General features: G+C 39.4%; 41 non-coding genes across 41 annotated transcripts; 21 read left to right on the forward strand and 20 right to left on the reverse strand.

Moving 5' to 3' along the window:
- Positions 1-44,331: 44,331 nt before the first annotated feature.
- Positions 44,332-44,403, reverse strand: trnap-ugg. Its single transcript has one exon. It is a non-coding gene; the product is annotated as a tRNA-Pro (tRNA).
- A 110-nt stretch (positions 44,404-44,513) lies between these two features.
- trnag-ucc lies at positions 44,514-44,585 on the forward strand. The gene has a single exon. It is a non-coding gene; the product is annotated as a tRNA-Gly (tRNA).
- A 1,733-nt stretch (positions 44,586-46,318) lies between these two features.
- On the reverse strand, positions 46,319-46,390 carry trnap-ugg. The gene has a single exon. It is a non-coding gene; the product is annotated as a tRNA-Pro (tRNA).
- Positions 46,391-46,500: 110 nt separating this feature from the next.
- trnag-ucc lies at positions 46,501-46,572 on the forward strand. Its single transcript has one exon. It is a non-coding gene; the product is annotated as a tRNA-Gly (tRNA).
- A 957-nt stretch (positions 46,573-47,529) lies between these two features.
- Positions 47,530-47,601, reverse strand: trnap-agg. Its single transcript has one exon. It is a non-coding gene; the product is annotated as a tRNA-Pro (tRNA).
- A 93-nt stretch (positions 47,602-47,694) lies between these two features.
- trnag-ucc lies at positions 47,695-47,766 on the forward strand. The gene has a single exon. It is a non-coding gene; the product is annotated as a tRNA-Gly (tRNA).
- Positions 47,767-49,552: 1,786 nt separating this feature from the next.
- Positions 49,553-49,624, reverse strand: trnap-ugg. Its single transcript has one exon. It is a non-coding gene; the product is annotated as a tRNA-Pro (tRNA).
- Positions 49,625-49,734: 110 nt separating this feature from the next.
- Positions 49,735-49,806, forward strand: trnag-ucc. Its single transcript has one exon. It is a non-coding gene; the product is annotated as a tRNA-Gly (tRNA).
- A 956-nt stretch (positions 49,807-50,762) lies between these two features.
- Positions 50,763-50,834, reverse strand: trnap-agg. The gene has a single exon. It is a non-coding gene; the product is annotated as a tRNA-Pro (tRNA).
- A 93-nt stretch (positions 50,835-50,927) lies between these two features.
- Positions 50,928-50,999, forward strand: trnag-ucc. Its single transcript has one exon. It is a non-coding gene; the product is annotated as a tRNA-Gly (tRNA).
- A 1,009-nt stretch (positions 51,000-52,008) lies between these two features.
- trnap-agg lies at positions 52,009-52,080 on the reverse strand. The gene has a single exon. It is a non-coding gene; the product is annotated as a tRNA-Pro (tRNA).
- Positions 52,081-52,173: 93 nt separating this feature from the next.
- On the forward strand, positions 52,174-52,246 carry trnag-ucc. Its single transcript has one exon. It is a non-coding gene; the product is annotated as a tRNA-Gly (tRNA).
- A 1,299-nt stretch (positions 52,247-53,545) lies between these two features.
- trnap-ugg lies at positions 53,546-53,617 on the reverse strand. Its single transcript has one exon. It is a non-coding gene; the product is annotated as a tRNA-Pro (tRNA).
- Positions 53,618-53,727: 110 nt separating this feature from the next.
- On the forward strand, positions 53,728-53,799 carry trnag-ucc. Its single transcript has one exon. It is a non-coding gene; the product is annotated as a tRNA-Gly (tRNA).
- Positions 53,800-54,756: 957 nt separating this feature from the next.
- On the reverse strand, positions 54,757-54,828 carry trnap-agg. Its single transcript has one exon. It is a non-coding gene; the product is annotated as a tRNA-Pro (tRNA).
- A 93-nt stretch (positions 54,829-54,921) lies between these two features.
- Positions 54,922-54,993, forward strand: trnag-ucc. Its single transcript has one exon. It is a non-coding gene; the product is annotated as a tRNA-Gly (tRNA).
- Positions 54,994-56,001: 1,008 nt separating this feature from the next.
- trnap-agg lies at positions 56,002-56,073 on the reverse strand. Its single transcript has one exon. It is a non-coding gene; the product is annotated as a tRNA-Pro (tRNA).
- A 93-nt stretch (positions 56,074-56,166) lies between these two features.
- Positions 56,167-56,238, forward strand: trnag-ucc. The gene has a single exon. It is a non-coding gene; the product is annotated as a tRNA-Gly (tRNA).
- Positions 56,239-57,537: 1,299 nt separating this feature from the next.
- On the reverse strand, positions 57,538-57,609 carry trnap-ugg. The gene has a single exon. It is a non-coding gene; the product is annotated as a tRNA-Pro (tRNA).
- Positions 57,610-57,719: 110 nt separating this feature from the next.
- On the forward strand, positions 57,720-57,791 carry trnag-ucc. The gene has a single exon. It is a non-coding gene; the product is annotated as a tRNA-Gly (tRNA).
- A 957-nt stretch (positions 57,792-58,748) lies between these two features.
- On the reverse strand, positions 58,749-58,820 carry trnap-agg. Its single transcript has one exon. It is a non-coding gene; the product is annotated as a tRNA-Pro (tRNA).
- A 93-nt stretch (positions 58,821-58,913) lies between these two features.
- On the forward strand, positions 58,914-58,985 carry trnag-ucc. Its single transcript has one exon. It is a non-coding gene; the product is annotated as a tRNA-Gly (tRNA).
- Positions 58,986-60,284: 1,299 nt separating this feature from the next.
- On the reverse strand, positions 60,285-60,356 carry trnap-ugg. The gene has a single exon. It is a non-coding gene; the product is annotated as a tRNA-Pro (tRNA).
- Positions 60,357-60,467: 111 nt separating this feature from the next.
- Positions 60,468-60,539, forward strand: trnag-ucc. The gene has a single exon. It is a non-coding gene; the product is annotated as a tRNA-Gly (tRNA).
- A 956-nt stretch (positions 60,540-61,495) lies between these two features.
- trnap-agg lies at positions 61,496-61,567 on the reverse strand. Its single transcript has one exon. It is a non-coding gene; the product is annotated as a tRNA-Pro (tRNA).
- A 93-nt stretch (positions 61,568-61,660) lies between these two features.
- On the forward strand, positions 61,661-61,732 carry trnag-ucc. Its single transcript has one exon. It is a non-coding gene; the product is annotated as a tRNA-Gly (tRNA).
- Positions 61,733-63,031: 1,299 nt separating this feature from the next.
- Positions 63,032-63,103, reverse strand: trnap-ugg. The gene has a single exon. It is a non-coding gene; the product is annotated as a tRNA-Pro (tRNA).
- Positions 63,104-63,213: 110 nt separating this feature from the next.
- Positions 63,214-63,285, forward strand: trnag-ucc. The gene has a single exon. It is a non-coding gene; the product is annotated as a tRNA-Gly (tRNA).
- A 955-nt stretch (positions 63,286-64,240) lies between these two features.
- trnap-agg lies at positions 64,241-64,312 on the reverse strand. The gene has a single exon. It is a non-coding gene; the product is annotated as a tRNA-Pro (tRNA).
- Positions 64,313-64,405: 93 nt separating this feature from the next.
- On the forward strand, positions 64,406-64,477 carry trnag-ucc. Its single transcript has one exon. It is a non-coding gene; the product is annotated as a tRNA-Gly (tRNA).
- A 1,299-nt stretch (positions 64,478-65,776) lies between these two features.
- On the reverse strand, positions 65,777-65,848 carry trnap-ugg. The gene has a single exon. It is a non-coding gene; the product is annotated as a tRNA-Pro (tRNA).
- Positions 65,849-65,958: 110 nt separating this feature from the next.
- trnag-ucc lies at positions 65,959-66,030 on the forward strand. The gene has a single exon. It is a non-coding gene; the product is annotated as a tRNA-Gly (tRNA).
- Positions 66,031-66,986: 956 nt separating this feature from the next.
- trnap-agg lies at positions 66,987-67,058 on the reverse strand. Its single transcript has one exon. It is a non-coding gene; the product is annotated as a tRNA-Pro (tRNA).
- Positions 67,059-67,151: 93 nt separating this feature from the next.
- Positions 67,152-67,223, forward strand: trnag-ucc. Its single transcript has one exon. It is a non-coding gene; the product is annotated as a tRNA-Gly (tRNA).
- A 1,300-nt stretch (positions 67,224-68,523) lies between these two features.
- trnap-ugg lies at positions 68,524-68,595 on the reverse strand. The gene has a single exon. It is a non-coding gene; the product is annotated as a tRNA-Pro (tRNA).
- A 110-nt stretch (positions 68,596-68,705) lies between these two features.
- Positions 68,706-68,777, forward strand: trnag-ucc. The gene has a single exon. It is a non-coding gene; the product is annotated as a tRNA-Gly (tRNA).
- Positions 68,778-69,733: 956 nt separating this feature from the next.
- Positions 69,734-69,805, reverse strand: trnap-agg. The gene has a single exon. It is a non-coding gene; the product is annotated as a tRNA-Pro (tRNA).
- A 93-nt stretch (positions 69,806-69,898) lies between these two features.
- Positions 69,899-69,970, forward strand: trnag-ucc. The gene has a single exon. It is a non-coding gene; the product is annotated as a tRNA-Gly (tRNA).
- Positions 69,971-72,107: 2,137 nt separating this feature from the next.
- Positions 72,108-72,179, reverse strand: trnap-ugg. Its single transcript has one exon. It is a non-coding gene; the product is annotated as a tRNA-Pro (tRNA).
- Positions 72,180-72,289: 110 nt separating this feature from the next.
- Positions 72,290-72,361, forward strand: trnag-ucc. Its single transcript has one exon. It is a non-coding gene; the product is annotated as a tRNA-Gly (tRNA).
- A 1,111-nt stretch (positions 72,362-73,472) lies between these two features.
- Positions 73,473-73,544, forward strand: trnag-ucc. Its single transcript has one exon. It is a non-coding gene; the product is annotated as a tRNA-Gly (tRNA).
- The last annotated feature ends 70,635 nt before the right edge of the window (positions 73,545-144,179 follow it).

The raw sequence follows: 144,179 nt of genomic DNA on the forward strand, positions 1-144,179 counted from the left end.
ATGTGGTGTTTATTACTTAATACCTACTCCATATATCAACATCATCAAATGTATCAAACTATTGATTTTGAGGATTACTTAGTAACACATCTGACTGAGTATTCTGAGTACTGTTACAGTGAGGTGCCGCATTGCCAGGGTGTATCAAATGTAAAAATTAGACCCACAGAGGGACACACAGTAGAATTAGCCATAGCACTGACCCAAAAGAGACGGCTGCAGACAGCAGGATAACCCCAGCTTAGTCCTTGCTAATTACTTTTTTGCTCATGATTTTTTATTTTATGCTATTCAAGTAAGCCACAAAATATGTGTTCTAGCCACTAGATAAAACTCACACAAGGACTGCTGTGAAATGCATTTCAATGTAAATCACAGAGGTGTGGACAAAATGGACAAAATGTATTATAAATGCCTGAAACTAATGAAACACAGTGGGGTTTGCTGTCAGGATCACTTTAAAAGCACATAAATGAAATTGTACAGTTATACTCACACATGGCAAAATATGAAACTTGTGAGAACATTTTGTGACGAAGGATGAATACAATCATGACAAGTGACCCACAAGTGAGGATTAAATTCAGTGTGAACGGTCTTTTAGACAAAGAAAAAATCAGGGGTTCTACCATTCGATGCAACTATCTAAGTTTCACGTGTGCTGTATTTTTACAGCAAAGGTTTGTAAATCTTAAAATATCATAGTAAAGCAACACCAGAAGGGAAAAATAAGATTATTATGAAGACTCACATGCATCCGTCCATCATACAATATACACAAAAAAATTTGTCACCTTAACAAGTACATAGAGGTTAATTGCACCTTGACATTCTCCTAAATCACTTTATTTATTTATTTATTTATTCTGAAAACCTTGTATCCATTCTAAATATATAGAATGTGGTATATTCATTGATTTAAGGTGTGTATGCATTTCATTGCTCTTACAGAGGATAGATTGTCAGGCTCAATGTTTTTACTATATGTTATGTATCCAGAGTCATGGTGACTTTGGGGTCCGAATAAGTGACACAGAGAATGTATTAAATAGTGAATTCTTGTTCTTTATTGAACATAAAACGTAATAATATGTAAAAATTAGTATTTTGTAATTTAGTCATCAATATCTGCAACCAATATCAAACAATATAATGCTAAGAGTACAGATTCAAGTGAAATAAAAGGTAGTTAAACTACATAAAATTGTTCTACCCTTTTATTGCCAAAACTGAGATCACCAAATGAAGCAACTAATAGGCTAAGACCCAAGCAATTAAACATTTCAATAAAAACAAAAATAGTACCTGTATAGGGTTGATCCAGCTCTGAAGTACTTGGATTTTGGATAGGACAAATTCCAGTGCCACCATTGCTTTTGAACAGTACTTGGTATCAGAATCAGTCAAGGAAAAATGGTATTGGGAAAAAAGCATAGACTTGGGGACACACTATATGTTGCCTCCTTATTTTCTTTTTTATAACTAATTGTTTATAACTGTTTTATAGAAATTGTTTATAGACACATTGCAGGACCTTAAGCTATGACAGTGTTCATGATTCACCATTACCTCTTTGTGTGTGTGTGTGTGTATTTGTGGTGTGTAAATATACAGTTATTGGTCACTGTATTAGGTCTGCCTGCTGGTTAATTAAAATAGCTTACTCCTCCAAACTGTGAATTATTTGGTTGCAAACACATAAGATGGGGGAAAGGACAGAAAGATCTGAGTACCGTCAATCGGGTCCAGTGAACAGGTGGTTGGTCGGTGAGCCACAGAGACATTGGTATCTGTAAAGGGAGAGAATGCAGATTGGGGGGGGGGGGGTGTAGGCTGGAATGGGCATAAATGGAGGGAGGACACTAGAAGACTATGCTGGCGATTGCAAGAATAAACTGCAGATGTCTACTATTTTCATGTAAAAGTAGGTTACAAAGTCATCTGCAGTGAGAGAAGAGGTGGGAGAGCTTGTGGTTTGAGGATGGAGGAGAACAACAGTTTACGGGGGTTACAGCATGATGCTTGAATCTTATTTAATGTTGGACTCAGTCACTCACTTATACCATATTCATATCCATACCTTTATGAATAAAATGAGTACACTTTTCATCACTAATACATATGCAGCATCTGTTACTTTCCCTGCATTACTTCTCAGAGCTTCCAAATCTGAGAATCTTTGTTCTTTTAATTTTATTAACTGTTTTTATCTTTACAGCCTTCTGTGGATAATTAGATTTACAGGCTTTTTCATTTCTTACTGTCATTTCCTACTATGGTGTTGCAAGTGCCACATTTTGTACAGACTGGTCCAAGAATTAATTTTTACTATGAATAGGGTAAAATATTGTTACTTTTAAAATACATTATTAAATATTGTTGATGTACCAATATACTTATTTAGCAGAAAATCTAAAGACAGGGCTTTGAGTTGTCAAAAATCTAATTCATAAATAGCCTATAATCACTGCAGATATTATAAAGGACAACAGTACTAATCTGGTGGATTGAAATTCTGTATTAGCTGTGTGCTGTGACCAGGTTGGGTGGTTCCAGCACCTCAGAAACAGCTGCCCTCCTGGGATTTTCAAGCACGACGGTTGCGTTTACATCGATTTAAAAAATAAATTAAAAACCCCTTGAGCACCCATTCTGTGGGTGAAATCACTTTGTTAATGCGGGCTGTCAATTGAGAATGGGCACAGTTGTTAAAGCTAACAGAAATGCTCAAATAATAGCTGTCTACAGCAGTGGTGTGCAGAAGGGCATCTCTGAATGCACAATGTGTCAAACCTTGAAGCAGACAGGCTACAGCTGCAGAAGACTCCAATGGCCTACACAGTCTCCAGATCTCAGTCCAAGAGAGCACCTTTGGGATGAGGTGGAATAGGAGGTTTGCGGCATGAATGTGTGGCTGAAAAAGTAGCCTGAGTGAGTGTAATTTCAGATGGTTTCTATGTTAACCCCTTAAGTCGCGCCAACCCTTATTTTGGCTGGGGTGGGTTTATTTGCTTTCATTCTGTTTTTTATTTTGTTTTGGTTTTTTTTTTACAGGAAATGTTCAATCAACCTAGTCATATGATACACTGTTTGAAAGTGTTGAAACTCACAGTTTTATATCTATAAACTATTTTATGATGCCAATATAAAAAATCCCAAAAATGTGCTAACTCTGAAAAACCTTAACAGAATGTCTATAAGTTTGCTTAGAAATTATCCAAAGGAATTATCATTGTTGTCTATTGTGCTATTATATCCATGCTGAAAATATTGTGTACAAAAGAATGTTGTTATCTCCCATTTGTATGTATTCTCTGGAACAAAACAAGCCCATCTATGAGCTTCTCTGACCTGTACAGGCTAAGTAGTCCTTCAATATAGCCAATGGGACCCACAATAACTCAGCATGGACACATCTACCCAGTACTCTGCCAGCCATGGACTCTAGCAATGAATGAAAAGCATTTTAGATAATGAAATGACGGTTTCTAACGGTGTATCAATTGTTCGGCTGTATTGTTTTATTTGACTTGCGTAAAAGAACAGACATTGTTTCTGCTGCGTAAATGAACCATATCCTTTACAGTGCGCATTCTGAAAACATTGCACATTAGTGTCAATGTTCTTGAGATTATGCCTACAACAAAAGACTCAACATTTGGAGGTCTGGGAAGAAATCACTTGTCTGAGTGAATATTTCTGAGGAGGACAGTGTAAATGGCTTTGACTCCACAGCAGAGGGCATGAAGGATTTGATCCCTCTTAAAGGTGTACCTAGATGGTGAATTTAGAATTTTAATTTGCCATCTTGGTACGCATTTAATCACATTCCCTTTGACCGCTTTCTCTGAATGTCAGCTTAGTACATTTCAGCTAACAGATTCTTCTCTATAGTCCTTACCATGAATGCACTGTAAACGTCAAGCTGGCACTTGTCCTTATCAACAGGTATAACAAATAAAACATATGTAAAATGTTTGTAAATACGCAAACCCAATAAGGTGAACGTACAAAATGTAACAAAATGATGTCATAGTTGAAGTTTGTTCTCGATAATATTTTCAGAATTTAACTACCAGTGTACCAATGACATCAGAAGAAAACATTCACAATATATTGTAAATGTATGTTAAATGGGTTGCATAATTTACAGGTGAAATATATTTCAAAATATATTTATGGTACTTTGTACATTCTGTGGGTTGTTTTCAGATATATCCTACTGAGACAAAATATTTTTTTAAGAATATTGGCATATGTTAAGTACCTGACAATACTTCCGCTTCACCTCCGCAACTGCAGTAGCTCGCTAGCTACAAATGCTCCACTGAAACCTAATCCCACCCCACAGGCACTGTAGCCACTCCCACCCCTTCCCCACACATAAAAGAGAAACCCAGTGACGTCTCAAACACAGAAAATACAGGCTGAGGGGCACAGATTCTGCAAATTTGCCCAAAGACAGAGATTTCCGTTGTATCAGAGATATGACTGAGCAGGGTTATTTTATCATATTTGCAATGTAAAAATCCTGCATAGTATGCCTTTAATGGAGGTTTCTGTGTGTTGGGACCCTATATCCAACAGATCAAAGTGCTGATTGGCTCAGTGGGAAAAGGAAGTCAATCTCACAACCAGAGCTGTTGTGCTCTGCCATCACACAGTGTAGAATGACTCTCTTAGGTTGGTTTTAATTGCCCTTCTTTCCTGCTCTTTGGGGAGTTGCTGTCTGGACTCACATTTTAGAAGGGTAATAAAACTAATCCCTCCTCTCAGCTGATTGCAAAGAGAGTTCTTGTGTTCAGACAGAGGTAAAAGTGAGTATAAAGAATATTTACTATGAACATAACACATGCATGCTACATTCAAATGGAGCTGTAATTCAATATTAGGCATTTTATTTTTGTGTTGATGAAACAACCAGTGTTTGTGAGAACATTCACATCCTCACATACCCACCCCAATACCATTCCAAGTGGAACGCTTGTTTTGTCTGTAATAAAACGACATACGCTACAGTACCATTGGTGTGTGCTCGAAAGCACCCTCGTGATATAAACGAGATTATAAAATTGGTAGGGCAAATCTCGCAATCTGATATACCATGGCTGTGATGTCTAATGGTTTTTTGCAGTTCTATTTAAATTATCACTTGTCGGCTAACCAGTCATTCAAGTCAAAATAAATAAAAAAGAACCATTACATGTAACAATCATCATCAGTCACAAAATGGAAACATTTCAAACTATCTGATGCAGGTTTTGAGGTGTGAGAGATTATGTCCATAAGCAGGCACAAGTGCAAGAGCTCTCTCCAGAGCTATTGGTGACAATAGCTATTGGAGTTATTGGTGAACTCGAGGACCAGAGAAAGTGGAGCAGAATCCTCACCACGGCCAGCAATGTGCCTCCTCCACCTAATAAAATGAATAGACCAATGCAACGTGACCCCACTGATGTTGGACAGTTTTTCAGTGGTTGCACATTCAGTGGGAATGTGCAAAATGAACACCAATAAGGCATAATCTTTTGTTAGCTCACTATCGCTAGCTTGCTTACTAGCTTGAGTGGCAGAACAAAAGAGAGTTTACTAACGTTGCACAGCAACCGGCTAGCACCACCGGCTAGCCGGGGGCTACTTTCTTGTAAATTGTTCAATTTCTGTAATGAAATTGTTAATAAAACAGTTTGAATTGGATTGTGTCTATAATATCTACATTACTATATTTGGTAACCGTTTTATAAAAATCAAGAACTCACTCCGAGCAGTGGCATATTGTGCTTATATCACAGCTGAGAGGGTTGTGGACCGACGTGCAACACCTCTTAGCTGTGATATAACAATATACCACTGCTTGTTGTGAGTCGTTGTTTAAGCACTGTGGCCATTATCATGTTCTCGACATTCTCACTGTGTTTGAAAACTGTGTACATGTAATGTTCAGTACACTGACTTAATAATAATAATAATTTACTGGGTTTATGGTCTGTGTAAAACACAATTTTGACTGTTAAAATGTACAGAACCACCATCAACCACTAAGATCTGAAAATACACACGGAATGAAATTTGTGCTCCGGGTGATCTACGGTGCAGACAATAAACAAGAAAAAAGTGTCTGCAAAATGGCCATCCGACGTGGTAAACACACTTCCAGGGCAGAGCCGCGAGTGCTCCATGCGGTCCCAGCCATCTGCCCCACTCCGCTCCAGACTGCCCTGGAGCGACTGCCAGAGCATCCCGGCATCTGCGGACTCCACCTGCATTATGGATGTGCGCTGCTTTAGGTTATGCTTGACTGCTGCGAACAGCGCTCTCCTACCGGGGGTCTAATTTTTCATATGCTCGCTTTGTGAGGGTGAATTTGTAACCTTCAGCTGAAATATTTTCAGAGAACAAATGATTATGGTTCCTGGAAAGACTATTAAGTAAAAATAGGTAGGACAGGCTTAATTAAACTGTGTATTACAGTACTTGTGTGCGAACACAGTGCACATAGTACCATAATGTTATCCTTAGGAGGTTGCTATTGCTGTTTAAATGTCAAATTTCTCAATTGATGCCATATAAATAACGATCTCATTTGTTTAAGTCCCATTGCCCTTGTGGAATGAAAACTGTTTTTAAATGTACACATTCATTATTTGTTACATGTGTCATAGGCCTCCTCCAATAACCAGCTTGACTTGTGCTTTTCAAGGGTAACCTAGTGTAACCAAGCTGTTGAAAAATGGCTCTGAGTCTTGTTTCATATTAAGTAGGCACCATTCATTTGCAATTCCATCGTGTGCACATAAGAACCAAGTAACTGCACAAAATGGTTTGAAAGCCATTCTACTAATGCTCTGTAAAAAAAAAAAATCTGTATGAGCACACAGGATGATGCTGTGGTATTACATTCATGAAATGTTTGTCCAATGAACTAATATGCAACAATGTGCATGTGTTGTGGGCAACAAAGTATGTTATTGTTCCTAATGTACATTACTTACTACTCAGGGAATGTATTACACATGTATTGGCTATATGATGGTGCTACAACACATATATTTACGGTATCATTTGGTCCATAACTTTCAAACCGGGCATACATTTAACCAAAATGTCCAGCTGCAGTTAGTCAGATGAATTGACAATGTGAAACTTTCAATATACTTTGATTAGCTTTCATCAAACTAAAGACTTATCTGGACTCTCAAGAGGATGTCTGTAAAGCCATTTTCAAATTAACTGGTGGAAGGCTCTAATGAAGTTTTAGTATTATTTCTGAGGCTGTCACATAGCTTGGACTGTTGTCACACACAACCCCTTACAAACCCATTCACCTCTAAGTACACTAAACTGGGGTGTGGGGTAGTGCTGTAGGTAAGGATTCGGCCTGTCTAACGTTTGCCAGTTTGAGTCCCAAAGTAAGTGGAATCAGGATGGTGTTTATGTCTCTAAAACCATTTTGAGGTAGATTAATGGAGAGATCACATGTAATTGATCCCTGATTGGTACATGGTTAATACATAAGCATATAGTAAGATTTAACAAAGTAAATGATTGACTGTGTCTGATCATACAGCATGAATACTGAATTAGCACACATTGACCTCTTAGTCTTCAACGTTACATAAACAAGCTTTAAATAAGAAATAATTATTTAGTCTTTATCAGTGTCTTTCAGAGTCATGGGAAGCGTGGCATCATAGCTGCTTCCTCTCTGGTAGGATGGCAGGGGGGAGCATAAGGGAAAGGCCAAGCTCACCAGTTTACTTCTAGAAATGTATAAGACACAGAGAGAAAGGAAATACACACACACACACACGCACACACTCGTACATGCAATATTTCTAACTTCTTGTTGTTCTTAGGAGGTTTTGTGCTTGGAGACTGAGTGCTGGTGCTGGCGCTTGGTGCTGCAAGGCTTAAAATTTAGTGTTCTACAGACTTCTAAATTATGATAGAAAAAACCCCCCTCCATTCACATGGCATTGTTCTCCTACACTGCTGAACAAAGATTACTTCTTATGGCCTCCAGTCATAAACATGTCAAAAGTTGTGATATATCAAAAATTGAGTATACATTAAGTGGATACATTAAATGAGCAATCCATTAACAAGAAACTGTCAGTACAATCAGGGTAATTTTTATGATCCCACAAAAGGAAATTCAGTTGTCACAGTAACTATGACACTAACCTGACTCTGAGTCAGGATCTCTGTCTTTGTAATGTGTCCATGAAATCCTATAATTGCTTCTTTATTTTATCATAATATTTTTGTACAAAAAATGTTGAATGTAAGGCCACCATACCTTTTTTACATTGTTGTCGTCCAGGGGTCCCTGTAGGCACTATAATGGCAGAGCCAAGTGATTAATTATACAAATGAGTGGCTAATTGTGATGCTTATAAAAACAATTTGTTGACCTAATATGTGGACCGTGAAAAACAGAAAGGGATCATGGATATAATATCAAATAAACACACTAGGAAAACATATCTTTGAGTGAATGAGCTCCACACTATCCACCTGGTACACACAGTCAGATTTATTTTGTACAACTTGCAATTGAACAATAGGCAATCACAAACAGAGGTATGTGCTATAGACAACTGCTTTGCATTAAATGAGAATTAAAGCACTGAACAAAACCGACAGTGTATCTGTAGTCACAGATGAATCAACATATAAGACATTTTTGTTATACATATTTGTTCGTCAAGCAAATTCCATCACAAATGATGAAAGTTTTCCTTGCTTATACAGTCTGCATAACTACCATTAATTATTCCTCTGTTGTGTATGTCTCCTGAGCCATTGCAGAGCACACAAAAAAAAAAAAAAAACAAGGAACCACTAATTTGTCAAAACATTCAGTGAGTTTGCAGGGAAACTCACAGGATATTACTACTCTGATCAACTCTAAAATAGGCAATGTTTCTGTCAATCAGCTCTCGAATGTCTTAAGGTTGTCAGGATTTCTGATGGCAAGCAATTGCGCAGAGCCAACGTGATATACCTGACTCAAATAAGAATATTTCCAAATCTTTAGGAACACAGGCAAAATAGTACTTGTCCGTTGTATCAAACTGTCACTGCAGAAAGATATGTCTCTTCACATGGACATGCTTTCACCAACCATTGTCAATAAATGAAAAAGAGACTGTTAAACAACTGACCATGATCATATTTATTCAGTTTGGAACCTTGAATATTCATTTTAAGTATGTACAACATGATATTGCCAGTTAAAAATCCATGTTATACTTTTTAAAAATGTCATTCACAATGTCATTCACAGTCATTTACATTCTAAGACAGTGTTCATAATGTCTCAAGCTGGGGGTTTTTTTTTCTTCTGAAAACCGGCCTCTTTGTCTAAATCAGAGGGCACATGCAAATACAGTGCAAGACGTGTTCCCTTCAAGCCTCAAGCCAATGTGAAAGCATATGGAGTAGAGCCTCCTAGCATCTTCAGGGGAGTGCTTACAACCAACTGGAGCCCTGAGAGCCCAGACAGGCAAGTTCTGCTGGGGGCCTCGCCGTGTGTGTGTGGGCGTGCGTGTGAAGCTTCCAATTAGACATAACATTTAAAGGAACTGGAGGACAACATGTGGCGTGAGCCTCACAGATGCCCCAGAGACCCCGCTCCCCGCAGCATTAATGATTCTTCAGCAACTTGAAATTGATATTCATCTGGAAGATCACTGACATATAAACTTATAAAAGGAGTTAGGAAGTCTACACACACACGGCTTTATTGAATGCTCGATTCCGATTGGCCACTTCAGGCATTCAATGGTCAGATATTTTTTATATAATGACCGCTGCTACGGACCCTTTAACCTAGAGTTGTTCATATCACTTCGCATGAAGACCTGCCGCAGTTGTGAATTTGAGTTGTCATTTTAACTTAAAAAGACCAATAAATCTGCCATCATACGTGCTTGCGTCGCCTAGTAAATCGTTATTTCTAATAGCATTATTGCATTACTTATGCTAGCAATACAGTATATTCAGTCAGATTTACAATGGCAAAGCAAAAACTGAACTAGTGTTGTGCGATGTTACAAGAGGTGTGAAGTAGAGTCAAATGGCAATCAGGGGCAGCAATGCATGCCGATGACACTGACTGTCAAGAGAGTGACACTGAGCCAGAAATACAGAGGCAAAGCAACAACAAAAGTGTCGTCTACAGTGGTTCTATGTGGAGATGTTCCAGTTAGTGTTATGCAATCAACGTCAGGAGAGAGTTATTAACCTCTTAGCGCAAAGCCCCAAGTGCTCGAGAGGCTGCTCACTGCAGAGCCAATGGGTGGAGCTTGGCCTAGTCCAGCTCCACCTCTAGGTCCAGCCGCACCCCAGCTCAGGTCCAGCCCCACCCCAACTCACTCATACAACTTGGTAGCGCTAGTTCAGTGAGCACCACTTGGAAAGGTGGCGGACAGACACAGACTGACAGAGCGACCTCTACAAAATCTATTGAGAATAGATTTGAGAAGATTCAACATAATGGCAGTAAGTAACCCAACCTAAACTGAACTTTGAGACGTATGTAAAATGTTTTCATAGACCTATCTCGCTATTTCAACATGAACATTGTTAACATTAATGTTAGTTATTTCTGAGTCCGTGAAATGTTTATCGTGCATTAGTTACCGTTAAATAAGTGAGACAATTAACCTGAATATCGATAATTTATGGTTCGACGAAGCATTTAAAGTTTTGTCTCAGCTAAGGTTAACATTGTCTATTATAACCGATTCATACTATTGATAACCACAATTCATAGCTCATTTAATGCCCAGTGCAATATCTGCATGTGGTACCTCAGTGTTAGGATGCTAGCTAGCTAATATAGTTTTTATTTCCTCATCCCCCACCAAACAGTGCACTTGAATAATGCTACACAGGTGGACATTGCCTATGGCAACTTTTAGCAAGTGTAGTCAGTGTGTGTATTATGAGAAATCGTCATAGGTTTTTTTTTTTTTGCTGACAGTTGTTTAAATGGTGTGTGTTTGTGTTTGTTTAACCTGCACAGATGCATCAGACAATACTGAAGCGAGGACAGACTCCCCTTCACTCTATTGAGAGATGCACAGTGTGCTGCAACAAGTACCACTGTGCCTACTGTAAAATGGTGTATAGCCATTTACATGAGGTACAAAATCATGTTGCAAATCACGTTCGCATTGCAGTTCAACAGGAAGGTATGTGTGTGAATTCTTTTAAGTTTCTTTATTCAGTTCAATTATCCTGTGTGTGTGTGGGTGTGTGTGTCACACACACAATGATGTTTGAAAGTTTATGAACCCTTCTGTTTTTCACATGTTATGGCCTGTCATTCCTCCCTAGAATTTGAAAGTTAAAACATATAATTCACTGATTTCCTCGTATTGTGAAACCTTTGGGAAGTATGAATCCCAAAGGTTCACACACTTCTGCACACAAGGATATTTAATGTATTAAGTAAATAATCCAAATATATTCAAACTATTTGTTTTTTCTGTTAATCATGTCATGTTTTATCTGAATATGTAGTGTAGATGAAGATATCGTAATGAATTATGTCTAAAATATGTGAAAAACAGACTTCCAAAGGGGTTCACAAACTTTCAATCACTATATATGTAATTTACCAATCTGAATATGTAGATTGCTCAACAAATGATTAATATTCCCTAGCACAACAGTTATATGATAATTATCTGAAGAACATTTTTTTTTTCTTGTATGTTGCTTGTTTTTTTTTTTCCTTCTCTCTTTTATCTCTATCTCTGTCTTATTCCATGTCAGTTAGTTTTGATCAGTGTTAAATTGATAAACAAGGCAAACTATATAAATATTCTTTAGACCGGGGTAGGCAATCACCCTGTGAGGGCTGGTGTGGGGTGCAGGCATCTGCTCCAGCCGAGTAGTAACACATCTGATTTGACTGATCAGCTAATAGTCTTTGATCAGGGCTTTAATTAGTAGAATCAGGTGTGTTACTGCTTGGACAGAACAAAATCTTCACCCACACTGGCCCTAGTGATCGGTGGGTGTCTGGTAAAAAATCCCAGATGGATCTTAATGTTGTTGTACTCTTGAGCAAGGCGCTTCACCCCAAAACCTCCACAGTGGCGCTGCACTGCACTGTATAAAACATTATTGTAAACAAGACAATTGATCAAACTTGTTCTTTCTACATTTTAGATTTTGTCATCATCAAGTGTGCTTGACACCACATTTTCACTGCTGCTACTGCACATCAGCATTAATCAGAAGGGCTGCTCTGATTAAACATTTAACAACTTGTAAAAATACGTCATCCGGACGGCCTCCACCCACAGCCCCAGCAGCAGCAGCAGCAACACCACCACCTCCATCCCCAGCAGCACCACCTCTACCTCCATCCCCAGCAGCACCACCTCTACCTCCATCCCCAGCAGAAGTACCTCCATCCCCAGCAGCATCACCTCCACCTCTATCCCCAGCAGCACCACCTCCACCTCCATCCCCAGCAGCACCACCTCCACCTCCAGCAGCATACATCTATCCCCAGCAGCCCCCCTTCCATACCCAGCAGCACACCTCTATCCCCAGCAGCCCCCCTTCCATACCCAGCAGCACACCTCTATCCCCAGCAGCCCCCCTTCCATCCCCAGCAGCACACCTCTATCCCCAGCAGCCCCCCTTCCATCCCCAGCAGCACCACCTCTATTCCCAGCAGCCCCCCTTCCATCCCCAGCAGCACCACCTCTATCCCCAGCAGAAGTACCTCCATCCCCAGCAGCACCGTCGTCAGCAGTAAGATTACGTGTCCGCCAGCAAGTCAGGGTGACTTGTACACACTGCGGCATTCAAATAAATAAAACTTGCTGGTTCACATAAACAGAAAACACAGGCAAAGGGTAACTGATATTTCACCAAAACGGCACAAATCATGCCAATGCATTGATGCCAAAAATGGCATCTTTGCTGTTGATAAATCATTCTTCAAGCCATGCTGTCCTATACATGTTCAGAAAAAAAATGGGGTGCAAGCCAAAAAATAATCTGTGAACTGGACGAATGCAACACAAATGCAGAATTTGCAGTCAGGAGTGGAATTGTTCCTTATGAGTGCATGCATGTGTCGGGAGTCAGGAGCAGCCCCGCGCTGCCTCCCGCCACCTAACAATATTTTATTTTTTTTCCAGGAACCCACCCACCACCAGGAGATCAGGACAAGGCAGGTAAAAGGGAAACTTTTATTTAATGGTTAATTCATAAAAAACAGAGCACGCCACAATCTCGCACCAACCCCACCCTTCCTTCTTCCCCCCGGCTTCCTCTAGCACTCTCCCACTCTGGCCCTCCCCTTCCCTTCCACGGAGCCCCGACGCAGGTAGGAGCGACACCCCTCACACGCCACACACTTTTAAGCCGCTGGGGTTCCCCTCACACGTGCCCACACTCAGCCGAAAAACAGTGTACCCACACTCTGGCCCCCCTGCGCCTCAGCCCCGCTTCCGGAGGGGGGAGACCTCACCCTGCCGTCTCACAGGGGGAGCCACTGACACAGGCGGGGTCTCACACACACTCACACCTCACATTCCCACACACACACCACAAACAACATAATAATCAAAATCAAAGAAAGGATGTAGTTGGCCCACGCCTCAATGCTGGGCCACTCTACATCCAAAAAACCCCCAAAGGTCCACTGTCTCCCACTGTCCACGTCAGTCTCTGGGCTGCTGGGCGGCGCCCCGGACCACTCTGCCATCCGCTGCACGTTATTGAAATCCCACTGTTTGCCACGCAGAGTCCCTGCTGCGCCCTGCAGCTGGAGAGCGAGTCGGCGCCGGCTCCGGTCCTGGTCCACGCTTTACAGTCTCACAGAGTGGGAGACTCGCTGTTCCTCCGCCCTCATCAGGGCTTGTCTAGAGTCTCCCCTTGTTGCGTTGGTCCTTGCCAAAGTAGCGCAGTGTCCTTGCCACAGGACCAGTCCGGCTCTGCACAGCGCCGCTCCTCCCCGAATCCCACCATGTTTTCCACTTGGTCCGGGCGCAGCTCGCTGCTCGTGGCACCAGTGCAGCGTCCGGGACCGCCAGCCCGCCACCACCAGGATGGGAGACAGCTCGAACAAACAAAGAGAAACAGAAATAAGAATAACAAAAGGAAAGAAAACCCACCCTCAACAAAAACTAAACTAACTTAAAGCTAAAAAAGGAAAAATCCTCATCTGAGGAACCCAACATCCACCCCGGCGTCTCTCGCATTCTCCCTCTCACCTGCCTCCTTATCCCTGCAAGCTTGTTAGGGCAAACACGAAACAGCTGCGCCATGCCCCCAACTCCTGCGACCGGCGAATCGGCTTATGCCCCGATCTGCATGTGTACCCAGACTCCAATCAATCCCCCAGTGAACCCGGCACAGCTGTCAGGCTACCTCCTGACACATGTAAAATCATTGCTCTTCTGTCCCCGCTCAGACACCACACTCATCATTTTGGAGGAGGAGGCACTGTCAGAAATGGTTTTTGCCAAAATATTTGGGGACGCAAGGAAGCAGAGTTGCTTAAACCGCCAAAAAGCAGCTGCTGATGCAGGTGTTCCGCTTTCTGTTGAGGTGATTGTTGAAGAGCCTCCTTCCAAAAAATACTTTTCAATATATGAGCCAAAGGCATCACACCACAGCAGACTGGGCAGGGTAATAGCAGCATATGATTCGAAAAAGAAGTCCTGGCACTGCCCATGTGCCAAAGCAAGACAATCATGTCTCCATTGCAAAATGGCATCTTTTTCAAGCTACATACAGATTTACAGGTTTTGCTTTCAGGATAACAAGTTCCGGAGTGTCCTGTTCTACTGTTCTGCGTTTATACGAACAATATGCATGTGTTTGGAGTTCATACTAACACAAATCACTGTCTGCACTCTTATGTGAACCAACTTGTTTTACCCTGTGATAATCACTTTCTTTATTCATTTTAAATGAATAGGCTACAACTAAAATCTTTTTTTACAGGTGTGAAGAGTGAGGGAACTATACTTTCGTTCGACTTCAGAAACCCGCGCGATTTTGGAGATTGCCGTTACCTTAATGTTTTCAGTTTTTGCATGGTTCCATTCAGTTTAAACTTGGTGGGCAGACTCCAGGCTTTTGATATATCTGTTTGTTTTCATTCTTATATTTTGACCTGACAAACCTTGGTGTGCACTTTCTTGCCAGTGCCATTAATTGATAAATTCTCTGCTAAGAAATAAAAGCCAGCTACATACTTCGGCCTTGGATAACTGGAGTTTGTCACCCATTATGACATGTATGGCAGGTCCGTTTGAGACCATACTTTTATGTTTCAGCCAGTTCTGGTTTATGTTTCCAGTACTGGTATTAGTCTAATTCAGTTATAAAACCAAACCACTGGCTGTAGTTCTGTTTTAAACCCTAACTCTTTTTTTATTATTACAATATGATCAACTTTGTTTTTTACTTACATGTGACCGCACAAGAAGATATATTGTTATATAATATTGAAATGTATTGTATTATTGTTATATTATAGAAACTTGGCGAATCATATTTCACCTGGCTAGTGGAACATGTCTTCACTGAGAGACTGTGAGGTACAGCTTTTTAACTTCTTTGTATATAAACCTTGATTATCTGCAGTTGAGTGTCATCATAGAATACCTATACAGTACATTATATGTATATGGTCTTATTCCACCCTTAATTAACAGGGTGCACCACTTCAGCTGGGAGGCTTTCATCCTCCCCCTCATGACTCGACTTCACTCACTGTGCCCTGTCTGGGACCTGTGGTCTTATGTTTCCTGCACAGGGGCTGTGAGGAAAACCAACAATCTATTTATTTGCTATGGAGGGGCTGTGCAGGGCCAGGCCTTATCTGAACAGCGTTGGCCCACTGGATTGTAGATCCAGTTTCCAGGGCATACAGCAGCGCTGGTGTGCCCCCTCCCACAGGTGTGGTGGCTCACTCCACTCGGGGCTTTATTTCATGGTGCCCTGCTATCTGACATATGTGCAGCGGCTGGCTGGGCTTCATCCCTCACGTTTGCCAGATTTAATCGCCTGGACGTGGCGTCGTCTACGTCAGTTGCCTCTTCTGTCCTCAGGGCAGCGGAGCAACCTTAAGACCGCATTTTTAGGCCGTGTTTCATTACACCACTACATCCCCCTCCTGACTGATTTGCTATACTGTTGACCCATACAGTGGTGTGTTGACCGAAATGAAATAGAACGAATGGTTACGTAGGTAACCTCGGTTCTATGAATAAAGGTCAACACGCCACTCGGCATCGTCACTAGGGGAATTCCATGGCCTTCAGTCGGCAAAAGAGAATGAGCGGCGGACATGAGGCAATAATTACTGTGTGACGTCGTGTTCGCCCCATAGTGGTGGTTAATTTGCTATTCAGTCTCCTAGTAGCTCACCCTCTCGGGGAGGATGACCTATAGAGTGGTGTGTTGACCTTTATTCACAGAACCAAGGTTACCTACGTAACCATTCATTTTTAACCCATTACAATTTTGTGAAAAAAAATGTGTTCTTGAAACTTAATATACTAAAATTAAATTTAGTATCTTATTCTGTTATTGAAAAAAAAAAACATTTTTTAAAATCAAAGATTGATTTTATGTTGGCTACACATTTTGCTAATCAGTGTTAATTGATTAACTGAACTAAAATAAATCCAGCAACACTTGGAGGACAGTGGAAGAGTATGTGACTACTAAATTGTTACTTAAGTAACTCTTCCGGTCTTCTCCCAAGTGTTGCTGGAGTGGTGCCTCGCTACCAGTCTCAGAGCACACTTGTCCTCTTGTTTTTTTCTTTAGTTTTTCCTTTATATATATATATATATATATATATATATATAGTATTTAAATAACCATGAAGGGAAAATATTTAAAGAACAAACAAGACAAAAGCAGCAGACAGGTGTGATAAATTTTTTCTTGACCTGCGAGGGCAACTGAGTTCCCACATTTACCTGTCAGATGGACAGGTAAATGTGGGAACTCAGTTGCCCTCGCAGGTCAAGATCCAACAGTACTCCAAAAAAAAGGAATGCATTCGTAAGTGACTGCATATATTTCATCTGTAAATATGTTATGTACTAACTCAATATTTCTTAATGTTGTAGACTTCACCATTCACAGGTGTGGGCTAGAATTCTGAAAGGGGCTTCGTTATCATTGCATCTACTGCCCAGTGATGATCCTAAGAAGAGACAACTTTGAACATCATCTACAGCAGTGCAAAAAGACGATGACCTCTGGCCCAACACCGCCACTGACCTCTGGCCAAACACCGCCACTGACCTCTGGCCCAACACCGCCACTGACCTCTGGCCAAACACCGCCAGTTGATTTTGTCAACTTTGTGCAGAGCTTGGGAAGTGAGTGATGGAAGGAGTGAAGGAGGGAGGGAATGAGTGAGTGAGTGAGTGAGGGAGGGAGGGAATGAGTGAGTGAGGGAGGGAAGGAGTGAGCGATGGAAGGAATGAATGAGTGAGAGATGGAAGGAGTGAGTGAGTGATGGAATGAGTGAGTGGCCGTTTACTATTTTGTTCTAATAAATGTTCATTATAATGATTTGCGACTCATTATTTATTTTTACATCGAGGGGTTTTGGGTCTGTGAATGAGACTAAGTTGTACATGACTTGAGTAATATGCATCCATTAAGAGCTCAGGTGTTAACGTTAGCTAACTAACTAGCAAACTTTATTTAAATTAACACTACTCACTGTAGTTGGGAGCACACACCCTTTATGATAAGACTGAATGGCTGTGTTGGTAACATTAATCGGCAATAAAAGTATGAAATAGTCCATCATCATCTGAACTTTAGCTAAATTAACACTGCTCACTGTAGTCGGGTGCACGCACCCTGAGTTATGATATGACTGAATGGCTGTGTTGGTGTCAGGGTTTTGGCGGGTTGGACCGAAGCGCAGAGTAAAAAAGGAGACTCAAAAGGTATAGAAAAGAAAGACTACTTATAACTATAAACAAAACAGGGAACCAAAAAGAGGCCACGACGGGCAAAACCAAAAAACTCAAACACTAGAAAAAAAATCGGAACAAGAAAACAAACGATGAGGACAGAACAGTGAACAGAAAAAGGCAGGGCAGAACACAATCAGGTCAGAACACAGGCAGGCAGAAACACAAGCAAAGCACACAAGGAACCAGCACCCGAGTCACGGAAACAAAGAACTTAAATAAACCAGACAATAACCAGACACAGGTGAACTCAATACATAATCATACCAGAGAGGGAAGGGATAACGAGACAACCAAAAAACAATAATTGAATAATTGAAAACAATAATGCAGTTAAACACGGGGAAAAGCAATGAGGGAAAAACTAACAGAACTACAAAACTGAAGTGCCGCCATCTGGCGGCCCAAAAAAGGAAAAGCAGAAACAAAAACACAGAACCATGACAGTTGGTAACATTAATCGTCAATAAAAATATGAATTAGTCCATCATTATCGCTAAAAACATAACGTTACGAGTGCACACTAAGCAATACTATGAGTTCAAATGCTTTGTTTTAGTTTCATTAGTAGACGATATGCGACAACTACGTCGAATACGAGGTTTCGCAGTGATACCATGTCATTCTACAGTCAATATCTGGGACTAAAGAATAAATATACAGCCTTACCATTGGTTTTACGCGTAGAGTACGCGTTTTTGAGACTGAGTGGTCATATATTGTCTTGGACAATCCGTTTGTGAAATACAGGCGCATTTCTGACGCCTGGGTACCTTCCAAAATAGTTGTGCGTAATACCACACAAGTTGTTTACGGCGTTGACGCCCTTTGTAGTACAGTCTGGCTTGATTGACACTTCAGTAGGTGAGAGTCTAAGCTTTCTAACGATGAAATGTTTTATAGGTCAGCGTAACCGAAGGTTTTCTCATCATCATCGCATACATACGGAGCCCCCCTGGGGTCAGCTGAGAAAAAAAGACCCATGTAAATATGTACTCTCGGTTTAGAAATCTGTGCCCATGAATTACGAATCCATGCACACAAATTTGTAAACCGTGCCCTCGATTTACGAATCCATGCACACAGATTTGTAAACTGTGCCCTCTAATTTATATACCATGCCCAGATAGCAAACAATCATTGAAACTATGTTAAATCAACATTCTGCTGTTAACGTTAATTTCATTGAATCAACGTCGAACACCGATGCTGATTCTTCACTGTTGCACCCTCGGTTAATATTTAAACAACGAAATCATAACTAAAGATCAATGGGACTTTAATGGTATTTCAACCGATATTAAACCACAGCAAATTACTATTAATACTTCAAAATATTGTGAAAAAATATGCCCTGCTTTATCTAGAGCCAGGATAAATGGTATGAAATATATCTATAGCCCTATATTATTAAACACTAGGCTTTATCTAATATATAAATGACAACAGACAACTTTAAATCAGTTTAAAAAAAACAAGTTTATTTAGTTTAATTATTCTTTGGGAATTCACCTGCACTGTCTGGAGTCCAGCCCCACCCATCCGATCTGGAGCGTAGCGGAGCCATTTTTGAACAGCCTGGGCAAAGGCACATTCAGAGACGGCCCACATTTGCTGAGTCAGGGCATCTAAAACAGAAAACATAGAAGAAAATTTTTTTTAAAAAGTTAGAAATTACAAATTGAAAAAAGGTGACACAAAGTTTGGCTAACAAGTAAGCCTGGGAAGCTAACGCGTTAGCTGCTTTCCCGCTAAACTCAAACTGAAAGGTTGGTTTTTGAGTGAAAAGCACAATAAATACAACATTACACAATGAAAGCTGAGAAACGTCCAATGCACAACACAATATAACATTAAATCTACTTGGCGGATGCGGTCACTGTCGAAATGCTCCATGCATGAAGGTCCCTGTTCTCTGAAGAAAAAAGTTGTTTGAGCGCATGGATTGCAAATCCGAGGGCAAAGTTTACAAATCCGTGGACGTGGGCATGGATTCGTAATTCGAGGGCACTGTTTACAAATCTGTGGGCATGGATTCGTAATTCAAGGGCACGGTTTACAAATCCATGGGCATGGATTCGTAATTCGTGGGCGTGGTTTACAAATCCGTGGGCATGGATTCGTAATTCGAGGGCAAGGATTATGAATCCGAGACCACGTTTTATAAACCGTGCGCACAGATTTCTAAACTGAAAGTACAGATTTACGCATCTTTTTTTTTTTTTCTGAGCTGACCCCAGGGGGGCTCCGTACTTACACATTCACTCTGTGGTAGCAGTAAAGTATGCTGCTACGTTGTCAAGGATTTTTCGTAATTTCTTGGAAAATACTATTATTATTGAGGACTTCTGGGCATAGCTAAGCCATATGTTTGCTGATAGACCTAGCTGACATTGTTTTCTTGAGGAAGACAGAAGAGGATAGAGCTGTATCATTGATTTACTGTCTCTGTCTCTATCTACTGAAAACAGATAAGATTTCATCGTTGCTATTGTAAGTATTACTGCTCAAAACATTTTGGTTACATATGTTATTTTGGAAATTGAGTGTCTTTAAATAGGTTAGTGGTATTTTATAATGAGGATATTTCACACTGTCATGCAAGCGTTTGTTGTTGTCTAGTAGTTTTTGTGATGTGTGCAACAGTGATGACATGAGAGTAGGAACATTGCCAAAACGTGGTGGACGGTTGAAAATTGTTTCATGCTGTCCCATCCCCATACCAGAAAACATATGAGAAAGTATAGAAATACATGCAAGAGTTAATTACACATTTAGGTACTGTACAGCATTGTGTGACAATAATGTAGTGTCCCGGGGCTGTTCCGGCCGGCGCAGCCAACAGGTCCCAGAATGCACGGCGCGCGACTTATGAGAATGGTGCTTGGGTGATCGTTAAATGTTAAATGTGTGTAAATAGCGGGTTATTTTTGTGTGAATGCATGTCCTTGAGTTAACTTGATGTTTGTCATTGTCTGTTTAGTTTTGGTGTAATTACCGCGAGTGAGCCCGCACTGTTGTACAGTGGGGCTACTCTGCCGATTGCTACGAAAAGCGAATCTGACGGTTGTTTTGCTTCCGGATTGAGTTCCTCAATAAAGTTTCATTGAGTGTGAACTGACTCAGTCTCAGCTTCCTGATGGAGCCCTGTCTTGCTACAATATTTTTGCGTAATTTTTAAATCTGATATCAATGTTTCATCTTAAATGTTCCTAAGGCGCTCATTTATATCCTTTTGAGAATTGAGAAAAAGCATTATATTCCTTTTTGGAGAGATTTTGGATATGTTTCTGGACCCCTAGCTAGTTTAGACCACTGTACTGACGGAAAGCTTGTAATCCCCACTTGAAAATGATGCAACAGTGAGTTTCATGAGTCAAAACAGTTGATTTGTTGTGAAGTACGTGAATATGTTGTGATTTACAGCACTCCATCTAGTGTTTTTCTCACTGCAACAAGGTTCATGTGACCTGGAACCTTCACTCTGTCAGAGAGCAGCGCTGGAGGAAGACTGACTGACTGAAACTGACAAAGAAGAATAAGGTATGATTCTCTTGCTAGCTATTTGAATATTGTCAATAATAATAGTGTATTAACAGTAATGTTAGTCATTCATTAATTGCAGTCTTAATAAATGTTTGCAATCTGCCGATGAATGTTAACTAACGATAACATTGCTAGCTAGCTATCAGCAAGCTAATCAACAGCCAGTAACAGCCAGTGAAATGCATCCAGCTGCAGACCTCGTTGTGCTCTCTTAGTTAGCCCACCATCACTTAGCTAACATTATCTTTCAGTGCCGATTCAGATATAAAATATATATTTAGGACAGTGTACATTTAGATTTACCCCCGTATTTTTGCTAACTGAGGCATTTATTTTCATATCGAATAAACTCATTGGATTGGGATGGCAGGTATGCCATCCCGCCAAGTTACGCTTTGGCGGGGGCATGCCCCATACCTATACAGCACCAAGAGTTTGGCACTTTTCAGGGTTCCCCACAGAAATAACCACAACAGCCACAGACACTCAGCCCTTAAAAACATTAAATTTAAATTCTGTACATTCTCACCCCATTTTAACAGACAGAATTCATAAACAACTTCACATGTCCACACTATATAGCCCCAAACTAAGGGGATTTTGCGTTTTCTCCTTCTTCTTCTCATTCTTCTTCTTCTTCTTCTTATTTTTCCTGCTGCCTATCCCACTAACAACATGTCTCCCCATTGGACACTTTACCGACACCAGCCAAATCTTCACCTACACGACCCAATCAAAGACTCGCATACACACGCAAAATACCCATACCTTTTTATTCTGAAACATTACCAGTTTAAACAGCTAGTCTGCTGTGGCCTAGTGGGCAAGGTTACAGTCTTGGGAACATGGGGTCCTAAATTCAAGCCCAGCTAGAAACACATTTCTGTAACCTGCTTTTACCCTCACTAATAATTGTCTGCTACTTCTCAATTATTGCTTTTGCACAATATCTACCCGCCGTTCACCGAACGTATACACTGCATTATGACGTACTGTCTGCACGTTCAGTTATTAACCGGCTACAATATTGCAAAACCATATGGATTCAGTCGGAGCTCTTCTGTGCTTACTGGCCTGTGTTCTTCTTTAAAACCACGGACAGGTTTGCTAATGATATTTCACGCATTGCATAGCTATGTCATGGTGCTGCACTAACAAAGTCACAGACTGGTAAACCTCCGGTTGAAGGACTGAATCCCAGCTCGCCCTCAGGCAGATAATTTCCTCTTTTACACTAACGTTTTCTTACGCTTATATTTGCTTTACCAAAACTCACTCACGGCCACTCATATGCATTTCATGACGGTAAATGTATTCCTTTTATTAAACAGTTACACCAGTTCACCACTGTGCCATTTCTACTAACTATATTTCTTCACTTGGCTACCATACAAAACCTTCTTATCAGCAAACGCCACGTTTCTACATTCATGTTACCTCGCCTTGTTCTCTATCTAGCCACATACAAACAATTACTACGTATGTACGTTCTGCAACTCCCCATTAAAACATTACACTTAAAATCTTGACTCACTCATAATTATAACTACTACTACTACTGAACACATAACTTAACCCTCCACTTCAACAACTAATGCTTTATACAGACTGTTATATATACCGTTCGATAAGGAAACCAAGCTCGCTCATGGTCACTTAATTTACTTCGCACTATAGTCTGTGATCATGTCAACCTTCTCCTACATGCCCATTCTGCTAAAAACATATTGTTTCAACAACGCAATTTCATAATTTCTCCTAATTTATCTCACACTGTTGTTATTTTCTCATATGCAAAGCCTGCTGGGACATATGCATCTGCTCCTATTCTCCACTATCAAGTCTTCCGGTTCTAGCTTAGCAAAACAGCGAAGAGGATTCCTACCTGCAGATAAACCAAGATCAAAATGCTTTATAAACCTTACAAACACTAAAAGTGTATCTCCATGAAATAACAGACAACGAAGCAGGACAGAAGGGTACACAAGTTGCGACCTAAGGAGTTCTAATTCTACGGGCTTGCTGATTATTTGTCAATCAAGGCTCATTGGATGGCCGTCAAATCCGTGAGTACATACACTGGCCATATTTCACCTGCGTTTCTGATGCGTTTACGCTTACACCGCCGCACCCTTCTGAACAGTTTTACATATATAGCAAACTGAAACTGCTAAACGGTACACGCTCATCAGACTGTACAAATTCACACAAAAATAGTCATAATCCACAACCGTTTCTTACAGGGTCACTTCACATTTCTCACTCTCATAATAAAACGCTTTGCAAAAAGACATGATATCTCATAAAAAACACGTTTTCAACGTACTAAAATTCCAAGTTACTCACACATACAAGACATACCCCTTCTATAACTCATTCATTCAGACTGCCAAAATCCAGGCCTGCCATTAAAAGTATTGATATCAAAATGACGCCAAGTTACGGTACTAGAAACAATATAAGCTATCTTGTCTCACCGAAATTACATAAAATGTATTCCAAAGCAATACTACCCAATATTTCCTCAATTCTTTCAAGTCACTTGGCCCTGTGTGTATAAAAGCATGCACTACATGGGCAGGCCAAACATATGTGTGGATGGCTTTCTCACAGTCAAGATTGATTGAATAGACGTGTATATGTCCAATTTGTATTGGTATGTATGTATTTCGCTGCCCAGCCTTTCTGTTGCGTGAATGATAGTATGTGTCTTGGTATAAGTGTGTGTTCGTAAATGTGAATGTAACATGCTGCCAGGGAAATGTCCCCATGGGGATAAAGAAGTTCTCTATGTATGTATGTACAATATGTATTTTACATGCAGTACTTCTTGTACGTAGCAAATATACAATAACTTGTACATTTACTCAAATTCAGTTCAGAAGCAAGTATAAACATATGTTTTCTGGAGAAAAATGCTTCCTGTAGTTACTCACCAGCAGTTTTCTACATGAATTTCAATGTGTTCCATGAGGCAATTCGAAATATTTTACACTTTGATCTAACACAAAGTTTGCATGACATTGTAAAATGGTAAGATTACAAAACACAGGGCCAAGTGACTTGAAAGAATTGAGGAAATATTTGGTAGCATTGCTTTGGAATACATCTTATGTAATTTCGGTGAGACAAGATAGCCTATATTGTTTCTAGTACCGTAACTTGGCGTCATTTTGATATCAATACTTTTAATGGCAGGCCTGGATTTTGGCAGTGTGAATTAATTAGTTATAGACGGTGTATGTCTTGTATGTGTGAGTAACTTGGCATGTTTGTACGGTGAAAACATGTTTTTTATGAGATTAATGTTACCGATTTGTGGTGACGATGGCGCTTGCTTTGATAGCTAGTTAGCTAGCTAGCTATATTGACAGATCCTGCTCAGCTATCAGCTAGCTAGCTAATCAACAGCCAGTAACATACTAGTGCTCTCTTTCTCTTTGCTAACGTTATCATTCATGAGTGCCGATTCAGATATAAAACATATATTTAGGACATTGTACATTTAGACTTACAGACTTACCCCCGTATTTTAGATTTCAGCTAACTGAGGCATTTATTTTCATATTGAATAAACTCATGAGATTAACGTTACCGATTTGAGGTGATGACGGCGCTTGTTTTGAATAGCTAGCTAGCGGTATTTGAAAGAGTCAGTTCTGGATTGGAAAACAGGTTTGTTAAAACACTTTGAGCTTTTTTTCTAGAATAAACATCAATGTTTTATATCCAGATAAAAAAAGTAATCTTATTTTTATTATTATCATCAGGTGACCCTCAGCAATGGTGAAAGCAGAACAGTGGCCGCTTTCTGAAGCTGTCTCCATTGGCCAGACGGTTCCTGACTCCTCCACCCTCCTCTGACCCCAGTGAGAGGGTTTTCAGCACAATAGGGAACATTTATGAGGACAAGAGGAGCTCCCTGGCAGGTGTAAATGCAGAGAAGCTATGCTTCTTGTTTTACAACTTGCCTCTAATTGACTGGCAGTATTGAAATAGTCAGCAATTGGATACTCAACATACAGTACTGATGTTTATTTAGCTATTTATTTTATGTTTATGTATTCTTTATTTTCTCAGTGTTCATTTCTAAAATTGGTTGACAATGCTAATAATGTTAATATTATAATAATATAATAATGTTAAATACTCTTTAATAAAGTTATCTGTTTAAAGTTACATCGAAGATTTCCGTTTCGTTCTCTTTGGTGGTACCAATGGCGAGAAGCGGTAATTGCAGGTGTGTTTTTGGACCTCACTTCCCACAGATCCAACCGGATCCAACCAGTGTCGCCTGTGTGACGTCAGTCAATTGGCATCTGGGCCACGCCAACTGTAACACATACTATTTACTGAATAAAAATTGGTTGTTATAAAAGTAACGTTATGTACATACTCATTCATTGTCTAACATTAGGCTAACTTAAGCTGTCTTTACACTGCCGAGCGGGGTTAAAATGCTGTAGCAGGTAGAATTAGTGATGATCAATTTCCACAAATGTTCTTTATCCACCTTTTGCCTGGTATGAACATCTTTACATTGCAGAGAAGAATTTGCGGGATTCGCTGTGGCTTGTGCAATTATGTATCTTGTGCACAATAAACAGTCTTTTTCGTGAATGATTGTTGTGTGATATTTTTGAAACAACTGCCTTGCAAAATGCTTCCCCTGGCGTTTCTGGTTTTGCTAGCTAAACTGTTCGAGAATAAAGCTGAGCTGGGTGTTAAATTAGCAATCAGAACAAGAAGAATAAAACAAAAACAAAGGAGATTTCATCAAAAAGGCATCAAGGCTGAAGGAACATATGAGGAAGCGTAATAAAATAATAACAATGCTAATCCATACTGCCGTATTCTTTTATTTTGTTTTCTCCGGCTTGACATCTTTACTAGGGATGAGCGAGTAGACCATTATCCGTATCTGTATCTGTATCTGTTCAACCAACAAAATTATCTGTATTCGTATCCGTACTCGGAACGGGCGGGGTTTAAACCGGAAGTGGACGTGGCATAACTGGAAGTTGGTATTTTAACCTCTCAGCGCAAAGCCCCTAGTGGTCGGCTCGCCGGCGTGCCGAGATTACTGAACTCAGATGTTCAGTGCTACTGCAACCAAAGTATGAGTTAAAAACAGAAACGCTTTGTTTTAGTTCCATTAGTAGACGATACACGACAACTATGCCGAATATAGAGTTTCGCCGCGCCTCCATTGTCGCTCTGGTTGTTCATTTAACACACACCCCCTACCTGCAGTCTCATCTGCAACTACACCCCCCACCCATGACATAATGGACAATACTGTCTATTTGGGCATTCATAAAAATACTTTTTCACCACTCATAAATCCTATTCCGTCATAGCAACAAGATAAACCCGACAATAGCCCTAAGATATGCCAATACAGCAGTGAAAACGCTGCTCACGGAATAACAAAATAAACAAGACAAAGTTTTAAAAAATGATACTATGTCATTCTACAGTCAATATCTGGGACTAAATATTGAATAAATACACATACTTACCATTGATTTTACACGTAGAGATGTCCCTTTTGAGACTGAGTGGTCATTTATTGTCTTGGACAATCCGTTTGTAAAATATACGCGCATTTGTGATTCTTGGGTACCTTCCAAAATAGCTGTGTGTAATACCACACGTGTCGTGTACGGCGTTGTCGCCCTTTTAGTACAGACTGGCTTGATTGACAATTCATTTCAGTAGGTGAGAGTATAAGCTTTCTAACGATGTATAACATGTCTAATTTTGCTTTTGGAATAGCGTTGTATAGGTCAGCGTAACCGAAACTTTTCTTATCATCGTATTCACTCTGTGGTAGCAGTAAAAGACAACCTCTAAATGTGCACAAAAAGTGATATTGCATTAGTACAGTGGATGTATAAGAATGCTAGGATGTCAATGATGATAGTAGAGTGTGTGTGTGTGAGATCGCTAAATGTTAGGAAATACAAGTACATGCTTATATCATGTAGTCGCTAGCTAACTGGCTAGTTAACCCTACTGTAGCAGCTATTTAACTGGCTAGTTAGCCCCACTGTAGCAAGCTAGAAGCTAGAAATGTCAGTTTGTGATCAGTAATATGTGCTTACCTGTGAATGTCCAGGAAATGTGTGCTTAGCTATGGTGAGAATAATGTGTTGAGCCAAATCTGAGAATTGCAAACTTTATTTTATTGAGAATAGATAATAGATCCCTGTTGACAGAGTGGCTGTCACGATGGCAAGATTGTGTTGCGTGGCGCAGCAGCAGTAAACTTTGTATAGGCTCTGTGTAGAGCAGGAGCTCTGTGTGTGGCTGGTCTATCACGGAACGATGTGGACACTGGACACAGCTACCCAATGAGGATTTTCCTTCATCACGAGTACGAATATTGACACATTTTACTCGGATGGTACTCGTGCTCGTAAAAAGTACATTATCCATACTGGATACTCCTTTCATCCAAGTATTCGGCTCAACCCTAATCGTTACACAGAAATCAGACCCGGCTCTGCTCCACCTATACCCCGGCTTTATTCCGATAAATATATTGATGAACTTGATGGCAACATAAATAACGGTAACATTAAGGCCTGTTCAGATCAATGATTCGCAACGAGACGAAACTGTTTTGAATGTTACAGAGAAAATTGCAGCGGTGTGAACTGGTTAGTTGCAGAGCATCTGAAGCCGTTGCCTGGGGTCTCAAAAGACCCACCTTGTCAAATCGCCAAGTGCAGTTAGAACGTTTACAATCAGACGTCTTGGAATTTTGCAAGTTGCATCCAGTCTCGTTGCGAATCATTGATCTGAACTGGCCTTTAGTTAGCTACATTGCAACGTTGCAACAAGGTAGCATTGCATTCGAGAGATGATTTGCGAGGTCAGTACCGGTCGGTAGCGTTAGCTAGCGTTCTTTCTAATTGTTAGCTGACATTAGATTGTGTTAATTACATTAGCTAGCTACCTAACGCAACGTTACCTGATAGAGATGGATACTTTGCGCAACGTTGTCTAAACTAATGTTGCCTTTCTTGACATGGTCCGGTAGCTAGCGTTAGCTGTGCAAATAGCTATGTAATTTAGTAACGTTACATTGTCATCAAATGTAATATGAAATCTACATCAACAAATAATATGACCTCTCATGTTACACAAAAACTTTTTTTATTTGCAAACTAAAAAAGAGCAAATTAATTTTAGATTTTTTGCCTAGACAATTGCATTTGGGGCACTTAATTTCTTCCAAATTTATGAATATAAACTAATCTAAGTTGTATCATTTACAATACTAAATGTCTTGCTTCATTTAAGCCATTTTTCCAAGTCTCTGTGGTGATCACATCCGGAGTTATAAAGCTTTAAATAGGGTACCCCCTACATGGGCAAGGATTGGCCAAATTTGGCATGTGCGCTAAGGGGTTAAATTTGATACAAATATGTATTATGGAGAGTCCATGAATTTACTCGTGTTACCTTGTCTTGTATCTTCCAGCTGATTATGTTGATAAAAATAAATAATGGCTAAAGTAATATTTCTGAAGAAAAACATGGTTTTAACACACAAAAATGCCAAGTTATTCACACATACAAACCATTGTCTATAAGTCATTAAAACTAGCAAAATCTAGGCCTGCGGCTAAAAGTACTGATATCAAAAATTAGGCCAAGTTACAAGAAACAATATTGGCTATCTTAGGTCACACAAATTCAGCGTACTGCATTCCAATGTAATGCTGCTACACAATATTTCCTGAATTATTTTAATAAGTACAATTGTAGAATTTCTCTGATAATTTAAAATAATTAAATATCTTATTTGTGAACACAGTTTTCTAAATAATTAGACCATGCATTTTATTTGAATGACCACATTGTGTTTGAATGAAGACCGAAGGCATTGTGATGAGTCCTAATTACCAGTAGTCTACCTACAGTATGTACATTCATGCTGTGATACTATTGTTTTTTTGTTTTTTTTTTGCCAATTAAGAATATATTTTAAGTCAATAGATCATTAGTTCTGAAATAAATATTCCTGTAGTATTACTGTGGACATGTGCTCACTAAATCTCTGATTCACCTAAAACTTCTAAAAAATTAATATTTTTTAAATACCACATTCCACACCCACCTTTGGTCATATTTGCTTCCCCCCCACACCCTCCAAATGTTGAATACATGGTTACAGCCTTGCTTTTGAATGATGGAGTTTGTGTTGAAAGACTGTTGTTTGACATTTGAAGGAGACGAGGGGGAGGGGAGTGCAGTTTGCTTTGATGCTCAATGTGGTTTTAACTGAAAGATGAGGTGACAGATGATTTTTCAACTTCTGAAGGTGAAGCTGCATGACACCCATTGATGATAACCGTTCTGTTTGACACCTAAAGATGAAGCTGTGTGTATTTCCCATAAAAATTTCACGTGTGGAGTACACTGGTGCTGTCAATGTATTTTCCTATGTGTTCTTACCATTCCTACCATCAGTTGGTGTATGCATGCATTAATAGCTATTATATCATGGCACAGCAAGCTTTTGTATTTTCATTTTAGAGCTATCCCTTTAAATTTAAATTTGTCTTATTGATCCTTTGGTTTCATTATGTGACATTTACAACTACACCTGTTCTGTGTGAAAATATGTTGCAGTTTAAATAGTTTAATCAAATTATTTCTGCCATAGTTTGTTTCCTAACACTGTTACCTTTCAATAGATGAGAAGGTTTTTCCTTTTTTCTTGCTCTCATAACTCATAACTACATGCACATTACTTTATTGACACGCTTTAGTTGATCTTTGGACAAGAAGATTGTTTTGGGCTCACTTTGAATAGAGGTGGGCCAGAAAAATGTACTTGCCCCCTGTTGGCACAAATAATACTATTATGCTGATGTTATGTTAAATGCAGTCATATAAAGAAGTTCATAATTCAGTTTCAAATGAAGTTTAAACTGATCAGGAATGAAGATTTAGAAGAAATTAAAATCACATTTTTTAGTGTCTATTACATAACCATTAAAATCTGTTTGATCCAGAGATCTTAGTCGCACCGTGTTAGCTGTTATCATCTCATAATTACTCACACACAGCTCACACATGAAATATGTCACCATAATTACTCTGGAAAACTGCCAAATATTTTTTCAGTGGGAATATATTTCTGTCATATATTTCTGTCACTTCAGTGATGCAGTTGGTTGAGGGTTTTTTTTTTCTTTATTTTTTTTTGTGTGTGTATTTTGAATTTACCATGTGCTAGGAATTGATATGGCAACAATGACAGTAACTACAAGGGTACGTATCCCTCACAAGTGTCCATAAAAACACATGCTCTCATTAGAACAGGTCTGAGATAATTGTATTGCCTGGGCTGAGGGATTCCTCATCAGAAATGGCCAAAACTTATCTTCTGTTGGAAAAATAAAATGTTGTTGGATACAGGCTTTCTGCACCTCAGAAAATCAATAGGGACAATAGGGATTTACTTTAAAAGTCTTAGCCATTTGTGATTGATTGTGGTCCAAATACTACTTATTGTAGACAACCAACAAACATTTAATATTGTCTTATAGCTTGGGGACAGGGGGATTGCACTTAATTTATTAATTAAATGATTTTATTCATTAAAATTTTTATTCCAGTGTGAAAAAAAGTTTCTGCCCGATGGCATCACTGAACTATTACCGACCTCTGACTGGGAATCACAGTGACTGAGCAACATCGATTCCAACAAAAACGAAATGCAGCTTGAATAAAAATCCTTGTTACCAAGCACAATGTAAAATTGCCAGTGGGCGCAGCTTTGCTTTGTTTGTCAGCATTTTTGAAAATTAACTGTTCAGAAAACACTACTGTTTCATCTAATTGAGGGTAGACTGGCAAATGGATGACAACCAACCTCCTACCCCACCTCAGCACCCAATCCATTACACTGAGGAACAGATTTCCATATACTAGTAGTTGGATTAATGCAATATAAAATTAGCTATGCTCCCTGTGGTGGAGCTTAAGTATAAAAAAGGAACCAAAGGTCTTGGTCCGCATTAATCACATCCCACAAATCACAAATATTCAATGAGAGAAAGCTTTCAAGCTCACCTCACGACTACACTGAGAGTGCCGCCCACCCCACACCAGTATTTGTTCTTGGTAGTAGGCTATTTGGAATAATAATTCTGAATTTCCTCTTCCACTCTGAAGAATGTAGCTGCATGACTTCTCAATTATCAACATTGAGGTCACTCTACAGTATCCTGTAAACTTTTTCACATGCTGTGTACCTGATTCTCCAGGAATACATTAAATCAACCTTAAAGAAGGAATGTAATTCTTAAGAAAGGTACAAATTGAAAGGTAGTGTGAGCAGAACTTTTCTTACACCAATTCATTTTAATTCTATTATGCTCAGTGAACAAATTAACATGCAAACAAGTGAGATTACTTTAATGATGTGACTAGCCATATCTCTTCACTTATATACTGTATTTCTGTCTATTGGTTAGGGGTTCAGGGTCAATCTGTTAAGTAAAATGTCAGTTTGAAAACAAACATTTTCTAAGTATAATTTCTCTGGTCAAGGGCCAAACATACAAGTTAGCAGCTATGGACTTGAATGTGTGGCGAGTTAAATTTACTGGTTACACATGCTGATGTGTGAACAGTATCTAAACCACCGTTTGATGAGGACTTTACACCAAAACACAATACAGCAGGCTAATCATGTTGGATTGAGACAGATGTTTAAATTCTTCAGAGAATGGGGGAGGGGGAAGTGTGCTCAGAGGTGCTCAGAACCCCTTCTCCTGCCATACTAATTGGAAAGCAGACATCCCATGCTGCACAGAAAAGATCCGTGCTTATATTTGGAGAATACGCTGCTTCTTGAGCCAGTGCATCTGAGAATAATATTTTGGTTCTCTGTAACCCATTATCTGACACAGATGGCGTTCTCTCTCGCGTATTTCATCAAACAATTAATGAAGCCCATGCAGTTCATCACATGACCTTCTCTGGCATGCCAGAAAACTTGAAGTTTCTCCAAAGGCATTGAGATGGAAATTTGGACTTTGTACAAGACATGCTTTCTCCAGATCTTTTGAGAGTCGCTGAATAGCTTCTGCTCAAGGGTAGTGATAATGGAATAATGTATGAAGCAATCTGTAAACTCCTTTATGCATTGAGATCTTTTCCAAGGTTTAGAATTGTGTAAAACCCTTTGGTTTGAGAACATCTGCTCAAAATGCCACTTTGCAATACAGACAGCTTGGCAATTTACTAGTGCTATTAATTGGCATGTGTTGCCTTGTAGTGTGCATTATTTAAGAACATTCCAGCCAGTTGTGTGCCTTAGGAACAACACCAACAATGTTGGTCTCATCTTTCTTCCAAGGGGCATCAATTTAATGAATGAACATTCATAATCGATTATAAGTGAGTATGAAAATACAAATAATATATAATTACTGTTTTAATCAGTAGAGCCAGACCTATAATTATCAGACCACCCACAAATGAGTATTAATAAATGCAAACTATGAACTGAATATGTAGAGGAACTGTAATATAGAGGAAATGGGAAATTCAGCATATCATGTAATTATATTAATGACTAAACAGTAAGTTAATCAAAACAATCTCACTGATTGTTAATACAAATTCATACAGTATAGTAAATTATTTTACCCATGAATTAAAAGATTGTCGACACTTTGTCATAATGTTAAACCTGGCTGACATGAAGATTCCATTGTTTATCGCTTGACATTATACTGTATAGTTTCCCAGTTCTATCTTATAACTGAATGGTTCTATTTTGTTTTTATTTATTTATTTATTTATTTATCCATTTAATTATTTTTATTTTATTTTATTTATGCTCCTCCTAAAACACCTATCCCTTATCTTAGTGACACCAGAATGGCCAGTTTGTTTGGCAATTAGGTGTATCAAATATTGAATAACACAGCCAACATTAAAACCATGTGTTTCTCCATTCCTGACTTTTCCTAATGTGAATTAATGGTGAATTTAAACTGCAATTATTCTGCATTGCCCGGGGTGTGGGTTTAATTTCTACCTAGTGACCTTCGCTGGTCAATCAGGTACCCTTGGACTGTATGTTAACACTACAGCCGCCAAGATTCCATATCACCTTAACTTGCCATGAATGGCCAACTTGACTACGACATGTAAATAGTGTAAACATTTGGATTTAATGTTAACAGTTATGAAAACAATACTTTAGTTGTGCTGGCACAGGTCATAAGAAACATATCAACTGATTATCCTCCATAGTTAGTGTTGGATAATCATGAATTTAAGGTCGCGAAAATGAATGGGAATGAATGAGAACTGAAAAACCTGAGGACCGGCGCTGCCATTAATGGAAAACAGGGACGTGATGTTGTTAGTATTCACACAACACAAATACAAATGGGTAAGCTCCACAAAATTACTTGTGTTATACCAAAGTGAAATATCCCTTTAAGACATATCTATGATTCACTGGCAATTGTTTGCCGAATGTGTACACCTTTGTACGGTGGCTCTGAAGTGCAAAACACAAAAACAAAAAGAAAACACAAAAACAAAAACTTTCAGCCCTGAGGTGCAGATGCAACATACAAAAACAAAAGGGAGTGGTCCTGAGGTGCAGATGCAACATACAAAAACAAAAACATGCAGCCCTGAAGTGCAAAACACATATACAAAAAGAAAATGCAAAACAAAACTTTCAGCCCTGGAGTGCAAATGCAACATACAAAAACGAACGGTCCTGAGGTACAAAACACAAACATACAAAAGTAGCAGCCCTGAGGTGCAGATGCAACATGCAAAAACAAAAACTGTTGCACTTCGGGGCTACTAGTTTTTGTTTTTGTATGTTGCATCTGCACCTCAGGACTGCTAGTTTTTGTATGCTTGTGTTTTGCACCTCAGGGCTGCTCCTTTTTGTTTTTGCATTTTCTTTTTGTATTTGTGTTTTGCACTTCAGGGCTGCATGTTTTTGTTTTTGTATGCTGCATCTGCACCTCAGGACCACTCCTTTTTGTTTTTGTATGTTGCATCTGCACCTCAGGGCCGAAAGTTTTTGTTTTTGGCCAGTTTTTGCTCCATAACACATGATCGGTGACCGGCAGGTTTGTTTATTTTATCTTATTGGATAGTGAAAATGAATGTGAATGTTGAAATTAATTTTTCAAAAATAATTATGTCTGAACTGTCAGAATTGATCGAAAGCTACTCCATTCTGTGCGCAAACAAATTTTATTTCGCTCTTTGTGTATTTTTCGATTCTAATAAATATAGTCTGCCATCAAAGTGAAGAGGCTTTGCAACATCCTCATAATATATAGCCAATATTGTTTCTTGTAACTTAGTGTAACTTTGATATCAAAACTTTTAATAGCAGGACTAGATTTTGCCAGTTAGAATTAATGACTTATAGATAGTGCTTTGTATGTGGGAGTAACTTGGTATTTTTGTACGATGAAAATGTATTTTTCATCAGATAGTATTTTACACCTATAAACATCCATAATATAATTTGGTTACCAAGTGTACCTTTGGGAACCCCACCTAGACATAGCTTAGAAAAAACAATGCAGAATGCATTGTTGGTAGTATTCTCATCAAATTTGGACCAGGATTTGGCCAGCATTGTGGCTGTGGCTCAACTGTGTTTCTAAACCCACCAGGCACAACAAAAAACATCTTTATCCATCCAAAAAAACAAATAATCTTTTAGGTGAGAAAAAAACTTCCACTTCCACTGTGCTTAAGCTTCTGTTAGTTTATTTCACTTTACTGCAATACTAAAATAGAGTATTTCTAATTCTTGGAGAAAAAAAAAGTCCCTTACCCCCCTCCAGCTCTAGATGAGCTGCAATGAAAAATCAACCTACAAATGGCCCTAATACACCATTGTACAAAAAGCCATCAAACTATCTGAAAAAGCCATGAAGCCTTCAAATGTGTTTCAACAAAACATACCTATTTTGAATCTATATTTTCATACAGGTTCCAGGATCCAGTATTTCTGGTCATGATCATGTTGAAGTGAAGACTAAGACAAATTATATCAGTATCAATAATCATAGTTTTTCATGGTGTTCACAATTTGTGTTATATCACTTCCTTAAACATGTTCATTAATAATGGTTTGCATTTATACAGCACCTCGTCTCATATCAAACTCTTAATGCAAAGATCAAAGAATAGATTTTACTGAACACTGGAATTAGTAAGTCTAAAAAAACATTACCTTGAGTCTAGTAATGAGTAATGCTTATACAGTACATCTATACATAAGCTGATATTGTATCACGGCAAAAGATGTAAGCCTGTAACAATAACTTCGCTAAGCTCTTCAAGTTTATTATACCGTGTTGACAATATACTGCATTTGAACATACTGTAATGCTGTTTGTATTATACAATGTGTAATCAGTGGTTTCAAGGCTGCTGTTGAGTGTTTTTGTCTTGAATGAAATGGACATTTTGAAGGTCATTTAAAGATAGTTTTGTCATAGATTTGTACTTATAGTAGAACTGAATGAGCTCAAGGGTAAATAGTGATAGACATTGGGAAACAATACTATTGATTCTCAATGTACCATACCATGTGAATGCTGATAATTGAGCTGACACACATGTCTGGGGTGTAAAACCACAGGTGTTGGGCATGTTACACTTTGAGGTGATGAAATGTGACAGTTTCAAGATTTTTATCAGATTGTAAGATGGACCAAAAAAGTGTCTGGGTTGGGCTGCTGGGTGGCTCAAATCTGAATTGTGCCAGTTGGACTAAAGTTGTCGGGACAAAATATCAAGAAATGGAAAAATGTGAGAAAAAATGGGTGGGAAAAAAGGAAATACTTTTGCGAGATCTTGTAAAACTTTTGTGTTGCCTTGCAAGACTTTTGCTTTCTCCCAAGAAACAAATATGTATAAATAACAGAACATGTGTACTTCCAGGTCATTGTCATTGTGCCATTTACTGGCAAACAGTAAACATGGAGCAGCTGCTTGCATTTGTCTTTGAGATTGGCTTTAAATATAAATGCTGTATGTTAGCTGTTAGACCATTGTGAATACATATAGCCTACAGTCCAACATTCCTCGGCCACACACAGGAGTAGATAAATCCATAGCTAATATGTATTAACTTCTGCGTGTGTACTGGATAAGGAGAACTAGCTAGACTATTCTGAATATGTATAACCTACATTCAGTCATTCCTTTTTCACACACAGGAGTAAATAAATGCTGAGTATGTATTAGCTAGCAAAAGATGCTAGCTACATCTTTATAGCTAGCTAGTGATCTACCTAGATAGCGAGAGGTAGATTTAGATAACTGTCGCTAGCTAGTATACACAAACATTTTAACAAAAACAATAACTGCACACAGAGGCAGTAATTTCACTTCAGCTCACTCTTTATTCATTTCCCTCTCCTGTTCATAAAACCATAAGTCCACCAACTTGTACGCCCTGGGACATACACCACCAAGTAGCGGAGCATTGAAACAGAATGAACCATTTTTACTGTGACACTGACTAACATACCAAAAATCTCTTACACTAGCTATATAAAAAAAAACAAAAAAAAAAAAAAACACACACAACATATACACTCACCGGCCACTTTATTAGGTAGACCTTGCTCGGACCGGGTTGGACCCCCTTTTACCTTCAGAACTGCCTTAATTTTTCGTGGCATAGATTCAACAAGGTGCTGGAAACATTCCTCAGAGATTTTGGTCCATATTGACATGATAGCATCACTCAGTTGCTGCAGATTTGTCAACTGCACATCCATGATGCGAATCTCCCATTCCACCACATCCCAAAGGTGCTCTATTAGATTGAGATCTGGTGACTGTGGAGGCCATTTGAGTACAGTGAACTCGTTGTCATGTTCAAAAAACCAGTTTGAGATGATTTGAGCTTTGTGACATGGCGCGTTATCCTGCTGGAAGTCATTAGAAGATGGGTACACTGTGGTCATAAAGGGATGGACATGGTCAGCAACAATACTCAGGTAGGCTGTGTCGTTTAAACGATGCTGAGGGGCCCAAAGTGTGCCAAGAAAATATCCCCCACACCATTACACCACCACCACCAGCCTGAACTGTTGATACAAGGCAGGGTGGATCCATGCTTTCATGTTGTTTACGCCAAATTCTGACCCTACACACTAAAGAAGCAATTGAATACACCTAAATAATCAGAAACATCTACGAAACTGTTTGGCCCAAACATTATAAAAATATAATTTAATAAAAGCTGAGAATCTGTACTGTAGCCACATTTGCAATGTTTGATTGCAAATCTAAAGTTGTGTACAGAGCCAAATCAAGAAAAAATACAGTGAGCTCCATAATGTTTGGGACAAAGACATGTTTTTTTTTTTTCTTGATTTGGCTTTATACTCCAAATTTTTTATTTGTAATCAATCAATCCACATGTACTCTTATTGTACCCTAAATGTATGGTATTTCCATGGGCTATACTTGTTATGTAGGGCATGCAAAAATATATGGAAAATACTTATTCAGATTTACTGTGTGCTGATATGGTAGATGAACTTAAAACTTCCCTTGGAGTGATCATATATAGAAACATTTGTAAAATGTCATCCGTCCCCATGCAACAAAAGATTACATACTGTAGAGTACAGAAAAACATACAACGGTGAATGATTAAATATTTAGATATATGTACCACTGTGTGTCACAATGTTTTTATTTAATCTTTCAGTGTGATATCAATGTTTCATCTTAAACCATAGTAAGGGGATAATTTATATGCTTTATAGTGGACAAAAAGCATTTTATGCATTTTTGGAGAGGTTCTGGATAGGTTTTTAGACCCATAGATATCTTAGTCCCCTATACTGATGGAAAGATAAAAATTAGGCAAACCTGAGTTTCACATTCAAAATAGTTGATTTGTAGTAAAGTATATAATTATGGTATGATTAACAACTTTATTCCTGTGTTTTGGCTAAAAATAATTGCATTCGTGCAACTAAATTTTTTAACCTAATTAATGAATGTGAACTAATCTAAATTATATGAATTTTCAGTTCTCTGTGATGCTCACATCTGGAGTTACACTGTAAAGCCCTAAATAGAACACTCCGTAAATGGATGAGGATTGGGCAGAATTACATTTTGCTATCCGCTGTAGGCAATCTAGCCTTTGTGTAGAATGCTGTGTGTGATAACCTACTGAACCACAAACAAATTTGGCTCAATGTCTTGCATGTTTGAGCAAATTCAAGTTCTCCAGTTCTCAAATTTGGATAGTGTCAAATTCTGTGGGATGGGTTTGAAGCTGCTTCCCTCCTCTCATTGAAGTAACACTGGAGGAAGGGAGTACACAAAGACTTCTAGGGCACAGAGGAGACAATGTGGTTGGATACATTTTTTTAGTTTTGGGTCACACCCTCTCTTATATCACCAATAAGGCCACTAGTTTGTTTCCCCTTGTTTACTTGCATGGTACTTTAGTCCTCCTCCAGCCAGAGGTCACAATAGCCCATTTGTCAGGCCCCTTCTCAGACAATTATCCCATTTTAACCACCTCAATAATCTACATTTATGACGTAATTGCCACTAATTAAGCACACACAATGATTGACAGAAATGTTTACAAGGGACACTCCCATGTTAAATTCAGTTTGATTACTTACTACCGTGGACTTGATGCAGTATTTTCAAGTGTGGTACAGGCACATTATAGGCTTTATAAGAAGCAGTACAAAATCAACTGCCTTAACTCATCAATTGCCTTACTACTCAGTTGCTGAGTAACAACAAAAACCTCTGAGTAACAACACACCCTGCGATTCTCCAGGGGTGAGGAGTGATGACCACAGGCTCAAAAATTTTTTCATAACATTTAAACTTCCATCCATGTTCATTTTCCTTTCTGAATCTCCTCATATTATATCAACTAATTGTTTTTAGAAATGTCTAAGTCATAAAAGCAACTGTACAGTTAGTCACTAGACTGTGCTGTTGGAGTGCCTATGGGGACCATTGAAATACAAGTTTTAATCCCTACAGAGCATTCACATGGTGGAGACAAACTGGTGGCCCTAATCATCAAATATATTAAAAATTTTATTTGAAACAGTTCTGAAGTATTTTAAGAAATTATAAAGAACAAATGAATATTTTTTGAATTTGTACAAATTTATTTAAAATAGTATTAGAATTTCAATCATTTGAATTATTTCAGTTATTTTATATACAAGTGTTTGTTTCATTTACCAATCATTTACAAATACCCCAATAAAAGGAATCGCTCTTTCCAGGTTTATTTGCAAATAACGGAAATACACAAAACAATTTAGGAATCTGTGATGTTTGTATCGTCCACTTCAATTTATCGAATAATGTGGTGGTGAAAATCTAATTCTGTTTCACAGTTTTTGTTTAGGCAGTTGGATTAAAGTTTGCTTATATTTGTGCATGGGGGCAGACAATATATAGAGCTGGGTCCTTGCCCAGTTTGTCAGATGGCTTTGTGCAGCAGGGTTATTAGCCTGCTACTTAGAACCTAATAAGGTAACAGGGAGCAAAAATAGGATGAGACACATTGAGATCTATTAACTGTCCATCTGCTGTTCCAGGAAGCCATGGGCTATGACTATAATGCATGCTGACCAGATACAAAAACCTGTTAATCCCTACTCAAACCATGAAAAAGCTCTCCATGCTTGATCAATGGAATGAAATATCTGCTTGAAAGCATACTATGAATTATATCCACCACTTTAGTTTTTTCCATCCAAAGAGCACAGGGCAAATAATAATAATTTCAACTAATATTCTCCATGGCAAAAATCCACACAAATAAATCTAACTGGATAGCTTTGGTCCTATCCTTTACTTAAAGAATACAAAACAAAAGGAATTCCCATTTTCTCCTTTACCATTTTTTTTGTTGCTTGTTTTTGACATTAGCCATGGTTGACTAACTATTTGCTAGCTCAATTTTTGTTCGGCATTTTAAATTCTGATGAAATAACATCCTACCCATTGATGATATCAAATTCTTGGATTCTTGGATGTTTCCCCCTTATTTAAATCATTATCACCTTGTTCTTGCAGATTTGAATTGCTGCCTGCATCCAGTGTTGTATTCCTCTCCCAAACTTATTATAAGTTGCAGTACAGTTAAAATCCTTTCTTTTTGAGTAAGGAAATTCAGACCTTTGGAGATCCCTCTACCTAAATGGTATTCATTTTCGCATGCAAATTTTTAATATATAGATTACTTTTTTTATTAGAAAACTAGGGGGAGCCCAGCCTGCTCATGCATGTATTAAAGTATTGTGATCTCAGGTCATGCTGCACCATTTTGAAAATGAAAAAACTTAGTCAGATGAAGAATTTTATTGATAAAATGTATTATTATATACTTTTAAAAAAAATTAACCTCAATGTGTATAAATCTACAAGGTCCAATTATTTCTTACACTAGGTAGCTAGAATTGACAGAAAAACTTCTCTCAAAATTGAAAAACAAATAATCAGGACAAGGTGTTTGTTCTGTGTAAGGGGTGAGAAATCAGAAAAACTGCAAGCAAAACTGCTGTACAGAGTCGGAGTAAAAACATCAGATGAGGTTTATATTAATAATGAATCCAATACATTTTATTTCTTACCTCAGAATAAGCCAGGGACCACAGATCCATAAAAGATTCATTAAAAAAAAAACTGAATATACCTTTCCTCGCCACTGATTTACAAGCAGAGCCTGAAGAGTCTGATTACATTTGAAGGAATAGTTAAGTGGTTTGATCTATGCAGTCTGGGGGAAATCATTTGGCCTTGATGGTTCCCTTATGACTCTTATATTCAGGAAGTAAAAGTAAGTAATGTGAAGTCACTTGCCATCTTCTGCCTTACAGAAGACTCATTTCTTCTAAGAACAACTGTATTAAGCACCAACCTACCCTGTACTTACCTCAAAAAACTTAAAAGTTCACTAACTCTTAAAATATGGTGGAAATTATGTGGACAGCAGTTATTTGACTTGAATGTTGTTTTATTTGTTTTTTTTGTTTTTTATTTATTTATTTATTTATTTTACTAAATATGTGCATGCAAATTACCTTGAACTAAAATTAAAAGCAATTCTAAATTGCTGTGGATATGAGTATCTGCCGAATGATGTAAATGTCATCTCTCCACAAAAAACTAATTTTCCCCACATTGGCTGTATGTTTTCCAAATTATGACAGTTGGAACCACTTCCATATTTAATCTGGCCTGAAATTCTTTATTGAAAAATAAACATGTTTCTTGTATCATTAAATTTTCTTTCTTAACTCCAATGTGAAGCTTTTTGTTAATGGTTCTGCCACATACTTTGGAATTTGTCTTGCCTATTATTTATCCTGACATTACATTACATTACAGGCATTTGGCAGATGCTCTTATCCAGAGCGATGTACAACAAAATGTATAACCGTAACCAGGGACAAGTGTGTTGAAAACCCTAACTAATCCGGACTAATGGGATTTATTAAGAAAAATCCAAAACAAACTCAAAATTACAGAGAATGATAAATTAAGAATATACCACATTTCCATTAAAACAATTATTTTGTTTTTCACATTTAAAAATCGGATGCAATGGAGCACAGCACTTTAGGATAATCTCTTGGGCCACCTAATGGCCAATGATTCACATGATTGATTGCTCATTCAATGGATTTAACCATTTCAAGCAAGGATGTGTTTAAAACTGAAGGTAGATGCTCCTCATGCTTCAAAATATACAATAGTTTTGTTAACACAAACAAGCTGAATACGTGAAGACAGAGAAGATACCACCCTGTGCAGCTATGAGGTGCAATTAAAGTTGGGTCAGTTGATACAAGTCTATGTATTTCTGGAAAATTACTGAAAGATATGATCCAACTAGGTCTCAGCACCATCTTCCCTCTGTTTCCTTTGTATTTGTGTGTAGGAAACAGCTTAATTTTACTACTACACGTGATGCGATTTCTCGGCTTAATGTCTTTCTCAGGTTATTTCACCGATTCTCCCGGTAATCTGCCAAGAAGCGCCACACAATTGAGAGATAGCAGGCTGGGAGGGAAGTGGAGGGGTAAATGAACTGAGTGAAATCTTATTTAGCTAACAGTAATCTTATCTAGGTAACAGTAATGTTAACAGAGATGACCAGGAAGATCAAGAGGCAGAAGACAATGTCTTGTGTTTTCTAGCCAGAGAAGCCATTGTAAAGCTGCATCGTAACGACAGGAAGAATGTATGCATCTTGAGAGAAGTGGTCAGACAGACGTTTTGCCACAGTTCAGCCGAGGTTTGGCGATGGCTTTAAACACTCTGTTGGCCCGATAACCAGTCGGGCTAAATCGTCAAATGACTTTGTGGAACTGAAAATCCTGAATTTATTCCGAAATGTAAACAAACTATTGGGTTATCTGAGTTCGCAACGTACACGAAGCAATGCCCAGAGCACAATGGACCAACTTCAACTGTATGGCTCGTTCTGGCCAATGTAAAGGTAAATCATTTGTATCAGGAAACGTAACACATGCTGCAAACTTAAACCATGAAAGCAGAGTGTTTCACCATCTGTGAATTTAATATTTCACAGATTATTGAATTCTGACATCACAAAAGCATAGACAGCAATGGTCAATGAGAATCTTCGGCAATATCTGCAGTTTTTTGCAATCGTTATAAGTGTAAGAAACCAAGGCATTTCTCACAAGTAGTTTCATCGATGCGAGGCAGCGTGGCCGAGGGGTCCAAGGTCCACTCACCAGTGAAATACTATGCCAGGGCTGAAATGCATTGTAAAGGCAGTCAAATTTACAATCAGTTCATCAAATGATTTTTTCAGTGTTTTTATTATGACATCAGAAGCAAATGGAACATTGGTGTGTTAACTTTACAGCTGTAAGAAGAGGCTTTTTTGTGAAGGGAAGAGAGATCATGCCACATTGCTGTATGTATGCAATAATGTCCCAAAAGGGCTAAAGAGTGCCTATAACTAGTTCACTACAGAATCACACGTCTCTATCCATGAATGGGGTAGAAATTTCATTGAAAATATCCTAATGATTTTTTTTAAACCTGTGGATGCCTATTTGATTAGACAATGCTTTTAACTGAATAACGTGAGGAAATGTAATCCTGCTAGAAACTGGTTTCTGTTGGTAGCGTATTTGCACAAGTAAATGGAACAATAAAAGTAGAGGGTGTGAATGGTACCGAATGCTAGGGGAGATGACCTGCTAACGTTGCTCAGTGCACTCAGTACATTTGCATTCAGACCAAAGGGTTGACATTAGTCGTCGTGAATGCAAAAAACTGTTTTAAAATTGAATTATACAACGGCTATGCTTTTTAGCTATAGGCCTTCATCACACAGTGTAAACTGTACTTCGTGTGCCCACAAAAGTCTTAAGAAAAGCTTAAAAGCGTTATAAGTGTGAGAAACCAAAGCATTTCTCACAGGTAGTTTCATCGATGCGAGGCAGCGTGGCCGAGGGGTCCAAGGTGATGAATTGACTCGCCACTCTCCTGGGAAGCGAGGGTTTCGAATGCATCCGCTGCCATTTTGACCAAATAGCCGAGAATCATGTAACATACACTGCATCACGTGATCAGAAACTAATCGCTTTCAAAGCAGAAATCTGGCACTGCAAGCATGCCATCAGGTTTTTCAGATGTGAGCCCAAACCAGGCGCCATAATGCTGGACCCCCTGCAAAGGGCACACGACGGACGGAGGTCGCCAAGGGCTCGTCCGGGATTTGAACCCGGGACCTCTCGCACCCAAAGCGAGAATCATACCCCTAGACCAACGAGCCACCCATAGACTACTAGCGATTGCCGTCGTCCTCCGAAATGTCCGAAAGAAAAACACGCCAAAATCCCAAATCTTTTGTGACAGCAGCGGTAACACATTCCTCCGTAGGGAGCATTGGTGGTATAGTGGTGAGCATAGCTGCCTTCCAAGCAGTTGACCCGGGTTCGATTCCCGGCCAATGCAGTTTGCGGAAGCGTTAAGTTTCCTGGCAGATGCCTCATTTTCAAAAATGGCCAGTGGGGGTGTGAAAGCAACACAAATCCGATTTCATAATCCGTGAGAGCAGAGTGCAGTGGATTTCCGTTCTACGATAACAGTACTGGCCAATAATTTGCATCAGGAAACGGAATGCATGTAAACTTACAACATGGAAGCACCGTGTTTCAGAAATTACTGGAACTTTCCATCATGGATGCGTAGACAGCAATGTTCAAAGGGAATCCTCTCCAATAACCTGTGAAACACTATTCCAGTGCTGAAATGCATTGTAAAGGCAGTTAAATATACAATCAATTAAATAATTTTTTCAGTGTTTTTATTATGTCATCATAAGCAAATGGGACATTGCTGTGTTAACTTTACAGCCTTAAGAAGAGGCTTTTTTTTTGTGAAGGGAAGAGAGATCATGCCACATTGCAGTGTGTATGCAATAATGTCCCACGAGGGCTAAAGAGTGCCTGAAATTAGTTCACCACAGAACCAAATGTCTCTATACACGAATGGGGTGAGAATTTCATTGAAAATATCCGAATGATTTTTTTTAACCTGTGAATGCCCATTTGATTAGACAGTACTTTTAATTGAATAAGGTGAGGAAGTGTAATCCTGCTAGAAACTGGTTTCTTTTGGTCGCGCATTTGCACAAGTAAATGGAACAATAAAAGTAAAGGGTGTGAATGGTACCGAATGCTAGGGGAGATGACCTGTTAATGTTGCTCAGTGCGCTCAGCGCTGCCATTTTGACCAAATAGCCGAGAATCATGTAACATATACTGCATCACGTGATCAGAAAGTAATCGCTGGCAAAGCAGAAATCTGGCACTCCGAGCACGCCATCACGTTTTTCAGAGTTGGGCCCAAACCAGGCGCCATAATGCTGGATCCCTGGCAAAGGGTACAGGACGGAGGGCTCGGAGGACGGAGGGCTCGTCAAAGAGTGCCTATAACTTGTTCACTACAGAATCACACGTCTCTATCCATGAATGGGGTAGAAATTTCATTGAAAATATCCTAATTATTTTTTTTAAACCTGTGGATGCCTATTTGATTAGACAATGCTTTTAACTGAATAACGTGAGGAAATGTAATCCTGCTAGAAACTGGTTTCTGTTGGTAGCGTATTTGCACAAGTAAATGGAACAATAAAAGTAGAGGGTGTGAATGGTACCGAATGCTAGGGGAGATGACCTGCTAACGTTGCTCAGTGAACTCAGTACATTTGCATTCAGACCAAAGGGTTGACATTAGTCGTCGTGAATGCAAAAAACTGTTTTAAAATTGAATTATACAACGGCTATGCTTTTTAGCTATAGGCCTTCATCACACAGTGTAAACTGTACTTCGTGTGCCCACAAAAGTCTTAAGAAAAACTTAAAAGCGCTATAAGTGTGAGAAACCAAAGCATTTCTCACAGGTAGTTTCATCGATGCGAGGCAGCGTGGCCGAGGGGTCCAAGGTGATGAATTGACTCGCCACTCTCCTGGGAAGCGAGGGTTTCGAATGCATCCGCTGCCATTTTGACCAAATAGCCGAGAATCATGTAACATACACTGCATCACGTGATCAGAAACTAATCGCTTTCAAAGCAGAAATCTGGCACTGCAAGCATGCCATCAGGTTTTTCAGATGTGAGCCCAAACCAGGCGCCATAATGCTGGACCCCCTGCAAAGGGCACACGACGGACGGAGGTCGCCAAGGGCTCGTCCGGGATTTGAACCCGGGACCTCTCGCACCCAAAGCGAGAATCATACCCCTAGACCAACGAGCCACCCATGGACTACTAGCGATTGCCGTCGTCCTCCGAAATGTCCGAAAGAAAAACACGCCAAAATCCCAAATCTTTTGTGACAGCAGCGGTAACACATTCCTCCGTAGGGAGCATTGGTGGTATAGTGGTGAGCATAGCTGCCTTCCAAGCAGTTGACCCGGGTTCGATTCCCGGCCAATGCAGTTTGCGGAAGCGTTAAGTTTCCTGGCAGATGCCTCATTTTCAAAAATGGCCAGTGGGGGTGTGAAAGCAACACAAATCCGATTTCAAAATCCGTGAGAGCAGAGTGCAGCGGATTTCCGTTCTACGATAACAGTACTGGCCAATAATTTGCATCAGGAAACGGAATGCATGTAAACTTACAACATGGAAGCACCGTGTTTCAGAAATTACTGGAACTTTCCATCATGGATGCGTAGACAGCAATGTTCAAAGGGAATCCTCTCCAATAACCTGTGAAACACTATTCCAGTGCTGAAATGCATTGTAAAGGCAGTTAAATATACAATCAATTAAATAATTTTTTCAGTGTTTTTATTATGTCATCATAAGCAAATGGGACATTGCTGTGTTAACTTTACAGCCTTAAGAAGAGGCTTTTTTTTTTGTGAAGGGAAGAGAGATCATGCCACATTGCAGTGTGTATGCAATAATGTCCCACGAGGGCTAAAGAGTGCCTGAAATTAGTTCACCACAGAACCAAATGTCTCTATACACGAATGGGGTGAGAATTTCATTGAAAATATCCGAATGATTTTTTTTAACCTGTGAATGCCCATTTGATTAGACAGTACTTTTAATTGAATAAGGTGAGGAAGTGTAATCCTGCTAGAAACTGGTTTCTTTTGGTAGCGCATTTGCACAAGTAAATGGAACAATAAAAGTAAAGGGTGTGAATGGTACCGAATGCTAGGGGAGATGACCTGTTAATGTTGCTCAGTGCGCTCAGCGCTGCCATTTTGACCAAATAGCCGAGAATCATGTAACATATACTGCATCACGTGATCAGAAAGTAATCGCTGGCAAAGCAGAAATCTGGCACTCCGAGCACGCCATCACGTTTTTCAGAGTTGGGCCCAAACCAGGCGCCATAATGCTGGATCCCTGGCAAAGGGTACAGGACGGACACACGTCGCCAAGGGCTCGTCCGGGATTTGAACCCGGGACCTCTCGCACCCTAAGCGAGAATCATACCCCTAGACCAACGAGCCACATGCCATGGTCCTCCGAAATGTCCGAAAGCAAAACACGCCAAAATCCCAAATCTTTTGTGACAGCAGCGGTAACACATTCCTCCGTAGGGAGCATTGGTGGTATAGTGGTGAGCATAGCTGCCTTCCAAGCAGTTGACCCGGGTTCGATTCCCGGCCAATGCAGTTTAGTGGAGCTATCCGCTTCCTGGCAGTCGTGAAGTTTTCGTAAACGACCCGGTCGGGTGCGAAAGCAACACGAATCCAATTTCAAAATCCATGTGAGCTGAGCGCCACGGATTTCTGTTGGACGATAGCAGTACAGCCTTTTCTGGCTATCGTAGTGAAAAATAACATACATCAAGGAACGGAAAGCATGCCTGTAAACTTACAACATGAAAGCACAGTGTTTCACCTTCCATGACTTTACTATTTAAGAAATGACTGAAATTTGACATCATGGATGCATAGACAGCAATGTTCAAAGGGAATCCTCTCCAATCACCTGTGAAATACTATGCCAGGGCTGAAATGCATTGTAAAGGCAGTCAAATTTACAATCAGTTAATCAAATGATTTTTTCAGTGTTTTTATTATGACATCAGAAGCAAATGGAACATTGGTGTGTTAACTTTACAGCCTTAAGAAGAGGCTTTTTTTTTTGTGAAGGGAAGAGAGATCATGCCACATTGCTGTATGTATGCAATAATGTCCCAAAAGGGCTAAAGAGTGCCTGAAATTAGTTCACCACAGAACCAAATGTCTCTATACACGAATGGGGTGAGAATTTCATTGAAAATATCCGAATGATTTTTTTTAACCTGTGAATGCCCATTTGATTAGACAGTACTTTTAATTGAATAAGGTGAGGAAGTGTAATCCTGCTAGAAACTGGTTTCTTTTGGTAGCGCATTTGCACGAGTAAATGGAACAATAAAAGTAAAGGGTGTGAATGGTACCGAATGCTAGGGGAGATGACCTGTTAATGTTGCTCAGTGCGCTCAGCGCTGCCATTTTGACCAAATAGCCGAGAATCATGTAACATATACTGCATCACGTGATCAGAAAGTAATCGCTGGCAAAGCAGAAATCTGGCACTCCGAGCACGCCATCACGTTTTTCAGAGTTGGGCCCAAACCAGGCGCCATAATGCTGGATCCCTGGCAAAGGGTACAGGACGGAGGGCTCGGAGGACGGAGGGCTCGTCAAAGAGTGCCTATAACTAGTTCACTACAGAATCACACGTCTCTATCCATGAATGGGGTAGAAATTTCATTGAAAATATCCTAATGATTTTTTTTAAACCTGTGGATGCCTATTTGATTAGACAATGCTTTTAACTGAATAACGTGAGGAAATGTAATCCTGCTAGAAACTGGTTTCTGTTGGTAGCGTATTTGCACAAGTAAATGGAACAATAAAAGTAGAGGGTGTGAATGGTACCGAATGCTAGGGGAGATGACCTGCTAACGTTGCTCAGTGAACTCAGTACATTTGCATTCAGACCAAAGGGTTGACATTAGTCGTCGTGAATGCAAAAAACTGTTTTAAAATTGAATTATACAACGGCTATGCTTTTTAGCTATAGGCCTTCATCACACAGTGTAAACTGTACTTCGTGTGCCCACAAAAGTCTTAAGAAAAACTTAAAAGCGTTATAAGTGTGAGAAACCAAAGCATTTCTCACAGGTAGTTTCATCGATGCGAGGCAGCGTGGCCGAGGGGTCCAAGGTGATGAATTGACTCGCCACTCTCCTGGGAAGCGAGGGTTTCGAATGCATCCGCTGCCATTTTGACCAAATAGCCGAGAATCATGTAACATACACTGCATCACGTGATCAGAAACTAATCGCTTTCAAAGCAGAAATCTGGCACTGCAAGCATGCCATCAGGTTTTTCAGATGTGAGCCCAAACCAGGCGCCATAATGCTGGACCCCCTGCAAAGGGCACACGACGGACGGAGGTCGCCAAGGGCTCGTCCGGGATTTGAACCCGGGACCTCTCGCACCCAAAGCGAGAATCATACCCCTAGACCAACGAGCCACCCATGGACTACTAGCGATTGCCGTCGTCCTCCGAAATGTCCGAAAGAAAAACACGCCAAAATCCCAAATCTTTTGTGACAGCAGCGGTAACACATTCCTCCGTAGGGAGCATTGGTGGTATAGTGGTGAGCATAGCTGCCTTCCAAGCAGTTGACCTGGGTTCGATTCCCGGCCAATGCAGTTTGCGGAAGCGTTAAGTTTCCTGGCAGATGCCTCATTTTCAAAAATGGCCAGTGGGGGTGTGAAAGCAACACAAATCCGATTTCAAAATCCGTGAGAGCAGAGTGCAGCGGATTTCCGTTCTACGATAACAGTACTGGCCAATAATTTGCATCAGGAAACGGAATGCATGTAAACTTACAACATGGAAGCACCGTGTTTCAGAAATTACTGGAACTTTCCATCATGGATGCGTAGACAGCAATGTTCAAAGGGAATCCTCTCCAATAACCTGTGAAACATTATTCCAGTGCTGAAATGCATTGTAAAGGCAGTTAAATATACAATCAATTAAATAATTTTTTCAGTGTTTTTATTATGTCATCATAAGCAAATGGGACATTGCTGTGTTAACTTTACAGCCTTAAGAAGAGGCTTTTTTTTTTGTGAAGGGAAGAGAGATCATGCCACATTGCAGTGTGTATGCAATAATGTCCCACGAGGGCTAAAGAGTGCCTGAAATTAGTTCACCACAGAACCAAATGTCTCTATACACGAATGGGGTGAGAATTTCATTGAAAATATCCGAATGATTTTTTTAACCTGTGAATGCCCATTTGATTAGACAGTACTTTTAATTGAATAAGGTGAGGAAGTGTAATCCTGCTAGAAACTGGTTTCTTTTGGTAGCGCATTTGCACAAGTAAATGGAACAATAAAAGTAAAGGGTGTGAATGGTACCGAATGCTAGGGGAGATGACCTGTTAATGTTGCTCAGTGCGCTCAGCGCTGCCATTTTGACCAAATAGCCGAGAATCATGTAACATATACTGCATCACGTGATCAGAAAGTAATCGCTGGCAAAGCAGAAATCTGGCACTCCGAGCACGCCATCACGTTTTTCAGAGTTGGGCCCAAACCAGGCGCCATAATGCTGGATCCCTGGCAAAGGGTACAGGACGGACGCACGTCGCCAAGGGCTCGTCCGGGATTTGAACCCGGGACCTCTCGCACCCTAAGCGAGAATCATACCCCTAGACCAACGAGCCACATGCCATGGTCCTCCGAAATGTCCGAAAGCAAAACACGCCAAAATCCCAAATCTTTTGTGACAGCAGCGGTAACACATTCCTCCGTAGGGAGCATTGGTGGTATAGTGGTGAGCATAGCTGCCTTCCAAGCAGTTGACCCGGGTTCGATTCCCGGCCAATGCAGTTTAGTGGAGCTATCCGCTTCCTGGCAGTCGTGAAGTTTTCGTAAACGACCCGGTCGGGTGCGAAAGCAACACGAATCCAATTTCAAAATCCATGTGAGCTGAGCGCCACGGATTTCTGTTGGACGATAGCAGTACAGCCTTTTCTGGCTATCGTAGTGAAAAATAACATACATCAAGGAACGGAAAGCATGCCTGTAAACTTACAACATGAAAGCACAGTGTTTCACCTTCCATGACTTTACTATTTAAGAAATGACTGAAATTTGACATCATGGATGCATAGACAGCAATGTTCAAAGGGAATCCTCTCCAATCACCTGTGAAATACTATGCCAGGGCTGAAATGCATTGTAAAGGCAGTCAAATTTACAATCAGTTAATCAAATGATTTTTTCAGTGTTTTTATTATGACATCAGAAGCAAATGGAACATTGGTGTGTTAACTTTACAGCCTTAAGAAGAGGCTTTTTTTTTTGTGAAGGGAAGAGAGATCATGCCACATTGCTGTATGTATGCAATAATGTCCCAAAAGGGCTAAAGAGTGCCTGAAATTAGTTCACCACAGAACCAAATGTCTCTATACACGAATGGGGTGAGAATTTCATTGAAAATATCCGAATGATTTTTTTTAACCTGTGAATGCCCATTTGATTAGACAGTACTTTTAATTGAATAAGGTGAGGAAGTGTAATCCTGCTAGAAACTGGTTTCTTTTGGTAGCGCATTTGCACGAGTAAATGGAACAATAAAAGTAAAGGGTGTGAATGGTACCGAATGCTAGGGGAGATGACCTGTTAATGTTGCTCAGTGCGCTCAGCGCTGCCATTTTGACCAAATAGCCGAGAATCATGTAACATATACTGCATCACGTGATCAGAAAGTAATCGCTGGCAAAGCAGAAATCTGGCACTCCGAGCACGCCATCACGTTTTTCAGAGTTGGGCCCAAACCAGGCGCCATAATGCTGGATCCCTGGCAAAGGGTACAGGACGGACGCACGTCGCCAAGGGCTCGTCCGGGATTTGAACCCGGGACCTCTCGCACCCTAAGCGAGAATCATACCCCTAGACCAACGAGCCACATGCCATGGTCCTCCGAAATGTCCGAAAGCAAAACACGCCAAAATCCCAAATCTTTTGTGACAGCAGCGGTAACACATTCCTCCGTAGGGAGCATTGGTGGTATAGTGGTGAGCATAGCTGCCTTCCAAGCAGTTGACCGGGGGTTCGATTCCCGGCCAATGCAGTTTAGTGGAGCCATCTGCTTCCTGGCAGTCGTGAAGTTTTCGTAAACGACCCGGTCGGGTGCGAAAGCAACACGAATCCAATTTCAAAATCCATGTGAGCTGAGCGCCACGGATTTCTGTTGGACGATAGCAGTACAGCCTTTTCTGGCTATCGTAGTGAAAAATAACATACATCAAGGAACGGAAAGCATGCCTGTAAACTTACAACATGAAAGCACAGTGTTTCACCTTCCATGACTTTACTATTTAAGAAATGACTGAAATTTGACATCATGGATGCATAGACAGCAATGTTCAAAGGGAATCCTCTCCAATCACCTGTGAAATACTATGCCAGGGCTGAAATGCATTGTAAAGGCAGTCAAATTTACAATCAGTTAATCAAATGATTTTTTCAGTGTTTTTATTATGACATCAGAAGCAAATGGAACATTGGTGTGTTAACTTTACAGCTGTAAGAAGAGGCTTTTTTGTGAAGGGAAGAGAGATCATGCCACATTGCTGTACGTATGCAATAATGTCCCAAAAGGGCTAAAGAGTGCCTATAACTAGTTCACTACAGAATCACACGTCTCTATCCATGAATGGGGTAGAAATTTCATTGAAAATATCCTAATGATTTTTTTTAAACCTGTGGATGCCTATTTGATTAGACAATGCTTTTAACTGAATAACGTGAGGAAATGTAATCCTGCTAGAAACTGGTTTCTGTTGGTAGCGTATTTGCACAAGTAAATGGAACAATAAAAGTAGAGGGTGTGAATGGTACCGAATGCTAGGGGAGATGACCTGCTAACGTTGCTCAGTGAACTCAGTACATTTGCATTCAGACCAAAGGGTTGACATTAGTCGTCGTGAATGCAAAAAACTGTTTTAAAATTGAATTATACAACGGCTATGCTTTTTAGCTATAGGCCTTCATCACACAGTGTAAACTGTACTTCGTGTGCCCACAAAAGTCTTAAGAAAAACTTAAAAGCGCTATAAGTGTGAGAAACCAAAGCATTTCTCACAGGTAGTTTCATCGATGCGAGGCAGCGTGGCCGAGGGGTCCAAGGTGATGAATTGACTCGCCACTCTCCTGGGAAGCGAGGGTTTCGAATGCATCCGCTGCCATTTTGACCAAATAGCCGAGAATCATGTAACATACACTGCATCACGTGATCAGAAACTAATCGCTTTCAAAGCAGAAATCTGGCACTGCAAGCATGCCATCAGGTTTTTCAGATGTGAGCCCAAACCAGGCGCCATAATGCTGGACCCCCTGCAAAGGGCACACGACGGACGGAGGTCGCCAAGGGCTCGTCCGGGATTTGAACCCGGGACCTCTCGCACCCAAAGCGAGAATCATACCCCTAGACCAACGAGCCACCCATGGACTACTAGCGATTGCCGTCGTCCTCCGAAATGTCCGAAAGAAAAACACGCCAAAATCCCAAATCTTTTGTGACAGCAGCGGTAACACATTCCTCCGTAGGGAGCATTGGTGGTATAGTGGTGAGCATAGCTGCCTTCCAAGCAGTTGACCCGGGTTCGATTCCCGGCCAATGCAGTTTGCGGAAGCGTTAAGTTTCCTGGCAGATGCCTCATTTTCAAAAATGGCCAGTGGGGGTGTGAAAGCAACACAAATCCGATTTCAAAATCCGTGAGAGCAGAGTGCAGCGGATTTCCGTTCTACGATAACAGTACTGGCCAATAATTTGCATCAGGAAACGGAATGCATGTAAACTTACAACATGGAAGCACCGTGTTTCAGAAATTACTGGAACTTTCCATCATGGATGCGTAGACAGCAATGTTCAAAGGGAATCCTCTCCAATAACCTGTGAAACATTATTCCAGTGCTGAAATGCATTGTAAAGGCAGTTAAATATACAATCAATTAAATAATTTTTTCAGTGTTTTTATTATGTCATCATAAGCAAATGGGACATTGCTGTGTTAACTTTACAGCCTTAAGAAGAGGCTTTTTTTTTTGTGAAGGGAAGAGAGATCATGCCACATTGCAGTGTGTATGCAATAATGTCCCACGAGGGCTAAAGAGTGCCTGAAATTAGTTCACCACAGAACCAAATGTCTCTATACACGAATGGGGTGAGAATTTCATTGAAAATATCCGAATGATTTTTTTTAACCTGTGAATGCCCATTTGATTAGACAGTACTTTTAATTGAATAAGGTGAGGAAGTGTAATCCTGCTAGAAACTGGTTTCTTTTGGTAGCGCATTTGCACGAGTAAATGGAACAATAAAAGTAAAGGGTGTGAATGGTACCGAATGCTAGGGGAGATGACCTGTTAATGTTGCTCAGTGCGCTCAGCGCTGCCATTTTGACCAAATAGCCGAGAATCATGTAACATATACTGCATCACGTGATCAGAAAGTAATCGCTGGCAAAGCAGAAATCTGGCACTCCGAGCACGCCATCACGTTTTTCAGAGTTGGGCCCAAACCAGGCGCCATAATGCTGGATCCCTGGCAAAGGGTACAGGACGGACGCACGTCGCCAAGGGCTCGTCCGGGATTTGAACCCGGGACCTCTCGCACCCTAAGCGAGAATCATACCCCTAGACCAACGAGCCACATGCCATGGTCCTCCGAAATGTCCGAAAGCAAAACACGCCAAAATCCCAAATCTTTTGTGACAGCAGCGGTAACACATTCCTCCGTAGGGAGCATTGGTGGTATAGTGGTGAGCATAGCTGCCTTCCAAGCAGTTGACCCGGGTTCGATTCCCGGCCAATGCAGTTTAGTGGAGCTATCCGCTTCCTGGCAGTCGTGAAGTTTTCGTAAACGACCCGGTCGGGTGCGAAAGCAACACGAATCCAATTTCAAAATCCATGTGAGCTGAGCGCCACGGATTTCTGTTGGACGATAGCAGTACAGCCTTTTCTGGCTATCGTAGTGAAAAATAACATACATCAAGGAACGGAAAGCATGCCTGTAAACTTACAACATGAAAGCACAGTGTTTCACCTTCCATGACTTTACTATTTAAGAAATGACTGAAATTTGACATCATGGATGCATAGACAGCAATGTTCAAAGGGAATCCTCTCCAATCACCTGTGAAATACTATGCCAGGGCTGAAATGCATTGTAAAGGCAGTCAAATTTACAATCAGTTAATCAAATGATTTTTTCAGTGTTTTTATTATGACATCAGAAGCAAATGGAACATTGGTGTGTTAACTTTACAGCCTTAAGAAGAGGCTTTTTTTTTGTGAAGGGAAGAGAGATCATGCCACATTGCTGTATGTATGCAATAATGTCCCAAAAGGGCTAAAGAGTGCCTGAAATTAGTTCACCACAGAACCAAATGTCTCTATACACGAATGGGGTGAGAATTTCATTGAAAATATCCGAATGATTTTTTTTAACCTGTGAATGCCCATTTGATTAGACAGTACTTTTAATTGAATAAGGTGAGGAAGTGTAATCCTGCTAGAAACTGGTTTCTTTTGGTAGCGCATTTGCACGAGTAAATGGAACAATAAAAGTAAAGGGTGTGAATGGTACCGAATGCTAGGGGAGATGACCTGTTAATGTTGCTCAGTGCGCTCAGCGCTGCCATTTTGACCAAATAGCCGAGAATCATGTAACATATACTGCATCACGTGATCAGAAAGTAATCGCTGGCAAAGCAGAAATCTGGCACTCCGAGCACGCCATCACGTTTTTCAGAGTTGGGCCCAAACCAGGCGCCATAATGCTGGATCCCTGGCAAAGGGTACAGGACGGACGCACGTCGCCAAGGGCTCGTCCGGGATTTGAACCCGGGACCTCTCGCACCCTAAGCGAGAATCATACCCCTAGACCAACGAGCCACATGCCATGGTCCTCCGAAATGTCCGAAAGCAAAACACGCCAAAATCCCAAATCTTTTGTGACAGCAGCGGTAACACATTCCTCCGTAGGGAGCATTGGTGGTATAGTGGTGAGCATAGCTGCCTTCCAAGCAGTTGACCGGGGTTCGATTCCCGGCCAATGCAGTTTAGTGGAGCCATCTGCTTCCTGGCAGTCGTGAAGTTTTCGTAAACGACCCGGTCGGGTGCGAAAGCAACACGAATCCAATTTCAAAATCCATGTGAGCTGAGCGCCACGGATTTCTGTTGGACGATAGCAGTACAGCCTTTTCTGGCTATCGTAGTGAAAAATAACATACATCAAGGAACGGAAAGCATGCCTGTAAACTTACAACATGAAAGCACAGTGTTTCACCTTCCATGACTTTACTATTTAAGAAATGACTGAAATTTGACATCATGGATGCATAGACAGCAATGTTCAAAGGGAATCCTCTCCAATCACCTGTGAAATACTATGCCAGGGCTGAAATGCATTGTAAAGGCAGTCAAATTTACAATCAGTTCATCAAATGATTTTTTCAGTGTTTTTATTATGACATCAGAAGCAAATGGAACATTGGTGTGTTAACTTTACAGCTGTAAGAAGAGGCTTTTTTGTGAAGGGAAGAGAGATCATGCCACATTGCTGTATGTATGCAATAATGTCCCAAAAGGGCTAAAGAGTGCCTATAACTAGTTCACTACAGAATCACACGTCTCTATCCATGAATGGGGTAGAAATTTCATTGAAAATATCCTAATGATTTTTTTTATACCTGTGGATGCCTATTTGATTAGACAATGCTTTTAACTGAATAACGTGAGGAAATGTAATCCTGCTAGAAACTGGTTTCTGTTGGTAGCGTATTTGCACAAGTAAATGGAACAATAAAAGTAGAGGGTGTGAATGGTACCGAATGCTAGGGGAGATGACCTGCTAACGTTGCTCAGTGCACTCAGTACATTTGCATTCAGACCAAAGGGTTGACATTAGTCGTCGTGAATGCAAAAAACTGTTTTAAAATTGAATTATACAACGGCTATGCTTTTTAGCTATAGGCCTTCATCACACAGTGTAAACTGTACTTCGTGTGCCCACAAAAGTCTTAAGAAAAACTTAAAAGCGTTATAAGTGTGAGAAACCAAAGCATTTCTCACAGGTAGTTTCATCGATGCGAGGCAGCGTGGCCGAGGGGTCCAAGGTGATGAATTGACTCGCCACTCTCCTGGGAAGCGAGGGTTTCGAATGCATCCGCTGCCATTTTGACCAAATAGCCGAGAATCATGTAACATACACTGCATCACGTGATCAGAAACTAATCGCTTTCAAAGCAGAAATCTGGCACTGCAAGCATGCCATCAGGTTTTTCAGATGTGAGCCCAAACCAGGCGCTATAATGCTGGACCCCCTGCAAAGGGCACACGACGGACGGAGGTCGCCAAGGGCTCGTCCGGGATTTGAACCCAGGACCTCTCGCACCCAAAGCGAGAATCATACCCCTAGACCAACGAGCCACCCATGGACTACTAGCGATTGCCGTCGTCCTCCGAAATGTCCGAAAGAAAAACACGCCAAAATCCCAAATCTTTTGTGACAGCAGCGGTAACACATTCCTCCGTAGGGAGCATTGGTGGTATAGTGGTGAGCATAGTTGCCTTCCAAGCAGTTGACCCGGGTTCGATTCCCGGCCAATGCAGTTTGCGGAAGCGTTAAGTTTCCTGGCAGATGCCTCATTTTCAAAAATGGCCAGTGGGGGTGTGAAAGCAACACAAATCCGATTTCAAAATCCGTGAGAGCAGAGTGCAGCGGATTTCCGTTCTACGATAACAGTACTGGCCAATAATTTGCATCAGGAAACGGAATGCATGTAAACTTACAACATGGAAGCACCGTGTTTCAGAAATTACTGGAACTTTCCATCATGGATGCGTAGACAGCAATGTTCACAGGGAATCCTCTCCAATAACCTGTGAAACACTATTCCAGTGCTGAAATGCATTGTAAAGGCAGTTAAATATACAATCAATTAAATAATTTTTTCAGTGTTTTTATTATGTCATCATAAGCAAATGGGACATTGCTGTGTTAACTTTACAGCCTTAAGAAGAAGCTTTTTTTTTTGTGAAGGGAAGAGAGATCATGCCACATTGCAGTGTGTATGCAATAATGTCCCACGAGGGCTAAAGAGTGCCTGAAATTAGTTCACCACAGAACCAAATGTCTCTATACACGAATGGGGTGAGAATTTCATTGAAAATATCCGAATGATTTTTTTTAACCTGTGAATGCCCATTTGATTAGACAGTACTTTTAATTGAATAAGGTGAGGAAGTGTAATCCTGCTAGAAACTGGTTTCTTTTGGTAGCGCATTTGCACAAGTAAATGGAACAATAAAAGTAAAGGGTGTGAATGGTACCGAATGCTAGGGGAGATGACCTGTTAATGTTGCTCAGTGCGCTCAGCGCTGCCATTTTGACCAAATAGCCGAGAATCATGTAACATATACTGCATCACGTGATCAGAAAGTAATCGCTGGCAAAGCAGAAATCTGGCACTCCGAGCACGCCATCACGTTTTTCAGAGTTGGGCCCAAACCAGGCGCCATAATGCTGGATCCCTGGCAAAGGGTACAGGACGGACGCACGTCGCCAAGGGCTCGTCCGGGATTTGAACCCGGGACCTCTCGCACCCTAAGCGAGAATCATACCCCTAGACCAACGAGCCACATGCCATGGTCCTCCGAAATGTCCGAAAGCAAAACACGCCAAAATCCCAAATCTTTTGCGACAGCAGCGGTAACACATTCCTCCGTAGGGAGCATTGGTGGTATAGTGGTGAGCATAGCTGCCTTCCAAGCAGTTGACCCGGGTTCGATTCCCGGCCAATGCAGTTTAGTGGAGCTATCCGCTTCCTGGCAGTCGTGAAGTTTTCGTAAACGACCCGGTCGGGTGCGAAAGCAACACGAATCCAATTTCAAAATCCATGTGAGCTGAGCGCCACGGATTTCTGTTGGACGATAGCAGTACAGCCTTTTCTGGCTATCGTAGTGAAAAATAACATACATCAAGGAACGGAAAGCATGCCTGTAAACTTACAACATGAAAGCACAGTGTTTCACCTTCCATGACTTTACTATTTAAGAAATGACTGAAATTTGACATCATGGATGCATAGACAGCAATGTTCAAAGGGAATCCTCTCCAATCACCTGTGAAATACTATGCCAGGGCTGAAATGCATTGTAAAGGCAGTCAAATTTACAATCAGTTCATCAAATGATTTTTTCAGTGTTTTTATTATGACATCAGAAGCAAATGGAACATTGGTGTGTTAACTTTACAGCTGTAAGAAGAGGCTTTTTTGTGAAGGGAAGAGAGATCATGCCACATTGCTGTATGTATGCAATAATGTCCCAAAAGGGCTAAAGAGTGCCTATAACTAGTTCACTACAGAATCACACGTCTCTATCCATGAATGGGGTAGAAATTTCATTGAAAATATCCTAATGATTTTTTTTAAACCTGTGGATGCCTATTTGATTAGACAATGCTTTTAACTGAATAACGTGAGGAAATGTAATCCTGCTAGAAACTGGTTTCTGTTGGTAGCGTATTTGCACAAGTAAATGGAACAATAAAAGTAGAGGGTGTGAATGGTACCGAATGCTAGGGGAGATGACCTGCTAACGTTGCTCAGTGCACTCAGTACATTTGCATTCAGACCAAAGGGTTGACATTAGTCGTCGTGAATGCAAAAAACTGTTTTAAAATTGAATTATACAACGGCTATGCTTTTTAGCTATAGGCCTTCATCACACAGTGTAAACTGTACTTCGTGTGCCCACAAAAGTCTTAAGAAAAACTTAAAAGCGTTATAAGTGTGAGAAACCAAAGCATTTCTCACAGGTAGTTTCATCGATGCGAGGCAGCGTGGCCGAGGGGTCCAAGGTGATGAATTGACTCGCCACTCTCCTGGGAAGCGAGGGTTTCGAATGCATCCGCTGCCATTTTGACCAAATAGCCGAGAATCATGTAACATACACTGCATCACGTGATCAGAAACTAATCGCTTTCAAAGCAGAAATCTGGCACTGCAAGCATGCCATCAGGTTTTTCAGATGTGAGCCCAAACCAGGCGCCATAATGCTGGACCCCCTGCAAAGGGCACACGACGGACGGAGGTCGCCAAGGGCTCGTCCGGGATTTGAACCCGGGACCTCTCGCACCCAAAGCGAGAATCATACCCCTAGACCAACGAGCCACCCATAGGACTACTAGCGATTGCCGTCGTCCTCCGAAATGTCCGAAAGAAAAACACGCCAAAATCCCAAATCTTTTGTGACAGCAGCGGTAACACATTCCTCCGTAGGGAGCATTGGTGGTATAGTGGTGAGCATAGCTGCCTTCCAAGCAGTTGACCCGGGTTCGATTCCCGGCCAATGCAGTTTGCGGAAGCGTTAAGTTTCCTGGCAGATGCCTCATTTTCAAAAATGGCCAGTGGGGGTGTGAAAGCAACACAAATCCGATTTCAAAATCCGTGAGAGCAGAGTGCAGCGGATTTCCGTTCTACGATAACAGTACTGGCCAATAATTTGCATCAGGAAACGGAATGCATGTAAACTTACAACATGGAAGCACCGTGTTTCAGAAATTACTGGAACTTTCCATCATGGATGCGTAGACAGCAATGTTCAAAGGGAATCCTCTCCAATAACCTGTGAAACACTATTCCAGTGCTGAAATGCATTGTAAAGGCAGTTAAATATACAATCAATTAAATAATTTTTTCAGTGTTTTTATTATGTCATCATAAGCAAATGGGACATTGCTGTGTTAACTTTACAGCCTTAAGAAGAGGCTTTTTTTTTGTGAAGGGAAGAGAGATCATGCCACATTGCAGTGTGTATGCAATAATGTCCCACGAGGGCTAAAGAGTGCCTGAAATTAGTTCACCACAGAACCAAATGTCTCTATACACGAATGGGGTGAGAATTTCATTGAAAATATCCGAATGATTTTTTTTAACCTGTGAATGCCCATTTGATTAGACAGTACTTTTAATTGAATAAGGTGAGGAAGTGTAATCCTGCTAGAAACTGGTTTCTTTTGGTAGCGCATTTGCACAAGTAAATGGAACAATAAAAGTAAAGGGTGTGAATGGTACCGAATGCTAGGGGAGATGACCTGTTAATGTTGCTCAGTGCGCTCAGCGCTGCCATTTTGACCAAATAGCCGAGAATCATGTAACATATACTGCATCACGTGATCAGAAAGTAATCGCTGGCAAAGCAGAAATCTGGCACTCCGAGCACGCCATCACGTTTTTCAGAGTTGGGCCCAAACCAGGCGCCATAATGCTGGATCCCTGGCAAAGGGTACAGGACGGACGCACGTCGCCAAGGGCTCGTCCGGGATTTGAACCCGGGACCTCTCGCACCCTAAGCGAGAATCATACCCCTAGACCAACGAGCCACATGCCATGGTCCTCCGAAATGTCCGAAAGCAAAACACGCCAAAATCCCAAATCTTTTGCGACAGCAGCGGTAACACATTCCTCCGTTGGGAGCATTGGTGGTATAGTGGTGAGCATAGCTGCCTTCCAAGCAGTTGACCCGGGTTCGATTCCCGGCCAATGCAGTTTAGTGGAGCTATCCGCTTCCTGGCAGTCGTGAAGTTTTCGTAAACGACCCGGTCGGGTGCGAAAGCAACACGAATCCAATTTCAAAATCCATGTGAGCTGAGCGCCACGGATTTCTGTTGGACGATAGCAGTACAGCCTTTTCTGGCTATCGTAGTGAAAAATAACATACATCAAGGAACGGAAAGCATGCCTGTAAACTTACAACATGAAAGCACAGTGTTTCACCTTCCATGACTTTACTATTTAAGAAATGACTGAAATTTGACATCATGGATGCATAGACAGCAATGTTCAAAGGGAATCCTCTCCAATCACCTGTGAAATACTATGCCAGGGCTGAAATGCATTGTAAAGGCAGTCAAATTTACAATCAGTTCATCAAATGATTTTTTCAGTGTTTTTATTATGACATCAGAAGCAAATGGAACATTGGTGTGTTAACTTTACAGCTGTAAGAAGAGGCTTTTTTGTGAAGGGAAGAGAGATCATGCCACATTGCTGTATGTATGCAATAATGTCCCAAAAGGGCTAAAGAGTGCCTATAACTAGTTCACTACAGAATCACACGTCTCTATCCATGAATGGGGTAGAAATTTCATTGAAAATATCCTAATGATTTTTTTTAAACCTGTGGATGCCTATTTGATTAGACAATGCTTTTAACTGAATAACGTGAGGAAATGTAATCCTGCTAGAAACTGGTTTCTGTTGGTAGCGTATTTGCACAAGTAAATGGAACAATAAAAGTAGAGGGTGTGAATGGTACCGAATGCTAGGGGAGATGACCTGCTAACGTTGCTCAGTGCACTCAGTACATTTGCATTCAGACCAAAGGGTTGACATTAGTCGTCGTGAATGCAAAAAACTGTTTTAAAATTGAATTATACAACGGCTATGCTTTTTAGCTATAGGCCTTCATCACACAGTGTAAACTGTACTTCGTGTGCCCACAAAAGTCTTAAGAAAAACTTAAAAGCGTTATAAGTGTGAGAAACCAAAGCATTTCTCACAGGTAGTTTCATCGATGCGAGGCAGCGTGGCCGAGGGGTCCAAGGTGATGAATTGACTCGCCACTCTCCTGGGAAGCGAGGGTTTCGAATGCATCCGCTGCCATTTTGACCAAATAGCCGAGAATCATGTAACATACACTGCATCACGTGATCAGAAACTAATCGCTTTCAAAGCAGAAATCTGGCACTGCAAGCATGCCATCAGGTTTTTCAGATGTGAGCCCAAACCAGGCGCCATAATGCTGGACCCCCTGCAAAGGGCACACGACGGACGGAGGTCGCCAAGGGCTCGTCCGGGATTTGAACCCGGGACCTCTCGCACCCAAAGCGAGAATCATACCCCTAGACCAACGAGCCACCCATGGACTACTAGCGATTGCCGTCGTCCTCCGAAATGTCCGAAAGAAAAACACGCCAAAATCCCAAATCTTTTGTGACAGCAGCGGTAACACATTCCTCCGTAGGGAGCATTGGTGGTATAGTGGTGAGCATAGCTGCCTTCCAAGCAGTTGACCCGGGTTCGATTCCCGGCCAATGCAGTTTGCGGAAGCGTTAAGTTTCCTGGCAGATGCCTCATTTTCAAAAATGGCCAGTGGGGGTGTGAAAGCAACACAAATCCGATTTCAAAATCCGTGAGAGCAGAGTGCAGCGGATTTCCGTTCTACGATAACAGTACTGGCCAATAATTTGCATCAGGAAACGGAATGCATGTAAACTTACAACATGGAAGCACCGTGTTTCAGAAATTACTGGAACTTTCCATCATGGATGCGTAGACAGCAATGTTCAAAGGGAATCCTCTCCAATAACCTGTGAAACACTATTCCAGTGCTGAAATGCATTGTAAAGGCAGTTAAATATACAATCAATTAAATAATTTTTTCAGTGTTTTTATTATGTCATCATAAGCAAATGGGACATTGCTGTGTTAACTTTACAGCCTTAAGAAGAGGCTTTTTTTTTGTGAAGGGAAGAGAGATCATGCCACATTGCAGTGTGTATGCAATAATGTCCCACGAGGGCTAAAGAGTGCCTGAAATTAGTTCACCACAGAACCAAATGTCTCTATACACGAATGGGGTGAGAATTTCATTGAAAATATCCGAATGATTTTTTTTAACCTGTGAATGCCCATTTGATTAGACAGTACTTTTAATTGAATAAGGTGAGGAAGTGTAATCCTGCTAGAAACTGGTTTCTTTTGGTAGCGCATTTGCACAAGTAAATGGAACAATAAAAGTAAAGGTGTGAATGGTACCGAATGCTAGGGGAGATGACCTGTTAATGTTGCTCAGTGCGCTCAGCGCTGCCATTTTGACCAAATAGCCGAGAATCATGTAACATATACTGCATCACGTGATCAGAAAGTAATCGCTGGCAAAGCAGAAATCTGGCACTCCGAGCACGCCATCACGTTTTTCAGAGTTGGGCCCAAACCAGGCGCCATAATGCTGGATCCCTGGCAAAGGGTACAGGACGGACGCACGTCGCCAAGGGCTCGTCCGGGATTTGAACCCGGGACCTCTCGCACCCTAAGCGAGAATCATACCCCTAGACCAACGAGCCACATGCCATGGTCCTCCGAAATGTCCGAAAGCAAAACACGCCAAAATCCCAAATCTTTTGCGACAGCAGCGGTAACACATTCCTCCGTAGGGAGCATTGGTGGTATAGTGGTGAGCATAGCTGCCTTCCAAGCAGTTGACCCGGGTTCGATTCCCGGCCAATGCAGTTTAGTGGAGCTATCCGCTTCCTGGCAGTCGTGAAGTTTTCGTAAACGACCCGGTCGGGTGCGAAAGCAACACGAATCCAATTTCAAAATCCATGTGAGCTGAGCGCCACGGATTTCTGTTGGACGATAGCAGTACAGCCTTTTCTGGCTATCGTAGTGAAAAATAACATACATCAAGGAACGGAAAGCATGCCTGTAAACTTACAACATGAAAGCACAGTGTTTCACCTTCCATGACTTTACTATTTAAGAAATGACTGAAATTTGACATCATGGATGCATAGACAGCAATGTTCAAAGGGAATCCTCTCCAATCACCTGTGAAATACTATGCCAGGGCTGAAATGCATTGTAAAGGCAGTCAAATTTACAATCAGTTCATCAAATGATTTTTTCAGTGTTTTTATTATGACATCAGAAGCAAATGGAACATTGGTGTGTTAACTTTACAGCTGTAAGAAGAGGCTTTTTTGTGAAGGGAAGAGAGATCATGCCACATTGCTGTATGTATGCAATAATGTCCCAAAAGGGCTAAAGAGTGCCTATAACTAGTTCACTACAGAATCACACGTCTCTATCCATGAATGGGGTAGAAATTTCATTGAAAATATCCTAATGATTTTTTTTAAACCTGTGGATGCCTATTTGATTAGACAATGCTTTTAACTGAATAACGTGAGGAAATGTAATCCTGCTAGAAACTGGTTTCTGTTGGTAGCGTATTTGCACAAGTAAATGGAACAATAAAAGTAGAGGGTGTGAATGGTACCGAATGCTAGGGGAGATGACCTGCTAACGTTGCTCAGTGCACTCAGTACATTTGCATTCAGACCAAAGGGTTGACATTAGTCGTCGTGAATGCAAAAAACTGTTTTAAAATTGAATTATACAACGGCTATGCTTTTTAGCTATAGGCCTTCATCACACAGTGTAAACTGTACTTCGTGTGCCCACAAAAGTCTTAAGAAAAACTTAAAAGCGTTATAAGTGTGAGAAACCAAAGCATTTCTCACAGGTAGTTTCATCGATGCGAGGCAGCGTGGCCGAGGGGTCCAAGGTGATGAATTGACTCGCCACTCTCCTGGGAAGCGAGGGTTTCGAATGCATCCGCTGCCATTTTGACCAAATAGCCGAGAATCATGTAACATACACTGCATCACGTGATCAGAAACTAATCGCTTTCAAAGCAGAAATCTGGCACTGCAAGCATGCCATCAGGTTTTTCAGATGTGAGCCCAAACCAGGCGCCATAATGCTGGACCCCCTGCAAAGGGTACACGACGGACGGAGGTCGCCAAGGGCTCGTCCGGGATTTGAACCCGGGACCTCTCGCACCCAAAGCGAGAATCATACCCCTAGACCAACGAGCCACCCATGGACTACTAGCGATTGCCGTCGTCCTCCGAAATGTCCGAAAGAAAAACACGCCAAAATCCCAAATCTTTTGTGACAGCAGCGGTAACACATTCCTCCGTAGGGAGCATTGGTGGTATAGTGGTGAGCATAGCTGCCTTCCAAGCAGTTGACCCGGGTTCGATTCCCGGCCAATGCAGTTTGCGGAAGCGTTAAGTTTCCTGGCAGATGCCTCATTTTCAAAAATGGCCAGTGGGGGTGTGAAAGCAACACAAATCCGATTTCAAAATCCGTGAGAGCAGAGTGCAGCGGATTTCCGTTCTACGATAACAGTACTGGCCAATAATTTGCATCAGGAAACGGAATGCATGTAAACTTACAACATGGAAGCACCGTGTTTCAGAAATTACTGGAACTTTCCATCATGGATGCGTAGACAGCAATGTTCAAAGGGAATCCTCTCCAATAACCTGTGAAACACTATTCCAGTGCTGAAATGCATTGTAAAGGCAGTTAAATATACAATCAATTAAATAATTTTTTCAGTGTTTTTATTATGTCATCATAAGCAAATGGGACATTGCTGTGTTAACTTTACAGCCTTAAGAAGAGGCTTTTTTTTTGTGAAGGGAAGAGAGATCATGCCACATTGCAGTGTGTATGCAATAATGTCCCACGAGGGCTAAAGAGTGCCTGAAATTAGTTCACCACAGAACCAAATGTCTCTATACACGAATGGGGTGAGAATTTCATTGAAAATATCCGAATGATTTTTTTTAACCTGTGAATGCCCATTTGATTAGACAGTACTTTTAATTGAATAAGGTGAGGAAGTGTAATCCTGCTAGAAACTGGTTTCTTTTGGTAGCGCATTTGCACAAGTAAATGGAACAATAAAAGTAAAGGGTGTGAATGGTACCGAATGCTAGGGGAGATGACCTGTTAATGTTGCTCAGTGCGCTCAGCGCTGCCATTTTGACCAAATAGCCGAGAATCATGTAACATATACTGCATCACGTGATCAGAAAGTAATCGCTGGCAAAGCAGAAATCTGGCACTCCGAGCACGCCATCACGTTTTTCAGAGTTGGGCCCAAACCAGGCGCCATAATGCTGGATCCCTGGCAAAGGGTACAGGACGGACGCACGTCGCCAAGGGCTCGTCCGGGATTTGAACCCGGGACCTCTCGCACCCTAAGCGAGAATCATACCCCTAGACCAACGAGCCACATGCCATGGTCCTCCGAAATGTCCGAAAGCAAAACACGCCAAAATCCCAAATCTTTTGCGACAGCAGCGGTAACACATTCCTCCGTTGGGAGCATTGGTGGTATAGTGGTGAGCATAGCTGCCTTCCAAGCAGTTGACCCGGGTTCGATTCCCGGCCAATGCAGTTTAGTGGAGCTATCCGCTTCCTGGCAGTCGTGAAGTTTTCGTAAACGACCCGGTCGGGTGCGAAAGCAACACGAATCCAATTTCAAAATCCATGTGAGCTGAGCGCCACGGATTTCTGTTGGACGATAGCAGTACAGCCTTTTCTGGCTATCGTAGTGAAAAATAACATACATCAAGGAACGGAAAGCATGCCTGTAAACTTACAACATGAAAGCACAGTGTTTCACCTTCCATGACTTTACTATTTAAGAAATGACTGAAATTTGACATCATGGATGCATAGACAGCAATGTTCAAAGGGAATCCTCTCCAATCACCTGTGAAATACTATGCCAGGGCTGAAATGCATTGTAAAGGCAGTCAAATTTACAATCAGTTAATCAAATGATTTTTTCAGTGTTTTTATTATGACATCAGAAGCAAATGGAACATTGGTGTGTTAACTTTACAGCTGTAAGAAGAGGCTTTTTTGTGAAGGGAAGAGAGATCATGCCACATTGCTGTACTGTATGCAATAATGTCCCAAAAGGGCTAAAGAGTGCCTATAACTAGTTCACTACAGAATCACACGTCTCTATCCATGAATGGGGTAGAAATTTCATTGAAAATATCCTAATGATTTTTTTTAAACCTGTGGATGCCTATTTGATTAGACAATGCTTTTAACTGAATAACGTGAGGAAATGTAATCCTGCTAGAAACTGGTTTCTGTTGGTAGCGTATTTGCACAAGTAAATGGAACAATAAAAGTAGAGGGTGTGAATGGTACCGAATGCTAGGGGAGATGACCTGCTAACGTTGCTCAGTGCACTCAGTACATTTGCATTCAGACCAAAGGGTTGACATTAGTCGTCGTGAATGCAAAAAACTGTTTTAAAATTGAATTATACAACGGCTATGCTTTTTAGCTATAGGCCTTCATCACACAGTGTAAACTGTACTTCGTGTGCCCACAAAAGTCTTAAGAAAAACTTAAAAGCGTTATAAGTGTGAGAAACCAAAGCATTTCTCACAGGTAGTTTCATCGATGCGAGGCAGCGTGGCCGAGGGGTCCAAGGTGATGAATTGACTCGCCACTCTCCTGGGAAGCGAGGGTTTCGAATGCATCCGCTGCCATTTTGACCAAATAGCCGAGAATCATGTAACATACACTGCATCACGTGATCAGAAACTAATCGCTTTCAAAGCAGAAATCTGGCACTGCAAGCATGCCATCAGGTTTTTCAGATGTGAGCCCAAACCAGGCGCCATAATGCTGGACCCCCTGCAAAGGGTACACGACGGACGGAGGTCGCCAAGGGCTCGTCCGGGATTTGAACCCGGGACCTCTCGCACCCAAAGCGAGAATCATACCCCTAGACCAACGAGCCACCCATGGACTACTAGCGATTGCCGTCGTCCTCCGAAATGTCCGAAAGAAAAACACGCCAAAATCCCAAATCTTTTGTGACAGCAGCGGTAACACATTCCTCCGTAGGGAGCATTGGTGGTATAGTGGTGAGCATAGCTGCCTTCCAAGCAGTTGACCCGGGTTCGATTCCCGGCCAATGCAGTTTGCGGAAGCGTTAAGTTTCCTGGCAGATGCCTCATTTTCAAAAATGGCCAGTGGGGGTGTGAAAGCAACACAAATCCGATTTCAAAATCCGTGAGAGCAGAGTGCAGCGGATTTCCGTTCTACGATAACAGTACTGGCCAATAATTTGCATCAGGAAACGGAATGCATGTAAACTTACAACATGGAAGCACCGTGTTTCAGAAATTACTGGAACTTTCCATCATGGATGCGTAGACAGCAATGTTCAAAGGGAATCCTCTCCAATAACCTGTGAAACACTATTCCAGTGCTGAAATGCATTGTAAAGGCAGTTAAATATACAATCAATTAAATAATTTTTTCAGTGTTTTTATTATGTCATCATAAGCAAATGGGACATTGCTGTGTTAACTTTACAGCCTTAAGAAGAGGCTTTTTTTTTGTGAAGGGAAGAGAGATCATGCCACATTGCAGTGTGTATGCAATAATGTCCCACGAGGGCTAAAGAGTGCCTGAAATTAGTTCACCACAGAACCAAATGTCTCTATACACGAATGGGGTGAGAATTTCATTGAAAATATCCGAATGATTTTTTTTAACCTGTGAATGCCCATTTGATTAGACAGTACTTTTAATTGAATAAGGTGAGGAAGTGTAATCCTGCTAGAAACTGGTTTCTTTTGGTAGCGCATTTGCACAAGTAAATGGAACAATAAAAGTAAAGGGTGTGAATGGTACCGAATGCTAGGGGAGATGACCTGTTAATGTTGCTCAGTGCGCTCAGCGCTGCCATTTTGACCAAATAGCCGAGAATCATGTAACATATACTGCATCACGTGATCAGAAAGTAATCGCTGGCAAAGCAGAAATCTGGCACTCCGAGCACGCCATCACGTTTTTCAGAGTTGGGCCCAAACCAGGCGCCATAATGCTGGATCCCTGGCAAAGGGTACAGGACGGACGCACGTCGCCAAGGGCTCGTCCGGGATTTGAACCCGGGACCTCTCGCACCCTAAGCGAGAATCATACCCCTAGACCAACGAGCCACATGCCATGGTCCTCCGAAATGTCCGAAAGCAAAACACGCCAAAATCCCAAATCTTTTGCGACAGCAGCGGTAACACATTCCTCCGTAGGGAGCATTGGTGGTATAGTGGTGAGCATAGCTGCCTTCCAAGCAGTTGACCCGGGTTCGATTCCCGGCCAATGCAGTTTAGTGGAGCTATCCGCTTCCTGGCAGTCGTGAAGTTTTCGTAAACGACCCGGTCGGGTGCGAAAGCAACACGAATCCAATTTCAAAATCCATGTGAGCTGAGCGCCACGGATTTCTGTTGGACGATAGCAGTACAGCCTTTTCTGGCTATCGTAGTGAAAAATAACATACATCAAGGAACGGAAAGCATGCCTGTAAACTTACAACATGAAAGCACAGTGTTTCACCTTCCATGACTTTACTATTTAAGAAATGACTGAAATTTGACATCATGGATGCATAGACAGCAATGTTCAAAGGGAATCCTCTCCAATCACTCCACCCAGCTGCTCGTCCAGGCTACGGTGACCTCTCGCCTTGATTTCTGCAACTCTCTCCTTGCAAACCTGCCAGCTTGTGCCATACAGCCACTACAGATGATTCAGAATGCCGCTGCCCGGCTCATCTACAACCTCCCCAAATTCTCCCACGTCACTCCTCTGCTGCGATCACTTCACTGGCTACCGGTCGCTGCCAGGATCCGATTCAAAGCCCTGACCCTTGCCTACACTGCCGCCAACAGGACAGCCCCCATCTACTTGCAGGACATGACTCAATTCTATGTGCCTGCTCGACCACTCCGCTCTGCAGCAGCAGGGCGTCTTGTAACCCCTCCCACCCGCCCAAAGGGATCACAGAGCTTCTCCACCCTAGCTCCCCAGTGGTGGAACGAACTCCCCGTCCCTCTCCGAACCTCCCCCTCACTATCCATCTTCCGCCGTGGCCTGAAGACTCATCTCTTCAGACTATACCTAGAATAACCACCACCATGCTGTGTATATATACATATATATATATTAATAAAAAAAAAAATAAAAAAAAAATAAAAAACCCTTTTCCTTGTCACTTGTTACATGTTGCCCCATCCCTGCACTTCTTGGTAAATTGTATTTGTCCTAATACTCTAGCTTAATCTTCTGCCTAGTTTGGCTTTGTAGATGTTAGACCAGGATAGTGTTCATTGTTCTGAGCTAGAAATAGCTGTACAAAATAAGTAATTGTACCTTACTGAACCCGTGTTCAGCAGTTGTCTACGATCATGAAAATGCACTTCTTGTACGTCGCTTTGGATAAAAGCGTCTGCCAAATGAATGTAATGTAATGTAATGCAATCACCTGTGAAATACTATGCCAGGGCTGAAATGCATTGTAAAGGCAGTCAAATTTACAATCAGTTAATCAAATGATTTTTTCAGTGTTTTTATTATGACATCAGAAGCAAATGGAACATTGGTGTGTTAACTTTACAGCTGTAAGAAGAGGCTTTTTTGTGAAGGGAAGAGAGATCATGCCACATTGCTGTACGTATGCAATAATGTCCCAAAAGGGCTAAAGAGTGCCTATAACTAGTTCACTACAGAATCACACGTCTCTATCCATGAATGGGGTAGAAATTTCATTGAAAATATCCTAATGATTTTTTTTAAACCTGTGGATGCCTATTTGATTAGACAATGCTTTTAACTGAATAACGTGAGGAAATGTAATCCTGCTAGAAACTGGTTTCTGTTGGTAGCGTATTTGCACAAGTAAATGGAACAATAAAAGTAGAGGGTGTGAATGGTACCGAATGCTAGGGGAGATGACCTGCTAACGTTGCTCAGTGCACTCAGTACATTTGCATTCAGACCAAAGGGTTGACATTAGTCGTCGTGAATGCAAAAAACTGTTTTAAAATTGAATTATACAACGGCTATGCTTTTTAGCTATAGGCCTTCATCACACAGTGTAAACTGTACTTCGTGTGCCCACAAAAGTCTTAAGAAAAACTTAAAAGCGTTATAAGTGTGAGAAACCAAAGCATTTCTCACAGGTAGTTTCATCGATGCGAGGCAGCGTGGCCGAGGGGTCCAAGGTGATGAATTGACTCGCCACTCTCCTGGGAAGCGAGGGTTTCGAATGCATCCGCTGCCATTTTGACCAAATAGCCGAGAATCATGTAACATACACTGCATCACGTGATCAGAAACTAATCGCTTTCAAAGCAGAAATCTGGCACTGCAAGCATGCCATCAGGTTTTTCAGATGTGAGCCCAAACCAGGCGCCATAATGCTGGACCCCCTGCAAAGGGCACACGACGGACGGAGGTCGCCAAGGGCTCGTCCGGGATTTGAACCCGGGACCTCTCGCACCCAAAGCGAGAATCATACCCCTAGACCAACGAGCCACCCATGGACTACTAGCGATTGCCGTCGTCCTCCGAAATGTCCGAAAGAAAAACACGCCAAAATCCCAAATCTTTTGTGACAGCAGCGGTAACACATTCCTCCGTAGGGAGCATTGGTGGTATAGTGGTGAGCATAGCTGCCTTCCAAGCAGTTGACCCGGGGTCGATTCCCGTCCAATGCAGTTTGCGGAAGCGTTAAGTTTCCTGGCAGATGCCTCATTTTCAAAAATGGCCAGTGGGGGTGTGAAAGCAACACAAATCCGATTTCAAAATCCGTGAGAGCAGAGTGCAGCGGATTTCCGTTCTACGATAACAGTACTGGCCAATAATTTGCATCAGGAAACGGAATGCATGTAAACTTACAACATGGAAGCACCGTGTTTCAGAAATTACTGGAACTTTCCATCATGGATGCGTAGACAGCAATGTTCAAAGGGAATCCTCTCCAATAACCTGTGAAACACTATTCCAGTGCTGAAATGCATTGTAAAGGCAGTTAAATATACAATCAATTAAATAATTTTTTCAGTGTTTTTATTATGTCATCATAAGCAAATGGGACATTGCTGTGTTAACTTTACAGCCTTAATAAGAGGCTTTTTTTTTGTGAAGGGAAGAGAGATCATGCCACATTGCAGTGTGTATGCAATAATGTCCCACGAGGGCTAAAGAGTGCCTGAAATTAGTTCACCACAGAACCAAATGTCTCTATACACGAATGGGGTGAGAATTTCATTGAAAATATCCGAATGATTTTTTTTAACCTGTGAATGCCCATTTGATTAGACAGTACTTTTAATTGAATAAGGTGAGGAAGTGTAATCCTGCTAGAAACTGGTTTCTTTTGGTAGCGCATTTGCACAAGTAAATGGAACAATAAAAGTAAAGGGTGTGAATGGTACCGAATGCTAGGGGAGATGACCTGTTAATGTTGCTCAGTGCGCTCAGCGCTGCCATTTTGACCAAATAGCCGAGAATCATGTAACATATACTGCATCACGTGATCAGAAAGTAATCGCTGGCAAAGCAGAAATCTGGCACTCCGAGCACGCCATCACGTTTTTCAGAGTTGGGCCCAAACCAGGCGCCATAATGCTGGATCCCTGGCAAAGGGTACAGGACGGACGCACGTCGCCAAGGGCTCGTCCGGGATTTGAACCCGGGACCTCTCGTACCCTAAGCGAGAATCATACCCCTAGACCATGCCATGGTCCTCCGAAATGTCCGAAAGCAAAACACGCCAAAATCCCAAATCTTTTGCGACAGCAGCGGTAACACATTCCTCCGTAGGGAGCATTGGTGGTATAGTGGTGAGCATAGCTGCCTTCCAAGCAGTTGAACCGGGTTCGATTCCCGGCCAATGCAGTTTAGTGGAGCTATCCGCTTCCTGGCAGTCGTGAAGTTTTCGTAAACGACCCGGTCGGGTGCGAAAGCAACACGAATCCAATTTCAAAATCCATGTGAGCTGAGCGCCACGGATTTCTGTTGGACGATAGCAGTACAGCCTTTTCTGGCTATCGTAGTGAAAAATAACATACATCAAGGAACGGAAAGCATGCCTGTAAACTTACAACATGAAAGCACAGTGTTTCACCTTCCATGACTTTACTATTTAAGAAATGACTGAAATTTGACATCATGGATGCATAGACAGCAATGTTCAAAGGGAATCCTCTCCAATCACCTGTGAAATACTATGCCAGGGCTGAAATGCATTGTAAAGGCAGTCAAATTTACAATCAGTTAATCAAATGATTTTTTCAGTGTTTTTATTATGACATCAGAAGCAAATGGAACATTGGTGTGTTAACTTTACAGCTGTAAGAAGAGGCTTTTTTGTGAAGGGAAGAGAGATCATGCCACATTGCTGTATGTATGCAATAATGTCCCAAAAGGGCTAAAGAGTGCCTATAACTAGTTCACTACAGAATCACACGTCTCTATCCATGAATGGGGTAGAAATTTCATTGAAAATATCCTAATGATTTTTTTTAAACCTGTGGATGCCTATTTGATTAGACAATGCTTTTAACTGAATAACGTGAGGAAATGTAATCCTGCTAGAAACTGGTTTCTGTTGGTAGCGTATTTGCACAAGTAAATGGAACAATAAAAGTAGAGGGTGTGAATGGTACCGAATGCTAGGGGAGATGACCTGCTAACGTTGCTCAGTGCACTCAGTACATTTGCATTCAGACCAAAGGGTTGACATTAGTCGTCGTGAATGCAAAAAACTGTTTTAAAATTGAATTATACAACGGCTATGCTTTTTAGCTATAGGCCTTCATCACACAGTGTAAACTGTACTTCGTGTGCCCACAAAAGTCTTAAGAAAAACTTAAAAGCGTTATAAGTGTGAGAAACCAAAGCATTTCTCACAGGTAGTTTCATCGATGCGAGGCAGCGTGGCCGAGGGGTCCAAGGTGATGAATTGACTCGCCACTCTCCTGGGAAGCGAGGGTTTCGAATGCATCCGCTGCCATTTTGACCAAATAGCCGAGAATCATGTAACATACACTGCATCACGTGATCAGAAACTAATCGCTTTCAAAGCAGAAATCTGGCACTGCAAGCATGCCATCAGGTTTTTCAGATGTGAGCCCAAACCAGGCGCCATAATGCTGGACCCCCTGCAAAGGGCACACGACGGACGGAGGTCGCCAAGGGCGAATCCCAAATCTTATATTTGAACATAATCTATTTAAATGATTTAAATTTGGCATTTTCAATTAGGTAGTGTACATGTTAGTTGTTAAATGCTATGAAAACATATGTTTTCTTCTGATTATATAAATATATAACCAATGTGAAAACATTTGCAATTTAAACCTTCCTCAATAGCGTTTAATCTTGCATGCTCAGGAGATCTGATGAACACACTGATATGCCTATTGAATGAAATTTACACTTTCCTGATTCCTTGGTATAGATACTGTGGCTTTAGACTACTTATAATTTAATATCATACACACAACATGTGGTAGCCAGTTAATTAGCCAGCTACTTGCTGTTTGTAATATTCTCGACACATGAAGACTCACCTCTTCAGGCTACATCTCTCCCCATCCCTCCCTACCTCCCTGTAATCTCTAAATTAACTTTAAGCTTAGGGTTGTAACTAGGTAGCTGTTTGTAGGTGACTTAGTTAATGCACTGGTCTTATCTACTGCTTGAATTTTTGCGTAGACTGCATTGTTGCTGTTCTCGTTTGTGTTAGTATTAATCAGTTTATCCTTCAGGGTCCAAGTTGAACTATGCAGTTGTTCCCTGCACTTGGAATGGTACTTCTCTCTAGGCTTTTCGACACACTTGTTCCTGGTTATGGTTATACACTTTGTTGTACGTCGCTCTGGATAAGAACGTCTGCCAAATGCCTGTAATGTAATGTAATGCATATGATCACTTTATAAAATTTTTAAAGTAAGTATCCGCTTGGCTATGAAGTTCCCAATATGTTTTGGTTTGGTTGAGAGTTACAGTCCATTGCCAAGTAACTAGAACTGTAACTGTCAAAGTAATTAGAGTTCACCTTTAATATTTCTGTAGTTCTGGGGGGGATACAATGTTCACAGTGAAATGGGATTCAGACACTCCCCCCCCCCAAGAATGTGGGATGTGGGCATATGCCTATGGTCGATGACACCCATGAGTGGTGGTCGGAGAAAACACCCTTGCAGAATAGAGCCCCTCGTTGACGGCGAGCAGGGCCATATCCATTGAAAATTAATCAATTAGAGCAGTTGATTATATGGTTAACACGCTTCACCTGAATACTTTGGTCTGAACTGTGTGCAGAATTTATTTAGAAAACAAAAACCAGTGGCTCTCTAAGACCAGGATGATAAGGATGTGCTGGGAGAGGACAGCCTTGTAGGTCTGATGACAAGGGGACAGAGAGAATTAAAGGATTGGAAAGACAGGATTGTGGATGCCGCAATACATACATGCATGCATACTGCTTGTACACATACATACATACATGCACACATTTGAGAAATGTGTGTTTCACATGATTTGATGTCTGTAAAGCCAGTCTCCTCCTTTTCCCTCATACATTCAAGTGCATTGAATGACCACTCCATTCAAGGGCCTATACTTTGGCGTGCTTAACTGAGTACAGCTTGCATTTCAAGTAGTCATACATTCACACGTATGCATTCATAACACCACCAAAAAAGCACCAAAACAGCACAGTGCACTGGTGTTTGAGTTAAGATGTGTTGTGGGTGGGTTAAAATGCAAACATAGATGTTGTGATTACAAATTGTTGTTTCTTTACTCTTTTATATCAGATCTACTGATGAAAATATCTAGTTTAAAGTTTTGATTCTCAAATTGTTATTAAATATTAATTAACTGGTAAACCATGACAGAAGGAAACCATGGATCCCACATCCGAGGTAGAAAACAGCATCAGAAGGGATGCAGCATACTTAACAGCATAAACAGCTAACATAGATTCTGCAAATGTTTCATGCCAGGGTTTTGAAAACCCTGATTGTCAGCTTCAAGCCAGTTATTTAAAAAGGCAGATACTGTATGGAGAACATAAGAATTAATCGCTGCATGTTTTGCATGGCCTTCAATGTATTATCTAAACAAAAACATGTTTTCAAAGCACAAAACTGCCAAGTTACTCACACATACAAAGCACTTTCTATAAGTCATTAAATCCTAATAAATCTAGGGCCACCATTAAAAGTATTCATATCAAAATGATGCCAATTTGCAACAGACAGTATCTTGGCTATCTTGGCTCACAAATTAAACCAGCTCTATTCCAAAGCAATGCTACCCAGTGTTTCCTAAATTATTTAATGTAACTTCACTTTGTGCTTTTTTTTTCATTTTATATTGCTCATTCAATATAGTTTTTTGTAACTTGGCATCATTTTGATATGAAAAATTGTAATGGCAGGCCGAGATTTTGCAAGTTTTAATGGCCTGTAGACAGTGCTTTGAATGTTTGAGTAACTTGGCATATTTGTACATTGAAATGTGTTTTTGTTAAGATATTATTTGTTTTTGATGAGTAATTGATAATAATAAGAATGCATATACATGTATGAACCATAAGATAATGAAATGTGGACACATACATACATGCAAACACACATCCATTCTAGCTCAACAAAACACATAGGCATGGATTCAGCCATTTTTCCTTTACCATGGAAATGAATTACAGATAAATTAAAGTGTTGTCATATTTTTTTAATGGATGTGGTAAGTATTTTTCACGGGTTTTATTGTATACAAGACGGACCTAATTGATTGTATGCTGGTAGATGATCCATAGACTTGGCTAACATTAATTGTGCCATTTGCAAGGTAGCTACAGTAACGTTAGCCTAGTTAAAGCAGTTAGTTGGGGTTTGGGTAACTTACAACAATAGCCTAGGTGGGTGAATTTCATGATGACAAAGAAAATGATAACATTGTCATAAATATTGTCCCCCGAAATAATGTTAGTTTGATTTTTCATTTTAACTGAACTGAGCTGAGTTAGCAAGCTAGCTAGACATGCAGCTGTTTTAATGTTTTAGTAGAAGAGTAATGACATTAATGGTTCAATCCAAGGTTTTGTGGCCTGCCTTGAAGTCTGAGTCATGGAACAATATTATGTTGGGTATGAGAAATGATAGGAACAAACATAAAATCACCTGTTTGGGGTTTTATTGTGAGGACATGTGAAGTTATTTGTGAATTATGTCTGTTTACATGAGGTCAGAAGAAGAAGGAAGTTAATATTGTTAAGCACTGAGAGTCTATGGACATTGTGATTTGTTATTTCTGTAGAAAATTTGGAAAATTGGCAAACACTCCATGCTGTATAGGTATGGGGCATGCTGCCCCACCAAGCCGTAACTTGGTGGGATGGCATATCTGCCAATTTTCTGTACCTATACTCAAACATGCAACTGATTACAAGCATGGAAGATTATGACTGCAATGTGATGTCATGTCACACAGGCAGTCAGGTTCTTTCGTCCGACAGTAGCACGACAGATCCAAGTCCAATTTCAACTCAGAAAGCACCCGTCCATTCAGCCATCTGATTTAATTTCTGACATTTACAGCACACATGTAGTGGAGGAGACATCAAAAAAGGAATCCATTGCAAAATACCTTTTTTTTCTCTTTGTGCAAGCTTGTGTACAAAAGATCAAAATCCTTAAATCAGACAAGAAGATGGCCTTTACCTCTAGTGATTCATTATAACCAATCAGATGTTGTTACTCTGTGACGGTAAAAGCCATCTTTAGAATGGAAACTTAAGGTCATTACTGTCCAGAGAGCACCACGAGGCAAACTTGATAAATTAAGGAGAGCATTTGCCCTTCAAGCTTTACCGTTAGCTGGGGGGCTACCTCAGGTTAGGGTTTAATCTAATGCCAAATGTCTGCTGCTGAAGAAAAATGGTAATATTGTTTGTGAAAAATGAACATCTCTTAATCAGCAGCATGGCAAGCCATATTTATTAGGCCTTGGAGAGCTTGATATTTTGCTCTCTAAGGAAAAGTAAAGACAGGCAATTATGGCTGAATGATTTCACATGCCCACATATCATTGACTTATGTTGCTAATTGTAAATCAAACACTTCAGTGAATGAATTATATCTAATTGCAAAAAGAATGTATTATACAAAACACAAAAGAGAAAAAAAGGAAAGGAAATATAATTTAATTGGTATTCCTATGATAGCACAAGAGAAATGCTTTATGCTATTCATATTAGTTAGTCAAAATGTAACACACATACAACTGTGCATCGTGTTTACTACAATTTGTCTGGACTTTCTGTAACTACACTGCAGCTTACAAGACAGCTGCTGATATAAACAATTTCTTTTCAAACAGATATCGAGATGCATGTGTTTCTGTGGTCAGCACGTATTGACCAACTGATAGAACATTTACTCCGTACCTTTATTGATTTAAAAAAAAAATATTAAAGCATTTATCTAATCCAGGATTTGCCAGTGTTCTGGTTGTATCACCCGACTGAGGCAGACCGTGCAGCCCAGGGTTACTTCATATGTGACCTGTCGTCAGGACCTGGTAGTTTGATTTCTGAGCGGGAGCTCAGTGCACACAAAGATCAGATTCAGCCCAGGCACAAAGGCATCTATGTGCTGCACACAGACATTACATGGGTATTCTCAGCTGCCAGATGCTCAATACTTAATTCCATAAGCCAGGAATTTTTTTTCTTTCTTGGTGGCATTTTTTTAAAATTTTTGTCAGAAAAAATCACACTTCCCACCCTTCCATCCTTTTCATAAGCTCTGTGAAGTTTTACAAGTCGCTGGGTAGTAGTAGATAAGCTCTATTTGAGGTGTCAGAAAGAAAGTGGTTTCCACCCGTCGATGCTCTACCAAGGTGAGGAATGGGCATCAGTGAAGGCAAGGACCAGGGCGGACTACAGCTCCAACATGGGTCACACTTATAGAGTTCTTTCAAAAGGCCATGCAGAGTGACGGGACTCAGTGACGGAGCTGATAGTCCTGTCAGGGATGGATGGGGCTTTCAACAGCTGCAGTTGCTAATTAAGATCTGCAGATTTCTTTAATTGCAGGTCTGAGGTGTAATGATAAATTTGCTCTCAAACTTTAACAACAACGGTGCCTGAATAAGATTGTGTGATGGCAAACATTTCTTTTTGAAATGTAATTGCTTCCTTAAAATGTATTGTTCTATAAAAATATAAAAGATGAATGTGTGAAGAGTAATAACTACATCAGCAGTTTATTTTGCATTTAATGAGCAATTAATGAACAGATCCAATATAAATCGGTGTTATAAACACAAACTAAAGGTCATTATCACGCAGAGCATATCACGAGGAAAACTTTAACAAGATTCCCAGCCAGAGTGGAAATATTAAAATTCATATCAATTAAAATTTGAAAAATGCATTCTGTCAAATTGGTGCCCTTTGCTGTTGTGGAGTTAATCAAATTATTTATTGGCTACCTGTAACTGTATTGTCCTGAATTTTTTATTTATTTTTAGATGTTGATTTATTATCCATCCATCCATCCATCCATTATCTATACCCACTTATCCTGGGCAGGGTCGTGGGGGGGACTGGAGCCTATCCCAGTATGTATTGGGCAAGAAGCAGGAAAACACCCTGGACAGGCCACCAATCTATCACAGAGTACACACACCATTCACTCACACACTTATACCTATGGGCAATTTAGAGTCTCCAATTAGCCTACCTGCATGTCTTTGGACTGTGGGAGGAAACCGAAGTACTGGAGGAAACCCACACAGACACGGGGGTTGATTTATATAGAACACAATGTGAGACATTATATATTTTGTTGAGGTGAACCTTTGTATAGTTGCCAATGTAACTGGCTGCCTGCATAATGTATTGGTAAGTTGCATGCTGGGTGATGATTTAAAGCATAACCTGTAAGACTATTTCTTTAGAAAATCAAAGAAATACTGAAATCACAAAGAAATGTTTTCTCACTTTGCTGTATTTGATCCATTTTGACATACTCTGTGCCAATCACTAGAATAACACTAGAACCAGTTTCTTCATTTTATACCTTTAATGAATTGTTGACTGTGGCAGCACATTTTGAGTTGGAATGCTAATTTGGGGAGCCTTTGCAGGCTCTCTTTCTCTGTGAAAGCCATGATCTTCCTGGTTTTCTCCAAATATACAAATCCTTGATTCTGTCTATCACAAATGTCTTTTCAGATTAACAATAGAGGTCAAAGCAAAGCAGAAAGGATGGATGTGTGTGGTTTTATAAAACAGTGACAAACATCTGAGATTGCAGTGATTATCATGTCTGTGGCCTGTTGCTTTAAAACAATGTTTTAAGTGTAGGCTGAAATCTCACTTTTTTAATCAATTCAAATATTTGTGGAGAGGGTGGTCATTGCATGTAAATGCTCTGGCTTTCTGTTCGTTGTTTGGTTGCCATCAGTCCAACAACACTTTCATGGTTGTATGCAACCCTTTCTTAGATACACTTTCACGGCATAGCACACTGGGGCTTTTCTATTTAAATCAGACCTCTACATTTGCAGGACTTGACATCGTAATTGTGTAGTTCCCAATCAATCTGCATTTATGTCCTTTTCTGGGGCTTCTGTCCCTTTACCCCACCCTCATGAGCCACTTGAGCTCTGGCCCTCTGTTGTTTCATGCCCCGCTATTGTGCTACCTGGAGGCCTAGATGCATCAGCTTGCTCTTCTGCACTGCATATTAATAAACACTTCTTTGCTTGGACTGTCTATTTTACCATCCAGATTAATACCTCAGGCTATAATTTGCCCAACCACTATGATTATTTTGTCTGATAGATTGCCCATTACCTCCCTTTTATAATGTGCGAGTTCCTCCTGAGATTTCTTCCCACCAATGAGTTTCTTCTTGCCACTTTTTGATGTTTTTTTTTTTTTTCCCCACTGGGGAGTTTCTCAATCGCTGGTTATATAGGTGCTCAGGTTCAGTCTTTCCAATTTTCCCATTCCCTGTTTCCTTTCAAATTGACAGTGTCTCAAAAATGAATTGAAATTAGCAGTTGTAAAAGGTGCCATAAGATAGGTACCTTGAGCCTAAACTGTGAAACAGACAGGCTGATTTAATTCATTATGCACCGGGTAAAAAAAGTGATATGATCAAAATAAGTTTCTTAAAGTCCTTCAAAAAAAAAAATCTCATGGCATACTTTTTACAACTACATTTCTAGCATTGACTTATCTGGCTACATATGGCCCTGCCATAATGTCTATTTTACGGCAGAATTGCAGAATTATTTTTTGGACTAAATTTGCTTTAGAATAGACCTTAATTTCAATAATTCTTCTAGAAGTACTATATATATTTCCTTCTGCTCACCAATTTAGATTTTGTCATTCCAGTCCAGGTCAAAACTTTGCCAACATTAACATTTATTGAACTTGACTCACAAACCATTTCACTATTATTTCATCAATAAAGGGAAAGCCAAACCATCCCCATGTTGTATTTATGTATGTGATCAAATATCTGTATCTTCACTACTGTCAGTACATAGTACGGAGTTACATTATTTCATTATCATTAAGATAATTTTGCATAGCTTTCAAGGAATTAGTAAGTAATTCAGTAATATGGGCCCACGCTTAATTACTAGTGATTTCTGCAGAATAAGTGATGATTGTACATGGTTATTTTAAAAACCATGTCACTTAAAAGGTTGAGCAGTTTTGACAGAATTAGCAGCAAGCTAAGGCAAATGGTAATTATATTAAAAACTGTACACAGTATGTTCATAAAGAAATCATAGTATGCAATCACCATGTGGCAGCCTGAAGCAAGGACACAGAGCATTTGTTGTGTGCTACTGGCATTAACCTTATTATCTGAATGTATCTGACAGGCAATCTATCTAGCTTTAATGTATCAACGGTAATGGGGACCTTTCTTTAATCAGAATACATCTGGCATTTCTATCTACATTACCATAAATTGTATTTGTATGGGATTAACTGAAATACAAATGCAATTTTGTTAAGTGACCCGCTTTTGTTAGCTAGTAGAAACAGGAAACAATCCTTCTTTCTTAGGTATTGTATGCAGGTTTTTTGAGGCCCTTCTAGACTCTGTGTTTGACTCCTCCTTTGTCCTCAACCCCACCCACACCTCCGTTGAGAACACACCCCCAAGCACTACAAGAAAAATTTCAAGCGAAGAGGAGTGGTGGTCAGATATTGAAAATCGCAATTTTAGCAACATGAACGATTACATATAGATGGTAACAGTAATTAGGCCATGTTCTAGTGATCTTTTTTCACCCTTTAACGTGTGGGAACATTGTGTGCTAGCTAATACACTTGTAAAGTGAATTACCTTTTCACAAAGTTATCTGTATCCTATTCAAATATTAGCCAATTTATTTTCTCAAATACCACATCGTGTTTATGTTAATGGCTATGGATAATTGGTGAAAATTGTAGCTACCTTATTGCACCTGTGTTCTGTAGTTGTTCCAACGTTCTTTGGTATACTGTTATTGTGCAGAAATAAAATGTAATGTAATATTGCATTGTTATATTCCCGAGGTCTAAAGTTAGAAATACATTCTTGAAATATTTGAGTTATATAATATATAAGTTATGCTGTGTTTTAAAATCAGCAAACCCAAATGAGGACAAGAGTCTTCGTTTGCAACTTTTTTTGCTTTGTTAGTGAAGTTAGCTACAGGAAGCTAGATAGCATGCATGCTATATCGAATTTAGTTCCCCTGATTAAAATTAATACAGGTGAACTACTGATGCCTAGGCAGTTATGCTGCGTTTTATTATCAGTGAATCCTAATGAGGACAGGGAGTCTTTCTTTGCAACTTTGTTAGCTTTGTTATTGAAGTTGGCTACACATAGCTAGATAGCATGCAATTCAGTTCCTGATTGAAACAGATGCTGGTGAATTACCAAGTTAGCTAAGTTGCAACTATTAACAGTACCAGCAGTTCCCACAGGGAGAAAGACATCTTGATAGGAGAATGGAATTCAATACAAAAGCCCCACAACCTCGGGCATCTAGCTGCCTAACAGCTAGCTTGCAAAAAGTAAGTTACTTCCAGGTCCAACAGAAAACAGCCTAACTCCGTGTCGCTTTTCATCCCCTTTGCGAACTTCAGCTGACACCACCAAGGAAAAGCAATTCCAAGGTTGACTCCAGTTTTTGAAAAAGCCCTGTCAGCTTGTCTTTTTGCTTTGCTGTATCTAGGCTTCTGGGCATCAGTCATTGCAGCAGCTAACAAGCAACAAGCACTTCTGGAATCTGATCCCATGTTGATACCCAGTGCACCATAGATATGACTTAGCGTGGTTATTTTATCATATATGCAAGTAAAAAATCATGGTCTGCCTTTAAGTCCTCATGTACCCATGCCCATCGATATATGACTAAACACAGTAAAAACAGGAAATCGTTAACTAGCTACAGCAGTTTGTTTTGTGTTTCTGATTAGTGTATAAATCATTTCTGTGGGAAACCCTAACAGGGCCAAAATTTCTGTGCTGCATTGGTGTGAGGTATGTCCTGGAAATATGGCAGAGGGAACATTAGGTCAAGAATTTGATTGGTATGGTAACTCTTTGAAAGTGATGAAATGACACTAATCAATTAGACCATGCCCCTGAAGGGTAACCTCATTACTTTTCTCACTGGAGAGAACTGACTGACAGTTTTACATAGGCAAGTAAAACAATACAAATAAAACACCACACAAAAACATGCTACGAAAAACCATGTTTGTTTTTCAGATGGAGACCTTCTGAAAAAAGTAAATGTGTTAATGTGACCCTGACACCCATATTAAATAAAATAAAAAAATAAAAATCGGATTTTGTTGGCCAGAGAAATGAACAATGAAAGGTTTGGTTTATTCATTTAAATGGCTAATTTTAAATCAGTTTGGTTTACCTGATGTTTTATTGTTGGCTTTGAGGACAAGGGCCTCAGTTTTATCACCTTAATCAGTTCGGTCAGTGTTCAACAAAAAAAAAAAAATCTACCTATCAAAGCTTGAATGTTGGATTTTTCAGCATTAAGTAGGTAACCAAGAGTAAATGGTATGAATTATAGCAACTATATCCTCTCATTCCTGTTAACTCTGTCTCAGGAGGGCAAAAACTGCATAATCAGTCAAGAAAGGACACCACCCTTCAGCAGTCAGAAAATGCTAATAAAACAACAGACCTGTTTATCTATCCTTTGTGTCCATAAAACCATGGAGACATATACGATAAATCACTGAATCTCTCATCTGGGTGTAGCTTTTTAAAATTTTGTTCTTTCACGCTGAAAACCTACAGCTTCCATACATTCAAGCTTAATTTGTGCTCACTGAGCAGTGCCTGTTTGTTCTAAACCAACCCTTTCACAATGTCAATATTGTTGCCTGAATGATTCCAAAGCAATTATTCTACTGCATTAGAGAAGGGGGAGCACAACCTGATGAATATTCATGAAGACTTCGTCTTCAAGCAGTGGACCCTCTCCAAATGCATTTGAAGAGATCAAATATCACATTCAAAGCATTTAGAAACAATCACAATTCCCATTCAACCCAGAGGCAGCCAGGTGTATGAGTGTGGGTCTGCATGTAAAATGCGTAATAATGAAAGAAGTGCAATTTAGAGAGAGGGGGAGAAAGAGAGGCAGGCAGTATGCCTTCCCTCTTCAGCCATTTTATTTCCTGATGAAGACAGGGTGTAATTTTGGCATTCACCCTCCTCATTCTCTCCCTCCCCCAACCGTTTCTTTCCCCACTCCCCAAAAGCCAAGGACCTCTAATCATGGAGGAGAATTTCTCTATTGAGCAATCTGCTGGAGTATCGGGGATAGAAATTATTTTTGTTAATTATGTTTTTGTGTCTTCCTTTTAGATTGGCCTTGGTGGTTTTAAGTTCTGAGGGGGCGGGGCGGGGGGGGGGGGGGGTTGGGGGGGAGGCGGCGGTGGACAGTAGGGTGCCACCTAAACGCTAAATCACCAGGTCTGTTTCTATAACTCGGTTCTATGCTCGGACAAAAGGAAACACACATTGGAGAAGAGAGCTGTGTGTTTGCATTTGTGTGTATCTATGTGTGGCGGGGAAGGGACAAGGGTGAGATTGAAGGGTGGAGAATGGGGGAAGGGTGGGGGCATTTCGTATTGGGTGTTGGTCTGAATAGACAAGCTGGCCAGCCCATATGGTAACACAAAGCTCCTCTGAATATCTACCATGGTAAACAGGATTAGGAGTGCCATCGATCTGGCTCACTTTTTCAAATGCCAGCTCTAACTCATTTTGAAACCCTTTCTCTCTCTGCAGCCTGCCCTACCTCCAGAAAATCTCTCACAAGCATGTACAGCAGCTGCCACTCATGTACACACTTACATGGCTCAAGTGCCCCCTCCCACCCATCCACCCACACCCTTGGTTGGGTTTCTGAAAAAGGAGGTCTGAATGACTGTGTTGAGGACTAATTGCAGCCGGTGTCTGAGAGTGACAGGCCTAATCAGATATGATAAGCTCACCATTTTTTTCCTTTCCTCCCTTTACCAAAAAAAGGTCCCGTTAACTAAGTGTTCAGGCCTGGTGCTGGGGATGCCACTATACTCAGACATGGTGAACCCAAGGGACTGACTGATGGACTGACAGTTCCAGAACAGTACAGCTCACAGATGGAGAGAAATAATCACAGTCTGGAGTTATTCACTAGACAAATTGTTAGGACTGATGGGTTCTGGGGTGGTTGTTACAGAGGCATTTTTCATGAAGCTGTAGCCATACTGCTTCTCAAGACCGCAGGGCCAAAATTAGAACCTAGGATAGTATATTAACCGCATGGGGCCGAACTCTCACCAGTGCAAAAGTTCAAGTGTTTGAACATGGCAGCCCTTTGGTACTGGATGAGCATTCAAGCCTTGCAGAAAGTAACACTTTTCATCTAGTTGATTGTTAAGTGTTCATGTGGACATGACCCACATGACACAGCACTCAGGAGCAAATTAGTCATAAAATGGCACATTACTTTTTAAACAGAGCTGTTTCTCATGCACTACATTAATCAATCAATTCATTCAAACATCCTCATGCTAATTATGTCTACGGGTTAAGACTGGAGTAGCACCAGTGCTAAACAAGGGATATATGCATCTGATGGTACATAGAGGCTGCAATGCCTTTGCAATTGTTAAATGTGTGTTCAAATTTTCCATGCAAATGAAACGGCAAACAAGTGTTTGTAATTTTCTAATTTTGTCACAATGTGGATTTGAAGATTCCTACTTGCAAGGCTGTTCTGCAAGGCCATTATACATGGTAAGATGATATTCATTTTTAAATGTTTAATGTGAATGCTTTAAAGCTAGCTGCCTTAAATTTTCCCTTCAGCATATCAAATGCGTGTTCAATTGGATTCAGATCAGGTGAATGACTTGGCCAATCAAGAATATTTGAGTTTTTTGATTTCCCAGTCCTTTGTTGTTTTAGCAGTATGTTTGGGATCATTGTCTTGCTGTAGGATGCAGAACCATCCAATGAGTTTGGAGTCATTTGCTTGCACGTCAGCCGATAAGATGCTTCTGAACACTTCAGAATTTATTCTACTGCCGCTATCAGCAGTTACATCAATCAAAGTTGTAGAAAACACACTGTTGCATAATAATGGATTTGGTTGTTGCTCTTAGTAAGGAGTGTCACATAGGTAAGCTCTCATACACAATTAACTGTAAATAAAGAAAATATTTCTTAAAATAAATTAACCCCTTTGCGCACATGCCAAATCTTGCCAATCCTTGCCCATTTAGGGGGTACCCTATTTAAAGCTTTATAACTCCAGATGTGAACATCACAGAGACTTGAGAAATGGCTTAAATGAAGCAAGACATTTGTACAATTTACAATACTGATGCAGATTAGTTTATATTCATAATTTTGGAAGAAATAAAGTGCCACAAATGCAATTGTCTAGACAAAAAATCAAAAATGAATTTGCACTTTTTTAGTTTGCAATGAAATACTGAGAGATTGGGATGGCAGGTATGCCATCCCATCAAGTTACGCCTTGGCGGGGGCATGCCCCATACCTATACAGCACCGAGAGTCCGGCACTTTTCAGGGTTCCCCACAGAAATAACCACAACAGCCACAGACACTCAGCCCTTAAAAACATTAAATTCTGTACATTCTGACCCCATTTCAACAGACAAATTTCATAAACAACTTCACATGTCCACACAATAAAGCCCCAAACTAAGGGGATTTTGCATTTTCTCCTTCTTCTTCTTCTCTTTCTTCTTCTTCTTCTTCTTCTTCTTCTTCTTCTTCTTCTTCTCATTCTTATTTTTCCTGCCGCCTATCCCACTAACAACATGTCTCCCCATTGGACATTTTACCGACACCAGCCAAATCCTCACCGTCACGACCCAATCAAAAACTTGCATACACACGCAAAATACCCATACCTTTTTATTCTGAAACATTTCCAATTAGAACAGCTAGTCCACCTGTGGCCTAGTGGGTAAGGTTACAGTCTTGGGAACATGGGGTTGTAGGTTCAAGCCCAGCTAGAGACGTGTTTCTTTAACCTGCTTTTACCCTCACTAATAATTGTCTACTACTTCTCAATTATTGCATTTGCACCATATCTACCCGCCGTTCACCGAACGTATACACTGCATTATGACGTACCGTCTGCACGTTCAGTTATTAACCGGCTACAATATTGCAAAGCCATATGGATTCAACGGGAGCTCTTCTGTGCTTACTGGCCTGTGTTCTTCTTTAAAACCACGGACAGGTTTGCTAATGATATTTCACGCATTGCATAGCTATGTCATGGTGCTGCACTAACAAAGTCACAGACTGGTAAACCTCCGGTTGAAGGATTGAATCCCGCCTCGCCCTCAGGCAGATAATTTCCTCTTTTACACTAACGTTTTCTTACGCTTTTATATTTTCTTTACCAAAACTCACTCACGGCCACTCATATGCATTTCATGATGGCAAATGTATTCCTTTTATTAAAAAGTTACACCAGTTCACCACTGTGCCATTTCTACTAACTATATTTCTTCACTTGGCTACCCTACAAAACCTTCTTATCAGCAAACGCCACATTTCTACATTCATGTTACCTCGCCCTGTTCTCTATCTAGCCACATACAAACAATTACTACATATGTACGTTCTGCAACTCCCCATGAAAACATTACATTTAAAACCATGACTCACTCATAAGTATAACTACTAGTACTGAACATGAGAAAAGCACATTAGTGCAATAAATTTCACACGTTACTTAACCCTCCACTTTAACAGCTAATGCTCTATACCGACTGTTATATATACCATTCCATAAGGAAACTAAACACGCTCATGGTCACTTTATTTACTCCGCACTATAGTCTGTGATCATGTCAACCTTCACCTACATGCCCATTCTGCTAAAAACATATTGTTTCAACTACGCAATTTCATCATTTCATCCTAATTTCTCTCACACTGTTGTTATTTTCTCATCTGCAAAGCCTACTGGGACATATGTCTGCTCCTATTCTCCACTATCAAGTTTTCCGGTTCTAGCTTAGCAAAACAGCGAACAGGATTCCCACCTGCAGATAAGCCTATCAAAATGCCTTATAAACCTTACAAACACTAAAAGTGCATCTCCACGAAATAACAGACAACGGAGCAGGAAAGCAGGGTACACAAGTTGCGACCTAGGCAGCTCTAATTCTACGGGCTTACTGATTCTTTTCTCAATCAAGGCTTGTTGGATGATCGTCAAATCCGTGAGTACATACACTGGCCATATTTCACCTGCGTTTCTGTTGCGTTTATACTTATGCCACCGCACCCTTTGTCACAGCCACTGTTTTACATATATAGCAAACTGAAACTGCTAAACAGTACACGCTCATCAGACTGTACAAATTCACACAAGGACAGCCATAATCCACAACCGTTTTTTACAGGGTCACTTCGCATTTCTCACTCTCATAATAAAATGCTTTGCAAAAAGAAATAATATCTCATAAAAAACACGTTTTCAATGTACAAAAATGCCAAGTTACTCAAAAGTACTGATATCAAAATGACGCCAAGTTACGGTACTACAAACAATATAGGCTATCTTGCCTCACCGAAATTAAGTAAGATGTATTCCAAAGCAATGCTACCCAATATTTCCTCAATATTGCATATATACAGCAGGTTAAACTATACATGTGCTGGATCAAAAACTTCTTGACCACACGTTCATAAAATCTAAGGGTGAATATGTAGAAGTGCTATAGATGTATCAAGCAAAAACTAAGCAGTGTACCCAGTGTCTCCAAATCTATCCAAAATGTATAAATTATGCATTGCTGTGAATCACAACATATTCACGTATTTCACTACAAATCAACTGTTTTGACTCAAGAAAATCTCTGTTGCATCATTTTCAAGTCGGAATTACAAGCTTTCAGTCCGTACAGTGGTCTAAATTATCTAGGGGTCCAGAAACATATACAAAATCTCTCCAAAATTAAATAAAATGTTTTTTTGTCCATTATAAAGCATATAAATGAGCCCCTTATGAAGGTTTAAGATGAAACATTGCTATCAGATTTTAAAAAATAATGCAAAAATATTGTCACACAATGCGGTACAGTACCTAAATGTGTAATAATTAACTCTTGTATGTATTTCTATACTCTGTACTCTCATATGTTTTCTTGTATGGGGATGGGACAACATGAAAACAATTTTCAACCATCCACCACGTTTTGGCAATGTTCCAACTCTCACGTTATCACTGTTGCATGCTTCACAAAAACTATTAGCCTACACTACCATCCAAGGCTTACATTACAGTGTGAAATATCCACATCATATAACACCACTAGCCTATTTAAAGACACTCAATTTCAAAAATAACATATATAACGGAAATATTTTGAGCAGTAATACTTACATAGCAATGATGAAATCTCATCTATGTTCAGTAGATGGGGACAGAGACAGTATCAATGATACTGTTCTATTTGCTTCTGTTTTGCTCCAGAGAACGATGTTAGCTAGGTCTATCAGCAAACATATGGCTTAGCTATGTCCAGAAGTCCTCAATAATAATAGTATTTTCCAAGAAATTACAAAAAATCGTTGACCACGTTTCGTTAGGTTCAGCTACCACAGAGTGAATGCGTAAGTGAATGCGATGCTAAAAATATTTTCGGTTACGCTGACCCATAAAACGCTATTACAAAAGCAGAATTATACATGTTATACATCGTTAGAAAGCTTATACTCTCACCTACTGAATAAATGAATTGTCAATCAAGCCGGACTGTACTAAAAAGGGCACAACAGCTGTGGTATGACGCACAGCTAATTTGGAAGGTACCCACGCATCACACATGCGCGTATATTTCCAAAACGGATTGTCCAAGACAATATATGACCACTCAAAAGAGACATCACTATGCGTAAAACCAATGGTAAGGTTGTATATTTATTCAATATTTAGTCTCAGATATTGACTGTAGAATGACATGGTATCATTTTAAAAAACTTTTTCTCGTTTATTTCGTTATTCAGTGAGCAGCGTTTTCACTGCTGTATAGACATATCTTAGGGCTATTGTCGGGTTTATCTTGTTGCTATGACAGAATACGATTTTTTTTAGTGGTGAAAGAATATTTTTATGAATGCCAAGATAGACAATATTGTCCATTATGTCCAGGGTGGGGGGTGTTTTTTAGATGAGACTGCAGGGAGGGGGCGCGTGTTAAATGAACGACCAGAGCGACAATGGTGGCACTGCGAAACTCCGTATTTGGCATAGTTGTCATGTATCGTCTGCTAATGAAACTAAAACAAGGTGTTTATGTTTTTAACTCGTACTTTGGTTGCAGTAGCACTGACTGTCTGAGTTCAGTAATCTCGGCGTGCCGACCACTAGGGGCTTTGCGCTAAGAGGTTAATTCATTATATTTCATTTCAGGATATATATTTCATATTGTATTATTGACACGTAATAAACATTAATGTAATGCAATGGATAATACAATATAATTGCCATATATCACATGAAATATTATTTCTAAAGTATTTGAAGTAATTATACAGAACAACTTGATATTTCCATTTTGTATGAATTCCTTTAAAATAGTATTTGAATCCATAATTGCAATTATTTCAAATGAACGTATTTCCCAATTATATACAATACCTCAAATAAAAGGAATTGGTCTTCCCCGTTTTATTTGCAAATAACATAAATACACAAAACAAATATTTTAAATGAAAACTATTTGATCAATACCTGCATTTGACCCAGGTCTGATACTGAATACATGACTAAATATAAAGCTCATGGCAACCCTATGCCAGGAATTAATGGGGCTAGTCTTAAAATGAAAGAAAAAATATATTCAAAAAAGCATACTGTGCACACAAGAAGCTTTGCAGGAGGTTTGAACCACCCATTATCATTTGCTCTTTGTCACTCTATATTCTCTGCTGGGATATCTAGTCTATTCTAATTATCTGTAACAAAGAGAGATGGGAATCTCTGGTGAATTAACACCAGACAGGATTCTTCTCAGAGGGAGTAATAAAAGTATTCATTCTGTACAAATATTATGAGGACAATGTTCAACCTCATAGGGATATTTAGATATGATTCTCTATCGGCTGGTGAATATTATTTCTATTTATTAAATGTAGTCCATAATTACAAGTCTGTGATTTCTTTACTGAATGCCATTTGTTTTCTCTATACATCAGCTTTGCACATTTAGTTGCAAATCTCAGAAATTTGATAAATGCCATGTGTGTCTAGGTCATGAGTTATTAACTGTGGGAATGACTACATATTCAATTTTGGGGGAAAGCATGATAAATGAGAAACCACAGAGAGAAGAACAGTTGTAGATTAAACAATTACTTAATTTGATTTTTCTGACAGTTTTTATTTCTAGGTACAGTCTTTGTAAGTTGAAGCCCATTTATTTCACCTTGCAGGTACTTGGAATCTTTAAAAAAAAATGTAATTCATAATCCAGTTATGGATTACATCATACAACACAAATCTGAAGAGGGAACAACTCCAAGGGGCATGTCATTTAGGTGCAATAGATTACAAAATTGAATAAAGACCTCAGAGTAATATTTTCATCATTTTACTGTAAGTACGGCTCTCCTTCCTTTTCAATTATTTTGAAGGAACCAACAAAATATATCAAAGTTATGAAATCACTGCCTGGAATTAATACTAGTATTAATTTAAGTTTTAAATTAATTTCTTGACTTTTAAACCTTTGGGGAAAGTCCTAAAGTTAATTGAGGGATTATTGCTGGATTTTTTCTAGGGTGATATGACATCATATGCCCCAAAATAATAGCCAACCCAGGTTTTCTTAACTTTATAATCACATTTCTTTTGTGAGTTACCATACAGGATTCAGGAAATTTTATTTTCTCTGTCTAACCACCAGTAGCAGCACCAGGATTTAAATTATGGGTGGGCCAAAGTGAATTAGGCTAACTGTTTCCACACCCCATGTCCTTAACCTCTTAGCGCACACCACCTAGTGGTCGGCACGCCGGCATGCCTATGTTGTTCAACTCAGACATTCATTGCTCCTGCAACCAAAGTATGAGTTGAAAACAGAAACGCTTTGTTTTAGTTTCATTAGTAGATGATACACGACAACTATGACAAATACAGCGCCACCATTGTCACTCTGGTCATTCATTTAACAAGCACCCCCTCCCTGCGGTCTCATCTGCAACTACACCCCCATTCATGATATAATGGATAATACTGTTTATTTGGGCATTCAGAAAAATATTCTTTCACAACTTAAAAATCGTGTTCCGTCATAGCAACAAGATAAACCTGACAATAGCCCTAAGGTATGCCAATACAGCAGTGAAAACGATGCTCACTGAATAACAAAGTAAACGAAAGTTTTTAAAAATTATACCATGTCATTCTACAGTCAATATCTGGGACTAAATATTGAATAAATACACAACCTTACCATCGGTTTTACGCGTAGAGATGTCCCTTTTGAGACTGAGTGGTCATATATTGTCTTAGACAATCCGTTTGTGAAATATACGCACATTTGTGACATCTGGGTACCTTCCAAAATAGCTGTGCGTAATACCACACGAGTTGTTTATGGAGTTGTTGCCCTTTTAGTACAGTCTGGCTTGATTGACAATTCATTTATTCAGTAGGTGACAGTATAAGCTTTCTAACGACGTATAACATGTCTAATATTTATAGTTCAGCGTAACCAAATGTTTTCTCATCATCGCATTCACTCTGTGGTAGCAGTAAAAGACACTGCACAAAACGTTATTAATGATTTTTAGTAATTTCTTGGACTTATGAGCATAGCTAAGCCATATGTTTACTGACAGACCTAGCTGACATCATTTTCTGGAGTAAGACAGAAGCGGAGAGAACTGTATTGTTGATTTACTGTCTCTGTCTCTATCTACTGAACACAGATAAGATTTCATCATCGTTATGTAAGTATTCAAAATATTTCGGTTATATACATTATTTTTGAAATTGAGTGTCTTTGAATAGATTAGTGGTATTTTATAATGAGGATATTGTCATGCCCCCGTGTTCGGTTGTCTTATGGTTTCCCTTGTGTTCCGGTTATTTCTGTTCCGCGTGCCTTGTTCCTCACCACGTCTTTGCTTTTCCCCACAGGGTGGGCGTGATCTTTCTCCATGCACTCCCTAATCACTTCCAGCCCTCAGCAATTTGCACACTCGTTCAGGTCGCATTCCTCACACCCTCCCTGATTAATTCCAATCTGCACTAGACTATAAAGCCACACTTTTTGTTTCTGTCTTTGCCAGATCGTTGATTTGTTGCCCAGCGTCACGCTTTGCTATCACGTTAAAACCTAGCCTAGCACTATTTTTCTATACCCCGTTTTCTCTGCACCTTCCTCGGTTTCCTCACCTCGCACTGTTTCCTTGTCCACAGTTTGTTTGTTCATGTACCTTGTTCAGTGTTCCCCTGTCTGTCGTGCCTACGTGTTGTCTGCGTTGCGTCTTGTTCCGTGTTTCCCCTGTTCTCCCCAGTTACCTCCCCAGCTCCAACCTCCCGATCCAGCCCGTCCTTCGCCGGCCTCCCAGTCTCCAGCCCAGCTCCGCTACCGACACCGGAGGTATTCTGTCCAGCGCCCAGCCGGATTCCGGACCTCCCCACAAAACCCCACAGCCCTGCTCCAAGCCTGCCTGGGTTCCTGCCACAGCCTGTTCAGCGCCACGCCCAGCCGGGTTCCGGACCTCTGTACCTACCCTCACGGTTCCTGTCCCAAGTCTGCCCTGGTTCCTACCGTCTCTGTCTGTACTCAAATAAACCCCTTTTGTATTATATCTACTGCTGCCTCTGAGTCCTGCGTTTGGGTCCAGTCCGAGACCGGTTCTTAACAGATATCACACAGTGATGTAAGTGTTAGTTGGTAGTTTAGTAGTTTTTGTTATGCATGCAACAGCGATGAGTATGGCAAGCCGATTTAGCTTTAATTAATTTGTAGAGGATATCACAAATTCAATTCTAACTAGTTATAATGCAAATTCTTGATATCAGAAATTCAATTGTAACTAGTTATAATGTGTATTTCTTATATCAGAAAGTTAGTTAAAATGACTCTTCTTGATATTGGAAATTCAATTTTAGCTAGTTCAAATGCCAATTGTTGATATTGGAAATAAAATTTTAACTAGTTCAAATACCAATAATTGATATCATAAATACAATTTTTGATATCAAGAATTTAAATTTAATTATTGATATAAAAATATGATTTAATGATATCAATAAATGGATTTTCAATTAGTTAAAATTTATTTCTGATATCAATAATTGGCATTTCGACTAGTTAAACTTGAATTCATGATATCAAAAATTGTTTTTTTTTTTAACTAGTTGAAATTATATTGTTGATATAAATAATTGATTTTATGATATCACAAATTGGCATTATAACTAGGTCAAGTTCCAACTCCCATTTAAATGAATGAGAAAAACGTTTTAAATCACACTAGTTAAAATAGAATTTCCGATATCAAGAATTGGCATTTTAACTAGGTAAAATTTAATTTCCGATATCAATGATATGCATTTTAACTAGTTAAAATCGAATTTCTGATATCAGAAATACACATAATTAATTACAATTGAATTTCTGATATCAAGAATTTGCATTCAAACTAGTGTAGGATATGTAGTTTATGTGTTTAGATTTTGGCCCTAGAGAGGGAATCAGTGAATAAGAATGTGGCCTGGCCTCCCCGTCACAAGCATCAAAGCAAATGTGATTGGGGCAATATAAAATCTACTGATACCCTGATCTAGGCAGACAATCTATGGGTCTCACCCCCTCCAAAGAGACAAACCAGATGACACAGGACACGATATTGGGGGTCTGAGACCCTACATGCCTAACATTTCCCTTTCCCATGTCCTCTTTAAGTTTGAATGCAATCTTTAGGTAGGCCAGTCCTTGTCATAAATTAGTCTGACCCCCCCCTTCTATCCTAGGCCTTAACTCAGCATCACCCAATCAGGGCAAAACATCCTCAAGCCATGCTGAGTAAGGTATTTAAGATTGCCACAGAAAAAAGGTTGTTGTGTTGCGTTTGGTTTCGGAGCCTGGAAGAAGAAGAGTTTTCCTCTTTTTATTTTGATGGTGGTTCCTAGATTGTGTTTTTTTAGCTGGTTTCCTTGTGGCGCTTATACTGGAAGTGGGTGATAGTTTGGCAAGGTCTGGCCGATCCGTTTCTCTCTCTCTCTCTCTCTCTCTCTCTCTCTCAACCGTCTCTCTCTCTCTATTTTCTGGTATTTCTAGATTAGTTGTTTAATGTTTTGCTGTATGTTTTCTGTTATGCAATTTAGAAGTAGTGTGCCTTCATCCGATAAAGAATGTAAGTTTTCAATTCCTTAATATAATTGACTGCTTCTTATTGAATTCAATTATTTAATCTGAAAACCTGATATACAGCTTGTTTTGACTTGTTGGTTGATTCCACCAGTTTTCTGTAGACTGACCTATCAAAAAATTTGGCGATTTAATTGATAATTTTAATTTTAAACATAATTATTAAATTAAATCTAATAAAATATATTTAACATGTAGGTTAAGTGAGGGGTTCTAGCATGCAATATCACTTGGTGTCATGGTTCTGTGTTTCCATCTCTGTCTTTCCTTGTGGGGCCGCCAGATGGCTGTTTTGTGTTCTGCTTGTACCCTGTTTAATTGTATTATTGTTTTCAATTGTTCAATTATTGTTTTTTGGTTGTCTCATTTTCCCTTCCCTCTCTGTGGCCTGATTGTGCATTGTGCCCTGCTGTGTCTCGTCAGTGTCTTGTCTATTTAAGTTCCCTTCTCCCTGACTCAGGTGCTGGATCCTTGTTTTTGTGTGTGCTTCTGGTCATGTTTCTGCCCTGTGTGTTTCCGCCTAAGTAGCTCCCTGTGTGTTTCGGTTTTTTCATGCATTCTTGGATTTTTGGATTTTCTTTGTTTCCTGAGTTTTGTAGATTTACTTTGTGTTTTTTTTTTGAAGAGTTGCCCTGCGAGGCCTTTTGTTCCCTTTTGTCATGAACTTGTTAAGTAAAGTCTTTTGTTCGTACCATTTGGTGTTTTGAGTTTTTCCCCTCCACTCTGCGTTTGGGTCCTAACCCCCCACGCACCTGACACTTGGTTCAGTATTCAGAGTGCTGTACATTTTAACAAGGACATTGACTGTTGGAGCCGCTGGATTCAGAAAAGAAACATTCTTAATTAATTTTTGCTTGTCTGACACTAGTTAGAATTGAATTTGTGATATCCTCCAGAAATGAATTAAAACTAAAATGGCTTGCCATAGATGAGTGATTGTCAAAACGTGGTGGATGGTTGAAAATTCATGTTGTCCCATCCCCATACCAGAAAACATACAAGGGAACAGAGTACAGAATTACATACGAGAGTTAATTATTACACATTTAGGTACTGTACCGCATTGTGTGACAATGTTTTTGCATTATTTTGTAATCTGATATTAATGTTTCAACTTAAACCTTCATAAGGGGCTCATTTATATGCTTTATAATGGACAAAATAGATTTTTATAATGGACAAAAGAGATTTTGGATATGTTTCTGGACACCTAGTTATTTTATACCACTGTACTGACAAACAGCTTGTAATTCCCACTTGGAAATGATGCAACAGTGAGTTTCTTGATTCAAAACAGTTGATTTTTAGTGAAATACGTGAATATGAGGTGATTTGCAGCAGTAATTTAGACATTTTGGATAGATTTGGAGACACTGGGTACACTGCTTAGTTTTTGCTTCATATATCTTTAGTAGTTATACATATCCACCCTTAGATTTTATGAATTTGTGGTCAAGACGTTTTTGATTCAGGATGTGTATAGTTTAACCTGCTGTATATATATGCAATCTCTCAGTGTTTCATTGCAAACTAAAAAAGAGCAAATTTATTTTTGATTTTTTGCCTAGACAATTGCATTTGTGGCACTTTAGTTTATATTCATAATTTTGGAAGAAATAATCTAATTTAGTATTGTAAATGGTACAAATCTATTGCTTCATTTAAGCCAGTTATCAAGCTTTAAATAGGGTACCCCCTAAATGGGCATGGATTGACCAGATTTGGCATGTGCACTAAGGGGTTAAGTTAATTAATTCACATTATACAATGGCTTGGCTGAATACTGGATTTTGATTGGACCAAGGCAGTGCATTCATTTTCAATAACGAGACATCTCAGCCTTTTAACAGTTCTAAAATCAGTGCCCTACAAAATCATCAAATAAATCATCAAAAGCAGAATTCTAAAGCAGTTAAACAGAAATGACATTCTTTTGATTTTGAAATAATTTAACATTCCCTCCCCTTTTCAACGCCAGGTTTCACAAATAGCAGCAATGTTCAATCACGGTTCTAGTTACTGTAGTCTATAGATTTACAGTAGGGTTGCCAACCAGCCCTCAAAATACAGAATTGTCCCTCATTTGGACAGTAGATTGAATCTTGTTCCGTATTTAATGGAACTCATTTTGTTCTGTAGCTTTGTGATTGCATTTATAGTTTAGCTGTTGTTTTGAATATAATCCAATAGACATGTTGACCTTTACTGTAGTATTCACTATTTTGACCCAATTACATTATTAAACTGACAGCAGACCTAGCATAACACAGGCTTACTCTAATGAATGAATGTGGAATGCCTAGCTGGCTACCTAGCTAACTTGAATCTGTTTGAGAGTTTTCCATTCATCCATCCATCCATTATCTACCCGCTTATCCTGGGCAGGGTCGCGGGGGGTGCTGGAGCCTATCCCAGAATGCATTGGGCGAGAGACAAGATTATGCCCTGGACAGGCTGTCAATCTATCGCAGGGCACAACACCATTCACTCACACACTCATACCTATGGGCAATTTAGAGTCTCCAATTAGCCTACTTGCATGCCTTTAGACTGTGGGAATAAACCAGGGTACCCGGAGGAAACCCACGCAAACACAGGGAGAACATGCAAACTCCACACAGAAAGGACCAAGCCAAGATTCAGACCCATGACCTTCTTGGTGTGAGGCGACAGTGCTACCCACTACAGCACCGTGCCGCCCGAGAGTTTTCCATGTGATTAAATATATTTCCTTTGAAAGCTAATTGCCTTTTAAGATTTTATATATGCATAGACTACTGGTGGTGCTTGTCAATGAATGAATGAAAGGACAAATGGGACTGTTCACTCTTGAGATGGAGCAGCAAGTGCTTCTGAGATCCATTTTCTGCTACTGGAAGAAAGTTACCCCTACATCCGGTTTACATACCTGGAAATGTATAATATAATATATTCAAATAATAAATTTAAAAAAATTAAAAAAATAAAAAATAATAAAATGTTATCTTTTCATTTTTTCTTTTTTTTTTTTTAGAAAGGGAGAGGACATTTTTTATTTTCAATATTTAATGTTCATTTAAATGTTAATGAATAATTGGGAAGTAAGTAAAGAATATAATCTCCCCACTGTCCTTTTAGGATGGGCCAGTGGTAAAAGTGGGTGGCCCCAGGCCCGTTAGGCCCACCCACAGCCCGCACCTGCTAAGCACAAGTGATGAATGTCACATTTTTAATGTGTGTTTGGATTTACAAGATTTAGAAAGCAATTTTGATGGCAATGGTAGCGCAAATCCTAGGGACCAAGTAAAATAGCTCATTTTGCGCTGTGCAACTAGAACCCTACCAGGTTTGGTAGTTTTATGGTCTGCACTAAACCCATTTGCGTCAACATGGGCTGGGCAGTGCAATGGTGAGTGTGTAAATCATTAGTCACTGTGCAAGCTTGGTTTCTAATAAGGCTTTTAACTCTAATGCTGGTGCATTTAATCCTCAATGCACACATATGAGGCAAGTGATCACATGTGACTTTTGATGGAGAAAGAGAGAGAGAGGGAGGCAGAGTGTGTCATCTCTACATTTGCCAAATTGTCTAAGATATGCTCTTGTTAATTAAATGTATGTATGTACAACATAACTTCTATAATATAAAAACAGGGATTAAGGTTTTTGGACCTCTGTTTCATTGTTTCTTGGCTGTTTAAATAATTTGAATTCTGTCATTGGAATTGTTGCTTACATTACTGTTACCTTATTTTTAAATAGGCTAGTTTAGTTTTATAGCCACATCCCAAAATTTGAATTAACCAATCATTCCAGCTGTAATCTGAGCAGTTTTTTTTCAAGATCATGCTTTCTGAACATACTCCTATCTTAGGTTTCTTTCCCAAACAGTTTGTTTTTATTCTGGTATTTCGTTATATCAGAAAGCAGTGCATAGTTTATTTTTAGGTCCCAGTCTTAAGGTAGGCCACCTAATAGGATAACACAACAGCAGAAAATACCCATGGGTATAAACACGTAAACAGAGCAGAGGCAACATCTTTCCTCAGGCATACCACCCTCTGTGCTGAAAACTACAGCTGAAGAAGAACTTGACATTGTATAAATCTGTTTATTTTATTTGGTTTTGTGTTCATAGGCCAACATTATTTTTATATATTTTTTTCTTTCTCTGGTGTCTATTTGAGCATGTTTACAGTGTACTAGAGTACAGCGTATGAGCAGTGGGTGCTGCTTATACTGTTTTCGACCAATAATGTTGTCACCACTCTGGGGCCTGTGGCGCAGTCTATAGGGTGGCTGATTCTCAAGCCATATGTGAATCCACTTGTAAATGGTAAATGGTAAATGGACTGCATTTATATAGCGCTTTTATCCAAAGCGCTTTACAATTGATGCCTCTCATTCGCCAGAGCAGTTAGGGGTTAGGTGTCTTGCTCAAGGACACTTCGACATGCCCAGGGAGGGGTTTGAACCGGCAACCCTCCGACTGCCAGACAATCGGTCTTACCTCCTGAGCTATGTCGCTCCTTATGCAGACTTGTGCAGGCTGTGGTTTGACCCCTCCCACTGCACCTTCTCTGATTTCTGTCTGAAAGAAAGTTCAAAGAAGGGTGCTCTGCCCTCTCTACTCAGATAAAATACACTACAGTTCCAGAAATATGTGGACACCTGAACATCACACCCATATGTTTTTGTGGAACATCTCATTCCAAACCCATGGGCATTAATATGGAGTTGGACCCCCTTTGCTGCTGTAAAAGCCACCAGTCTTCTGAGAAGGCTCTCCAGTAGATTTTGGATTTTTGTTTGACTGAACGATATACATCCATATCAATGGATTATACTTTAACGATCTACCATGAACTGACTCATGGTTTACCAGTACAATAGGCGGTTTATTATAATAACAGGTTGTACAGTTAGGATAAATCTCAATCATTGTTTATCATCAAAGTATTATTTTCTTAGTGTAAAATATAAGAAGAATAAATGTCATGATTTTGGTGAAATAAGACAACCTCTGTTTAAAATAAATAAATAAATAAATAAATATGAAATACAACTGCTGCTTTGGGACTTGGCATATTAATGGAACCACACCTCTTATTTTATTCTGTCATTATCAATACTGAAATTACAGCAGAAACACTAATGGATGTCTCTAATATCCCAGCACTCTCATGAGAAATATAGAAACAAAAAGGGGACAGTGTCTTCTATCATCTGGCAACTCTTTAAAGCAGTTATTTCTGTTCACCTCAACACGATGACTGTGGCTCTCCACGGTGACGGTACTACGGTTTTGTACTTTGAAAGGGGACTTATAATACCCATGTTTATGAACTGATAAGGATTCTTGGAGATTTTTTCAGTAGCACTTAACCGCTTATGTTGCACCAGCCCATATTCAGCCAGACTGGGTTTATTTGCATTCATTCTGTTTTTTTATGGTGAAATTTTCAATCGATCTGGTTACACAATACACGATTTGAAAGTGTTACAAAAATCACCAGATACAGACAAAAAATTAACATGTATACAGTCAGGTCCATAAGTATTTGGACAGTGATGCAATTTTCATCATTTTGGCTCTGTACGCCACCACAATGGATTTGAATGAAACAATCAAGATGTGATTTAAGTGTAGACTTTCAGCTTTAATTTAAGGGTTCTGTCAAAAATATTGTATGAACAATGTAGGAACTACAACCATTTTTATACATAGCCCCCCCCCCCCCCAATTTTAGGGGCTCAAAAGTAATTGGACAAACTAACATAATCATAAATTAAATTATCATTTTTAATACTTGCAAATCATTTGCACTCAATGAGTGCCTAAAGTCATGAACCCATAGACACAACCAGACGCTGGATATCTTCCCTGGTGATGCTCTGCCAGGCCTCTACTGCAGCTGTCTTCAGTTCCTGGATGTTCTTGGGGCGTTTTGCCTTCAGCAAGTGAAATGCATGCTCAATTGGATTCAGGTCAGGTGATTGACTTGGCCATTGCAGAACATTCCACTTCTTTGCCTTAAAAAAAGTCTTGGGTTGCTTTCGCAGTATGCTTCGGGTCAGTGTCCATCTGCACTGTGAAGCGCCGTCCAATGAGTTTTGAAGCATTTGGCTGAATCTGAGCAGATAATATAGCCCTATATACTTCAGAATTCATCCTCCTGCTTTTGTCAGCAGCCACTTCATCAATAAATACAAGGGGACCAGTTCCAGTTTTTTGGCAAACTCTAATCTGGTCTTCCTGTTTTTGAGGTTTACCAATGGTTTACATCTTGTGAAATCGTCTCTTGATTGTTGACTTTGACACAGATATGCCTACCTCCTGGAGGGTGTTCTTGATCTGGCCAACTGTTGTGAAGGGTTTTTTTTCACCAGGGAAAGTATTACATTAGCTGACTGGGTAGTGCATTAGCCTATAGAACTTTTTGGATGAGTGGCAGACGCTCGTTCAAATCCTCCTGCAGACTGAAGCAAACCCCTACTCATTACATTGGCTCGCTTGCTAACTGAAAATAAGACATTTAAACTATTGCTTTTGCATCTGTAAAATCTTTGCAGGAAACTAATTTATATTTCTGATATCCAAATATTATACACCCACACTTTAGGCAGTTCCGCTCTCTGCATTTTCACCAAGTTTATCGCTAGCTACCATGCTAACAAGATAACAGACCAAGTCGATAAAGTCGACAGACCACCTCTTTAGGTGGATGATGGCAGAGTGGAGAGGGTGCATAACATTCAGCCTTATGTCCCTGGTTTTCAAAGGTCTATGCTACACTGTGACCTCCAGGGAGTCCAATGCCACACCAGCAGTGGAGCTAACCAACTTAATGAGTTTGCTTAGCCTTGTGCTGTCCACTCCTCAGCACATAGAGGCATAAAACTCAGACTGGAAACCAGACTAAAAGTAGCATAGTAGAACATAAAGTAGCATTTTTCTATATAAATTAAATATCATTAAGTTTCCTCACAAAGACGAGCCTTGACTACAAGTTACAACAAATAATATTAGCTGTCTTAGCTCAAATAAACTGAACAAATTGCTATATTCTGAAACAATACTACGCAATGTTTCCTAAATTATTTCATGTAATTTGGCTTTGTGTTTTTCATCATACCATCTGAAAAGTATGTGGCACCATCTGAAAAGAACTGACACTTTGATGTGATTTTGTGTCACATCAAAGTGTCAAATCACAAAAAATGCCTCATGGAAGAAGTCAACATTTAAATGGATGTTTTAAACAGCTGATGAAAACTTGCACTCTAGAAAGGATATGTTTAAACTTGGTTGTCAAGTTAATTTTAGAAAATGTACAACTTTGGTGCTTTGTATGCATGAGTAAATTGGCATTTTTGGATGTTAAGATACCATTTCGTTTTGTGTTTGTTGGGTAACTGATAATGATAATGCATATACATGTATGAACTATGAGATCATTAAATCTTTTCCAGCCCTTTGCAGCCCTAGTCATAACATGTGAACTGTACTGGCAGTTTTATAAGACTAATGTTCGAACACAAGTGACACTCAAGTAGTATTGGTTGTCCACTGTGCAGTTATTGAGCTTTACTCATTCAAAAATATAAGGATTTTGACCAAAGGAAAATGTGAAGAACAACATTTTTATTTCTTTTTCATTACCTTGCTCCTTGGATTGATTCTGAAGTCAGATAAAAACTGAAACAACCTACTATTCATTCATTCGTTACCCTGTATGCACTATATGTACACTGTCCAGACTGTTTGTTTCATTTCAAAATATTTTCAGCGATAACTGCAGAGAGGTTTGCAATATTATAATGGAACAAAATAATGAAATTATTAATAATAAATTTAATAAATGCATGCACAAACAAGTGTGCATTGCCTTCAATGCAGGTGAAGGAAAGTGCTTATCTTACCAAGGCTGTTTGTAAGAGTCGTGCAGCGCAGTCAGCTTTATTCACTCACCGTAACTGCGATGCTGAACTCAAGCGCATTAATTCTGGATTCATGCAACGGGAGAAGAAAAGATGAATGGGGGGAAATTCTCAGCTCACACAGACAGAGGGTGCTGTTGCCATTCCATTGTGAAAAGAAAACAAAAGGTTTATGGCAAGCTGCAGGCTGGCTGGTTGGCACGGAGATGAAATCACTGGATTGGTTGTGTAAGTCTTTCTCTAGGGCCTCAAATAAATCTATAGGGTGCAAATGAAAAGTTGTAGCAGGAGCGTTGGTCAAATTCCCAAGTGTTTCAGAATTGTATAGTGGTACCCATGAATGTAAATAAATAAAAAATAATCATAGAAATTTACTTTCAAAGGAGTGTTTGCCAAAATTTGAGCAAACCTTTTCAGTCCATGCACATTAATTGTGTTTTCCATGACATAAATAGCCTTCTCATGCATGACTCACTTTTGTTGAGAATGCATTTGGTACTTCCTCAGCAGTAAAAGTTCCATCTTGTCCTTTACCTTTGTTTTTTTAAGCCTTTCAGGGGGAAGAGCACTCCCTCAAACCAGCTTTGCTCATTCTCATTCTAGCGCATTGCATGCTAATTTTCCTGCAGAGGGGGGAGCGAGCTGGATTTGGCTAGCAGCTGCTCATCCGAATGTGTACTTGGAGGGAGGGAGGGTGACAGGTTTACATTCTGATGGTTTTCTGGCTGGACCTGGTGCCAACATCTCTCTTGGAAACTAAATATTTTGCAGCGCCCAAAAAGTGAGCGCAGAAAGGATCTGATGGGAGAGCCATCTACAAGCAGTTAAATGCTGCATGAAGCTGATATCTGACTGCTTAGGTGGAGGTACAGGGAGATTACATGGATTTCTGTGGGGTGATTTACTCCAACATTTCACCTGTGGAAATGCTTCGATTTATATTCATTACCCATCTGCAAAGAATCCGGATTAAGAAGTACAAGTTCTTACCTGGGCTGCAATTGAACATGAAAATATGTTTGATTTATTACTGTATATACAGAGGTACTGATGTTTCATATTTTCTCATGTAATACAGTCGATACTTAAAATTTACTAACATTATAATAAGTTTATTTTTGTAAGTTCATATAGTACCACTTATGTCTTGTTCATTCATCAAATGCTTTACAGATTGAAAGTATAATTATGAAGGAAAATAATGATCCAAATAAAATGAACAAAGTATCAAGGAAATACATTAGATATGCCAAATAAAAATGAAATCAAAAAACATTTTAACAGACATTTGGGTAGTCTCAAGAATAAAAATTTAAATGAAATTTAATAAATGAATGAAAAAATTGAACTTAAAACACGTTAAAAGTAGTAGTAAAGAATAGATTCCTCTGCTTTATTCTGAGGGGATATAATGATTCTTTAAATATTTAGGTGCCAGAAAATAAAAATTTAGAACATTTCTAAAAGCCACAGCCAGTCAGTGCCAAGAGTTCAGGACTGATGTGATGTGAGACTGCTTATGGTTTGGTAAAAAGCCTTGCAGCAAGATTAAAGTGTAGGTAATTTAGCAGGAGCACACAGAATTACAGTAATCCGTGTGAGGTGAAATGGGTGCACAAATCCTCTGAATCCTTAAGACAAAAATGATGACTAGAAATAGTTCTTAGATGGAAGTAGTAGGCCTGGGTGACTCATGTCTGAAGCAAAATTTAGATTGGGGTCAAAGATAACACCATGGTTTGTTGGTTCCTGTTTTACATTTAGGATTTTGGTTCCCAGTTTGGCATAGATGAACTCTGTCTCACATGGCCCAAGGTCAGCACTCCATCCTGTCATCCAGTCTTTAATATCAAAAAGGCACTCAATGACACAATCTGGTTTTCTAGTTTCATCAGAATTGGCCCAGAGGTGTCATTGCATGTGGATGAAAATGAATGACAGCCTTTAAATGTCCTGACCTCAAGTTAATGTATACAGTCAATCAGACATTAAATAAACCCTAAAATAGAACCCAAATATTCAGGGGGAGGGGGATGTCAGTGTCTCATTGTTCACTGCCCCGCAATGACCAATCAGACGACAGCATTCTGCTCAAGCAGCATATGAAGTGTATTTCTCCAACTCGTATCTGTTCAGGCCCAACTTATAGACTGCAATTTTAAAAGAAGCAGCTTGACAACACATCAAAGAGGTGAGTGTGCTTGTCTGCATTTTTAAGTAGGTAGCAAATAAAATTCTATAATATATGAAAATGTAATGGAACACATGCTGTTATATTTATGCTTCCAAGCAGGTGACCTGTTGCTGTCATGACCATATACAGTTCCCTCACACCCTTCACACCTTTGATAAAGATGAGTAAAGAACCATGCATAAAATAACTGATGCATGCATTTCATGCTCAGAAATGAGAAATGATATTCCTTTATACTAATGCAATGTCTCAACAAAATATGTCACAGTAATAAGATACCAATTCCCATATCCGGGTGCACAGTAAAATGTACATTGTTAAATCCAATAGGGACCACATGCACTCTCTAACAGTTGATTTAAAACAGAACTGAGTGGGCACACGCACCTGGATTGTGTTAACTAATCAGCCCAAGGTTTAAAAGTGTGCTTCTGAGAGTGAAACTCGACCGCCAGAAAAGTAAGATCTAGCTGAGCTAATAAGCTTTTGAGGTGTTTTGTTTTATTTTGTCTTTTTCATTTTAGTTTGTTTTTGCTAGAATCCTGTGAGTGTGAACAATAAATTTAAATTTTTTAAATTTATTTTTTTAAACTCTCTCCATCGCAATTGCCAAAAAAAACTGGAATTATCATATCTGCTTGTGTCCAGCTATTCTTTTCCTCCAAGGGAAGTCATGCCTAGTGTGACATATATTTTTAAATATTGCTTTTTATTCTGTTAATATTCTGACATGTACCTGAGTGGTCAGATCAATGTTTTACTCTTCAAAAGGACATTCCAACATGCTTCTAGCATGATTACACATGACAAAAATGAATGTACGATCCTATAACGTATTCAAGGATTTGCAGCTGATTTGTAGTTTCCATAAAGTGCCTGTGCTTAGCTCACTTGTTTGCACATTCATCCAGCTTGTTTGCTTTATAAATTAGAATGCTTAAATGTATCCACCAGAGCTGAAAAATAGAACCCGCCCTACTTACATTTATGCAAACAACTGAACAAAACTTAATTTGAAAAGGCTGGTGTGTGGCCCATATCAGATTTGATGAACCTCTGTGGTCTATAAAGATAGTGGTGGTGGGGTGTTCATTTATAGCTGCACAATGGCACCGATGAACACAGTATGGTCTGAGTCGGCAGGACTCTACCTGTCATGATCTTATTTTGTTTCAGGAATATTTCACCAGAATAATTATGTTCCATATTTATAATTTCTCTTATTTTTCTAAAATGCTTTGAATCATTAATACAGTAGTTCATATGAATCACGTCCAGTATGACTGACTATATACCCCATTATGAATTTAAAGAGATAGCAAATAAAAAAGGGTCAACCTGGAAGCTATATTGGATTTTGTCAGTTGTTCCAGCACAAACAAGCATGTGCACGTGCGAGACTGATAAAGCAGTAAAAGGTGGTACATATTATTACTTCATATATCCATCTGACCCAGCATGTTTGGAGCATTGTTTGAAGGATACATACATTAAGCTGAAATATGCACAAATCCAAAAATGAAGACATCACTCATTTACGAGTTGGAGTTATTCAGGGTACAAACAAACTTGCAAACAAATAAATAAATAAGTTTAAAAAGAAACAAAGTAAACTATAAAAAGAGAGATCTGACAAAAGTATGGAAATCAACTTGTGTGAAATTAGAAAGAGAGAAGTTGTTTCTGAACAATTTTACTATGGTCTAGCAATATTGGGTTTTTTGTAAAATATCTAAATCAGGGCTGCCCAACCCTGTTCCTGGAGATCTACCATCCCGTAGGCTTTAATTTCAACCATAATTTGGCATACCTGATTCTAAATTAGCAGCTCAATGAGATCTCTAGCTGTTGAATGAGGTGTGCATTGTTAGGCCCGAAACATACCCAATGTAAGTACGGGAACGTCGGTGCTTTCAGCTACGCACAGTCGATTTCATGCGTCATTGCATTCTAAAATGTGTCACCTGAAATTCTTAACGCAATGCACACACGAGCTGCAGTGTCAAGTGTTGCAGCAAGGGGCGCTATAGCAAGTAACATCAGGATAAGCTGTCTACGATTTGTGCTTTCTTCCGCTCAGACTTTTCACAACTGTGCTGGATCGTTACCTTGAGGACCTGAGTTTATTATACCCACAGGGACAGGGCATGTTCAGTATGTACAACCGGGCCGTGCGTTTGAACGCATGTTCAGTATGTACAACCGGGCCGTGCGTTTGAACGCATGTTCAGTATGTACAACCGGGCCGTGCGTTTGCAAAGCGTCGGCCCGGCGTTGTCATTTGCATTTGCATACCTACGTAGGATATATTTCAGGCCTCATGGCCGAAGTGAAAACCTACGGGATAGTAGATCTCCAGGAACAGGGTTGAGCAGCCCTGCTCTAAACAACTTCACGTATTCTGTATTTTACTATGAACTATATGGCATGTGATCATATGTATATTGCAAATACAGCACTAGGTATGGATTGGTAACAATTCTCTTTATTATTATTTTTCTATTATGTTCCCTTTCCCACTGTTTAAGTTACCAGAAATGTTAAAAACAGTATTGTGACATAACATTTGATAATACAGGGGGAAACCTGAAAATTAAGTGCAGAATTCAGCACATCTTATGCACAAACTTGACTCAAAATGACATCTTGTCAGTCAATGTTTAAACTATTAAAAGTCTGGCCAGTTAGTTGGTTAGTTAGCTAGCTAGTTAGCAAACAAAACCCAGATTGTATCAGGCTGGGAATGATTCTGCAGCAGATACAATAGTTTTTGAAGGTAAACAATATTTATCTTGTATTCAATAAATTAAATATTTCAATATTAGTTGGACTGTCAAATTGTCAATATTGATAAGAGCTTCAAATAAAAAAATATCAATATATTTAAATATAGCAGGAACCTACATTTTCCTGTAGAAGATACCTACTTTTTCAAACAAACATGCTGTGCTGCCCTGTAAATGGCATTCCAGCACGAGGCAACAAATTCCAGTGTCAGAAGGCACAAGTCAGCAGTTTTTTTTTTTTTTTTTTTGGTAAACATTTTGCCACCAGTATTTTTAAAATCACACTCCTCTCCCCTTTCAAAAGGACCTTAAACTACACCTATGGCCTTATGTATCATGGAAACATGAGATGTCTCAGGTCTCTGGTGAAGTCAGGCTTGTTTTCACCCTTCTCTTCAAAATAAAACCACTTTCCCACAAGCCCAATATCCTAACTGCCTGGCGAGAAGGCGACGGGAATCCGGGAGGAAATGAGTTTCATGTCTGTGTGAATGCACCACTGCCTCACCACAGACCCAACCAAACTCCCACCTCCCCCTCCTCCATGGAAAGAGGAGGAAAAAAAGAGGGAACCACCCACAAAGGAACAGAGAAATCTTCCAGCATTACTGTACAGGCCGTTACCAAATTCATTTGCAACGCACTGATGATTTAAAGCCTGCCACTACCTTAAGAGCTTTGCCAAAAAAAGGGACAAAAAAAGAGCTCCTTTGAGTAAAAAGTGTTTTACCTCACACACTTCAGTACCACAATATACCAACATAACATAATGATGTTAATCAGAATTATATTATACTAAAACGGCTCAGTATTGTTTTAACACTAGAACTGTTGAGCTTAAAACATATTATTCAGTCAGAACACGCCAAAATGCTTTATATATGTAAAAAACAGTGAGAAGTAGTTTCAGCTACAGAATCTGATTTTAATGAACTATAAGATAGTTTAAAAATGTTACTCATGTCTTATAATTTGCTATTCCCAGCTGTGTCTGGTATTTATGCTCATAGCTGAAACATCCTCTATCAGTTCAAGCAGGCTCAGTGCCCTCCTCCAAAACACCATTTCAAGCTACTGCTTCTTTTCACAGATCAGCACAACAGTTAAGTTCACACAGACGTAGGAGGACACTTTATGTGCAACTTCACAATTGGACTGAAAAGAGATGGTCTGAAGAAATCCATTGGCTTAAGAAGCAGAATGAACCTAGAGATATCACAAATAAGATGCTGAAGAGACAATACAATACAATAATCTTTCTTATAGGTGTTCAGTACATAGTAGGCTGCAAGTACTGTATATTATACTAGTTGTATACTAATGAAGTGTTTTGTCATACTCTACTGCATGTGTCTTAGTTTCGAGGCGAGATGTAATTCCTGGATTGCAGAATGTAATGAGTTTTTTTTATGCAGTTTCCACATTGTTCTCAGCATTTCCCACCATATATTTGTCACCCATGGCAATTGCACCACACTGATTCTCAGACGTCCTGGACATAATTAACCACAAGGCCTCTCATTGAGCTGGCTCCAATTACCTGTGGCGGAAAGGTTTGCGAGACAATGAACAAAGTTGGTCTATATATACCTAATGGTGCATAAGCAAGATATTTATATGGTCTGCGGTTAACTGGCAAGGATATGCACCCAAGGAAAAAGCGAGGCTGTGAGCAGCGTGTGAAAAATAGTCGCTTGTTTCCAAACCATTCAATTAGTTATGGGCACCCCTGTGGTCGTATTCCCCATTTTTGCTTCAACCTTATAAATAATTGATAGGGCTTCCATTCCTTCCATTGGTGGAGCACTGAGAGAAAACAGCCCACTTTGAAGTGGTATGTCATTGTTCACTCAGCCAAGAGTGTCTCTGTTCATATCTACTTTTGCATAACCATTGACCTTTACCTGAACCACTAAGTGCATTTTATTGTGAAACTTTGGTAGTGCCAGCTAGGTCAAGCATTGTTGTTCATATCAATCAGATGAATCCACTCTTAGACCCCTTCAAAATTTGTGAACAGTAATGTCATAACGAAGATGATGTGTGCGCATTTTGGCAACAGAACAATGTTGAGAAGCAAGCTAAGTGACTATGAGAAACAGCTGAACTTCTAAGATCTGTCCAGTTATCTTAGTAAACTTACCCTACCAACCAACAAGAATATTCCAGATCCCTATGGTACAACTGACTGGGGTGTTGCCAGATCACGTTACTGGGGCACAATGAGTAATGAGTGCCCATGTGCCTGGATGAGATGAGTTCATAGTCTGTTTCTTGGGCAGTCATAAAATGTCATTAATATGGCTCATACACTCAGGGCTGGCCCTAAGATTTTGGTGGCCCTAAACAAATCTGTGGGCTGCGTTCCAGTGGGGGGGAGGGGGGCGGGGGGTAATCCTTCTTACATTACATTGTTATTAAATGTTCTGTTGCCATTCCATTTAAAATTCATAACGCTAGTTCCGCGATAGGGGATTGGGGAATAACATAATTACGAAAATAACATTATTTACCTTAGATAAACATTGGATCGTGTGGCCCCCCTAGCGGTTGTGGCCCCAAATAACCGCATAGAGCATTTATGCCACGGGCCAGCCCTGCATACACTGCATTTCCAAAATCTCCATTGGCATATATTGGCAGTAGAATGGGTCGTACTGAAGAGCTCAGTGACTTTCAACATGGCACTGTCATAGGATGCCACCTTTCCATCAAGTCAGTTCGCCAAATTTCTGCCCTGCTAGAGCCCCCCCAGTCAACTGTAAGTGCTGTTATTGTGAAGTGGAAACATCTAGGAGGAACAACAGCTCAGCTGCAAAGCCACAATCCACATTTTTCATCTGCACCGTCCCAGGCGCTAACATCATTGTTGCAATGACCGGGGCTCTGCATACACTTCTCATTATGTATGTGAAGAAATCCACGAGACTGGGATTTTACTCTTTAGCAGGCTCTGAAAATTAGGTGTTGTGATTGATGGGACAGAAGTTCTGATAATCTGATGCCTGAATAAACATGTGTTCAGGAACAGATGGCACACCCATTCACAAATGTCCAGGTTGCGCTTGATTCAAAGTTAATCACAGGAAGTGCTTTGGACAAGTAGCCAGTTTACATTCACTACCTCTTTGTCTTCAAGAACAGCAACAACGAAAATGGAACATGGACTCAGTGGCTGTAAAATGCATTTTGCTTACACAGTAAAGGTACATGAAGGAAGAGTGATCATAAAAATAAGTTTACTTCCAAAAAATACCTTTTTAGAGGACTTGTCTGAATCAAAGACTGTTGGCTTGACCTTTCTTTTTCTTAGTCACCTTCATAAAACACCTTACATCTCCAACTAACTGGAACTGATTTCTGGCTCACCCTGCTTTGGAATAAATAGATGTAAATGTTGAGAAACATTTGTTCTAAAATGTGCAGTGATGGCTGCAGTAATGGTATTAATAAAGGTAGATGGGCATCTTAGTGCAATCATTAAGTATTGCAGTCCTTTAACCCATTTGCACAGATGCAAACTCTGGTCAGTGCCTGCCCATTTCGGGGGTGTTCTATTTAAGGCTCCAGGTGTGAGGATCACAGGATCACTCTAGATGCTGAACAATTCCTTGGTACCCTCTCAAGGAATGATCAAGGGCTTTCAAAAAGTGCAAATTCCTTCTTATGCCACTACTCTGGTGGGTATTAATGCATCTTTTCCCAGAACCTTAAAGCTGTTTTTTCAAGTTGGCTCTGTGCAGAGGACTGTTGTGCAAAAAGTAGTACAAGCCTATCAGTAGCTTTTCTACGCTCTAGTAATACCTGTTGCTCTAGAATGCATCAGAGAATGCCAACTCCAGCAAATTTGAATTGGGGGCTGGCTAATACCTGTTAGTCTGTGGGCATTGTTAGCATACCCTCGGCAGTGTTAAAATAGTGGCTTGTAGGCGGCTTTGTTAGAATTTGTACCAATCAGAATGAGATTGAGTGTCTTTCAAGATGTTTGCACTATTCTCTAATGCAGGCATGTCACACACTGCACTGTAATCGTAGGTGGCCCTGTCATGTGCTATATTTTATGTACCAGCTTACTGTGAAGCTAGATCATCGCCAATATTTTTATGATGGTGGAATATTCATTTATTCTAATGTTATTGTACATAATGTGGGGTATTAGTATCTCCATGGACTATACTTGTCACTTAGGGCATGGAATATACTCATTCAAATTTACTGTGCGCTGATGTGCATTAGATGAATGTAAAATTTCACTTGGAATGATCATAAATAGTACCGTTTTTAAAATGCCATCCCATACCCATGGAACAAAAGATTACATACTGTAGAAAAACATACAAGAATGAATAATTACATATTTAAATATGTGAACTAGTGTTCCACAACAGTTTTGCATTATATTTCAATGTGATATCAATGTCTCATTTTAAACCAACATAAGGGGCAAATGTATATGCTTTATAATGGACAAAAAACATTTAATTAATTTTGTTTTGGATTGGTTTTTAGACCCCTAGATATTTTAGACCTCTATATAGAAGAAAAGATGATAGAAAAATGCGTTTCATGAGTCAAAACATTTGATTTGAAGTTAAATTTAATGAATCAGTTATGACTTACAGCAATGCTCAATGAAAGCATGTTGGATAGATTTGGAGACATTAAGGGACACCAAGGTAAACTGCTTACTTACTGCTTCATAGATCTTTAGTAGTTACACATATCACCCTCAGATGTTGCACACTTGCGGTAAAGGAGATTATAAAACAAGAACATGTATAGTTTTACCTTTTATATACACTACATGGCCAAAAGTATGTGGACTCCTGATATCAACTGTCTCATCCACAATTGTAGGCATTACTATGGAGTTAGTCCACCATTTGCTGCTATAACAACTTCCACTCCACTCAGAAGGCTTTATACTAGATGTTGGAGCACTGCTATAGGGATTTGCTTCCATTCAGCCAAAAGAGCATTGAGCAAGTGAGGTTGGGCACCAATTGGACAGTTAGGCCTGGATCGCAGTTGGCTTTCCAATTGATCCCAAAGGTCAGGGCCAGTCAAGTTCTTACACACCGATCTTGACAAAACCATTTCTATATGGACCTTGCTGTGTGCCCGGGGCATTGACACACTGAAACTGTAAAGGGTGTTCCCTAAACTGTTGGGGAAGTGCAGAATCCTCTAGAATGTGATTGTTGGATTAAGATTTACCTTCACAGGAACTAAGGGGCCTAGCCCAAACCATTAAAACCAGCCCCAGACCAAGGGGTGTCCAGACATTTTAGTCACATATTTTTAGTGCATGTGTGATCTCTCAGTATTTCATTTCAAACTAAACTACTTCTTTTTTTTTTCATTTTAGCTAAAATAACTGCATTTGTGGCACTTTATTTCTACCTAAATTATGAAACTAATATAATCTAGCATTATAAATGTTACAAGTGTCTTGTTCATTTCAACCATTTGCCAAGTCTCTGTGATGCTCACATTGGGAGTTATATGGCCTTACATTTGGTGAGGATTGGCCACATTTGGCATCTGCGTGAATGGGTAAAATTAAGAAAGGAAATAATCACATGTATTTGGATATTTTCTATTCAGATTTGGAACATGTTTGTATGTGGTCCTAAATCAAATGCATAACCAATACCTAGCCATGGGACTTGTGACTCATAAGTCAAATATGATATTTTTTCCCCTCAAGCATCTTTTCATGACTCCCCAAGTGACACAGTGTCGACTTACATTATAGTTTCATGACAAAAATAAGAAATGTATAGCTTATCTAAACACTTAAATCTGGTCAGACTGTACAATAACTTTTTTTGCCCAAAAAGTACAGATTTGGAAAAACAAAAACTGTCATAAGCTCCAAATCTGATCCCAGGGTTGGATTCATGGTGCGTGTGATTGATAAGAGTGATTGGGTCACCAGTCCTCCGTTTAGCCACGGCACACTAAGTGACACAGAGGAGAAACAACATTCCCCAGTGCTGATCAGACTAAGAAACAGCCATGGTCTCTCGGGGGAAGTATGCAGATTTCAAATTCAGAACATTGTCACCTCAGGGAGCTTTAAAAACAGGTGATATTGATCTCAAAGTTCAATAACATGATGCAATATCACTGTACAAAGTAAAGCCATGTCAACATCTGTAAACATAGCTTGTGAAGAATTCTGTTTTCCTGAATAATGTTATTCAAGAATAGCAATTCTATCCACAGCAACTAATGCATCCTATGATGATATTGTGGATACTTCTCTCTAAATGTAAATACTTCTCTACCTCATTTAAAAGTGTTGCCAATTTAATTTCTAACTACATTAACATGTGAAACTTTTGTTTTTTGTGTAATCATTAAGATTGTATAGCACTATAAAAACAACATGCTTAACTTGAGAATGTATCTGAACATACTTCATTTATATGGATTCAATAGTTTCTAGCCAAAGAAGTTTTTTGCTACTTTATGTTAAAGTAACAAACATTCATTGGATTTCTTCTGCTATATCTCTCTATGGCAATAAAAGTGCAGATTAATCCAAGGTTTGCTTTGGTTAGACTGAATTGCATGTGTCTTTAATGTGGCTTGCCGGTTTTTAAAAAAAAACATTTTAATGCATAATTTAAGCAACCACAGGATAATTCATGCATGTAATTGTGAGGGACTACCATCATACAATATATTCTCACATATTTATACATTTATGTGTACCCATAATACAACATACACATAGACAGAAGAACGAGAAGCAAATTTAGGGCATCTAGCACTCCTCCTTATGAAGAAAATAGAAATTCAGCAGGGAAACATGGGAACCTTTTGCTCTGCGGTGGCTCAGAGAGAGACACAATCTGTCCATGTTGCAATACCATATGTATAATACCATGCGTTTGCAAATTGAATACAGTACGTGAAGGATCCAGGAGTTTCTCATTGTCTCTCCCCGCTCACATCTATCTGAGTAAACTCAGGACTATCTGTGTAAACTCCCACTGTTAGGCAGGATGATGGGTGTGGGACATGCAACAATCTGTCCATTTGTATCTATTCAACAAATTCCCAGTACTCTAAAATTCATACTTATCCTATGAGTGAGGGACTCCTCACAACACATGACTTGACAAGTTTCCCGGAATCAATAAGTCCCAGAACAAAAATCTGCCATTTTGTTTTCACCGATAAAACAATAAATGTAAGCCAATTATACTGTATTTCCACCATGCATTTATAGAACACCTTTCTTTTCTTTTCATTTCATTTCATATTTTTCTTATTTGCATTTTAATACAATATGATGTATCATTTTCTATGTTTTTTTGTAATGCCCACAAATCCGAACAGCACATATAAGTTATTTCTACAGTATTTCTACCTGCCTTAAAAATGTTTTCTTAAAAGTCAGAATTTCTGTTAAAAGGAACACAGCCAAAACATCACTTCTGTCAAAGACTTATGTACAAATAAGTTTTCAGTGAAGGGCCTTTTATTCTATGTCTGATGTCTGTTCTGTGTGAGGTAAGCGAACTGGCAGATCTAATTACATGTGCATATCTCCATTTTGCACATGTAGGGTAATCTTGTTCGTGAAAATGTCTAGTGCCTGTCTCCTCTCATTTCTGTCAGTGCCAAGTCTAGTGTCAAGAAGCCCACCAAATGTTTAGGAAAGTTAAGTTAATCATAAGTAATTCAATACAATGTGTTTTAACATGTTAATTAACAGATCAGTCGCACGTTAAGACTGTCTGTGGTGCTAATGCTATTCACACTCAGTCATGTCACATTTACATTGAGCTAATTAGTAAATTCAAAGAAGGCATGTCTTTCATGTTCTATTGTTGAACATTGTGTAGTTTAAATTATTTTAAAAAGATTGGAAATGTGAAAAACCGTACCTTATTTAACCCTTTCGCACAGATGCCAAATCTGGCCAATCCTCACCTAATTATGTAATGTTCTATTAAAGGCTTTATAACTTCAGATAGAGACTTTGAAAATGACTTAAATGAAGCAACATACTTGCACCATTTAAAATAGTAACTTAGTTTGTTTCCATAATTTAGGTATAAATTAAGTTCCACAAGTAGAAATCTCTGAGAAAATGAAGTTGTTCTCTTTGTTTGCCATGGAATACTGAGTTACAAATGTAAAATACGAAAGCTATACATTTCCTGGATCGTAAATGCCTTGACAGAAGTGTGCAAAATCAGAGGGTGACATGCAGAATTACGAAAGAACTATGAATAAATTGTGCATTGCTGTAAACAATAAAATAATCATATATTTCACTACAAATTAACTGTTTTGACTCATGAAAAATCTACATCCTTTTCAAGTTGTAATTACTATCGTTTCATCAGCATAGGGAGATGGATATTTAGGTTTCATAAACCCATCCAAAAACTCAATGATAATGAATGTATATATTTTGGCAAATTAACAGGGCTGCCACAGGTGGATGTAAGATAAACAAAGAATAAACAATGAGCTTTGCTTTATAAGAATAAGGATATTGCTGATGCCTTAAATAGTTACTTTGTTGAGAGTTTTACTAGAGAGGATGTAACTAATAGACTGGAAGGCATACTCAGTACTCCAAATGTCTTAGCAGATGTTAATACAGAGGATAAAGAATTACAGGATAAACTGCATTAACTAAAAACAAATAAAGCAGCAGGCCCTGATGGCACATACCCAGGGGTACACAAAGAGCTAGGTGAGATAATTTTTAAACCACTGGCCGGTATTTTTAGACAGTCTTTGGAAACTGGGAAAATAACTGCAGGATGGTAATATAACTTGAAGCAAGATAATATAATACCAATATATAAGAAAAAGGACTGTACTGATCCAAGAAACTACAGTCCTGTTAGCACAGGCACAGCGTTGAATGTGCACCATTTCTTACTTGAAAATCGATATATCTGCCTTGAAGAAGTCATTATCTTGCGGGAGTTTCTATACGACCGGTAACATCACTGTAACGTGTTCTGTAGTCCTTTTCCCCACAAGCCACACAATCCGCTGTGTGCACTTGCATATATGTCCATTTTGCATCTGTAATGTTTCTATTAGCTTATGTTTCTATTAGCTTATGTACCTAAATGTCCAAAGGGGAGACATATTATTTGTGGGCTTGGAGCATTTGTGATGATGTCATCAGGCTAGAAAAAGAAGAAGGAAAAAATGCAAAATCCCCTAAGTTTGGGGCTTTATTGTGTGGACTTGTGAAGTTGCTTGTGAATTCTGTCTGTTCAAATGGGGTCAGAAGGTACAGTATTTAATGTTTTTAAAGGCTGTGGTTATTGTGGTTATTTCTGTGGAGAACCCTGAAAAGTGCAAAAATCTTGGTGCTATATAGGCATGGGGCATTCCGGCCCACCAAGCCGCAACTTGGCGGGATGGCACACTTGTCACCCCAAACAACTCTGTGTGCAGTTATCCTTTAGTAGATAATTTGTACTGCAAAGTTGAAAGAAGAGCTTGCCATTATGGGATGGCAGTGTGGAGCTAGTACCCTGTCTTTCTGTTTGCCATCTCAGGCTTTTCTAGTGGATGTAGTAGATTAAGAAGATCTCAGCTGTAGAGAATGATGGGGTTTGAGGGCTATAACGTTCAACAAAAATTTTAAAAAATCATACTTTCCTGTGTCATGAAAAGTGTAGATGGCTCCTCTGTGGGTAATTGCAGACAGCATGGCAGTTATTTTTGTAACAGGAGTTTAATGTAATATACAAATATACATTATATTAGTATTAAGATGTGATGTTTGGCTCTTGGCAAATTAAGTGTTGTATCTTAACTCTTAACTTAAAGCTGCCTTATCTGTGTAGATGGCAAAAAATGTAACACTCAAGATTATATATAAAGGCAGAGATTTAATTCATTTTACAAAAAAAATAATTTAAATTGGAATACACCTTTTACAACATATTATCTGTGGTTTCACAGAGCTAGATAAGAATTGTGAGAACTGAGCACGGATATGGCCAACTTGTGCTGAAGGTGTTACGCTTTTAAAGCTCAATGCATTAATAATTCAACTCAATTCCTTGGGCTGACACTTAGGAAAAAGAGATCAGGAAATTATTTCCTGTTCCCTGAAGAGATAACCCCACTTCAAAAACAGATAGGGAAATAAAAACTGAAGCCAATGGATCTTTAATGATTTTTTAGTTGAATTCTAATAAATCAGACAAATAGAATGTGCCGGTCTACTAATTACAATGGGCATCATTAGCTACCCAAAGGAATAGTTTTAATTAGAGATTTGACAAATGAAAGCACAATGTCAGCTGTATTGCAAGATAAATTGAAATGTTTATGCAATTTTATGTTGGAGGTCCTTGAACTGAATGTAGGCTGTGATAAACTACAACACCTTCAAATAAAGCAGAATAATCCACAATGACAACAGAATACTCAAAACTGCCAGAAAAACACCAATATGCAGTTGGTAGCAATCGTGAGGCAGGTAAGAAAGAATACAGTTCTATCAGTCAATTGTATCATGAAATTGACTCATATAATTAAACAGAAACAGAATTTCCCTATTCTAATTCAGGCTCAGTTCTATGTAGGCCGAGCATGAAATGGGCTATCACATCACTGCACGTGAGACGCATGTTTATTCTGAAGGCCTCTGAACATTACCTCTTATGAGCCCATCAGTGTGATAAACCTTATCATTCGAGGAGCAGAGCACCTGTCACTCAGGGATGAGAATCCAAAGCACAATCCAAATCTTTGAATAGATACAATGGAGCCAGAATGATAAGGTTTAACTTGGAGGCCTGAGTTTTTCTCTCCATCCCCAAAGCTGCCTCCATTGCTCATGCAGCTCAGTCCAAGGATCCTCAGAGATCACAAAAGACCGAGGCCCGTCTTTGAGCACAAAAATTCAGATTTGACACCCTTTTATTCAGTCAACTCCTGAATCCATGAATCCACAGGTAAACTACTGGGAGGCCCCTCAATAACACCCATCTCAGGTCTTTCCATCTGGCTGGATTTACTGCCCAAGATAGTGAGGCAGAGGGTTAATCGGTCTGTAGGCCTTACAACATCTCATTTTGAGACACAGGGGAAGGGCAGAGAAGGCTGAATGAACACAAGGTGTTAAAGATTCACTTGCTTGCTATAAAAATTGTGATTTTGGATTTTCATGTGGTTGTGTATTCTAAAAAGAAAGTTACAGTAAAAGCAGGTCCCATGTCTTGGCACTATTGTAGCATGGCATGACTGATTTAATTCAGTTTTAGACTTATAAACAGCACAGGAAAATGACAAAATTCTGTTTGAAATGAGACCAGGATTAATTATGCAAATTATATTTTGCTTTCATTTTGCCAGAATTCCATCTAAAGTCATCACTGTGTTTTTTATATAACAAAAATGATATCACAACATTTGATCATGTACATTTAGTCTCTGTTAGCACAACCTGTGTACATTGACAGTGAATAAATCACTTTGCCTACGCAATTTCTGCAGGTTACAAGCTTTTGAAAATGCACAGGCTTTCTGAATAATGTTTTTACTTGTTTAATATGCCATGATTAAGGTTGATATACCTCTGAATTGAAAGTGCTACCTTTTTCCATTTCCCTGTCTAATACAAAAAGGAAATTAGATGCCAATGGATTGGGAATATTCAGGTAATTACCACAATTAATTAAACAACATGCTTGGATAGGATGACAGACAAATGTAAATGTAAGGTTTTAGTCTCCTATATTTAGAATACTGGGCTTAACAAATAGTTTAATGGTCCATATTAATAACCGGAGAATTTGACCTGTTTAACATCTCCGCTTGCTAAGGAATTCTCCCCTTTTCTAAAGCATCCTTTGTTGTGTTATTAATTATTTTTAATTGTTTCATTTGTGGATGGTTGAATTTTGATACCACCTGTGTGAAAAGGCTCAAAGGTTCAAATCAAAAAAAGTATTTGACAAAGTTGCATACAGTGGCAACTTTTTTAAATTAAACAGGTCTCAGCCATAGAGTGGGAAACATGTACAGTGACTTCTCATCTATTCAATACTTCTGTAAAAAATAATATAAATGCATATCTATATACCTCATTTCTTCAAGCAAATCTCTCATTTGTTGCTGACAATACTTGCTTGCAGGATAGATCATTCACATTTTTCATATGTCTGCTTATTAACATGTATAACAAGACTAATTCTTAAGGCTTTGGAATCAGGTAGAACTTATGTTTATGGTTTCATTTATGTCCTCTCGCTAACAACTGGAAACATAGCTGCATTATAAAGCTTGACAGTATATTTTGTTCACATATCATGACATTTTAGTGAAATATGAAGTATTTGTATTTTGTAATTCCTTTGAACAAATTTACAAAACAAATATTATTTTCCTTTTTAAACATTTTCTCATGAAAAAAGGTTTAAAAGTATGAGACTAGCACAACCTTGTGTTCACCTTGCTGGGCCGACGACCACACCTGGATTGCTAATAGATATGCATGCTTGCAATATGAATGCAAATATGTCAGCTGCAGGCCCAAACAAAGGCACGCCCGCCTCTCCCCCGATGATGTAATGAAGCTGCTTTATTAAAGCCACAGCTGACCCACCACCCCATCTCTTCCCGAAGGCTCCTGGGCAAATTGCACTCCCCCGCTGGGAATTCCTGCCTTGGGGGGCTGCGTAATGTATCGTCTTGCTCTAACCCAGTGGTTTTGTGTTGCCTGCAAATCTGCACAGGAACAGAAGAATTCTGCCAATGAGGAACACAGAGAACCATAGCGAGGACCAATAAGGTGTGCGAGTCCAATGATTGATGGGAAAACGGTGACAAATGAATGGGTTGCGTGTTCTTATGCGGCGGCCTCTTTATGGGGAAAATTGACTAATTGATTGTAGTACAGTACCTTTCAGTTCTACAGTCAGATCATGGATACCAAATAAATGTTACGGCCTCTGTTACTGCTGCATAATTACTACAGTTACTATCCATAAACTATTAGAGACATGTTCTTAATCTTCAAAGAATAATGGAAAAATAATACAATAAAACACCTTCCCAGAATTAATCTCCAAAAGGTGCCTCTTGTTAGCCACTGGCACTCAGCTACTGTTATATTTATCATAGGTTTATAAATGTTGTTGGTCCTCCAGATGTAAACTGATTATAGGATAATATATCTGCTCAAGTCATTTTCTAAATTCTGCTATTCACATGACATGGCAATATGGGAAATGACTGTTTGTATTCCAGCTTTCACCAGTAATACACTGTATCTCACAGTGGGGAGAAAAGTGTGCATGTTCCGATACAATAATCATTCACCTGCTGGATGGGAATTCATTTCATTATACCATTTCTCATAGAAGCCAGTGCAGATTTCTAGTGGGGTCTTAGCGGTATTAGAGTAGGATTCAGTTACATTATTGGCAGAATGCCAGCAGAGCAAACTAATTTCCAGTATACTGTATGTCCTGCGAATTTTAATGCCAATGATTTTTTAACAGTTCTGTTCTTACAATGAGAAATTGAAGTCTATTTATTTTATTATTATTCTAATATTGCATTATTATTATTTATTTTTTTCATTTCTAAAGGTTTTTGTTGTAGTCTGTATTGGTATCTGTTTGCTGTTGGTGTTTGTTTTGTGTTTCTGTGGGTTTATTGTTTTTCACATCCTCTGTCCCAGTGTTTTCATTCTCCCGGTCACTTGTCTCCCCAGTACTGTATCTGTGTCTGTGTTCCCTGAGCTGCTTCACTCCCCTGTATTTGTGTGATTTCACTATTCGGGTGGTTCCGGGTTTTCGTGGTTTCCCCTCTTCTTTCCAGTCTCGTTTTACTTACTTCCTGCTTATATCTAGTTTTACTAATTTCTACTAATCCTTACTAACTGATAGATTGTAAAGTACTAACCTCATTAATATACTAACATGTGAATATTACTAATGGACTAACACACACTAGTTTTGGGGTTTTTGATAGTTTAGATCACTATACTAATATATTAACCATTCTCCCCTTTTCCATGCTGCGCTGTAGCTCCGCCCCTTTTCTTTCTAGCCTGCTCTAACGCTGAGTTCTGCAAAGGCCTGCACCTGTCTCTTGCTCTGACTGCACCTCTTTCTCTCTGCACGCGTTTTTACCTGCTAAACCCAGGCCGTCTATTATCATTGTTGTCTATGTTATTCCAGTCCGCATTTTGTCAGTCCCCTGTCATTTAATTAGTTATCCTAATGTTCTTCACCTGGATGTTGTTTGTTACTCCGCCCTCACTCACTTTACCCCTCCTTGATTGTTACCTTCCCCAGTGTATAAATGTCAGTCTTTTCCACCAGCTCCTGGTCAGAACGTTGATCGAATTCACTGTGCAGATGTTTAGTAAACCTTTGATTATCGAGATTTCTGAGACACCCTTTCTGAACGACTTCGAGTTTGCCTGCCCCTTTTGGTTTGATAGCTTTCTGGTTTGACCTTCGCTTTGCTTTGACTTCTCTTTTGCCTGTCCCTTTGTACCTTCGCCGATTTGATCTCCTGGTTTTTGATTTTTTGCCCGTTCACCACAATTCTTTTGGAAACTCGATTTTGCACCGTCCTTTCTCTGATTACCTGGCTTCGAACCTCGGACTGAATAAAGACAACGTTTTTCGGATTTCCCTGGTCTGCGTTTGGGTCCTTGCACAGAACATCACAGGTTTTATTAATATGTTGCCATTTGTGGTTGATTAATCAGTGTTCATAAACTCTATACATGTTTTGGTGGTGTTCAAGATATAAGATTAAATATGATCATTACATATACAAACAAGGTATTTCAAATAGAAATTTTACACTCACAAATGTAGAAGTAGCTAGAAAGAAGTAAAAACATCCAACTGAGAGAGACCAATATGCCAGACTCTGCAAGAGAATTAGCCTTTCAACAAAATAACAAAAAGAAAAGGGAACAGAAAAAGGAGAACTAAAAAACAAACACAAGGAACCACAACACAAAAGGAAAATACTTCTCTTCTCCAGAATATAACTCAAAACAAACTCTAAAAACCCTCAACAGTCATAATTCGCTCAGCGATTAAAGATTCTGGCCTTGATTGGCTGATTGTGCCTTGGAACATGTAAGGACAGTTAATTTTATTAATGGAAAGGGTTTATATACAATGAGATCCATAATGTTTGGGACAAAAACATCTTTTCTTGATTTGGCTCTGAACAGTACAATTTTAGATTTGTAATCGAAAAAAATTTGCATGCACATATTTATTATATATATGCTCAGCTAGATATTTTTAAAGATTTTTTAAATATATTTTGGTTTCACCATTTTTCAAAATGACAGCATTATTATACATAGTCCCTTCATTTCAGAGCATCATAATGTTTGGGATGTATTTAATATTTATGTTAATGAAAGTAGTCATATTCAGTACTTTGTTACATATCCTTTGCATGCAATGATTTCTTGAAGTCTCTGACCCATAGTCATCACCAGGTGCTGAGTATCTTGTTCGGTGATGCTTTGCCAGGCTTGTACTGCAGCTGTCTTCAGCTCCTGCTTGTTTCGGGGGCTAGTTACCTTATATTATTTCTCTTCAGCATATGGAACACATGTTCAATTGGATTCAGTTCAGGTGAATGATTTGGCAACTCAAAATTTTCCTGTTTTTGCCTTGGAAAAACTCCTTTGTTGCTTTTGCAGTATGTCTAGGACCATTGTCTTGCTGTAGGATGAATCATAATATAAGTTGGGAGGCAAAGCTGCTTGAATTTGAGCAGATAAGATGTTTCTTTATGCTTCAGAATTCATTCTGCTGCTGCTGTCAGCAGTTACATAATCAATGAACACAAGTGACAAAGTACCTGCGGCAGCCAGACATGCCCAAACCATAACACCCTTACCATCATGTTTCACAGATGAGGGGAGTTCTTTGGATCTTGTGCAGTTCCTTTTGGCCTCCACACTTTGCTCCTGCCATCACTCTTATACAAGTGCATCTTGGTCTTATCTCTCTGCAAGACCTTTTTCCAGAACTGTGCTGGCTTTTTTTGGTACTCCTTAGCAAACTGGAACCTGGCCATCCAGTATTTGTGATTAGTGGTTTGCATCTTGCAGTGCAGCCTGTTTGTGAAGTCTTATGTAGGACAGTATTCATTGACACATCCTCGTCTGCCTCCTGAATAGTGTTTATGATTTATCGGATAGGTGTTTGGGGTTTTTTTTCTTTATGGTGAGAATTCTTTGGTCATCAACTGTAGAGGTCTTCATTGACCTACCTTGCCCTTTGCAATTACTGATCCCACCAGTGCACTCTTTCTTCTTAATGGTGTTCCAAACAGTTGGTGTTTGGTAAACCCTAGGTTTGGAGTCTCAGACTGTTTCGTTATTATTTTTTCAGCCTCAAAATGGCTTCCTGGACTCTCATTGGCACAACTTTTGACAAATGCCAATAACAGACTCCAAAGGCAATCTAAAGCCTAGAATCAAGACTAGATACTGAAAACACTCATATCTGTACTACGGAAGCAACTGAACGCACCTGACTAATCAGAAACTGTGAAGCGATTTGTCCCAAACATTATGGAGACCTGAAATGGGGGGACTGTGTATAAAAAGGGCTGTGATTTCTGCATGGTAAAACCAAATATATAAAAATACCCTTCAAGTGAATTGATTACAATTATAAATTTGTGGCATACTGAGCCAAATCAACGTCTTTGTTCCAGACATTTTGGAGCTCACTGTAAATACTGAATATTTTACCACTTGAAAAACAGAACTCTTTAATTTGATAATGTTATTTGAATATACTGTATAGTTTCTGCCTCTTTTTCTAGAGACCAAACATGTATAGGTTATTTAGCTTGGACAGAAATGTGCTTTAAATCTACTCCAGCTCTCAACTATAGAGATTATGTTTATAAACAATAATTGTTAACTCAACCTTGTATTGGAATCTCCATTTTCAGGCAGGCCTCTGCTTTAATCTTGCATGATCTACAAAAGGTAAATTCCAAACTGGGATGCTTCAAAAACCATTACTTACACAGAAATGAACAGATTTCATTGACATATTCAATGGATTTTTTATGAAAAGCTCAGGGCACTGAAACATTTCAACCAAAAGGGAATAAAGACCCTTGGGCTTCCAGTGACAGTCAATGCCAGAACACCCAGAGACTGTTTATGTGGTGCCACGAGATGTCATTTGGTTGCCTAAGCAATTCCCTTTAATGTGTGGGGAGAGGAGAGACTAGCAAGCAGAATGGGTCACAAACAAGCAGAATGGGTCACAAAGATAATCTGTATCAAAACATATTGCCTGAACACACACAAAAACCTTTCTTTGAAAAGAGTTTTTATCAAGATCGGAGCGATGATATATGAATGGGAACTACAGTAATTATTTCAAGACCTTGGAAATAAATCATTCCTCTGGCTTTGAGCAAGTTTGCTCAAGAAAGATAATTAATACTGCAATTAAAGTCATATTGCAACTGAATCCTTTGAGTGTCAAGCTTTGGAAATCTATAACTTTCCTACTTAAAAGGCTGCCATTGGTAAGGAAAAGCCTTCTATTTCAAATGGAATTCAAATATAGAAGCTATTTTCACTTTTATCTTACAGCAGCAATGTAACAGCCCTTTTCTTTTAAAATGAATGCAGGAGAAATTAGGCCCTAGATAATAGGCCCCTACCCCCATGCCAATAATATTACAAAACAGGCCAAATGACCCCCACAATAATATACCAAAAATTATTTTATATAATAATGATGGGGATTTCATGCAGTGATTCCATGACATGGAATCGCCAACTGATTCCGTGTCATGGATTCTGTGACTTCCCACATTCTTTCGCCATTTTTTGTGCTTCTTGTGATGTGTTTCAGTCATAGGCTGTACCCAGAAGCTTGCAAACTGACTGTTGATTTTAAACTTCAAGCACTTGTTACTGTTACACTTGCAAATGTTATTTTAATCATTTCCCACTGCTGGGCAAGAGATATTTTAAATAAATTAACGTTTAAAAAAAAACGGGGAAAAAAACTGATTTCTTCCACTTAAATTTCAGTTTTCCCATCTTTGCTGTAACTACTCTGTGACTTCAGCCAGTATTTTCCATGATAAAAACACAGCCTTACTGATCAGTAATCTGTAGTATTTTCCCCTTATAATTCACCAAAAATAATCATTTTACTGCTGTGAAAAAAAGCTTTTCATCCTGGTGGCATGCCCCCCAACAGGGTTGCAGTTCTCGGGGTCTAATTTTAAACACCCCAATATTCAAAATAAAAGTTACGCCCTTAGTCATCATGATTATCAATAGACTTACACAGATACAAGCTATTTTATTCATACAGTTGGGCCATGAATCATGCTAGCTATTATGGTGAGCTGCATTGCTGTTCCGACAATATTTAGAAAATTTGTGTAAATTGTCAATACCCGAAACAGGCCAAAATACACAGTGAGCACATCACACTTCTCAGTCCTATTAATTTTTTTTTTCTTACACATGGAATTGCTTATGATGATTAAAAATGCAGTGCCTTCACTGAGGTGGTCAGAGATAATGATAATAGCCAAATAATCTTTTTGATTAAAGTCTGATGGTAGTGTTCATCCACAGGCAGGACTGATGTAGTACAATGTATACTGTATTTTAAAAAATAAACCAAATAGCCAAATTCTGTTATTGCAAGACCAAAACATCAGTCTGCACAACAGTTCATAAGGAAAACAATCAGGGCGCTAGATTTTATCAGGGTTTGGTAGTGAGAGGGACTCATAGGTCAAACATAATGCTGGATTTGTCCATGACTCTAGGGTTAATGTCTACTAGAACTGTACTGGGATATCTTTTATATCCGTGTTCTTGACAGGGCCAGTTTAAACTCTGATCCATAAAATGCACTACATGAGTCTAGGCTGTCACAGAGCATAGTATTAAGAGCTGTATCATCTTATTGCCCAATACAGCAGTGTCAACCAGTAATGGGGAAAAATAAAATAAAGGAAATATTTATTATATTTCTTCAGTATGTTGTATTTAAGAACTATAATAAATATTTTCTTTATTTTATTCTGATGAGAGGACATTTTATTGAAGAATGTGACCAAACTAACTATAGGCATTTGCTATGTGGGCTCAAATGATCAGTGAATCAATTTTCCCATAAACTGACTGCCGTTTTCAGCAGTAGTAAAAATTGCAAAGCTAAATTAGTGAAACCACTTTTCTGAGGGAGGGTATTTATTTGAAAGACTGCATTAAAGTATTCATTTTAATTCATTCATTATGTAGTATTGGTTCAGTTTTTAAATAAAATGCTGAATTTGAAAATGTGTGTTGCATTTTTACATGAATAGTCCAGCACTCTATCAAGTCGTTTTTAACAAGTGGAACAAATGAAAATTATACTGAAGCAGGGAAGTATATTTGGTTTGTACAAAAAGATTGCATCAAAAATATTCCCCATGCTTGGACACACAGGACATTTCTGAGCCTTATACAGCAAATGAAAGGAGGCAGTGACCGCAATGAAGCAGCACTCCATGAGTGCAGCAGACCACCATAAATTCTGCATTACACAGCAATTCACATTTGGAAACATAATAAAACTTTCTTTTTGCTCTTCGACAACACCACATCAGACCACAATATAGGTTATAGTGGACCAAATCAATTTTAGTACATCTTCATTTTCTGAAGGAAAATGCATTTGTGAGAACGTGATTTATGAACCACGTTTGCTGGAAATTTCATCTCGGTTCATCCAATGCCACAGAGATAAAGGCAAGAAGGTTCCTGAAATAGGTTATGTGCTCGGGTCAATTGCACACACTGATTTCCTGTGCTACTCAGCTCACTGTCATCTCCGCCTCGGTTTTTACGCCCGCCATTCAGATTAGTGGCCTTAGGGAAGATAACCTTGCAGAACCATCAAACAGGCTAGTACTATGATTTAGAGAGCAGTGTAGGGAGGACCCCATTCTTATTGCACTCAACCCAACAAAGGTTGTAAACCTGGCTCTCCATGGATCTCATTCTGATAAACTGGAAGTGTTGTTTGTGTGGGCCTGTTGCCTGCAAAACTGGACATTGTGTACATCTGAGAGCAAGAGATTTCTGGCACATAATGCAGCACCATTTCTGTAACATAAACAGACTGTACAATTCCACCACTCATCTAAAATGATCATATCTAAACACTGTGAGTATACAGTGCTTCCAGAATCATTCACACCTCTGATAAAGAGGAGAAAAGAAGGCTGTATAAAATAAACAATACAGGCTATATTTTACTAAAAATATACATGCCATACTTATTCAAACTCCCATTAATGTTTAGAAATAAAATACAACACAAATATACTTTTTTACATTCTTCATAATATTACAGAACTGTTTTATGGCCTTTGACAAGTTCAAATGCATACTACTTAGAATACTCATTTTTAAGTAAGCAAGGTTAGAAAGGGTCATATAGTGCAAAATGTAGTATCTAAACGTACATGGATGGCGTACTAACTTTTGAAAAATAAAAGTGTATTTTCACTGCACACTGTCCCATCACTTATGATCCCACAAGTCTTTGAGCCGGGCTGTTTCCATGGGAACACTGTAATTGCAGAATTTGTTTTCCAGTAAACCAGAAAATCTTGAAAAAAATATGGTAAGTCTACAGGAGATAATATTGTTTAGGATTGTAAAAGTGTTCAAAGGCTAGTTTATTTTCCTAAAATTGTCTTATGTCTTATGTAATAATAACCCATGTAATTGCAACCCACATATTGAAATTATGGCTAATTGGTGGCCACAGTTAGCCACAGTTTAATATTGCTATTAACTGCTTCTACCAAGTTCGCTAATGTGAGTTCTTTTTGTTTTAACCTCAGTTGAGTTAGGATTACATTTGCCAGATGCTTGGTTTTGGACCGGAGTATTCGGTTTTAATATTATTTGTTCAGGTCCGGGTTGTGGTTCTGACTGGATATAAACCCAGTCTTACTTTGCATTTTTACTTAGCAATTTTACTTTTTTTATATTTTGTAATGCATTTCTTGTCTCCACTCTAACACTTTTTTTCTTCTCACCCCCTGATCCTTCCTTCTCCACTCAGTCTGCAATCTGTCCCAACAACCTCACTGCATCCACTACCCCCTGTTAAACAGCATTTTACTATAACTCAGCATTTGCCAGCATTTTCCAAGCTTGCCAGCAAGACTTTGAAAACCAGTCACATGCTGTGGCTGGTCAGTTATAATGACTTATTATATTACAGTTGAGTGGCACGGACTGTTTGTATTGTTTGGAAAAGCTAGTTAGCTAGCTAGCTACAATTAGTAGATAGCACGGTCCTAGTCCTAGTCCTAGTCTAGCTAGCTGGCTCATTGTACCCAGCCAATTAGGTAACAAAGACAGCTCGATAGCTAGCTTGTCAACATGATAGTTATTTAGTTAACATGACTGTAATTCAAAGTAATGCCAGCTAGCTTATCCTTAAGTAGCAAGCTAAAGTAATGTTACAGTCAAGTGTAGCCGAATGATTCTATAAAAATATTGACTGCCTTATTTATTTCAACTTATAGGAACATAAACCACATTAGAAATGTCCTTGTCACAATGAGTCACTTATTGTCTTCCCTAAAATCCTGTTGCTAACTAGGTGCTAAATGCAATTGTCAGATGACTAGGAAGATTAAGCTCTCAATTATCTCATAGCGCGCCCCTGCAGTACTCAGTGGTTCACATTATTGTTCTGTTTACCAGTGCTCTGTGATCCTTCATGTAATGGATAGGTACCCAGTCCACATACCAAAAAGTCCCATAGTTAAACATGGCAGCCTCCATGAATTGGCTTCATACACCAGTGAGCAGCTTCCATAGGAATCCATGTAAGTGGAAACTGTATATCTCAATGGTTTATACACACCGTTATACTGTATATGGACACATACTGTATAAGTGTATGCATGCCAATTACGTATAACTGGACAATTAAGCCGCCTCAACCCTGAGGACTGCTACATGGATTTATGATTTAACCACTCCTGGGTTAGGCAGCAGTTTAAAAAAGAATGTGACCTATTAAAAAATGGAAAGATACCAGAAAGTAATGATTATCGTCGTATGCCACTGAAGAAAAACTGAAAACTTTGCAGCATTCTAATCCATACCGTGAAAAAGTTTAAATTAACTGTTGCAAAATGTGTCTGATGACAAAAAAGAATGAAAGTGGGCTAGCAAGTTAGCAGTGCATAACACAGACATATAAATATCCTCCTTTCGTTGGCCCATAAATACCTGGAATGAGGTTTGGTGTGTAGAGCGCGGGCATTATGAAACAGGCTGGGACTGCCCAGGCACAACTCCGCCTGTCGCACCACTAGCCCACAAGCAGCACCCCTGCTGCCTCTGGCTCTGCTGTGTGGAGAAATTGGTGAAGCATGGAGTGTGTTTTAAACCCCTAATATACCACTATAATCACACATTGGGCCTTAGCAGTCCAGCTGGAGGCAGAGATAACGCATTGGAGAGCCGTTCCAAACTGGCTTAATCTCCGGGTGAAAAGCATATTGTTGGCCTCGCTTACAGCAGCTCCTGAACCCCAAATGGCCATGTTTTTCCAAAGTTTAAAAGGAGGTTAAAGCCATACCTTTTCAGACTCGCAAACTTGTTCCTCATGCCTTCAGAGAGTATTTTCTGTTGACAAACACAGTGCTGAATACAATGTAATTGACCAATGCACATGTTTATGTTTGTTTTAAACCACTATTTAGACAATTAGAACATGTTACTTATTTTGCTTAAATATCATTGGGACGTCAGTAAATTGATAGCTTTGACTGATTTATAATTTATTCCAAGTAGTTAGTTTTTAATTTCTTGTCATATACAAAATAATGACTTGTTGCCTGAAATTTGCAAATCAGGTATTTATCCATTTACATCTGGAATGTGTCCTAGAAAAAATATAGTTACTTAATCATTCTAAACCAAAAATGATTTCCCCAAAGATTCTGGTCTGACTTTGATCATACTGAAATGAACCTTTTCCTTCATTGGCATTGATTTCAAGTCTGGTTCATTCAGTATTAACCACTTTGCACTGAAACGAGCGGTTTAAGTCTATGGAGAGGAGGGGTCAGAGGCCTCATTATATGATATGGAATTATTTTAGTTTTAAATTGAGGATATGCTGAAATCTAAAAGCAAAATTGTGTTTTTTTGTTTGTTTGTTTTTTATTGTTGTAGTTTTTTTTGTTGGTGTTTTTAAAGTGGCATTCACGGTAAACACTTGCAATTTTACAGATGAATGAAACTAATCCAATAAATGTGTGGATATGCACAAGCTTAACTTCAACAATCGAGTGAACTCCATAAATTATCCTTAAATGGATGCACAAACAATTCCTCATAAGTGAAGATGACAAAATACATTTTCATGTAGAAAAGCATGATTACCCAAGTGTATGACAGATTTCATATGACACAGAACTAGGTGTATCTATGGCAACACAAGTCATTATTTAATGGTACTCCAGTGGAAATTTAACAGAAATCAATTTCTGAATTTCAAAATTTGTGTTATAATTTAATGTTATAATTTAAAGTTATAATATGTGGTTTATACTGAGTATATACATACGAGTAATGTGACACCTAGCATGCATTGGTTGGCTTTTACAATTATTGAGAAGCTTGATAGCAATATAATTTTGCTATATTAGCTACATACAAATTATACTGCCTGATGTTAACTACTGAGCTAATATGAAACCATCATAACTGACTGGCTAGCTTGTGGGTGGGGCAAGCAGTGATCATCTTCCGGGTGCAAATTTCTCAGAAATATTATTAATTATTATTAAAGTTTGCAAACGAGGTTGCTCAAATTTAGGTTGTGCCGCAACATAGAAAGAATATCAGTCAGAAGAAAAAGCCTTCCGATTGTGCAGACATGTTTACTGTAGGACAGATAGTTATATTGTAAACTGGTCAGTACAATTTGATTGTTTTATGAGTGACAAATAAACAGAAATGATGTCCGCATAATATGGTCACTTATGCATGTGATTCAAACTAGATCATCAGCCCATCCTCTGACTTACATAAAACTTTTAGTGATTCTGTATAGTTTTAGAATCAAGGAAATTAAGCAACCAAAAAACAAGAAAAACTCTAAAACAACAACATAGTTAATGGTACCCTTGGCTTTGAGGCCTAACCAATCAGTGAGCCTTTCTGGCTTTTCCAAAGTTGTCCCCAGTTGAGAGCACCACATTCAATAGCCCCTTTGACACTGTGGTGACACTTTAGGCCTGAGGAAATGGCATTTGCTGTGATTATTAATCCTCCTGCCACTCTCCTTGACCTGCAAAGTGTGTGCACACACAAAATTAAGAAGCATCGTGGTCTTGAGTAGTAACCTTTAGACTCCACGTTGAAACACTTCCAAGCTTCTTGCTAATTTAATAATCTCCAATAGCACATCAGTATCCAATAATTAGACGATTAATATGGAAGTCAGAGCTCCAGAGGCCTACCAATCACAACCACAATTACCAAGAACACTGCAGCCATTAAATTGGGAGCATCAGACTCTGGCTTAAGAAAATAGCGGTCAAGTAATTTCCATTACAATCAATTACCACTTGCTCTAATTTGATCCAGACTAGATGAGGGCATAATTGAGTTTTAATAGAACTGCACTTTACCATGTCCTTGTTCCTCTGTTCAACATGTCCATTCAATGTTCATATGGAGCCATTACGGTTTGTGATAATTTTGTAGTGTAGGTACAAAAAAACAAAATATTAAACTTGTTCAAATTTTACACATTAATTCATGGCAATTTCAGTGACTCAAATGGGTTGTAAGCTTGAACTATAATATTCCCATACTTTATCCATTATGCAAGGTGCCAACTGACATTCATTGGCACTTATTGGACTCATCCAGCAAATATACACTTTAATTTTAACCCTTTTAATTATAATAGGGCAGTAGTGTTGCTTAATAGTCAGGGAACTAGGAGACAATTGTCCATCTCTAAGTAAATATTATTTTTAATATTATCCATCCATCCATCAATTATCTATACCCGCTTATCCTTTTCAGGATGCTGGAGCCTGTCCCAGCATGGGAGGCAGGAATACACCCTGGACAGGTCGACAATCTAACGCAGGGCACACACACCATTCACGCACACACTCATACCAATGGGCAATTTAGGGTCTATAATTAGCCTGCCTGCATGTCTTTGTACTGTGGAAAACCGGAGTACCCGGAGGGAAACCCACACGGACACAGGCAGACCATGCAAACTCCACATAGGTCCTGGGATACAATCCCAGAACCTTCTTGCTATGTATTGAAGAGTCAGTGATGCTCTGTTGTAATAGACAGTTTTACTCCATCCTAGATTAATAATCTTCACCAAAACACTTCATGTACACTTGTCTAATATTATCCACTGGGTGAGGATAGCGAAATGGCCAAATTATTCCTCAGTCCATATACTACAGACTGTGTATAACCATATACTGCAGTATCCTTATTGCACTGGTAACTGAACTGAATCGACTTGCAATATAGTCCTGGTAAATATCCTGTATAGGAAAATAATCCAGGAAAACATACTGTTGTAGAAAATCTTGAATCCATTTTACAGGGATATACTGTCTACTACACCTTTAACAAGCAGGTCAACATTTACAACTTAGCTTTGCATTGACATTGTCCAGTATGCAAATGATCCAAAGCATTAGAAAAAAAAAGATTCTGCCTTTTCATCATTAAGTCTTAAGCGCAATTGCCCTCTGGGCTGGATCTGCACTGATGCAGGACACTGGCATATCTCTTTGTTTAAAGTGCCCAGTAATCTCTGGTCCAAGGTCAGTTTGATAATTGCTCTCCTGACGGTTATGGGGTTATGATTGGAAAGAGTAAGATGATTCTGCGCCAGTAATTGCATACACTTTTGACACAGAGCTCAATAATTATTAAAGGTACAACAACTGTTTCAGAGGTCTTCTCTATATGTTACACTAACAACAGGATGAAACTTCACCCGAGAGGAATATCAATGCTGATGAAAATATTAGTAGCTGCTGAAATGTTAAAAATAATGTAGGTTATGTGTTTTGATTTCAGAGAAATTTGAAAACTGTCAATTATGAAAAGAACTGGGATAGCTAGTACTGAGCCAAAACTGACCAGACCATGAGTTTGAAAAGCAAGAGTGTTTCAATAAAACACTATCAGTGAGGGCACACTGAAGATGGAACAGAAATATGTCAATAAGCAACCTAGGTGCCTTCATAAGGAGCTTGACTTAAACTGCTTAAATCACTGCTCATTAATAAATGCATCAGTCAAGAAAAGTATTAAAACGTGTGATTGTGGATGAGATGGTACTGTTGTTTTACCTCATTATGCGCATTCTACATCTGGAAGCATAACCAACCATGCTTAGTTGACCAGTTAGTTCATAACTTGGATTTATGTATTTTATGTTCTATAGTACACTGTCAAATTGCAGAAATAAACTGAAAGGGTGGAATTTATCAACCTGCAAATAGAGTTTCTTAAAATGTTGAGAATATGTTGATAACATATTACATTTGGGTATCATCAATTGCCATTGCTGAGACTGCACTAATGTACTCATTTTGAAATCATTTTGAGTAAGATCAATGTGATCATAACAGTACTATCATGTTATTATTATATTATCATAATTAGTTCTGGCCTAGTGAGAACAATGCAAAACAGCAAAATCCAATACAGCCTTGAGGGTAGAGTAGGCATTTAACTGTTTTGGTTACAGATTAATGGTTTGGGGAGCAATAGACAGTTTTACCCCAGCCTAGAACAATAATCTGCACCAAAACACCTTGTGCACACTCATCCAATGTTATCCATTGGCTGAGGGGTAGTGGAATGGCTAAAAAAATGCTCAGTCCATATACTACAGACTGCTTCTGATCATATAGTGCAATATGTCCTCTGAACCTAGCATTTTTCTGGAAGCTATTTATTGGGATGGCAGGTATTTTCAGTTTTTGAGCTGTCCCTCTAGTGTAAACATTCATAAACTTCATCAAACAGACAGCGCCAAAAGGAAGACAATAGTAGTGCATAGTGGACACAAGGGAGTTAATTCAAATTAAGTGGATGTCTTTAAAAATGAAAAAACTGATTCTTTATCAGAAAAACGGCCAGTTAGTCACCCAAGATTTTCTATAGTCGAAGAAAGCTCTAGAAGAGGCATTTGTTTTACTGTATATTGAAGAGGCATTTCTTCATTGAAAATCCACTTGTTCATTAATGTAAATTGAGGAGGCATCTATTTGTTAATATGTCAACTTCAAGTATAAATATTATTCCTCTTTTCTTATTTTATGTTAAAAAAGTACTGTACAAATGCTTTCAAAAACTTTATGTGTTTATTTGTTGGTTTCTTATGAAATGTACAATTGTACAAAACTATAATGTGTAAAATTAAATGTAAAAATGCACTTAATGTTATTACAGCTATGGCCTTTTGGTCACATTGTGATATACGTTGGCCCCAAATCTTCTGATATTCTTGCTCCATATCATAATAAGCAATAGGGTGAATTTCCTTGTGGCCCCAAAACTTCAAATATTCTTGCTCAAGATTGTAATAAGCACTAGGTTGAATTTCCTAGTGATTTCTGCAGGTCAACACCTTGTACCACTTTTTATTAAATGCCCAGTTTAGCATGGACTATTCTATATACTGTATTAGGGCTGCCATGATTAGTCGACGTAATCGATGACATCGGCGCTGAAAATGCGTCGACATCAATATTTTAAACCAACGCATCGTTTTTAAAATTTTTATGAATTTACCTTTTTGATTTCTAAAACGCTTCAGTTCATTATAACAAATGTTTTTCTTCAATATCACTACGTAATTGCTATGTAATGTCAGTCGTTTGGGCTCCAGTAATTGGCCGGCTCCAGTCAACGCTACAGTTTTTTAAAAAATCATGGTGGCTGCAGCAGAGTCCGACTCGGTTGCGCAAGAGGTTCCAAAAATAGCTGTGCGTAATACCATACGTGTTGTTAACGGCGTTGTTGCCCTTTTTAGTACAGTCTGGCTTGATTGACAATTCATTTATTCAGTAGGTGAAAGTATAAGCTTTCTAACGATGTATAACATGTCTAATTTTGCTTTTGGAATACCGTTTTATAAGTCAGCGTAATCTAACATTTTCTTATCATCGCATTCACTTACGCATTCCCTCTGTGGTAGCAGTAAAAGACGCTGCATCTAACAAAACGGTGTCAATGATTTTTCGTAATTTCTTGGAAAATACTATTATTATTGAGGACTTCTGGGCATAGCTAAGCCATATGTTTGCTGATAGACCTATCTGACATTGTTTTCTCGAGCAAAACAGAAGCGGATAGAACGGTCATTGATTTAGCCTTCTGTCTTTGTCTCTATCTACTGAACACAGATAAAATTTTATCATTGCTATGTTATTTTTGAAATTGAAAGTCTTTAAATAGGTTAGTGATATTATATAATGTGGATATGTAACACTGTAATGTAAGGGTTAGTTAGTAGTGAAAAGTTTCCAAGAAAAGAGCTAGCCTACTGTAAGTCCAGAACATGTGGACATTTTGACATTCTTACATTACAACACACATATCTAACAGACATTTGATTTCAATATTCGAGTTTGACTTTGAGCTGGACAACATTGTGCTCATTACACTCTAAACATGTTGCACTTTGTTTAATATGCAGACCTAACTTTTTTACTTTGATAAGGGGTTTAATAGAAACTTGGATTTATTTTGGAGTTGCACTACTGACTTAAATAATAAGCCCTCTTTTTTAATTTATTTTTATCATGTTGGAGTTGCCAGTTTTGCATTTTAATATGTAAACCTTTGTTTACATTTTGTTTTGTGCTGCATTATACAATGACACATGCGGTTTGTTGTTGTCAAAATAAAATGAACTGAAATTAAATGGTCAATTTGATTGAGGAAAATTAATCGTTTAGATTAATCGACTAATCGGTAAAATAGTCGATAGATGAATCGCTAGAAAAATAGTCGTTAGTGGCAGCCCTATAATGTATCAGTGCTCAGTGCTGCTATTGATTTGAGAGTGTATATATGTCCATGTTCTTTCACAGTGTGTATTGTCAGCCACTGCTTCCTTTACACCACAGTTAGCAAGTTGGACTTGCACAGTGATGTGTCAGAGCAAGACACATCATGGACAGACTTGCTGGAGCCCAATCAACCAGTAGGGGCCTCTGGTGCATGGTGAAACAATGACTGTATCCCAATACAAAGTCAGCTGACTTAGAAGGCAGCATTTTCACAATTTTTCACACTAGTTCTTTGCAGGCATGTCCCAAACCAAATACATCAAAAAGTGCGTTCTTCTTAGGTGCCTTATTTGATTAAAATTGAAGGCAACATCTTATGCATCCTTCAGCTGGAAGGATATCCCATAGGTCTTTGCAATTTTCTCAGACTTCTCACTTCTCACTCTTAAATTAATGGCGGGCCTAACCAGCGAAGCGGTGGAAATGTGAATATGCAGTGAATTGGATCATTTGTTGGAGTCACATCGAAAATTACATTTTAACTATTTAAAAGACAGGAATAAATGTATTTAATGTTGTTAAGCCTAAATCAGTTTTCCCTGAACTAGCCCGCTAACTTGCTAGTAGTCACATTACTCTCTAATAGAACAACATTGCTAGGCTAGTGTTAATTGGCTTAGTCTACTGCGAACATACTGAAGTGATAATCTGGTTAAAACCAAAAAATGTAGCTGAACTAGTGGCTAGTTATGTAGTTAGCTGAACATACATCTAATTTTGTTCTCCCTTAAATACAGAATCAGGACAATTGTAGCTACAATGACATAATCCGTATTTATTTGCGTTGGGTCTGTCAGTTGGAAAGTAAACAGTAAAAGTCAGTTGTAATAGTGAACACTAATCTTGTGTGGTTACGTGAACTCTGTCACGTCATTCTGCCTTCAAAGTGCATCCCAAATTTGTTGCCTTTTGAGGTTCCTTTTCTGTTAGAATGCTGCCTTCAGAGGGAGCTCACTTCTGGGGCTACAGGCAGTGATGCAGCTTCCTTCATATTGGGACACAGCCATTATCATCTTGTCCAACTAAAACCCTTCCATCCCTGGGTGATGCCACAGTCCACATGATCACATTACAGATTCAACACCAGACTACACGAGAAGAGTGCCTTAACAGGATGAGCAACCCAGCAGCCCTCATGTAAAATTAGTCTTTTATTCAACAGGCTGAATCCCAGAATGGGCTGGGACTCAATAAGGCATTGGTGTCACTAGCTGTTACCACATTAACACTTCTTAACATGGTAACTGAGCCATGCATTCCATAATGTGACCAGCATCTCTCCGGTCATAAGTGTGACTGATGGTACTTTTATTGTCTCTGGCACTGTAGTATTTCCTTATTTGACTGTATGATGCAGCAGATGATGACTTCCTAGAGTCATGAGGCGCTGTTTAATGCTATTTCCTGCAGCTGCATACTGAATGTCTGTTCCACAGACCTGTCATTTTCCTCTCCTCCCCTGTTCTCCCAGCAGAGGGTCATGTCGAAAAGGTGAGCTTGAATTTCACCAGCCTATGTGTTTCCAAAACACTACGTGGTTGTAATGCTGTTTTGCTTTATACTGAGCCCAAGCACAATGATTGACTCAACGGGGTATGGTTACACCATCTCATTTTTTCAAACAAGTACCTTCAACATACCTTTGAAACAGGGAAAAATTACTTGTGACTATCAGCTAAAACATTGTTCTAACACACCATAAATAAATGTGTTATGTACTAATGACAGGTTTATGAAATTTTAAAATAGGAGTCTTAAACTGATACTAATAAATTGTATCTCTTGACTTAAATAACAATTGCGTATCTTAAACTGACACTGATGCAAGACTCCCCAACAGACATGTGAGTGGGGGGCTAACTGCCCAGGTGGCGTATAATACAGTTAATAGTGCTTTATTCTTGATACTGTATTCGTGTTTTATTAGCGTAGTGCAGCCTAGTCCACTGAAGCTATGGTACAGCTCAGCAATTAGGCCAGGAAAAAATGTGTACACGAGTCTGAGATAAACATATTGTTAAAAACAGGGCTAAGAAATTGATGCTGAAATTGTAACTTGAAACTGCATCATTGCAAACACCAGTTTTGCTTGGCGCAGATACACAATTTGCCATCCTTTTGTTTCTTCAGCCCCTGGCATGAATACAAATTTCTTCATAATGCTGCAATGACATTTAATGTTTAATTTTTCCCCCCATCCATTCCTGAACACAAGACACTCAATCAAGCCTCAAACTTGGGCCTGCCAAAAGACCCGTCCCCAGGAGTAAGGGTTTCAAAAGCACCATGCAGTTTCAAGGGTGACATTCAAGGCAAATTAAACAAATTGCAATGGGAATGACACAAATAAAGCCTCATTCTGAATCTGGTCTCAGGAAAGCAACAATTACCATGCCGGCAAATGCCAATTAACGTCACTATGCACCTTTGACCATCATACATGTGACACATTTATGAGAAAAACCATGTCCTTTGGCATGGTATTTCTATGTCAAATTTATGACAGTGTGTCTTGAGAGACACAGTCTTTTCCACTGCACAATGTGAAATACATTGCAGATTTCTGTAGGGCAATGTGCATTACACTACACTGGTAATAACTGGGATGTTTTATGGCAGTAAACCACAGCAAAACAAAGAAAGAAATGTTTTAAACATGGTCAGTTTAGCACATTATATAGATGCTTTCGGAACTCAAAGTGAATAAAGGGGACCCATAAAATGCTGTAAAATATAGATTTGGACAAATGAATCCATTCAGATGTATTACAGATGTGGTTGATCTGGAAAAATGATTATAGCTTAAGAGGCCAGTAATAAGTATTTAAACATATGCATCAATCTAGTTTTAATATTTGTAAGCCTTGGAGGTATTATTTCATTTGATACATGCCATGACATTGGAATACATATAGATTTATTTTCCAATAAACTCATTTTTATGACCACTTATAAAACATTTAAACTAATTTTAGAACAAAGCAGAACAATATATACAGTACAGCTCTGGAAAGATTTTGAGACCAAATTTTTATTTTCACAGTTTCTGGTATATGATGTATCTGTGTAAAATCTTTTGATGTTCTTACATGAACTACTGGCCACATTTGATTTTAATTCCAAACAAAAATATTGTCATTCAGAATGTATTTGCATAAAACTGGCCAAAAATACAAAAAAATCTGTAAACTAAAAAAGTTTATAAACAATAGAAATAACAATGTCTTCGACCTAGGAATGGTTTAATAATAAATATTTGGAGTAACCCCGATTCTTCTTCAAACCATGTGGGGGAGATCTCAATTTTTTCCAGAGCTGTGAATATACATGCAAGACCTATAATCATGCATGCCACTATAAATCTATAGGCAGTCTGAACCCACCATCACAAAAAAGAAAAAAAACAATGAACATATTAAGAATAAAAGCATAAAGGTTATGAATAGAGACTGAAAAAAACAAAAAAATTCAATTTACACTCTAAAATATTGCAAATACTTAGAAGCAGGTTGCTACCCCTTTCCTGGGGGCTCTGTTCCAGTGATGTATGGGGAAGCCTGCCTCCCTGAATCACAGCAAGTCCTGTGGGAAGAATAGGCCCAGTGTGTCTGCCGCCAGCTCACTGTTGGGCCATTCGTCTGGGCCTTTTCAGCAGGGCGCTCCTATGCACAGCTACACTTGTTTGTGACTCTTAAGAAGGGAGTGCGAAGGCCAGGCACACTCTTAAAAAGATGCTATATGATGGAGAACAATGCTCGCCAAAGGGAGGGGCCGCCTCACTCTGAACCAAAACTCACTCAAGCAGACATTCTCCAACAATTAATTTCACCAACCTTCCCCTGACTGTAGATGCAGCCTGCATACTGAAGGGGGGAAATGCCATCCTGCTAAAAAAAGAGGGGCACAAATTTGTGAGGGAAGGGGTTTTCATTAGCGTCACAATGCAGCTTGTTGGTGCATTTTGAGAAAGGAGACAAAAAATCTCAATAACCTCTATTTAACTCCCTCCAATTTAGTCACAGTGGATACCTTCTGCCGTACACATCAGAAAAATGGGGGAAATATTTAATGAAAAGTGCAGAAAGAGACAGCCAGCTATGTGTCAGTTGGCACGGTACGTCAGATTAGACCTGAATTCAGCCTTGATAAAAATGCACATTTGAAATGTGATCTGTCCATCAGGCAGCAGGGAACATGGATCTGGCTCTGCACTGTAATTCTATCAGGAGAGGGATGGGATTGACATTGGAAACTGCTTGTGAAACCTGGAGGCAAACTGTAATGTCTTTGCAGCCCACTTAGAAGTACAGAGCACCCTTGGTAGTTAAAATTCTGGCTGCTTTGCAAGTTATATAATGTTTCAAGACCACTATGTGAACAATTATCTACCATCTGCACTGCAAACAAGCAGACACCAAACATCCCACTGTATAGTGAAACAAACAAAGGATCAGTATCCCTCACGCAATTTGTTTTCAGTGTCGCCGTAAAATAACAGCTTGATACAGTACACAAAATGTTCCTCTCTTTAGGCCAAGTGCTGTACGTACTCACATTGAAGGGAATAGTATAACTCACAACAGCATTCTCAAATAGGAAACATTCAGTAACATCTTCAATCGTGATTATCTATACTTTGCATACTTGCCTATGCTGTTGAATAGAAGTACAGTACATGATGCAGTGTAATACTGTATTGTCTGTTTCCTCAGAAATTTGTTGTGCATCGTAAGCTGCTTTGTTCTACACAATTCCATGACATTCATTTAGACACACACACACACACATACACACAGCACATTACATGTTACAAATACATGGGGGTTGCTGCCTGTTCAATTGTTACTAGACAAGTTAATGATGCATAAAATGGGAGTATTACATAGTTAGCTAAGCTATTAGGTAACTATTTATGCAATATGATGTGCATACCATCATGCCAACAGGAAAAAAAGTATTTAAACATGTTCCCATCCTATGACTAAAATTGCAGAAAGGCATGGGTTCAAGTTTGCCATTTGGAAGTTTCTGCTGCTTGTTATCTGCCATGAAGCTTTTTCTGAAAATAATAGTTGATGATTGGCTTGTTATTTTCGTGTTGGACTCCTAATTAGTTACATAAAAAATAAATAAAAAAACAGTAAAATAATAGACACGGTAGTTGGTAGGACAGCAAGTGACTGGTAGTTTTCAACAAGACAGAAGCAAGGTTATTTGAACTCATGAGGAAATAATGAGAGAAACAAATAATGAGCAAACACAAACAAACAAGTTTGTTTCAATTTATCCAGAAAAAGAGTATGTTAGAGGGGGATACATCAGCAGTCTTGGCTAGCAGTGCAAGCTGTCAACCACAGCTAGCAGTTAGGCTAATTTCTTCCCAAATACAAATCGGTGCAGGTCTAGACTTTGACAGCGATGCCCGCCCTCCAAGGCGCATACCATGACCCAGAACCCTGCAG

Source organism: Anguilla anguilla, chromosome 1 (assembly GCF_013347855.1).
Source record: "Anguilla anguilla isolate fAngAng1 chromosome 1, fAngAng1.pri, whole genome shotgun sequence".
Classification (NCBI taxonomy): Eukaryota; Metazoa; Chordata; class Actinopteri; order Anguilliformes; family Anguillidae; genus Anguilla; species Anguilla anguilla.